We start from the raw sequence: 144,179 nt of genomic DNA, 5'->3' as shown, positions 1-144,179 counted from the left end.
TCGCGAATACTTCTAAGGACAAAACGCAATGTTGGAAATACTTCTAACAACAAAACGCAATTATTGGAAAACATACCAGAATCCACGCGTGTACAACATTTTTTATGTTGTGATAATCGCTGGGAAAATACTTGGTTTTGACCTTCCGTATACTATACTCTTTGGTTCTTTCGGTAAAGTCACGTAGGTAAAAAAAGTAATAGATATATTATGTTTTATACCTACGTAAAGTCACATAGGTAAAAAAATTATAGATCTATAATTTTGCATACCTACGTGAGTTTACCGAAAGAACCAAAGAGTATGGATTCCTGCAGTCATGAAAGCTTCAAATCAAGATTCTTCCATGTACTGTAATAAGACATGGAGTGCAAATTAAACATTCAGTGTGTGTATCCCTTACCCGCAGAGATCAGGAATAATGCAGTCATACGGGTTCTGCATTGTTAATCATAGACCTTAATCCTAATTATAAAGTTGAATTATGCACTGTTTACCAGAGTACATGGCGGTGTATGTAATGCGGCATAGGTGCACTATAGCTCAGACATCGATTAAGCCCCTTGTAGCAGAAAGGCGACCCAAGACGAAAAGGAGCCTCTAAAATATGCATGATCACAAATCATTAATAGCTCCGGTATATGCACGCTTAATGCACGGATAAGAGGCTCCATTAGGGTTTCGAATGTTTCATGGAATCGTAGCAATTATAGAATAGTAAGAATTAATAAATAATACAAGAATAAAATCAATTCCCCTTCCCTCAAGAGTCATATACACTTTGCAGTGAAGCTGACAGCCTCCATCTGGACAAGCGCGTGTCTGCCTACAACAGGGCTCCCGCCAGATTTCATCGGGAGCACTTAAACGAAATCAACAACAGCAACATTTCACTAGCGAGCGTAATACTTGCGGGAGTTTGTAACACACGACAGGCTACTTGTTAGTCATCTTGAAGTGTCGCTTCTCCAGTTTCAGACCGCATTGCAGCGAGCTTTTGGGGAAGTCTCATCATGAACATTACCATCTCTCGTGTAAATTGAATAGGATGTAGTAGCGGTCGAAGTAGCAGCCAGCAGCACCCCTGGGGGACATTCAACAAATGGGCCCAACCCGATTGTTGTTGTGAGTGCGCGTTGTGGTATATATAGGCAGCTCACAGTCGAGCGTGTATTTAGTTGCAAGGCACTCGGCTAAGATAGGTGAGAGGACTCGTGCACGGATGGCTGTAAGGTTGAACGGTAGCAAAAGCGTGAAGAAGTATCCGCGTACGCAAGATAAGTCAACACGTGGCAGCAATCATTGGCCAGCCAACGTTGCCTCACGCAACGGTGAAGAATGACATTAAAATAGCAGATATTAGTTATTGACAGTAACATACCGTAACGTAGGTGACGACGGAAGATAACGATGTCAAACAGTTTCAGAGAGATATAAGTGCGCTAGTGTTGTTATTTACAGTACTGTATTTTTTATGTTGACAATTTTAAGTGGAATATATTAAATGAGATCCTTAAAAATATGATGTTGAAGACTAGATATATCCTGCCAATCATCTGGGGATACGGTTGCATTTAAACGCGACATAAATTGTATTGTACGTATAAATGGTTGCCTGCGGCAGAAATATCAACATCAGCTTTTTATAGTGGGCTTCAAACAAATTTTGATATTTTACAATCAACATTAAACACTGTAGCGCAGAATATATTGATCAATATATTAGGAGAGGCAATGGTTCGAAACAAATTGCATTACACATCATGGGCGATGAGTCGCATGAGTAACCCAAGTGTGGGTTTCTTGTAACAGCTGCGAGATTGGGTAAAATGGTCATTCAATAAATCCAGACCCAAAACGACAAATCCAATTCTCCGACTGAAAATTTGCTGTCTTCATCGAGACCCGTAGACAATTTGCCGCTGCTTTCGGTCCAACCGCAAGATTGGCATTGCAGAGGAATTAAATTTGTGTTTATGGTTTGAATCAATAATTTTTCCAATCCTGTAAAAAAAAAAACTCATCGAACAAGACCGGAGTGTACGACTTATAGTGCAGGCAGGCACAACGACTGGATCACCGACGCATGCCGATGTGGGCATAGCCAGCAATAAACAAAAGCTGCCAACGATGAAGTGGCAGGCAGTGTTGACCCTGCTGGGCGTTGTGGTGCTATACCTGCTCGGAGGAGCGCTGGTCTTCCGAGCGCTGGAGAGGCCCTACGAAATGCAGCAGCGAAACCATCTGGTCATCACCAAGGAGTCTTTCCTGGATAAGCACAAATGCGTGAAGCCTGAAGACATGCAGAATCTGCTGAAGGTAATTGTGTATGCAGACACGCGCATCCATGCCACCCACACATCCATGCCACCCACACACATACAGTAGAGCGCATTACTTTGATCGTTTGCAATACAGGCAGACCTCGCTTAGCGCTCAAGATGCGTTTCTCCATTGTATATGCAGCACTGTTTATGGTGATGCATTCCCGACAACGGTCTTTCTATCTTACGAGCATTGTAGTGTCGGTAACATCGCTAATATTAATACGGCAGGTAAATATTTCATAAATAAGAAACATTTAGTATAACATCAGTAAGTATAATGTACTGTACAGACGAGTACATTATACTGTACCTGTATTGTGTGTAGTTCAGTCAGACGCGCCAAAGGTGGTGAGATGTTAACTACCTCGCCCGGTATACAGGAAGTCGTGGGTTCCATCCTTAACGCCTGCTGTATATTTGGAGTTTGCATGTTCTCCCCATGGTAGCGTGGATTTTTCGCCGGGTCCTCCGGTTTTTCCCTCCACATTTAGAAACACGCTTTTAGAGTATCTGGCTGCTATCGAACTTCTACATTATGATCAGCCACTTCGTTGAGCTATCATATGGGATAGCCAGGTCGCTTGTAAAAAATTAACCCGTAAAAACAAAGTTTTTCACTATAAATCCTTTATATGCGTGGCATCGGTTTTATTTTATTATTCATTTCTGTTTTTCTTGAGTAAGAGTTTCATTTTTATCACATTGGTATTTTAAATAAAATATGAAAAAAAATGTTTCCTAAAAAGTGGAACATTTTGGAAAAAAATTTAACGAAAATTAATTGTCACGCACAACGAGTCTGTGTGCAAAATGTCAGCTCGATTGGATCACGGGAAGTGGGTTAAAAAACGACCAAAAGATTTGCACGGTCGTAAGCAAGCAAGCGAACTTAATATGAAGGATTTAAAAAAAGAGCTATTTTGCTCAGTCGGCCTTACCTGCTAAAATCAAATTTTTAGTTATTTAGACAATCCAAATATTAACTCGTTTGGAATGCGTCATTGAACTGACAGCACCCCACCATACAACCTTGCCTATGAAGACCGTATTTAAGACGCTGTCTGTTACGAGTAGATTCCTCACGTGAATCCCACTGCTGAATAAAGATCTATCCACATGGCGGGAGTAGTTTGACCATGATTCACCATGCTAGTCAGTGTGGGTCAGTAAAGGCAAGGGTCATAGATGCAGCAGCAAAGAAGTACAACATTTACAGGAACTGATCCATCTTTATACTCAAAATTAGGTCGAAGTCAAAGCTCATTTCTTGGGGAGATCGCACTTTTTTCCAGTGCAGCTCCCCAAGCTTTGGACAACGCTTTGCCTTGGTTAGATAGAGTTAAGTCTGTCTTAAAAAGTCATCTCTTTAAATTAGCCTTTACCTCTTAGTTCTGTCCGTTTACCCTCGTTCTGTTTGTTTCCTGCTTTCCATACACGGTGGCGCATTAGGATCTACGGATGAAATGCACCACTTTAAAAATGTCAATTATTATGACAATACTACAAATGATTTTGCTGCAATGTCCACTGGTATCTCTACAGACCTCATTATTTGTCCAAAACGTCGCCTATCAAATACTTTTCCATTTAACACCGAAGTCTTACTGACAAGTGTTTAATTTTTGTATTATATATGGTTGCTGTAACAGCTAAACAACTATATAATATACTAGCAGGAAGTACCCGGCTTTGCCCAGGTCTTAAAAATATTTCAAAACTACTCTTAAAAATGTAACAGCAGTGCGTACTGTCTTTGGTGGTACCTGCTATGATTACAGCAGTGTATAATGTGGTGGTACCTGCTATGATTACAGCAGTGTAAATGTGGTGGTACCTGCTATGATTACAGCAGTGCATACTGTGGTGGTACCTGCTTTCACTGCAGCAATGCATACTGTGTTGGTAGCGCGCTATGATTACAGCAGTGCATACCGACTGTGGTGGTACCTGATATGATTACAGCAGTGCATACTGACTGCGGTGGTACCTGCTATGATTACAGCAGTGCATTCCGACTGTGATGGTACCTGCTATCACTACAGTAGTACATGCTAACTCTAAAGCAATATTTATTGACTCTATAGCACAAAGTACTCACCTGACAGAGTGGCGTGGTGAGGCCTAGTCCTGTGCAAAGCCTCAGGCCACGCCTAGATTGTCCAGCCGGCCGAGAAGGCACCTTGGCAGTCTGGGGCTGGCCTGCTACCCCTGCACCCCCCCACCCCCAGGCACGATGTCCCCAGCCGCTCTGCGGTAATATCTACGGCCTATAGTGGTAGCATCTATCGACTGTATAGTAGTAATACTTGCATGCATCGTGGTGGGGGACATGAGACAGTGAAGAATTTACCTGAGCGTTTAGTGTATTTTTATAGGATTTTTAACGCGACCCTCACTCCCACCGAACGCGTCACTTGGCATGGGCCATCCTCCCCACCAAAGGCGCGTGAGTTGGTATGGTCGTGAACGCGTCATAAATAAAGAAATAAAAGCGAAGCGCACAAAAATCGCAGTAAATCGCTAATTAAACTAATTTAAAGTTGACGGATGTGAAAGGGGAATAGCGCTTGCTGATCGTGGGGCTTACGGCGTGGTGCCTGGCTATTTTTTTTTCTACGTTTACCCCTCTGTTTGAAAGCCAAGCGCGCGACCACACACAACCCCACAATTTTTGACTTTTATATATATAAGAATAAGATAAGATATAAGATAAAATAAGGAAAAGAAGAAGATACTGTAATATGAATCTCTAGGTAAAATACAAACATACACAAGAAACATTTTACGTAAAATTATCGTTCGGCAGAGTTTAAACTACACTCATTGGAGGCCTGCGTACAAGATGAAAAATGTCCCATTTTCATCCGCTGATGAATACACATTGTGATTACCTACCAGACATATAACGTTATATACATTTTTGCAAGTGTTCTTTACATAATTTTATTTAGTATAGCTCTACTTGTTTTCATAACCCAGCTACAATGGGCTCACCTTGTTATCAACAAAAGTACCGTCCAAGGGAATATTGCAATTACTTTCATAGGTATAAAAGCAAGACAGAATTAATGTTACAACTGAATTCCCCATGCACTTATGTAATTATTTGTTTGAATATACAAATTAATTCCAGCAATGTATGGATATATAAATATATTCATTTCTGAATTTCATAATCAATTAATAGGTCACGTGAAACTTCACGTAGCTTGCACACAGAAACGGGTACAAACCGAGGCTTTTGCCTGTTTCAACTTTAAAGACCCACGCGAGCAACACTTTCCGAAGTCAGAGCAGGCAGCTGCCTATGGGACCATGGAATCCAAATATTGAGTTGCAAAAGGAAATATTGTCATGGGTAATAGTTCAATTGTATCGAGGGACTGTGTGTTGTTGTCTTGCTGTGGTCTGGGACTATTGTTGTTGTTTTACTGCATTGGCCAAGTTTGCATTTGTTGAAAAATTGGGGAGGAATTCATATAGTTTTATCATAATAAATCAATTGTATGAAATGCATTCCATCCGAGGATCCCAATTCGCAATGCATGAAAAGCAGGAAACATAAACAGAACCAGGGTAACCAATCAAACTAAAGAGGGAAGGCCACTTTAAAGAGATGAGTTTTTAAAGAAGACTTAAATATATCTACCTACTCTGATTACCTGATTTCAAGTGGCAAGGCGTTCCATCGCTTGGGTGCCACGCTAACAAAAGCCTGATCGCCAAAAGAGTGCAACATAGACCTGGGAGTGCTGATTTGTACTTACATACTTTATTTACGTGAATTTATTTATTGTGATTTGCTTACCTTTCCTATGCGTTGCACTCCTATCGTTTTTTTTGTATTGTTGTAACTGTCTGACCTGCCCTAACTGGACATCTGTGAAAAAGCGCTTCGTAACTCATGGGATTCCTCCGGTGGTCTAAATACAGATTCTGATTCTGCACCATAAGCTGCGTCGTATATTAATTTCACTCCGAGTAGCTGCGGACATACCTGCAGATCTAGTGTTGGACTGCATCATTCTCCCACTCGCGCACCAATCACTCAATGATTAAGTTTTTCACTATAAATCCTTTATATGCGTGGCGAATAGAGTCCTCTCGTCATCTGGCTTGAGATGGCTGCCACCTATGGGTCAGATGATTGCCTGCTACCATTAAGCAATTGGTAATTAAATATAATTTTTTTTTTCCTAAAAAGTGTAAAATTTTGGAAAAAAAAATTCACGAAAATAAATTGTCATGCACAACGAGTCTGTGTGCAAAATGTCAGCTGGATTGGATCACGGGAAGTTGGTTAAAAAATCGACCGAAAGATTTGCACGGTCGTAAGCACGCAAGCAAGCAAGCAAGTGAACTTAATATAAAGGATTTAAAAATGCATGAATGCTCATGTATTTCAATATGCAGCATTGGGCCAAGTAATCCTGTATGGGAGCACTCATATTACACTTTTTACAGTATAAAGGTGGCAAGTTAAAACACTGATCAGGGGTCATTTGATTCAGCCATTCATCTGTCTGGGGTCGGTAAAATGTGTAATGTATCACATTGTGGGGATGTAAAAAGTGATTCCATGGTGTCTGCCACAGGAATGTGGAATTTCCACCACTGGCTTAGGGCCGCCAATCAAAATAAGCACCACACGACACTTGTTTGAAAACGCGGACATAATATACAAGGCTACTAATTTCAATGCCGTGCCTTCCATGGTTACAATCTACCACAGCTGTACATGTATCACTCTTTGTCCATGCACTGCTGGATGAGGGCTTCTCCATGCTGTGCGGGTCATGGGGGTTATTTGACCACATACACCGCACTGGTCAGGGCGTGTGTTGGTGAAGGTGGGAAGCATGGAGAGCACAGAAGAACAGTACCACGATAGAGTTTGCTCCATTCCCCTCTGCTGCCCACAGTGTAGTTACACAGCAGCCACCAACGTCTGTTCTATGCGTGGTGGTACCCCATCCAAACATTATCCAGGCTCAACACTGCTTAGCTTCAAAGATATAACGGGATCGGGCACATTCCACGTCGAGATACATATTTACGCATTTGAGCGCCGTCAATTCAACATGTACCACTCTGCTGCTATTGCTGATCTTGATAAGTGTCTTAACCTGTGCGCAGACGGTGGTGGAGGTGATGGGAGCTGGCGTTAATCCAATCTCCAACAACACCAACAACACCGGAGTCAGCATATGGGACATTGGAGATGCAATCTTCTTTGCTGGCACCGTCCTCACCACCATCGGTGGGAATCTTGTGGTCATTCAAAAGGGGATTATTTATATGATTAGTCAAGTCCAGTCAAAGAGTCCGCCTGCTCAAATACTCAACGAGGTTATTGTTTTCATTTGCAAGCCCTGAGCCAATGGTGGAGATTTATCGTTCTCATGATCGGTGCTTAGTGTCTCGATAGCACGACCGCTGTTTGGCTTCGCTCCACAACGCGGTACTCATTTATCGACTGCTAATGGTAATTTGAGCTCGCATTTAACTTGCATTTTTTTCGTGGTAAAGGACACGTGGTGACATTTTAATACATGTGGAGTATTCATTTTTGCCTTGAATAAATACCATTTGTGGTTGTATGCAGTGTTGGGCCATTGCTTTAGCTTCACGTGTAGAAAAGACGTAGAGAATATACCTTGCGCCTGCTGCGAGAATACGAAACATTGCAAGCCACTATGAACGTACATGGTATACTCACACAGACAAGTTTTCTTGGGGAGTGGTGGTGCAGTGGTTAGTGGCACTGTGCTACCAACTCCAACTTATTAGGAATCGATGTAATGACCCATAGCTCATATAGAGCCAGGCTAAGGCACCATTCTAATTCTCATGGTTCAGTGTTAATGCCCAAGGCTCACGGGGGAGAGAGTCCTAAGAGACCAGACATGATGTCTTCGGTATACATGTTACAGGCTCTTGCATGACCTTAAAGAGACATTAGTATCTGATTACATAAAGGAATCAATGTTTTGTGAGCAAATATACGTTAGGGGCCGTCCATAAATGACGTCACGCACCTAGGGGGGTTAGACATTTGTGACGATGTGTGACGAAGGGGGGGTTTGAGAAATGTGACGTCACATCAAAATTCGCAACTTTAAATTAATGTAGACAACACGTTCTACTTAATTAAATAGACTTTTTAATACATGTTTTCTCCTACATCAGAGTGCAGCGCCACATTAAATACGCACTACAATGACAATAGTTTAAAGCGATTCGAAGCATGTTTTATTTTGGGGGGGGGGGGGCAGAGCTTTGTGACGTCATATTTGAGGGGGGGGGGGTCTGAATTTTTGTGACGCCGTGTGACGAGTGGGGGGGGTCAAAAATCGTCCAAAATCGCGTGACGTCATTTATGGACGGCCCCTTACCACTTGTACTGGTCTTCCAGGCGTGACCATTGCAACAGTATCGAGTGTTTCAGGGCTGTAAACCGGGGGTGGGCAAAACAATATATACATAACTACATTTTGCCGTCTAAGGTGGAACTCAGCTTGCCACCTGTCCTGTGTTTTCCAAGAATCATTCTGCTGTTGAGGTAAATGTCCTGTAACTGTCCTGGGAAATCCGTAAGTCTTCCCAGGACATTAGCAGTCCTATATGTTGTGTAAATTGCGTGTCAGTACACCGCTCAAGACAAGGCATTTCACGTAGCTCTGCCCTCTTTCAATATTCTTCTTACTGTGATACGTTCCGTTTTATTTTTGTGTGCACCTCAAGAGAGATGGCAAAACTCGGTGGTACCAACAAGTTCATATCAATGGAGCATCTGGTGACCGTTAGCAGCGTGACCCCGTCGCTTTGCGCTGTGCTCCACGTGCAGGCTACGGCAGTCCGTCCCCCAGCACGGAGGGCGGCCGGACCTTCTGCACGGTATACGCCCTGTTCGGCATCCCCCTCTTCGGCTTCCTGCTCGCCGGGGTGGGTGACCAGCTCGGCTCGCTCATCGGACGGGGTATCGGGCACGTGGAGCGCCTCTTCATGGTACCCGTCGTCGTTGTTCGAACGAAAACACTCGACGCGTTCATCACTGCACTACACCGGTGGCCTTTTAAAGGGAGAAATATGTAATAGGTTACGTTTTGGGCAATGGTCCTTCTTCATAGATAATTAATTCATGTGCTTTTGGGGAAGGCCCATTGCCCAAAATGTTGTCGAATTGACTATATATTTTTTTCCCTTTTCACCATTTCCTGTTGCGATGTTAGTTTTTCTTCCAATGACGTACATGTACATCATCAGCAAAACGACACCAGAATAAAAACGAAAATAAAATAATGTTATCGGTACCGAGGCTCCTACAAGGCCATGTGGGAGGGCGTGTGGCACAGTTTGGCCCCAGCTATCGTAGAGTGCGATCGTGTCGCTATGGTTCTTTGGGGTGAGTACAATGTCTTTAAAAACAACCGCGCTACGCCTCTCTGAATAACATTCACGCAGAGCCGTTTGCGCGCTCCGAGATTCATAGGTGAACGGGACCCACCCTCCAACTTGCAGACGTCTCGGAATGGGGAAAGGGTAAATAATAATAATTATTATTTACATTCATGACGGCGCAATTAATTGGATGCACTTCTACGGCCGTCTGGAACGCTCTTCCTTCAGATATTAGGAAGCCACTGGAGCTATGCATTTTAAAATCTAGATTGAATTTTTTTTCTTTACAACTGCTTTTCGTATTTAGTTTGTTCTTCCCCTGCACCTCCGACTAGCACGGTTGGCTACGTACTATCTGAAAGAAGTTCAACATAAATACACAGGGGTTATTTGACTGTACACCACACTGGTGAGGGCGTGTTGGTGCATTGAGTCTCCGCGTTTGCGTGCCAGCGCTGGAACGTGAGCGCGGACCGGATCCGTGTCATCTCGGCGCTGCTCTTCATCCTTGTGGGGCTGCTGCTCTTTGGAGGGGTTCCCATCGCCGTGTTCATGCACATCGAGGAATGGAGCACACTGGAGGCCGTCTACTTTGTGGTCGTCACGCTCACCACCATCGGTTTCGGAGACTTTGTGGCTGGTCAGTCCCACGCGCAACGTGACGTGCTGCAGTTTGCTGCAATAAATCATTAATACGTTCATTTAGCGAAATTTTGTATTGTAATTACATAATAGAGAGGGTTTTTTGGGGTTAGATCGCGTAAATACCACCTGACACAGCGAATTATTAAGGTTTGTCATGTAAACAAAAGGTACCAATTAGTAAACTTCTTCAGCACAACGGTGTGTTGGAGAGTAAACCCACAACATTTACAATTCGAGTACGACGTTTCACTGGTGATTACAACCAGCTTCATCAGGCGATCAGCCAGAATTGTGAAGAAGTCCTCCTGTTTTGGTCTTCAATAGTACAATGGTGATGTCATCACTGTGAGCCTAATAAAAAAAACCCTTTATTATCGATAATATTGGTCGCGAAAGCCTACGTGTTAAATTGTAATTACAGTTCATTTAATTTTTTGAAATATATTTCCTGACAATATTTATTAAATCACATCATTAACGTTATACATAAATAGCTCTTACCCATTACATGTACATTAAAAACTAAACACATTCCTCATTAACACTACCTGCCACATAAATGTGCTTTTAAAAAGGGCCATTGCCTGAAAAGTCATCGAGTATCCACAGAGTGATTGACAAATATGTTGAGTTTTTTGTGTGAATGCTGCTTGTACGCCACTGGCAATGCAGCATAAGCAAATGGCCCATTCAATTAGAACCTTGATAAACTTTCCAGAGTACTATAATTATTCCATGACGGATGGCCAGAAATGTGGACACTGACAAGAACAATACAATCAAAGCTGAAGCACGGTGAGGTGTATGGAATTACACTGCGAAAGAGGAAGAAAACCCACAGAACAGACCACAAACACGAATCATATATCACATTGACTGTTAAGAAAAGTAATTGGACACCAGCAGGACACATCACAAGGGGGGAAGATTGTCAATGCTCCAGATCAATGATGGAGTGGCATATGTTCCCTTTTTGCGATGAATATTGTGATGAAAATAACTCTCAACTGAGATGCTAGTAATCTAATTTGATGTACCGGATGGCAGTGGACAAACTGTTAAAAGCAAAACCTCCTGAGTGGGTCGTGTGGCTCAGAGATCAGAGCACAGAGCTGGCACCACTGATATCCTAGGTTCGTATCCACAGAGCCACCAGCGGTTAAACTGGCACCTCAAGCTTTGATGTGGTTTCTCTGTTCACTAAGGTTTCAGTGCCTGACACCTTAGCAATAATTGAAGACTTAGTCCAACATGGACTGAACCCTGATGTTCCTGCTCTGGTTAGGCACTGCCTTACCAACACGTACTTCACCTGGAATGGTACTTTATACAAACAAAATGAGGGTACCCCCATGGGTTCCCCCTTGTCACCAGTGATAGCGAACGTTTTCATGGATAAATTTGCAACAGACGCCATCCAGACATCCATCCTACGTCCTTTCCTGTGGAAGAGATATGTGGATGACACTTTTGTCATTTGGCCACATGGCCTGCCATCATTGAACCAATTTCTCGACCACATTAACTCCATACACCCATCCATCAAATTCACCATGGAAGTGGAGAAGGATGGTAAGCTACCATTCCTGGATGTTTTGTTTGAGAAGAAACCTGATGGCTCTTTGGGACACTGTCTACAGGAAAGCCACCCACACAGATTCCTATCTGAAACCTGATTCCCACCACCATCCGGCACAGAAGAATTCCCTCATCAAAACACTACACCATAGGGCCCACTGCATTTCTGTGAATTGGAACACGTACACCAGGCCCTTAAGATTAATGGATATTCGGACCGTATTATCCGCAAAGCTGTTTCTCCAACCATGAAGACTCCGATCAAAACCATCACGTAACCATACATAGCAGGCATTACCAAAAATATTTCCAAAATCTTAAACAAACACAAGATCCAGGTCCGATTCAGTACAGTACACAAAATCCGTGATCTAATCCCATCCGTAAAGGATGTCATTCCTGACATGCAATACCCTGGAGTCTACAAACTGATTTGCATGTGTGGTGATTGTTACATTGGGGAAACGAAATGACATGTATCGGACCGTATTCGCGAGCACAAGGCAGATTTGAAACACGGCAGAACTAACTCTTCCGCCGTGGCTGATCACTGCTACAACGCTGTGGGCTCTCATGATATTGTCTTTTCCGAGACCAAGGTACTCTGCAAACCGTCAGGCTACTATCAAAGGTTTGTTCATGAGGCCATCCAGATATAAAGACACAGATATAACTTCAACCGAGAAGATGGATTCAAATTGAGCAATCACTGGAAGGATGTTATTAACCAGGTAAAATCTTAATTGCTTTATAGTTTGCTTTCATACCCGCATCTCCAGTTTCTTCAGCCTTCTACCCCCCCTCCCCCCCAGGCCTGCTCATTGCCCAGCTCCGGCATGGTGTCGCACCAGCAGTGTTAACTGCACAGTTGGCAGAGCTCCCCCCACCCACTCCACCTCCCCACCCTCTCCATCTCTCCTCCCTGGCTCCTCCCCCCTTCTTACCTTATATAATCTCTTGTCACAAGCAGCTCTTTTGCCCACTACAGCAATTTGTTTCTTGCTGTGGGTGTCCCACTTGATGACAGAAGCTTGTGTTGCTTCCGAAACATCGTGATTTGATTTATTTTTATTTTGTTTTATTTTTAATTTATTTTATTTTATACCTACGTGACTTTACCGAAAGAACTAAAGAGTATAGAGTATGAGCTAATAGTCTCAGCCTGGTCACCAATATCAGGACAAAAAACACGTAACATCGATTTTTGTTCTATCCATTCATTTTGATACATTGCATATCTGAAAATAAAAAATATTGGCTTGACAGTCACGCTACAAACATTAATCCCTGGCAGGGCAGGTGGGAAAGTGCTGCCTCTGACTGACCAGAGGTCACTTGAATACATCTCAGAGGTAGCTCTGTGGTATCCACTTCTGTGGGCTGTTTTCTAACAGGGACCATTGCACTGCTCTGCAGAGATCCACATGCATAGGTAATCTCACGATGACACCGGTATCATAACCAGAGTAAAAAGTTGTAAAAAAAAAAGTATTATTTTAAATAAATCATCCTGTCTCTTCACCTCTAGGCAGCAAACCGGATCGCATCTACTTCGACGGGTACAAGCCACTCGTGTGGCTGTGGGTGCTGGTGGGCATGGCGTACTTTGCGGCTCTGCTCTGCATGATCGGGGACTGGCTGCGTGCCCTGTCAGAGCGCACCCGCAGCAGCATGGGTGGCATCACCTCCCAGGCCGTGCAGTGGTCTGGCCTCAAGGAGCACGTCTCCGCCACCGACCTGCTGCCCCCCAAGCTGCACAAGGTCGCCGATGCCCTGCTGCCCTTCGACCTGCTCGAGAAGGGGGGCCCAACGGACATCGACGGGCCGCAGGAGGCTGGCGATGGCGGTGAAGCCGGCTCGGATTCCCCCGAAGCCACAGGGCCCAGGATGCTGGGCAAGGCGCTGGGTCGCAAGTGCAAGGGCAAAGAGGTCAAGCGACCCTGGGTTGGCACCGGGGTTGAGGAGACGTTGGTTCAGAAGGGATCCAAGCCAGCTGTTAAGTCCATAGAGCTGGGGACATTAATCGACTAACTGCAGATTTTAATCCACTAGTTTTGTGGACTATTACTTGGGCCCCTTTTGAAATGGTAGCCACCCATCAGCCTGACCAAAGCTAAGGACAATCAATGCTCAATTAAAGGTATTATATGTGTCTTTCTATTTATCAAACACCCCCACGACACAAGTTATGTAAACTTTCCTAAATACGCAGTTGATGATACAGATGACGTCACCAAAGACCACCCATTACCTCTTGTCTAGCGGCACACATAGCCACACAGTTTAGAACTTTTCCCCCCAGCTATTTTAGAGTTCTCTGATTCGTTAAGTGATCAAAATAATAATTGGTTATCGATTACAGCACCTCATAAATAAAATTTCCCCAGATATAGCCCTTTGCCATTCCACAGTGAAGTTAAGATTTGTGGTCGCTCAAATTTCAGCGATGATATGAACCCAGAACTGTTGTATTTAAAAGTATCAATTCATACTTAGGTACCAGGTATTTTTTTAATGTGTTATCATTCTGGTTTAACAGCAGGGTTTTCACCAACAAGTCGAAGGTCGACAGTCAAACATTGTCAGCATGTATGCAAGATGGGGAGGCCTACATCTAACAGTGAATTCACCCAAGCCTATACATTATTATTTTGCAATAAACTTGACTATACAGAAAAAACTGGAGCAAATGTGAATGGCCCAACTGCATGGAGTTTTTACACTGAAATGGTATAGACTTTGATTGGAAATACTGTATGCTGTATAAGAATTGTTTTGCAGTCAATTGTAGGTTTAATTGGAAAATATGTATATGTTAAAGGACATTTTGAAATAACTGCATGATGGAGAGTAATGGCCTGTATACGAAATGATAAGATTGAATAATAAGTGGTTGTATTGAGCATATTATATTGGCCTTATATGATATATTGGCCATGATTGTGCCTACCCTGTGAAGTACCGGTGAAGACGATGGACACCCAGGTTGAGGCACACGTATCTTTATTACAAGTTGTCGGTACAGGACAGCACTAGAGGGGGTAGCGGCCCCCTCACCCGGATAACTGGGGATACACCCTAGCTAATCCTGACCTAACCCCAAGTCCTCCACTAACGGGCTAGGGGAGGCTAACTGGCCCGACACTGGTGAGTCGGGCTACGGTCTCCGGAGTCCCAGGGTACTGACCCTGGTTCACGGAACCACGCCTCTGGCTCGATCCTCCGCAGCCCTTACAAGGGCGGCGTCGAGGGGAGTCCAGGGCTTCTAACTAGCAGATCTTCCTTCTTCCTCCTTCGTTCCCAGACTCAGCCCCGAGCTCTCTCTGTCCTCCCCCTTTATACCCCCCGTCAGGATCACAACCCCCCAGGCTGCCTGATGCGGACGTCGTTGCGGGCACCCCCCCCCCGTGTACTCCCGTAACTCCGCCCACTGTATTTGTTACCCGTTGGATCGTATGCACCCACAGCCCTCCCGTAACAGCCCTACATCACCCCCCCCATTACAGCTCGCAGCCGTCCCGGCTGCAACAATTCCAAATAAAGGAACATTTACCCCTCGACCCCGTGTGTGCCTCATTTTTTTTCAACAAAATGCAAATTGAAGAACAACAACAAGAACAACAACCATACCCCCGAAGGGAATGTCCGACGCACCCCCCCCCCCCCCGCATAAATACGAAATCCGTAAAAGCACGTATATACAACTAGCCAGGAACTCCCCCCAGCACACACAGCACACCCACGACACACAACGCACCCACACACACACACCGCGCCCACACAACACAACACACATAGTGTGCAAGGAGCACACCACCGACGCAGCATACAGTAACCATGACACGTGAAGGAAAATAAATTAAAAAAAAAAAAATTTCTTTTTCTTCCTTCTGTATATTATAAGAGTCTGCGCATTTTAGCGCGCGTCCTTGCCGCAGGCCCGTCACACGGGGCAACCCCGGACGGCGGACCATCCGGTGGCGGCTGTCCCATTCGAGGTGAGGTCGCGATTGAAGTCGCGCGACTGTCGGCATCACCCGTGTGGGTTCTAGGGCGTGAGCCCGTCATTCCCGGTGCACCTGTGGGTGGGACAGCCGGCAACACATCAGGCGAGAGCAGCGACGGACCCTCCGAGTCGGTCGACCCCCCACATGCTTGGCCCCGCGCGTGTGGAGTGGGCCCTCGCACCGCAACAAACGGTTTTAGCCTAGAGGGGTGTACAAACCACCGGCGCCTGCCCCATTTGATTCGAACGCACTGAGGCCTCAAAACCTCGACAACCTCGACGGGGCCCCGCCACGGGCGCATGAGTTTAGAGGAGGTCGCGAGTGGTACCTGGGGACAGTGCAGCCATGCCCTGTCCCCCGGCTTCCACTGCAGCACGTGCGCGCGAGCCCGCCTGAGGCGCTCGTTCGCCTTTTGACGCCTGTCAGAATTTAGCCTCGCAGCATCCCGCGCCTCAGTCAGTTTGTCAAGGTTAAATTTAACGTGTTCATCCAATTTAATTTTACCCAGCGGCGCGGGGATCTGCAGCTGTGCCGGAACAGGTAGGTCGGGTTCGCGGCCATACATAAGAAAGAATGGTGAAAATCCCGTCGCAGCATGGGGAGCCAATCTGTATGCCGCTAGAACCCCTTGAATTTGTAAGTCCCAATCAGTCTGTGAGTCCGAGACTTGCTGCGACAACATAGACGAGATGGTGCGATGCAGACGCTCGACCATCCCGTCCGTTTGCGGGTGATAAGGAGAGGTTCGAATTTTTTTCGTTCCTAGGAGATCACAGACTTGTTTTAGGAGTTTCCCGGAAAAATGTCTACCCTGGTCGGTCAACAACCGCTCCGGGGCACCTTTGTCCATGACATAACCTTGGACAAAGGCGTCGACGATGGCTGCTGCCGACTGATTCGCCAGGGGCCAGGCCATAGGCCAGCGCGTAAAATATTCGACCCCAGTAAGCAAATATTTATTTCCCCTAGGGGTGGCGGGGAATGGCCCCAGAATGTCCAGTGCGACCAGTTCATTTATTCTGGAGACCTGGATGGACTGCAAGGGCGGGTTCGACTCCCGTGCTGGTGGTTTGCGCTGCGCACACTGAGGGCATGCCGCCAACAGATCAGCGACATCCCTAGTCATGCCCGGCCAAAAATAATTCAGCTGGAGCAAGGCGAGTGTTTTCTGGGTACCTAGGTGGAGGAGGCGCTCATGAGCAGCCCACACCACCTTACCCCGTAGGCCAGAAGGGACCACCAACCGGTGACGCTGGGATTTCCCGTCCCAATGCATAAGCAAGCCCGCATGGGTTTCCCATGCGTCGGCATGACCCGTCACACGCCCCCTCTCCCCGGCGCGACGACGCAACGCGAGGAGGGAGGCATCCTCCAACTGGAGGCGCCCCCATTCATCAACGGGCAATCCAAGCAGGGAATCTCTCCCCTGTTCGGCGATATCAATGGGGACTACCGTTTCATCGTCGGCGGCCGCCGCCAGGACCGGAACCATCATGTCCCCTACTGGCTTGCAACGCCCCGACCCCAGGAGGCATGCGCATTCGGAGGCGGTTGGCATCCGTGACAGAGCGTCAGCGTTGGTGTGGCGAACGCCCTTACGATAAGTGGTTTCAAAACTGAAATCCTGGAGGACCTCCAGCCATCGGGACAATTGTCCCGATGGCTGTTGAACCTTCAGGGCGTACTGCAGTGCCGCATGATCTGTGCGGACGGTGAAATGCCGACCGTACAGATATGGGCGATACTGTTGGATGAAATAGACAATTGCCAACAGTTCCCTACGGGTGACACAATATCTTTGCTCCGTTGGAGACAACACCCGACTGCCGTACGCGACCACCCGTTCCACGCCGTCAACCACCTGGGAAAGCACGCCTCCAATACCCGTGTTGCTCGCGTCGGTGTCGAGCAAAAACGGCCTCGAAAAATCTGGGTAAATCAAGGGAGGAGCCTTCACCAGCGCGTCCCGAAGGGAGCAGAAAGCAGCTTCCTCATCCTGACCCCAGTGGAACCGGACCCCTTTAGATGTTAACGCGTGTAGGGGTTTTGCAATCATTGCAAAATTAGCGACGAAGCGTCGGTAATATGATGCGAAGCCAATAAAACTCCTGACCTCTCCCACCGTGGTTGGAGTCGGCCAGGAGCTGACACACTGCGTTTTGGCGGGATCGGTAGCAATACCCGAGCGCCCTACGATGTGCCCCAAATAACGCATCGACTCGCGTAACAAATGGCATTTCTGGGGCTTAAATTTCAAATTAGCAGCCCGCATCTTTAGGAAAACCGCCCGCAACCTCTGGAGATGTTCGTCAAAAGTTTTACCAAAGACAATAACGTCATCCAAATAAATCAGGCACGACTCCCATTGCAACCCAGCCAAAACCAATTCCATCAATCGCTGGAAAGTTGCCGGCGCTGAGTGTAAGCCCATCGGCAACCGGTTGAATTGGAACAGGCCGTGCGGTGTACGGAAAGCAGTTTTAGGCTTAGAATCATCGTCCAGAGGAAGCTGCCAGAATCCCGAAAGTAAATCTAGTGTGGAGAAGAATCGCGCTCCCGCCAAAGCGTCCAGCGATTCGTCCATCCGTGGGAGCGGGTATGCGTCGGCAACCGAAATTTTATTAAGGCGCCGAAAATCCACGCAAAACCGCAACGAGCCGTCCTGCTTTTTAACCAGGACGATCGGCGCTCCCCACGGGCTGGTGGAGGGAGAAATGATGTCGGCGGCTAACATGTCATCAACAGCCGATTTGACATGGTCCTTTTCGGCGGGACTTAACCGAAACGGATTTTGGCGAATTGGCGCGCTGTCACCCGTGTCAATATGGTGACGCAGCAGGTGAGTGCAACCCAAATCATATTTATCACGACTGAAAACGTCGGAAAATTCCCTCAGTAGCCTTCTAAGCTGTTGGCGCTCTGAATTTGTCAGGTCCGTCGATTCCGCACAAAGCGCGTCGAGCCACCCTTCATCGCTGTCCGAATGTGGGAGCATCCGGGAAGCAGAGCCAACGTGGTTCGCGACAGGTACCTCGCAGGGCATCGGCGTCGCATGCGCGAGCACCGTCCCTTGAGGAACCACCACCGTCTGCGATCCCACATTGAGGACCGCGATGAAAGGGTCCCCGTCCCCTCTTACAACGGTCTGGGCCGGAATCAAATGAGGTCCATTAACCCCGGCCCTAGACGGTCCCAGCAAAACACCCTGATCCCCTATGCCCTTAGCGAAGGGCTTACGAAGTTTCAGAGGCACTAGCATTTGAGCTCCCGGCGGCACACGAACAGTCTTAACAACGAACGCCGGTACCGTCGCGAACGCCGTCGGAGCCGCCGCAGGGGATGGCAGGAACGCCATGCGCCGCCCCGACGGAAGCTCAATGCATCCTTGGTCGATCAAAATACGAATGGGCATTTTGCCTAAGAAATCCGTCCCCAGCAGGCACGGAACCGCCAGCGAGGAGGAAACGAAAATCGGCCCCGACAATTTGATGTCCCCAATAGAAATTTGCGCTCGAATCTGTCCCATGATGCCGAGAGAGCCCCCGTTAGCGGCATAGAATGGGACGTTAACCGGCATTAAAGGCCGGCTTTGTACGGGCAGAATATTGTAAATTAATTCCGAAATGATTGTCGCCGATGCCCCCGTATCGACCAAGATGCGTACTTCTACCCCGTCAATGTGTCCGACCACGGCCGACGACCCTGACGACGCGGTTACCACGCGATGGGCCAACACGGACCACTGTTTATGGCTCGATTTGAGTCCCCGCAGTGATCCGCGTTGGCCCCTTGCAACGCGACATCGGCCCCCCGTTTGTTGTGGTGCGAGAGTGTGCAACGGGTGGGTGCTTTGGCCAAACATGTGTGGTGCCGCGACTCGCCGGATCATGTTGCTGGAGCTTGGGAAGAGGAGGGCCGGCGTCCCGTCGAGGCGTCGTCCCGCGCTGTCGCGGAGAGCGGCACCCCGAGGCGACGTGGCCCCGGACGCCGCAGTTGAAACACCGCGGGAGCCCCGGTGGAGACGATGGGCGGTTGAAACGGCTTGACCCGTCCCGGGCCGACCGTACTTCTTGCGCCTGTTGCCGTCGATGGTCGACGGCGAAGAGCTCCTCCGTCGGAAGGGTGGCTGCAGCCACCGCACGCCCTGCCGATGCCCTGCTGGCTTTCCGCCGCAGGGACAGAAGGTTGGCGTGAAGGAGGCGCGCCGCCTGAAGAGAGGTCATCTCAGCGTCCTCCTGTGCGACGACAGCGATGTCCAGGTCGTCTGCCAGGAGGAGTATTTTCTCCGTGACCATCGCGTCCACGCCGTCGTCGTCCATACGGGGAAAAGCCGTCTTAGCCAGCGCTAGGAGGCTCGTCCTGTATGCCAGGGGCGACTCCTTTTCACCCCGCTTGCGCTCGTAGAACTGCTCTCTGCATTCTGCTGAAGGTCCATAGACCCCGGCCAGCAGTTGTAGCGCCTTCGGCAGAGTAGACCGCTTCTCTTTCGGCGCCGATGTGAGGGCGGCGAGCGCGTCTGCGTCGAGGAGCGCCGGCAGCGCGCAGAGGGCTTCATCGTCGGACCACCTTGCCATTTCTTGGTGGGCGATGAAGCGTCGCTGGAAGCCGCCCCAGTCGCCCTCTGCACCAACAAATTCTTTCAGCGGAGGCAGCCGTTGTTGCAGCGCAGCGTTCGCCTTGGAAGTGTGCAGGCTGTTATCCCCGGGACTCGGCCGTGCGTCGGCGCGAATGGCAGATGGAATCGCCTGTCGCCGATGTGATGACGCTCCCTCCGCTGGTGATGACGCAGCTGTCCCAGCGAGAGCGGTGTCGGACCCAAGGTTGAGCCCGGCCACGCCCTCTGCAGCTGCCGTAACGATGGCGGGAAATTCAAAGTTGGAGTCTTCAGAAATGGCGGGAAGGCGCTCAGGTCGACGACTCCCCTCGCCCCGTGGTGGACCACCAGCCCCCAGCCGCGTGATGTTTTCCAGCGTGGCGGCAGCGGCGTACAGTAGCTCCGCCAGTCTCTCGTGAGCCAGCCGTAGCGCGTCTGGCTGCGGCCCCTCTTCATGCCGATGCCCCGGTAGGAACGCGTCGGCCCCCGGCTGCGCCATGTCTTGGTGAGCCGTCTCGGGCTCAATGACTTCAGCAGTGTCCTCCTCCGGTACTCTGGCTCGAGCTGTCTGGCGTGTTTCCATGTCCGTAGTTCTTCTGACACCAGATGAAGTACCGGTGAAGACGATGGACACCCAGGTTGAGGCACACGTATCTTTATTACAAGTTGTCGGTACAGGACAGCACTAGAGGGGGTAGCGGCCCCCTCACCCGGATAACTGGGGATACACCCTAGCTAATCCTGACCTAACCCCAAGTCCTCCACTAACGGGCTAGGGGAGGCTAACTGGCCCGACACTGGTGAGTCGGGCTACGGTCTCCGGAGTCCCAGGGTACTGACCCTGGTTCACGGAACCACGCCTCTGGCTCGATCCTCCGCAGCCCTTACAAGGGCGGCGTCGAGGGGAGTCCAGGGCTTCTAACTAGCAGATCTTCCTTCTTCCTCCTTCGTTCCCAGACTCAGCCCCGAGCTCTCTCTGTCCTCCCCCTTTATACCCCCCGTCAGGATCACAACCCCCCAGGCTGCCTGATGCGGACGTCGTTGCGGGCACCCCCCCCCCCCGTGTACTCCCGTAACTCCGCCCACTGTGTTTGTTACCCGTTGGATCGTATGCACCCACAGCCCTCCCGTAACAGCCCTACACCTGCATGCACTTTCTTTTTTGGTGAGTTTCTAATCGTTTACATAAAGTCTTACATATTTTTCTGTTACTTTGGTTTTTCATGCACAACATAGCTAATTAAAGACACCCAATATCTTTCATTAGTACCTATTTCTAAAAATTGCAGGGCACTCTAACCAATGTCTGACTGAGGCCCTAACTCTAACCTTACACAAATGAGGGCCCCACAATGATGGAGTAAGGTGGCTTTTGCCCTGGGCCTCTAGGAACATTTGGGACGTGTAGAGAATATACGTATTCTGTACTGCACTCATGTTTTATTTGAAAGAATGTAGACTTTGTAACGGTTAGCTTTTTTTCTTCTTTCTTTCATTAAAGGACTATCCATGAGCAATTGCACAAATGTTGATTCAATTGTTTTATAATGGCGACAGCATCCCAATCACTTCAATTGAAGTAATTCTACGAAAGATGAGCTACTTGTCTTACATGTGAAGTATTGGAAAATGACGGCAGGAAACTCCTTGACGGGAACACACTTCTTTTATTAAATCTTGACTTGTAACAATACAACGCGTGGCCTCTCTTCTTCACACCGCACTTCTCTTGACTCAGGATTCTGTGCTGCCGGCTCTCTGTGCCTCGTGTAGACTCCGCGCCTCGGCTACACTCCTCTCTCGCCTCGTGTAGACTCTGCGCCTCTGCTACACTCTCCTCTCTCGCCTCGTGTAGACTTTGCCTCTCTCGCGCTGGCTACACCGTATGCATACTCGGCTCGTGCAGACCGTTCTCTCTCGCTGGCTACACCGTATGCATACTCGGCTCGTGCAGACCGTTCTCTCTCGCTGGCTACACCGTATGCATACTCGGCTCGTGCAGACCGTTCTCTCTCGCTGGCTACACCGTATGCATACTCGGCTCGTGCAGACCGTTCTCTCTCGCTGGCTACACACTACACATTACTCAGCTCGTGTAGACCGTTCTATCTCGCTGGCTACACACTATACATTACTCAGCTCGTGTAGACCGTTCTATCTCGCTGGCTACACACTATACCTTACTCAGCTCGTGTAGACCTTTCTCTCTCGCTGGCTACACACTATACCTTACTCTCTTCTACTCTCCATTACTCTCCTCTCCGGGCTCTATCTCTACACCTTCGTCTTCATTCTTAGATGGTTCCACTTCTGCCCCTTGCTCCTCTGTGCATCACCTTATATACCCCTTCTTCCCGGGAGACGGAGCGGATGCGGACCTCAACGTCGGCACCGCTCCTCCGTTACCCAATCCCCACGCGCTATCCCCACGATCCGGTTCCGCTCAGCGCGTGTTTCCACTCTCCGACCAATCACACCGCGCTGCTACCCGATCACTCCCTCTGGGCGCGTCACCGGCACACAGCCAATCAGCAGCACTACCCCCACCCGCGCACTGACGCCTGCTCCTCCCCGTCAGCGCGCGTCACCACACACACACCCGTACATACGCGCTGGCACACGACATATACACCCAGCGCGTATCACCACTACATCACCCCCTCCCACATAGCTCGCAGCCGGCCCGGCTGCTAACAACAACCAACCACGACGATAAAACGACAACCAACAAAAAAAAAAACCCCATAACCCCCCGAGTGTGCCCCGTAACATAACACAACAACAACAACAACAAGAATAACTATGTACAGATTGACAATGAACGCGAAAAGTCAACAATAACACGATACGAGCAAATTCGAAACGAACGCGCCCCACGTCCCTGCGACTACACGCAGTGACGAGGCGCTCCAACTGCCCCGACTCCTCACGAGGCAGGTCATGCAAAGTAGCACGACCTGGCGCGAGTCCGTCTGGCTGGTCCATCGTATGGGGCGGGACACTGACGACCGTCCGGCGGTTCCGGCCGCTCCAGACGGCGCGGAACGGGCCTGAAAGGGCCGGCCCCGCCGCGGAGATCCGGCCGCCGGTGATCGGCAGCTGTCAGTTCCGAGACACCTGGGAGCAGATCAGGCGACAATACGTGTGGATCAGGCAGAGACATTTCCCCCTCTGGGTCGCCGGTCACGTCACACGCCCGGCCATCACGACACAAGGGGAGGCCATATGGAGGCGAGAACGGTTTCAGTCGGGAGGGGTGAACGTACCACCGGCGCTTTCCCCACTTTATCTGAACGCACTGGGGCCGTGCAACGCGCACGACCTCCACGGGTCCCCTCCACGGTCTCAACAATTTAGGCGACGTAGCCAAGGGTGCCTGAGGGCAATGCAGCCAGGCCCTGTCACCTGGTTTCCATTCGTGCATGGACACCTTCCGTGCCCGCAACCGTTCATTAGCAATTTGGCGAGCCCGCGAATTAAGCCGTGCGGCCTCCCTCGCCTCTGTCAGCTTATGAATATTAAACTTAATATGTTCTGCCAAATTAGAATTAGTTCGTGGAGCGGACAGGCCAAGTTGCGTTTCTATTGGCGGGTCAGCTTCCCGACCGTACATCAAATAGAATGGGGAAAACCCCGTAGCTGCATGGGGGGCCATTCTATACGCGGCAAGGACTCCCGGGACCTGCAGGTCCCAATCTACATGTGCCTCGCACACCTGCTGGCACAGCATGGAAGTCAAGGTTTTGTGGAGTCTCTCCACCATCCCGTCAGTCTGCGGGTGGTACGGGGAGGTACGCACCTTCTTGGTACCCAACAGATCGCACACCTCTTGCAACAATTTACTCGAAAATTTTTTACCTTGGTCGGTCAGCAGGCGTTCGGGAGCCCCCTTGTCCAGGACATAGCCCTGGACGAAGGCATCCGTCACAGCCGCTGCCGACTGGTTAGCGAGAGGCCACGCCATAGGCCATCGGGTAAAGTATTCGACCCCCACTAACAAATATTTATTCCCTCTCGGCGTGACTGGGAAGGGCCCCAAAATATCGAGTGCAACGAGCTCGTTGGTACGCGAGACCTGAATAGATTGCAGCGGTGGATTAGCTGCCACGGCCGGTGGTTTACGCCTGGCGCACTCAACGCACCCCTTCAGAATATGCACCACATCACTTCCCATTCCCGGCCAGTAATAGTCACGCTGAAGCAGGGCAAGCGTCTTGTTAACTCCCAAGTGCAAGAGGCGTTCGTGTGCCGCCAAGACAACCCTCCCCCTCACAGCGGAAGGCACCACGAGTGCGTTCCGCCGGGACAAACTGTCCCATTTCAATAACACGCCCCGCTCAAGTACATAGGAGCCGGTACGCTCCTGGTCCCCCTCGGGACCCCCAACCTTGCGGCGCAATGCTAGCAGCGAGCTGTCCGCCATCTGGAGGCGGCCCCATTTGCTGAGCGACAGCGAGAGCAGCGAGTCCCGACCCTGAGAGGCAGTGGAATCATCCCCACTCGGTGCGCCCGCTGTCGCAGCCAGTGTCCCCATCTCCCCCGCAAGCGTCGGTTTACAGCGCGCCGATCCCGACAAACACGCGCATTCATCACAAGGCAACAACCGCGACAAGCAATCGGCATTCGTGTGTCGCAACCCCTTACGGTACGTAGTCGTAAACTGATAGTCCTGGAGGACTTCCAACCAACGCGACAACTGGCCCGAGGGCTGGGCGACCCTCAATGAATACTGTAGCGCCGCGTGGTCCGTTCGGACTGTAAAGTGACGACCATACAGATATGGCCTAAACTGCTGCACAAAAAAAACAATGGCAAGCAGCTCGCGACGGGTGACACAGTAGCGCTGCTCCGCCGGAGACAACACCCTACTACCGTAGGCGACAACTCTTTCGACACCCCCAACGACTTGGGATAGCACCCCCCCAATGCCCGTGTTGCTAGCATCCGTGTCCAGCAAAAAGGGACTGGCAAAATCGGGATAACACAAGGGTGGGGCACCCACCAAGGCGTCCCGGAGGGAGCGAAACGCGGCCTCCTCCTCCGGTCCCCATTTGAACTTCACTCCCTTCGCCGTTAGAGCGTGCAAGGGTTTTGCAATAGTGGCGAAGTGCTCAACGAACCGCCGATAATAAGAAGCAAACCCGATGAAACTACGCACGTCGGAAACGGACGTAGGTGTCGGCCACGAACCGACACAATCCGTCTTCGCGGGATCGGTGGAGATCCCCGAAGAATCGACAATGTGACCCAAGTATCTAACGGACCTACGAAGGAGGTGACATTTGGCCGGTTTAAATTTCAACTTAGCCGATCGCATTCGCAAGAACACCCCTCTCAATCGCCGGAGGTGTTCCTCAAACGTTTTACTAAAAACAATGACATCGTCCATATAAATCAAGCATGTATCCCACTGCAAGCCCGACAAAACCAGCTCCATAAGTCGCTGAAACGTCGCTGGAGAGGAGTGAAGTCCCATGGGTAACCGGTTAAACTGGAACAGCCCCCCTGGAGTCCGAAATGCTGTCTTAGGTTTCGACTCTTCGTCGAGCGGCAACTGCCAAAACCCCGATAACAAATCAAGAGTTGAAAAATATCGCGCACCAGACAATGCATCGAGGGACTCATCCATCCTGGGGAGCGGATACGCGTCAGCCACAGAGATCTTATTCAGGCGACGGAAATCAACGCAGAATCGCAGGGACCCGTCCTGCTTCTTAACCAGCACAATAGGCGCTCCCCACGGGCTAGAGGAGGGTGAAATAATATCGGCTTCTAGCATATCGTTAACAGCCGACTGAACATGTTCCTTCTCCACGGGACTCAGTCGGAAGGGATTTAGCCTGACCGGCGCCGCATCGCCCGTTTCAATGTGATGGTGCAACAAATCCGTGCACCCAATGTCATACTTATGTTTACTGAATACATCAGAGAATTCAATGAGCAACTCGCGCAGCGCACCCAACTGCGCCGCCGACAAATCGTCCGAGGCGGCACATAACGAATGGACCCACTCAAGGTCTTCCCTTGGCTCAACGTTCCGCGCGGGGCTCGAGCCCACCTGCGCAACCAACCCATCATCCCCAGGAACCTGCGCCGCGTGAGCCAGCACGGTGCCCTGCGGGATGACAGCTGGTCGCGACCCCGCGTTCAAAACCATCACAAACGGATCCCTGTCAGCCCGCACCAAAGTGTGAGCCACCGATAAATCAAGACCCCCGACAGCCTTGTTAGAAGGACCCAAAAGCATACTCTGTCCCGAAGCCTCCCTCACCCATGGTTTTCGCAACCGGAGGGGAATCAACATCTGTGAACCCGGGGGCACTTGCACTGTCTGCGTCGCCACCGCTTGTATCGTAGCGCACGCCGTCCGAATGTCAGTAGGGCCCGTCAAAAATGAAATCCGGCGACCCGATGGCAGTTCAATGCATCGTTGATCGATAAGAATTTTAATGGGCATTTTAGCCAAAAAGTCAGTGCCCAAAAGACACGGAACTGCCAAAGAAGACGAAACGAAAACGGGTCCCGATAATTTGATATCTCCAATGCAAATGGACGCCCTAACCTGACCGATAATGCCCAACGATCCCCCATTAGCGGCGTAAAATGGCACATCCACTGGAAGCAGCGGACGACATTGGACTGGAAGAATATTATAAATGAGGTCCGATATAATAGTTGCCGATGCCCCCGTGTCCACTAACACCCTAATCTCAACCCCATCAATAGATCCCGTAACAACGGACGAACCCGCCGAAGCAGCCACAATTCTATGCCCCAATTCCGCCCATTCAATGTCTCCCTGGTCCCGGCCGAACCCCCCTCGCCGAACCGAATCCCCGAACCTTAACCGGCCCTCCTCCGCCGCAACGCGGCGTCCCATGTGTGCCGAATAAACAGGCCGAGCGTGTGAGGTGCCGCGACTTGCCGGGGATTGTAGAGATGACTTGGGCTCTCGGTCGTCGTCCAGCCGAGCTCCCATGGCGCGCTGCCGCGGAGCGCGGCACCCGGACGCCACGTGGCCCCGGAGGCCGCAGTTATAGCACGTGACGAGGGTCGGAGTAGATCTTGGTTGCTCCGACTTTCGGCCCGATCGCAGAGGCGACCGGGCCCCCGGCCTCCAGTCCCCTGGTCGTCCCGTGGCGAACGCCTCCTCTCGTGGGCTGACGACTTGGGGTTCGGCGACCACCAACCCCGGGGCTGCGACGACAGCAGCGTTGCAACCAACGCCTTGCTTCCGTTGTAGGGCCTCGTGCGCTTGAATACTCGTGGCGACTCTCAAAGAAGAAATATCAATGTCGTCAGCTGTGTTGATAGGGACCCCCAGGTCCTGCGCCAACTTGAGCAGCTGCTCCAAAACCATCGCGTCTTGGCCCTCCTCGTCCATCCGAGGGAACGCAGCATCAGCAAGAGCCAGCAACGCCGTGCGATAGGCCAGCGCGGTCTCCGTGGCCGCTTTCCGTCTTGCGTAGAACTGATGGCGGCATGTAGAGGGAGGCCCGTAGACCCTGGCCAACAAACCCAGCGCATCCTTCAGCGTGGAGCGGTCCGACTTCCGTGCAGCCCTGAAGGCCGCGAGCGCATCGTCGTCCAGCATGGCGGGCAATGCCCGCAGCGCCGTAGCATCGGACCACGCTGACATCTCTTGATGCGCCAAAAACCTTCGCTGAAATTGGCCCCAGTCTCCGCCTTCCGCCTTGAAGGCTGACAACGTGGGCAGGCGCTGCTGAAAAATGAAGTCATCCGCCTCGTGGTTCCTCTCCGCCTGTCCGTCGGTGTCTAAGATGGCGGCTCCAGCAGCAGACGTAAGATGGCGGACCCCCTCGCGCGCTGATGACGTCGATGCGCGCGCTTGGGAACCCACCACCACGTGGCGCTCGCCGTTCCCGCCAAAAGTAGGCCCAGGCGCAATGGCGGGAATCCCCCATTCGTTTTGGCGGGAATCTGCGGGGCGACCTTGTAAAATGTCCCCCACCGTCCCCGCTCCTCCCGACGAGCTGATCTCCGCCAAGATGGACGCGGCGGCGAGCAGCAGCTCCGCCAGTCGGGAGTGCGCCTCACGAAGCCCGGCGTCTGTCCCCGGTCGCTCGGCCGGCGCCGTCGACGGACCCTGCAGCGTGGGCAAGTCCTCTTCCTCACCCCCCGCCACCAGCGGCTCCGAGTCGTCCAGGTCTTCCTCGCGGTCAATCCCGTGGGTCCTACGGGTCTTCCTCGTCTCCATACTTGGAAGCCCGTTTCACTTCTGACGCCAGATGAAGTATTGGAAAATGACGGCAGGAAACTCCTTGACGGGAACACACTTCTTTTATTAAATCTTGACTTGTAACAATACAACGCGTGGCCTCTCTTCTTCACACCGCACTTCTCTTGACTCAGGATTCTGTGCTGCCGGCTCTCTGTGCCTCGTGTAGACTCCGCGCCTCGGCTACACTCCTCTCTCGCCTCGTGTAGACTCTGCGCCTCTGCTACACTCTCCTCTCTCGCCTCGTGTAGACTTTGCCTCTCTCGCGCTGGCTACACCGTATGCATACTCGGCTCGTGCAGACCGTTCTCTCTCGCTGGCTACACCGTATGCATACTCGGCTCGTGCAGACCGTTCTCTCTCGCTGGCTACACCGTATGCATACTCGGCTCGTGCAGACCGTTCTCTCTCGCTGGCTACACCGTATGCATACTCGGCTCGTGCAGACCGTTCTCTCTCGCTGGCTACACACTACACATTACTCAGCTCGTGTAGACCGTTCTATCTCGCTGGCTACACACTATACATTACTCAGCTCGTGTAGACCGTTCTATCTCGCTGGCTACACACTATACCTTACTCAGCTCGTGTAGACCTTTCTCTCTCGCTGGCTACACACTATACCTTACTCTCTTCTACTCTCCATTACTCTCCTCTCCGGGCTCTATCTCTACACCTTCGTCTTCATTCTTAGATGGTTCCACTTCTGCCCCTTGCTCCTCTGTGCATCACCTTATATACCCCTTCTTCCCGGGAGACGGAGCGGATGCGGACCTCAACGTCGGCACCGCTCCTCCGTTACCCAATCCCCACGCGCTATCCCCACGATCCGGTTCCGCTCAGCGCGTGTTTCCACTCTCCGACCAATCACACCGCGCTGCTACCCGATCACTCCCTCTGGGCGCGTCACCGGCACACAGCCAATCAGCAGCACTACCCCCACCCGCGCACTGACGCCTGCTCCTCCCCGTCAGCGCGCGTCACCACACACACACCCGTACATACGCGCTGGCACACGACATATACACCCAGCGCGTATCACCACTACACATGCACAAACAACGTACATATCATATCCCCTCACTTCATCTCCATCGATATCAACTATCCTTGCCATTATATTGCTGCCTATTCTAGTGGGTATCTGATGCCCGTGTAGGACAATATGGAATACGCAGCACTTCCCATACACTACCCAGTGAAAGATAACCTAGTACATATGACCTACTATAAACACATACAAATGCATATTTTCACGTGTATCCTTAGTAGCAGTGGTATGTAGATTGCAGTGAAAAGTAAGATTGCAGTTTAAATATGCTTGTGCCTTTACCGTTAATTATACTCTGTGTGAGATCATTTTATTGTAAATACCGTACTGCTGTTGAATTAAATGTGTTTGCAATGCCATAATGACAAGCGCATGCATGAAATGGTTATGCATGCACTTCCCAATTAGCTTGGACAAATTATTTAATTGCCGAAATTAATTCACTTACAAAGACGCGCGTGGCTTGTTCTGCTAATACTCCAGCACACGTGTCAGCCATAATTAGCACAAAAAAAAATCACACGCGTTAATTTACTGACATAATTACAGCTGCAGATGTCATGCACTATATTGGAAGAATGATGCCTTCTCACAAAATGGTACTCTTTTTATTGACCCCAGGAGGAGGATGACTTACAATAGGAATATTACAAATCCCAATTTTGGGTGGTTATTCTCATTCCATCATGGGAATATTAGATTTCTGCCACTGGCCAAGGGCTGCCATTGCTTGAGTAGTAAGAAAATTTTAATGCGGTATTTGGAATGGATTGCGTAATAATCATCAGCTATTGTTTATTATGGAGGGTTCCCCAAACAGTCTCAATCCTTCATGGTCCAGTGATGCCACAATCAATTTCATTCCTGCACCATGAGCTGATCTCATCAATACAGATATATGCGGTAGAACATTGTTAAACATCAACTGCATTTGAACAATAAACACCTTGTTTCAATGGGTTATTGCCTGGCTATAATGCTAACCTATTATAGCAATAGGTATATTTATCATAACGTTACTGCAGCGCTGTCAAAGGTTGCACTTTGGGTATGTTTGAAATGACCGTTTTTATAACGTTTCACCATATACTGTATATCAGGATGGATTTTACAACGTCGTAGCAACGTTGCATGTACGTTATATGATATTATATTATATATAGCTCCTAGAAATTAAGCAAAATGTAATTCCAAGTTCAAAAGTAGTTACGTACGCATGTCCAATATGTGCTTTTTTCACCTTCAAAACATGAATTTACTGCATAGATTCGAACTGGATGCACGTGTTACATATGTAATAGAGTTCACGACTCTTGGACGCCGGAGTTGGAGGCACACGGGTTTATTCACACAGCACAGTTGTGGCATACAACACTAGAGGGGGTGTCGGCCCCCTCACCCGGCTAGCTGGGGATACACGCGCTAGCTACTTCCTAGCCTGCCTCCTAGTCCTCCTCTAACGGGCTAGGGGAGGCTATCTGGCCCGACACTGGTAAGTCGGGCCCGGTACCCTGAGTCCCAGACCAGCGCTGACAAGAGCACCGGCTCTGGATCTCGGGACCACGCCGCTGGCTCGGTCCTGTTCGGCCCTGATAAGGACGGCGAACCAGGGGAGTCCAGGGCTCTAGCTAAGACGTCTTCAGTCTTCACTGGTTAGCTTAACAAGAACCCCGAGCCCTCTGCTACATCCCCTTTTATACCCAACCCCCCGCTGAGGGGTGGGGCCCCGGGGGATCATAACTCCGAATCAGCCCCCCCGGGGTACCTGGCGTGGACGTCGTAGAGAGCACCTCCCCGTGCACTCACGTAGCCCCGCCCACTGTGTTTGTTTGCCATAAGCTGCCATGCATAACGGGCTCTCTCTCTAACACCCCTACATCACCCCCCCCCCCCCCGCATAGCTTGCAGCCGTCCCGGCTGCCAACATACAAAAAAAAATGACAATAAAAGCGCATTTACCCCCTGACCGCGCGTGTGCCTCACTATTTTTCAACAATAACAAGAACAACAACAAGAACACAACAAGAACACAGCAGCGAGAAGAGAAACAACCCGACGCACCCCCCCCGAATAAATACGAATTCCGTAAAAACAGCCTATATACAATTTGCAGGGAATCCACCACACAACAACACATGGCGAACCCAACATATGTACATCCAATGAGCAGGGAACACACCACTCACACAACACACAATGAACACAACCTATGTACACATGTTCCGGCCTCACAACAGTCTGCGCATTTTAGTGCGCGTCCTTGCAGCGGGCCCCTCACACGGGGTAACCCCGGGTGGCGGACCGTCAGGTGGCAACTGTCCGTCTTGGAGTGAGTCCTCATCCGACGCCGCGTGACCCTTGGCATCCCCAGGAGGGGTGATCGGGCGTGAGCCCGTCACTCCTGATGCACCTGGAGGTGGCACAGCCGGCAAGGCATTTGATGAGAGCGACGGAGACGGACCCAGTGAGTCGGTCGACCCCCCACATGTTTGGCCACGCGTGTGTGAAGTGGGGATGTGTACCGCAACGAAGGGTTTTAATCTAGAGGGGTGCACGAACCACCGCCGCTTCCCCCATTTGATGCGCACGCACTGCGGGCGCAAAACCTCGACCACCTCCACAGGGCCCCGCCACGGCCGCACCAGCTTAGAGGAGGTTGCAAGTGGCACCTGGGGACAGTGCAGCCATGCCTTGTCCCCCGGCTTCCACTGCAGCACGTGCGCCCGACCCAGTCTGAGCCGCTCATTCGCTTTCTGACGGAGGTCAGAGTTTTGCATGGCAGCATCCCGTGCCTCTGTTAATTTGGCCAGATTAAATTTTACATGGTCAGCCAATTTAGTTTTTCCCTGCGGCGCGGGGATCTGCAGCTGGGCACGAACAGGCGGGTCAGGTGCGCGGCCGTACATGAGGCAGAAGGGGGAAAATCCCGTAGCTGCATGGGGGGCCATTCGGTATGCCGCCAAGACCCCTTGAATTTGCAGGTCCCAATCGGTCTGTGAGTCCGAAACCTGCTGTGACAACATTGACGTGATGGTGCGATGCAGACGCTCGACCATCCCGTCAGTTTGCGGGTGATACGGAGAGGTACGAATTTTCTTCGTGCCCAGGAGCTCACAGACTTGTTGGAGTAGTTTGCCGGAAAAAATTTTGCCCTGGTCGGTCAGCAGCCGCTCCGGAGCACCTTTGTCCAGGACGTATCCCTAAACAAAGGTCTCCACAATGGCTGCTGCCGACTGGTTGGCAAGGGGCCAGGCCATAGGCCAGCGCGTAAAATACTCCACACCAGTCAACAAATATCTATTGCCCCTGGGGGTGGCGGGGAATGGGCCCAAAATATCCAGCGCGACAAGCTCGTTTATTCTGGACACTTTGATTGATTGCAAGGGTGGGTTTGACTCCCGTGCTGGCGGTTTTCGTTGCGCGCACCGAGGGCATGACCCCAATAAATCCCCGACATCCCTCGTCATGCCTGGCCAAAAAAAATCAAGTTGGAGCAAGGCGAGGGTCTTTTGGGTCCCCAGGTGTAGGAGGCGCTCGTGAGCGGTCCACACCACCTTGCCCCGCAACCCAGAAGGGACCACCAGCCGGTGTCGACGGGATTTCCCGTCCCAATGCATCAGCAGACCTTGCACCATTTCCCATGCGTCGGCATCACCCCTCCCCCGCCCAGCACCGCCGACGCGACGACGCCACCCGAGGAGGGAGGTATCCTCCATCTGGAGGCACCCCCATTCAGTGACGGGCAACCCCAACAGGGAATCTTTTCCCTGTTGTGCAATCGAATTAGTAATCAATGTTTCGTCGTCGTCGGCGGCCGCCAAGACCGGAACCGATATGTCCCCCGGAGGCCTGCAACGTCCAGACCCCAGGAGGCATGCACATTCGGAGGTGGTTGGCATGCGCGACAGAGCGTCCGCATTGGTGTGGCGAACGCCCTTACGGTAGGTGGTTTCAAAATCAAAGTCCTGGAGAATCTCCAACCATCGAGACAATTGTCCCGATGGTAGTTGAACTCGCAGGGCGTACTGTAGTGCCGCATGATCTGTGCGGACGGTGAAATGCCGACCGTACAGATATGGGCGATACTGTTGGATGAAATAGACAATTGCCAACAGTTCCCGACGGGTGACACAATATCTCTGCTCCGCAGGAGACAACACCCGACTACCGTACGCGACCACCTGTTCCACGCCGTCAACCACCTGGGAAAGCACGCCCCCAATACCCGTGTTGCTCGCATCGGTGTCAAGCAAAAAGGGCCTAGAAAAATCGGGGTAAACCAAGGGAGGAGCTTTCACCAGAGCGTCCCGAAGGGAGCGGAAAGCAGCCTCCTCCTCCTGTCCCCAGTGGAACCGAACCCCTTTTGACGTTAAAGCGTGTAGGGGTTTCGCAATCGTCACAAAATCCGCGACAAATTGTCGGTAATAGGACGCGAAGCCAATGAAACTCCTGACCTCCCCCACCGAGGTGGGAGTCGGCCAGGAGCTGACGCACTGCGTTTTGGCGGGATCGGTAGCAATACCTGAGCGTCCCACGATGTGTCCCAAATAACGCACCGATTCATGTAATAGATGACATTTTTGGGGTTTGAATTTCAAATTAGCAGCCCGCATCTTTTGGAAAACCGCCCGCAACCTCTGGAGATGTTCGTCAAATGTTTTACTAAAGACGATAACGTCATCCAAATAAATCAAGCACGAGTCCCATTGCAATCCAGCCAAAACTAATTCCATCAAACGCTGGAAAGTTGCCGGCGCTGAGTGGAGTCCCATCGGCAACCGGTTGAATTGGAACAGGCCGTGCGGTGTGCGGAAGGCAGTTTTAGGCTTTGAATCATCATCCAGAGAAAGCTGCCAGAATCCCGAAAGTAAATCCAATGTGGAGAAGAATCGCGCTCCCGCCAAGGCGTCAAGCGATTCGTCCATCCGTGGGAGCGGGTATGCGTCGGCCACCAAAATTTTGTTAAGGTGCCGAAAATCAACGCAAAACCGCAACGAGCCGTCCTGTTTCTTAACTAGGACGATCGGCGCTCCCCAAGGGCTGGTGGAAGGAGAAATGATGTCGGCGGCTAACATGTCATCAACAGCCGATTTGACATGGTCCTTTTCGGCGGGACTTAACTGAAAAGGATTCTGGCGTATTGGCGCGCTGTCACCCGTATCAATATGGTGACGCAGCAGATGAGTGCAGCCCAAATCGTATTTGTCCCGACTGAAAACGTCGGAAAATTCCCGCAGTAGTGTTTTAAGCTGTTGACGCTCTGAATTTGACAGGTCCGTCGATCCCGCACAAAGTGCCTCGAGCCACCCTTCATCGCTGTCCGAATGTGGTCGCGGCGCAGGGACAGCGCTCACGTGATTCGCAACGGGTTCCTCACAGGGCACCGGCGTTGCGTGAGCAAGCACGGTCCCCTGTGGGACCACCACCGTCTGCGAGCCCACATTGAGGACTGCGATGAAGGGGTCTCCGTCCCCTCTCACTATGGTCTGGGCCGGAAGTAAATGAGGTCCACTAACCCCGGCCCTAGACGGCCCCAGCAGAACCCCCTGGGCCCCAACGCCCTTAGCGAAAGGCCGCCGAAGTTTCAAAGGAATCAACATTTGTGCCCCCGGAGGAACGCGCACCGTTCTATCTACGAACGCCGGCACCGTCACGAACGCCGTCCGACTCGTAACGGGGGATGGTAGAAACGCCATGCGTCGGCCCGACGGGAGCTCGATGTATCCCTGGTCGATTAATATCCTAATCGGCATTTTGGCCAGGAAGTCCGTCCCCAGCAGGCACGGAACCGCCAGCGAGGAGGAAACAAAAATCGGCCCAGACAATTTAATATCCCCGATACAAATTTGGGCTCGAATTTGTCCAATGATGCCAAGTGAGCCCCCATTAGCAGCATAGAATGGCACGTTAACGGGCATCAAAGGACGGCTCTGGACAGGGAGAATATTGTAAATCAATTCCGAAATAATGGTCGCCGATGCTCCCGTATCGACCAGGATGCGCACCTCAACCCCGTCGATGTGCCCCACAATGGCAGACGACCCCGACGATGCGGCTACAACACGATGGGCCAACACGGACCACTGGCTGGGTTCGATATGAGTACCCAGAGTGGTGCATGTTGGTGCGGTGGTGCGCGATATCGACCCCCCCTTCGCCGCGGTGTTTGAGTGTGTGACGGGCGTGTGCGTGGGTCAAACATGAGGGGTGCCGCGACTCGCCGGGTTATGATGACGGAGCTTGGGAAGAGGGCCGGCGTCCCGTCGAGGTGTCGTCCCCTGCTGCCGAGGAGAGCGGCACCCCGAGGCGACATGGCCCCGGATGCCGCAGTTGTAACAGCGCGGGAGCGCTGGCGAAGACGATGGATGGTCGAGATGGCTCGAACCGCCCCGGTCCGCCCGTACTCCCGCTCCCTGCTGCCGTTGATGGTCGATGGCGCAAATCTCTTCCGCCGGGAGGGTGGCTGCAGCCACGGCACGCCCGCTCGCCGCATTGCTGGGCTTCCGTCGTTGCGCGAGCAGGTTTGCGTGGAGGAGTCGTGCCGCTTGGAGGGAGCACATCTCCGCGTCGTCTTGTGCGACGATGACGATCTCCAAGTCGTCCGCCAGCAGGAGTATCTTTTCCGTGACCATGGCGTCGACACCTTCGATGTCCATCCGTGGAAAGGCCAGTGCCAGGAGGCTTGTGCGGTACGCCAGGGGCGACTCCTTTGCCCCCCGCTGGCGATCGTAAAAGAGTTGCCGACAGTCCGACGGCGGACCGTAGACCGCAGCCAGCAGCTGCATCGCCATCTGCAGCGTGGAGCGCCTCTCCTTCGGTGCCGATGTTAGAGTGGCAAGGGCGTCGCTCTCGAGGAGTGCCGGCAGCGCGCGGAGAGCCTCGGCGTCCGTCCACTCCGCCATTTCCTGGTGAGCGAGGAAGCGCCGCTGGAAGCCGCCCCAGTCGCCTTCCTCGCCCACAAATTCTTTGAGTGGAGGTAGCCGCTGATGTAACGCGGCGGCTGCCACGGAAGGCCGCACTCCCCCGTCTCCCCCACCCGGCTGTGCCGCGACTCCGTCTCCCCCACCCGGCTGTGCCGCGACTCCGTCTCCCCCACCCGGCTGTGCCGCGACTCCGTCTCCCCCACCCGGCTGTGCCGCGGCTCGAACAACCGATGGCATCGCCGGTCGCACCCGTGGTGACGTGCCGTCCGTTGGTGATGACGCGGCAGGTACTGTATGCCCGCCGTTGGACTCGATGCCCAACCCGGCCACGCCCTCAACAGCAGCTGCGGCGATGGCGGGATTTTCAAAGTGGTGCTCCGTCGAAATGGCGGGAAGGTGCTGTGGTCGCCGGCTGCCATCGCCCCGTGGCGGTCCAGCAGCCCCCAGCTGTGTGATCTGGTCCAGCATGGCGGCAGCGGCGTACAGCAGCTCTGCCAGCTCTGCCTCTGTCGACGGCTCTCCATTCTCCTGTTGCTGCGGTGTGGACGCATCCGACCCCGACTGCTCCGTGTTTTCTTCAGCCGTCCCGGGCTCCCCGACTGCAACGGTGTCCTCCCCCTCCGGTACCCTGACTCGAGCTGTCCGGCGCGTGTCCATGTTCGTAGATCTTTACTTCTGACACCAGATGTAATAGAGTTCACGACTCTTGGACGCCGGAGTTGGAGGCACACGGGTTTATTCACACAGCACAGTTGTGGCATACAACACTAGAGGGGGTGTCGGCCCCCTCACCCGGCTAGCTGGGGATACACGCGCTAGCTACTTCCTAGCCTGCCTCCTAGTCCTCCTCTAACGGGCTAGGGGAGGCTATCTGGCCCGACACTGGTAAGTCGGGCCCGGTACCCTGAGTCCCAGACCAGCGCTGACAAGAGCACCGGCTCTGGATCTCGGGACCACGCCGCTGGCTCGGTCCTGTTCGGCCCTGATAAGGACGGCGAACCAGGGGAGTCCAGGGCTCTAGCTAAGACGTCTTCAGTCTTCACTGGTTAGCTTAACAAGAACCCCAAGCCCTCCGCTACATCCCCTTTTATACCCAACCCCCCGCTGAGGGGTGGGGCCCCGGGGGATCATAACTCCGAATCAGCCCCCCCGGGGTACCTGGCGCGGACGTCGTAGAGAGCACCTCCCCGTGCACTCACGTAGCCCCGCCCACTGTGTTTGTTGCCATAAGCTGCCATGCATAACGGACTCTCTCTCTAACACCCCTACACATATGTACTTCCACTTCTCATTATACACGAATGTATGCGCGCGTAGACATTCTTATTGGTGGTTGATGTGAAATTATCGCTTCATTGAAGCTAACAAGTGTCCAGTGTCAACACTGCAACCTGTTGCTGGGGAGAGCAGACGCCACAGTCACTGCTATTCAAGTGCCAGACGCGAGTCCTGCAGTTAAATGTCTATAGTAGTAGGTGTTTACCCTTTTAAACTGGTACAAAACTGACACCTTTATTCAAGGCATCATGTTTGCAATAACCACAACACAAGTAGTCAAAAAAGCAAACAAAAAGAAGCAACTCTGATAATGATAATAATATGCACTGTCCTTGAAGTTGATTGGTCCACACCCGAGACGGCTTTCTTTAGAGCCTAGTCCCCATTGGTGTTGGACCAGATGACACCAGAAGGCGTACAACTCAAACACAGTGCAATATCAGAGTCTTGAGAGCTCGGGGTAAGCATTTACACTATGAGATCTCTTTTACCAGTGGCAAAATATAGTAGTAGGTTTTTACCCTTTTAAACTGGTACAAAACTGACACCTTTATTCAAAGCATCATGTTTGCAATAACCACAACACAAGTAGTCAAAAATGTCTATACTTTGTAATTAGTAGCATAATTAAGTTATACTGCATTTATCTTTTTTTTTTAAATACTCTATTAGAATGGTAACACATTTGTATGTGCATCACGTTCGAAATTAATCTCGGGACAACTGGTGGTAACTTTGGGCTGCTATTAAGAAACTTAATTGACTAAAATTCATTACTCCAACGTGCACTCACATAACATTGACATACATATGCATTTATTCAATAACTTACGTGTCTTGTGTATCTGGTGCGCTGTGTGAAAGTCACGTGTGAAAGCATTCGATAAATGAATTAATCCATATATTCATCGCAACGGCGTGATCCGTTAATTTTCCATAAGATTGTCCATCTGCAATCGTAAATATGGTTGTTCGAGAACGTTTGAAATGCGATATCTAAAATATAGCAGTCCTTTAAAACAAGTTAATGCGTTTTAAATGTTTTTTTGTAAGTAAAAGTTTGTTCAAAATAACCAGTGGTTTAAACAATATGTTGAAGTAAATTATTGTGTCAATAAACGTGCTTTGTGTTCAGTCTAATTGTATAGACTGTCATCAATGGTGATATCTAAATTAGTCCTGGTCCAAAACCAATACCGGCCATTCGCCACTAAGTAAGGTCACTATAGCGCCTATGCCAGGCCAGGTGCACTTTGAGGCCACGTAAAGTGTCGAAGGTTCGCTGGGAGGAGGTCACGGGATAGACCGTGCAGGTTTCCATCGGTTGACTGAGATAGCTGCTATGGCAGATGCACCATCTGTGCCCCCCCCCCCCCTACTGTGCCAACTTGCTGTATTTTAGCGGCCCGGTGCTCCGCTCATTGTTGTGAGCGTCGCTCCTCTGCCCTCTGTGGTTTCTGGAGGGAGAATGCCTCCAACTGCCCAGAAGCGTCCTTCACGTGAGGCCGATTTTGACACTTGGTTCTAGTCTTCGGCAAGTCCAGTGAGCTCCACATCATCTCATACCACATCAGTCAATCTCTTCTCCAGCCGATGTCGTGCCCGTTTAGACCCCCTCTATCTGGCCCAACAGAAGCTGTGGCTGATCATGCGGGCTACATGACCCAGTCCTGGTCGACCCACATCACCAACCCTATCTGAGCAGCATGGCGAATGCTTAGTTATGGTCAAACAACCTAAACATAACCAACACAAAGCATGGGCAGGACTTCATCCAGCAGTGGACTGCCAAAAGGCTGAGTGTTATTATTTTGTAACAATGAAATTAGGAAATCGAGGATGCATTTATCTTCCCATGAGAATCCGTAACTTGCCACGATTTAATTACAATATTTGTCGAGCAAACTTGTTGTAAAACATATTAAAATAATTGTTAGGACACAACTGGAAAATAAATCAGACGACAGCATGAATAGTTAAGGCAATTATTACGGATTGGCTGCAAAATGATGAAAGAGGCAAATAAGAAAAAAACTTGGAATGATTATGAAAACTGAAATTTTAACGGCAATCTAGTTAGGTTTGCTTGATTGAATGCTACATTTTAAATCCATATTTAACAGTACGATATAACTGAACGGGATGGAAATATGTCAGATTCTTCGATGTTGAGCTATATTGCTGTTTTATCGCTTTTTTGTATTAGTTCTTACAAAAACAGAGATGTAAGTGAAGTTAGCTTGGGTGGTAGGCACGAGATAGGATGTGTTGCATTGTGAGACCGATAGTGATCACTCTGGGGAGGCCTTCATTCAGCAGTGGATCAGAATAAAAATATTGATACTGGAGGAATCCGATGAGCTATAAGCTCTTTCCCACAGACGTCCAGTCGGGCGGATAAGAACGTTACAACAATAAACACAATACACACACGATTGGAGTGCAAAGTACAAGAAAGGCAAAGAAATCACCCAAACACGTACAAACAAAACTAAACCATCCCCATCCTACCAAAGGCCGTTGGATCAGCATAAGCAAAACTCTGGACCGGGTTTTCCGACATTCCAGTTTTTCATCAGCAGCATCAAGCTTGCTCGAACAAATGCTGGCGATGAAGTGCCAGATGTTTGTTTATGGGCAAGGACCCTCTCGCTCTCTGTTATATATAATACACAACACAACAATGAATTACAGACTCACGCAGACCCAGACAGAAAGACCCAGAGACTCACACAGAGACCCGCAGATTTATACAGATGCCAGACTCACACAGATACCTACAGAAAGAGACACCCACAGACTCATACAGAGACCCACATATTTATACAGACCCCAGACTCCCACAGAGACCCGCAGACTCATAAAGAGACCTACAGATTTATACAGACTCACACAGACTTGCAGAAGGCACAAAGAGGCCCAACAGACCGGCACAGATACCCACAGACTCGCAGAGAGGGCCACAAAGATTCCACAGTGAACCCAATGCTCGTGAACTGCTAGATATTTACGAGGCAAAGGGATCTAGCGCGGCCACAAATGACAACTCAACAAAAGTGTATTCTTTGGTTCTTTCGGTAAAGTCACGTAGATAGAAAAATAATAAAATAATTTAAAAAAACCCACGACGTTTCGATCGCAACACAAGCAATCGCCCTCAGGTGAACAAATACAGCAGGCGGACTGTTGAAGAAGAAATATAGCGAGAGAGTTACTGCAGCCACAGGTTATAAATGCTTGGAGTGGGGGGGGCTAGAGATGGAATTTGCAAGTAAATGCAAGATCGCAAAGCCAGGAATACCTCGGCTAATTATTTGTGTATTAAGATTCAACAAAAGTGGCTTATCATTTGGACATTTGTAGCAGCAAAATAATCTAAATAGTCGAAGCGCATGTTTCGTAATGTGGAGGGAGGATTGACCACCTGAAGCCACTACATTCACTCCAATTTAAAATAAAAGTTTCTTGAATCAAATTTCTGCCTAGAACTGAAATACCCCAGGGATCTTCTTTGCCAGTATCAAAATATAACAATAGGGTTTACCCTCATAGAGGTTTTTGGGGTTAGATCGCGTAAATATATAAATGTGTCGTTAAAACAGCCACAAATCTGGCGAAACGTCGTACTCAGATTTACAACTAGCCTGATGAAGCTAGTTGTAATTACTGGCGAAACGTCGTACTCAGATTGTAAATGTTGTGGCTTGGCTCTCCAACACACCGGTGTGCTGTACTAGTGACGCATTGGCCACGTTCTCACCATTGGAACCTCCTTTGCCAGTAGCAAAATATAATTGTTTTTTACCCTTTTATCTGGCAACAAAACTCACACCTTTTTATGCTTACCCTGAGCTCTCATACTCTGATGGTGCATTGTCTGAGTTGTGCGCCTTTTGGACTCATCTGGTCCAACACCATGTGAGACTAGGCTCTAAGAAAAGCTGTCTCGGGTGTGGACCAATCAATTTCAAGGACAGTGCATACATTATCAGAGTTGGTGTTTTTTGTTTGCATTCTGACCGCAGGTATTATGGTCAATGCAAACATGACTCCTTGTAAAAAAAAGGTGGCAGTTTTGTTGCCAGATAAAAGGGTAAAAACCCAATTATCATATGGCCACGTTCTGTTTACGTGACAACCCTTACTAGTTGGCTGTGTCGGGTGGTGGCGGGTTTAACGACACATTTATATATTTACGCAATCTAACCCAAAAAACCTCTATTATGGATATTGGTCGCGAAAGCCTACGTGTTAAACACAGGTGTGAAGATGTTAAAACACCAAAAAGAATGTTTTTTTCAAGGAATCCTGTCCGCATTCACTACCCGTGCTTGTGGCGAGCATGTGTTTTGTTTGAATGTTCACTAGTACGTGTGGTTAATGCAGACAGGATTCCTTGAAAAAAGTATTGTTTGGTGTTTAAACATCTTAACAGCTACATCATTAGACCTCCTTTGTCAGTACCAATATATAATAATAGGGGGTTTCCTCTTTTTTTTCTGCCAACAAAACTGAAACCTTTTTCCAAGGAATCATGTGCGCATTAACCACAATACTTGTTTGAATTTTGTGTGCATTTTGACCACAAATATTGTGGTTAAAATGCACACAATTCCTAGTAAAAAGGTTTCAGTTTTGTTGCCAGAAAAAAAGGGGAAAACCCCTATTATATTAACACCTGTTTTTTTGCCAGAAAGGGTAACACATTGTTATTATATCTAATACATGTATTGTATTGTTATTTAGTAAAATATTAGTCTTGCGCAACTGCGGCTAATGTGCATCGATTAACACAAGCGATCCAATGCTTGCATCGCCAATGGGTATCGATTCCGACCGTTAGGATCCAGTACCGGGCTACACTCCTACGCGCGCCGTTGGGGAATCGAGTCACGAATCGATTGCCGGATCGCTCCATCTGGGTCTCCCACAGAAAGCACCCGCCCGCCATTGGCATTGCCCCCACCAAACATCGCGTTTTGATATCCGCGTTCCCGCGGCGCCATCCTCCGTCATCGGCGGCCGCCGACCATTCCGGACGTACGAGATAGCGTGGCGGCAGCCATCGCGCCCTGAATGTCGCGCGTGCTGTGCTGGGAGGACTTTGTGCAAGGTGCGGTACGGTAGCGGAGGGCAACAGGAGGCGAAGGCGGATTTCATGGATGGTGGTTGGGCGGTAGGGGCGGGGTGTAGGGGCGGGGCTATTGTTAGGGCGGGGCCATTATTCAAGTAGTACGCGCCCTGGAGGATGAATGAGGCATACTCTTAGTTCTTTCGGTAAAGTCACGTAGGTAAAAAAAATGAAATTAAAATTAATAAAATAACGACGTTTCGGAGGCAACACAAGTCTCCGTCATCAGGTGGGACCGTCACAGACAGATTTGTTGCATCAAGTGAGGCAGGGATTCCAAGATGCAAGTTCTTAAATACAAGTTCAAGAGGGGGGAGGAGCTTATCAGAATGTGGTAGCCAATGAATGGAACGTATCTGGAGGGGGGCGGGGCTAAAAGAGGGGACGAGGTGGTGGTGCTGGTGAATTCTAATTAGAGGTACTCTACTTACGAACGAGTTAGGTTCCCAGGGGTCTGTTCGTAAGTCGATTTGCTCGCAAGTCAAACCATTCCAAACACGCACTGCATGTACACTAAACACGGGGATGGCTTGTAAAATTTGTATAAACTCCTGTACATGTAGATGCCACTGGTTCTTCACTTTCTGCAGGTGTAGATGCTACCACCGCCAGCTACTTGCTCGGCGGTTGAACTTACGACTCTCGGTCTGAACAGACATATGGACAGGTTTGTTCGTATCTCGGAAAGTTCGGAGGTCGAATGTTCGTAAGTAGAGGAGTCACTGATGACCTTATAAACTCTAGATTTGAAGCTTTCGTGACTGCAAGGATTCATACTCTTAAGTTTTTTCGGTAAAGTCACGTAACCTACGTGACCTTATAAACGTTCAAGGCGCTTTTACGGACTTGCCATTAGGAGGTGGGGTCGGGTAAAAGATATTGGCTAAGTTAAAAATAGAAACATGCCTTCTTTTGAGAAACAATGTTCAGAATCAGAAAACTGATGAGCCAATGAAGCTCTTTCTCACAGGTGTCCAGTAGGGGGCACGGGGTCAGAAAATTCCAACAACAAACGATACACAAACGATAGGGAGTGCGAACCACAGGAAATGTAAGCGAATCACTAACAATAAATACGCAGAAATAAATAAAGTTAATAAGTAAAATTTACAAAAGTACATCCCAACCGAAACGGACTCCCGGACAGAATTAGTGTTAAGATTATTTTGCTTATTTACCCAGGGAAGTCAAACTGCGTCTCAGTGTTTTCTTCTTTTTTATGAGAGGCCTACCAAGTTTTCGCAGTAGATGGATGATGTTACTCTGTGTAATCGCAATTGAGTAATATGCAGGTAACTTTTTCAGCATTAGGATGTTTTGGCCAATACTCTACCAGTTACATTGTATGCTTTAGCTATGGGATGAAAGATGAGAGGCCGAAGGAAACCCATACAGAACAGGGGGAGAGCAAATTCCACATAGGAACACACCTGAATTGGGATTCGAACCCAGGTTCGTTTTGCTGTGAGGCATAAGTGCTACCATTGCACCACCCTGCCGCCCAGGACTAAAAGATTTGGTGCATGACCGAATTATTAACACATTCCTGCGGAGGGAGCTGGTAGGAACGTTGGGTTGCTCGGTCAATGGCCAGGGTCAACGGCGGCGTGGTGTATTCCGCAAATATGCCCGACTGTGAGGGCGGGCACAAGCCGGCGTGAGTAGGTTAAACGTTGAGTTTTATAAGGGCACCACGGGGTGACCAGCCCCTCCCCACCCAGCCCCACCCCTCCCACCCCCCACCCAGCCCCACCCTCCCCACCCAGCCCCTCCCCACCCAGCCCCACCCCTCCCACCCCCCACCCCTCCCACCCCCCACCCAGCCCCACCCTCCCCACCCAGCCCCTCCCCACCCAGCCCCACCCCTCCCACCCCCCACCCAGCCCCACCCAGCCCCTCCCCACCCAGCCCCTCCCCTCTGCACCCAGCCCCACCCCTCCCATTTTTGGATGCACGACGGACAGACGGACACAATAATCCCCTGTGGGCTAATGTAACCAGGAGGTTCCTACCAGTAACAGAACTAGTGAATGAGTAAACTGGAGCGTGAATGAAATACAATGCCTAATAGTCCCTAAGACTGATGATGGATGCTTGTGTTGCGCCCGAAACGTGATTTATTTTATTTTATACTTACGTGACTTTACCAAAAGAACCAAAGAGTATGGATTCCTGCAGTCACGAAAGCTTCAAATCAAGATAGTCCCTAAGATTGTAACTTAGATTAATTAATAGCTAGGACTGTTTAATTTCCCTTTATGACCAGGATAGTGAATGACTGATCCAGCCAATGAACGAATGAACTAGGCACTAGACATAAACCAGACACGGCTTTTGCACAACTGAATTACTCAAGTGACCCAAATCAAGACACTTACCAAATAACCAATGCTATAAATGAATGAATAGCCTGGACTCAGAATGCTTGAATGCTAAATAACTTTATAGAATAGTGTCTGTAAATGTGTCATAAATGGCCTGGCTTGTGAGTTAATTGGCCAGGGCCCAGAATAAATGCCTTCACCATCAATGGCTCAAGTCCTGAGTAAATTAATATTCCGGACAATTAATAAATTAACCGCTTTCGAATGAGTAAGAGAACTGAGCCATAAATGAGTGGTCTAGTCTCGGCGACCTAGTTTAGTAAACCAGACCATTAAATCCTTAAAATAATCTCATGCTTAGATAGACATTTGTTAGACATGTACGCTGTACAACTTATGATATATTGCGTGCTGTGACATAATTTGGGCATTGAAAATAATTCAAATAATGACAAAAGCTGTTTTTCTTTTTTTGGCACAGCGAACCTCCTTCGTTCCGGCCTGCTGACGGGCGTGGCGCTTATCAGCCGGTACCGAAAGTGTGAATATGCCCAGGGAGACCTCCGCAGCCTGGAACACGCCCCACCGGTAACAGCGCCTCTGCAATCCCTGGGAGCTGGGACAATTGGTCAATTAAGACGAATAATGGACCAACATTTATAATAGATTATGTTCATGTGGTCGTTTTACTCAGGCGTCTTAAAAAATGCCAGCTGCCCTGACAATCCGGGTCTCCCGAAGGCATGAATGAAACCTCATACAATGTCCAGCGTGATGCAGCTGATGATGTCACCAAGCCCTGCCCATCACCTCCCATACAGCAGGAGACATGGGTACACGAGTTATTGGTCGAGTAATCGATTGCTTATATAATGAGTCCCGTTCCTATTCTTAATACCACAATGGGGCGGCGGTAATCGTACCAAGTCGCCCAGATTAGATAAACTCAAGCCTGCTAAGCAAGCCTGTTAAGCAGGCTTGAGCCTGGTTAGGGGCCATCCATTTCGTACGCACCCATGGAGGGGGGAGGGGGGGTTAACCCAAATGCATACGCTTGCATATGGGGGGTCTACTGACAATGTATGTACGCATAGGAAACGGGGGGGGGGGTTGAAACCTCGATAATTTGTCTACATTGGCCTTCAAATGAGTTAGATAGTCCGGCGGTGGACTATCTGTTTGCTTAAACACGTTAATATTATTAATCCTTGATTGCTTCTGCGTGGATTAAATATCGGCCATTTTTATAGGATTCGGTGGGGGGGGGTGTAAAAAGTATGCGTGCGTACAGGGAGGGGGAGGGATCAAGTTTTGACAGATTTTTTGCGTACGTATTAAATGGATGGCGCTTAGTACTTGGATGGGAGACTGCCTGGGAATACCATGTGGTTTAGTGGCTTGGCTTGCCAGGTGGTAAGGAGAGGGCAGTAGAGTATTTGAGCATTACCTCCTCATAGGGTTGATTTTTCTTCAGGCACTCCCAATTTCATTCAGAATTTACAGAAATTAAGTAGTTTTCAAGTTCAAGTTTCATTTATTAGGTAGAGCCCTGTGAGCCATGCGGCTCTTGAGTCGGGTGCAACCGCAACAAACAAAATATGAACAGAGAGCATCTTAAAGCGACGACGCACAACAGCAACATCCTGGATAAACCAGCAAAAAAAGTATGCAAAAATCCCAGTGTGATACAAGTCAAACAATAACAACCATAAGACAATTTAGATTAAAGTTATCAGGCCAACTCCGCACTACCGCAAGAAACATGGCTTAACCATGTTTTTGAAATCACCAAAATAAAGCTATAAAAACAATGTAACAACAGTAATCATAGGAACTGTGATTCAAATTTAACAATAAACGATATACATTACATGTACGACCAAACTTGCAGCCATAGCTAGCAGCATGAGTCACTCCCAGTGTATGATGTGTGAGTGAGTCAGTGATAGTGTAAGTGAGTGTATGATGTGTGAGTCAGCATATGATGAGTGAGTCAGTGTATGATGTGTGAGTGAGTCAGTGGTAGTGTGAGTGAGTGTATGATATGTGAGTGAGTCAGCGTATGATGAGTGAGTGTAATATGAGTGAATCAGTGTATGATGAGTGAATGGGTCAGTGGTTGTGTGAGTGAGTGTATGATGTGTGAGTGAGTCAGTGTATCACGGCCTCCTCCACGCCATCGCGGCCTCCACGCCATCACGGCCTCCTCCACACCATCACGACCTCCTCCACACCATCACGGCCTCCTCCACGCCATCACGGCGATGTATCACCGTGATGGCGTGGAGTAAGCCATAATTTTCTAGTGGTAGAAATATTTATGTTCCAAGGACCAGTTTCTTCAAAAGATAACCATTTTTGACAGCTCGTTTCCAATTAATTGGTGATATGGCTTTGAGCCAGTAGATGGAGCCAGTAGTCTTAGCACTCAAGTAATTCATCACGGCCTCTTTGCTTTACAGTACCACAGCTATGTTAACTGCTTGCTGAGCGTGCACCTTACGCTAAACAACGTAATGTGTAATGCCACTGTTACTTAAAATTGTCTAAGGAATATAGACCTGGTGGCAACCGTTGATGGAGGTTGGGGAATGTTAGGTTTGCGGAGTCGGCATGACCAGAGACAATGCTGTAGCTCTGCATTATTCAGCAAAGTAGACGTGGCAGTTCCATTACCTTGCTTATATTTTACATTAAAACACAGCGCATTGCGTTCCGTATAGCGATGCTGCCTTGAGGCTCAAGGTGACACCTTGATAGAGATTATTTGCAGACCCCACATCCTAAATATTAACCTTTTATCTTCTTGACATTCACATGTTTGTATAACTTATCACTGTGATCATAAATGGTACGTTTAAAATCAGTGGCTCCATGTTCACATGTGCATAGTATGATGCCGTTTTCTGTTGGTGACTCGACCCTTGGCAGAAATTCCACATTACTGTGATGGGGCTCAGTTTTTCGACAAATTGACTATTGACCTCCCAGAACATTGCACTTATTTATTAATCGACCTTGGAGGGAATGTGGGCTGATTCAAACCCTGGCCAGGATTTGAATTCTCCATAACCAGATTATGTCCAAGCACTCTACTGCAACACCATGCAGCCCAATTAACATAACATGTTAGTGCAGCTTCAACAAAATGTACAGAAAAAAGCCCTATAGACAAATATTGAATTTTAGTCACGAACAAATACATTACCCACTGGGTGACCCAGCAGTGCTTGCCGGGTGTTGTATTTGTGGGACTGACTGCGAGTTGCCAGTTCGCAGAGCTGAGTGTATAGCCCATCAAATTTGTGGGTTTTCTCCAAGTTCTCCAGCTGCCTCCCACATGAAGCCAAACACTAATTCACGGTATTTGCCAAATATACTAATACAGAACCCTCCTGAAAAGGAGCCTTGGGATTCAGAGAGGCTTTCTTGGGTAAAATTATTGGCATTATTAAATACTGCCTTGATACATGCTTGCAAGGGAATATATGTAAGGGAAAACATGTCATTTTTTTTATTTTTTGCATATCAAACTGCCAAGACATCATTAAGCTCAAAATGAACACAAAATCAATTAATAATGCTTAAGAACAAAGACGGAGAACAAATGGAGCGCAAAGCGCGCTGAAATCTGTATTGACGGGTCCGCTTGGCTTGCCCGCCGGGGGTTTCGTGTCTCTCGCCAGGAGGTGCTGCAGCAGTTCACGGCCGCCTTCGGGCATCGCGTGGCGACGGCCTCGGCAGCAGCAGGTGGCGAGACAGACGACTGCCGGGCGCGCTCGTTCACCGTGCCCTCCGCGGGCGACGGGCCGGACCGCGTGCTGCACGTCTACTACCAGACGCCCAGCAGGTAGCCAACCGTGCGTCATAAACCCACCCCCTCACCCCCCCCCCCCCCCCCCGTCATCCCCTACATACGTTCAGTGCAACGCAACTAGACTTGGGAATGTCCGATTTATTTAGAATTTGTTCAACAAGCATGACTGCCGATGCGACGCTGAAGGTCGAAACCGGCAGAGACTAAATAAATGCTGCTTGATATTGGTCTGGAAAGCCAATAGGCCGATGGACTGAAGCATATTTTCATTGTGCAGTGTATGCAGCAGTCTTGGTGTCATAGTAACAAAGATTCACAAAGACAAAGATCCCCCGTGTAGCCTTAACAGACTGTTGGGGCAAGTGCTGTTAGCGAGCACCTATGAAGGCCGGCACGGCACATGAGGGGGTGGGTGGGTGGCCAACACCGCCTTTGTCTCCCTAGTGGAAATGTTTGTATACATCGCACTAGGTACTCAATTGAGGCCGAGTCGACCTTAGGGAGGCCCAGGACCCATAAAAATAATTGTGACTGGTGTTGGCCGTGAGTCGCAATCGAACTGGGGTCGCCGGGTTTATAGCGCAGCACGCTAACCACTACACTACCGCTCCCCAGTCACAGTACCACAGTCTTAATATTCTCACACACAGAACAGACTTATGCGTATATTTGCTTTTATCCATAATGTTGTATGGCATTGCATAATCAGTTGTGCGATCATTTAAACAATCGATTATCGACTATTGGTTTGAAATCACGACTTAAACGGATAACACGAAGACAGTTTGAAAAAAGTCTCACCCTCTGTTCACAAGTGTGCCGCTTAATGGATGGTGATGGGCCAGTCTTGGTCACATCATTGGCGTCATCAGCCTCCTCGCAATTGGCGTGGCCTTTAGGGGCTTCTCACTTTCGGGTGGCGGAATGTCGGGGCAACCGGTGTTTCATCAACCTATCAAAAAAGGTCAACTACAATCTCGAGTTCATTTATAAACTTAATCGACTTTTGTTGCACGCTAACCCAGTATCCCAGCTGCTGTCAGAAACAATGATGCATAGGCAAACTGAACTTTCATTCGAATGTGAACTTGCTGCCGTATTCACATAAGAGGCCACCTATTTGTGAATCCATCATTTGACTGCAATACATCAATTTGGACAGGTGGCATTGCTGGCAGAGCTCTTGACTAACAATTGTAGTTCAATTCCCATTGGGGGATTCACTCATCCCAACAGTGCAAATAAAGTGAGTGCTAGTTGGCGAGACATCTACTACATCAGCGTCTGTTGAAGAGGATTGGCCCTTTCCATGAAAATGTGGAGTTTAGTACTGCCCCCAATGCTTTTTTGAATTTATATGACTTAAGTACAAATACCCCATTTACAGTGTGATACAACCATAACACACAGTTATTTATTTTTTTTGGAATGTTTTAAGACACGGCTTGTTCTTGGCCAGGATCATTTCATGGGAGAACTAATTGGTGCGTGCGTTAACCTTGAATGTGACGGCACTCCTTAGCCTCCTCTTGCATAGCTTGCCATGGGAGCTTTACCATCTGCCAAGCAAGCAGATGCAGCGAGAACTTTGATTCTCTCAGCCCTTCGCATCTTTTTCTTCATCGTGCTGCTGCATAGGGCCAAACGACAATATTTTGGGCTTATGATGCACCGTTGTGATGGCGAACATTTACATGCAAATTGATGGACATACAGTTGTACCTTTCATGCTGATAAAATTCATGGGAGGTGTTTTGTTCCTCTGGGCATGAACTGCCACATAGCAATACTTGGCAAGTAATAATATGAAAACTAAGAATAGGTTTTACCCTGTCTGGCAATAGAATAGGCGTTAAGATATTCAAACACCAAATAGAAACCTTTTCATCCTTTGAATCTGGAAAAAACGTCCCATGATAATCATATTAAATTGTCTGTTTACCCAGCCAAGCTTGCTCAGTCTTAAGATATGTTAAGGAAGTTCCTACTTTGTATGCCTTTGCTTTTGAGAGGAAGCCTGATTGCTTGGAATCACTGAAATTCTACACTGGTCATTCATAAGCTACTTGCTCGACTGCCTCTTACAGGCACTGCCTTGTCGCCCTTCATGTGGGTGTCTAGCACAAACCCCATCTATGCATGATCCAACGACTCCGATGTTGTGAGTTTGCAGGTATGCATTTGAGCCGATGATGGTGATGATGAAAACATATATATACAGACCTCCGTTCTGTGTCTGCAATTGGACTGGTGTTGACCTTGTGAATCTCATCAGCTTGTTAAACAATATACTATGTCCTCAAAGATAATTTGTTAAAGACTACAATATATTACATTTGAAATCGAGACAGAACGGAAGTCCATTTCTACGTGGAAGTGTATTTTTTTTTATCTCCACCTATTTTTATTTCGATTATGCTTTCAGCATCATATGGTGAAATGAACTATCCTTTTGGATCTCTCCACTGCAAAGCCCTTCATGTTAGAGGACAGGTCACTGAAGTGGATATCACAGAGCTACCTCTGAGATCCATTTAAGCTCAAAGGGCAGTGGCTCTGAACTGAGACTGTCAACACATCACACTTGAGAACCCGGTGTAATCACAGAGGACAGCTTGGATTCGAACTTAGGTTTCCCAACGGTGCCAGCACAACCCAATGATCTCTGAGCCTCCCAGCTAATCTCTGTGCTTATTATAACACGCTTTTATTTTACTCACTCCGTCTGTTGTCGTATCCTCAAAAAATCTTGTAACTCAATTTTTACCCACTTCCCAATGTGTTATCGACTGCAAACTTAGTATACTTATATTCTATCATTAAAAAATTAAGTATATATATTTTTTTACATTTTACACGCTTTTATTTAACTCTGTTGTCGTATCCTCAAATCTTGTAACTCAATTTCAACCGTCTTCCCAATGGCGTATCGACTGCAAACTTGGTATAGGTATGTCATACTGATGACAATACTATATTCTATCATTAAAATTTAAAATAAATATTTTTTTACATTATTTTTAAAATGTTATGTTTCGGCTTGGGTCTAATTGTCCACGCTCAACTCACGTTGCCTGTAAATCACCACGGTCCCTTACTCTATGGCAAGCTTTAGGGCCACTTTCTGGAGTCGTGGAGTTCTGCCATTACAAATACGGTACATTTCATTAAAGTGTGTTTAAAAAAAAAGTATTTTTTAATATTTTATTTATCCATAGTGCTCCACAACAATGCACAATGGGTGTGTCTACTCTTAATTATGAAAATTCATGTTTCACCCCTTACCCACAGCTGCTACGTAGCAGCGCGCGGGCGGCAAAGGGGAGGCCTTCTTGCCTGCTCGCTGCCCTACGGTGTGTTGCTGTGCAGTCATGCCCAGCCCTTCCCAGCCAATCAGGTGGCCACGCTGGTGGAGGGCGTGGCCGACAAGCTTCGCCTGTGAAGGTGACCCCAAGGCTCAGCTACCGCCCAGATCCCCGCAACCAGCTGCGTCTCTAGGAGATCGTTACGGAAGAACACGGGTGGCAGTTATGTTGTAATTGTTAGTTTTAATATTGGATGGTATTGGAAACGATTCAACAATGCTGGCATTGTATACATATGTACTTTAGAGAGGTTATAGTGTTCGCTTGCTTTTAAGAGTGTTGGACAGCGCTTGGTGGTCCAGAACCAGCGGTGGAAATTTCACGTTTTTATGGTGTTCTTCCCATAGGAAAGCGGTTCCTAAACTTTGGGTCCTGACACCAAATTGGATCATCTCATCAGACGATGGGGTCACGAGAAATTAAGAACAATCCTGCTAATCTCATACTCACGAATAGAAAGTTTTGGTAGTATAAAGCAAAACGAAGGTCTGGAGAGAGACGTCTCAGACAATTCTAACAAGCAATGTTTTTTCAGGTTGGTAAGCCCAAAACATATCCACCATTCAGAGAGCTGTACAAACAGACCTTTGCTTATCACTACCCCGTAGAATGCAGATTCGTTATCACGCTCTTTTTACTGGAGAACATTTTAACGAAAAAAATTAAGAAAATCCAGCCAATGAGAGCGACGTACGCTCTGAGGCAAGCTGCGGTCGCCAGTTTAACAACAACAGAAAACACGCCAGTCCGCCTTGGTCTCTCTCTGCCTTATTTTCTTGTGTTTTTGTAAGCATTGTAGACCCATAATGTCTGGATAAAGAACTATAAGTGTTAGTGCTTGAAATGTGACCAAAGTGGCAAGGAAAAGTATCACTTTGGATGTTAAAATGCAAGTGACACGGCGGGTCGAGGTGGGTGAGCATCAGGTGGATGCACTGGTGAGTACAGTAAATAATATTGACTGATTTTATCATACTAATTTATTATTTTTATTATTATCTCTATTAACAATACCCCAATGAAGCCCTCATATATTGCTAATATATAAGATATAATGCTGTTGGGAACGCATCTCCATATATACAATGGTATAATGGCCCCTTTTAGCGGTGATTCCATTAGTGCTCACTTCTCCTGGAAACGCATCTTGAGCATTAAGCGAGGTCTAAGTGTATACGATTTAAGTCGGATCATATACCTTTCTGATTGGTTTAGATGTTTGTGCATTGTGGGAATCGGAGTTTGTTCCATCTGAGCTAAAGAACTGAGCGCAGAACTTGGTGAGATAATCCAGCAGGCCACTTCATTTGTGAACTGCATTTAAAACCTCATCTGCTCTGCGCACGTCTGTTTAAAAATTGGTGTGAAGACATGGGGTTTGGTCATGATGTGTGTTGTTTCACACCCGAGGTTCGCTGGTTGTCGAGAGGAAGGGTGTTGGAGAGATTATTTTTCTTCTAAGTGAACTGCTCTTATTTACAACGGACGTCCAAAAGATGGAATGTGTTGATCTTATCTGCGATCAGCAGAAGATGTGTCTTCCTTACTTATGTCACTGACATATTTAGGAGACTAAATTAACTGAATGCGAGGGTGCAAGAAAACAACACAAGCATCATTCAAATGAGTGTTTGAATCAAAGCATTCATAGGAAAGCTTTCTTTCTGGAAGACACATTTATTGTAGTTGAGCAACTGCTCCTTCACTCAACTTTCAGGGTTTATGTCTTACAATGAAATAGATAAGTGCCCCACTCAGTTGATGGCTAATCACCTCAGCTGCATGGAAGCACACTTCTCAACCTCTTTCCATGATCTGGATGTGACAGACTTTAATTGGGTACAAAACCCATTCAATGCCAGCCTGCAACAATGGATCTGCCCCGCAGCTAAAATCGAACAGCTCATTGAAATTTCACGTGATCGGCTTTTGCACACGACACAGTCCCTAGCTCTTCTTCCAGAACTCTGGCTTACTGACGAAAGCATATCCCTGAAATATCAATGCATGCCTTGAAACTGACGGTGCCCTTTGCAAGCATGTACATGTGTGAAGCCTGAGTCAGCGCACGTGTTTGCATCAAGTACAGATCAACTCTGGATGTCACCGCTGAGATTAAATGTGCAGTATCAACCACACCACCAGATTTTGAGAAGCTGCGTCACATGTCTCAAGCCCGTGTGTCTCACCAGACCTGGCGAGCATATCAGATCGTTACTTAATCAACACGTCGTTTCATATTTGTGCAACATATTTAGTGACTTGATTGACACGTTTTTAAATTATGGTCATTGTCGGGGTCATATTAATTTTCTTGCATTAAAATGGGGTTAAAGTGGGAAATAGTTCGGGAATCCCCTCCACAAGTGTGGTAATCATTACCGTGACTGCTGAGGTTTGAAATGCTAATTCAAACCCAGATATGGATTTGAAAGCATAACCATTAATGAGAAAAATTGAGCATTTTGCCAACAACATTTCCAGACAGTAAAAATTTGGCAATCAAATTAATAAATGTAATTTGTAAATATATCAAAACACAGCACGTGTGGTCAGCGCTTTCAGTACGTGAACTCAGCTCTGCTACCCGTCCATTATAAACCTAATAAAAAACAATCAGATTCTGAGGACATTTGTCATGTGCACAACTCACACCGTGTCAATTCCAGATGGCCTTCGGTTTATGACCGAGGGAATATTATAGCTCGCACACCAAGTGAAAGTTAAGTGGTGCTTCCTTTAGCTTGCGTAATAGTTTTTTGAGTGTGTGGTTGGCAACTTGTACATTTACTCCCCTCATTTTCAGAATTACCCATTGTTTCAGTTACTGCCGATTGCATTGAGCAAAAACAGTTCATCAAACCACTAAAAGCAGCGTCGGCGGCATCGGAGGTATGTGAATGGGCTCTCTCTGCTACAACCATTGTGAAAATAGCACACAGATTGCGCTGCAAGTCAACGAGAGATCCAGATGGGCACCAGCATCAGCCGACATATCAGAACTAGCCGGAGCGGTGAGTTGGCCTGCCGGTGGTGTTCCGGCAGGCGCAACCACCTTCACCGCCGAGAGGGCCCTCTGACCCGACAGCTTGGCCAGAGTAGGCGACATAGTTGACGCTGCAGGGCAAGTGCATTGATCAAGCGTAGGTGGATCTTTGCCAATATGCTCGGATGGTCAAAGGAGAGATTTGGGAGCAGCAACAATGCCACAGGCCTCCTCTCAGGGGCTTATTCCCCTCCTAGATGACTCGCCCTTGTGCACCAGAGGGCATGGTGAGACCTCCTAGACCAACAATGTCTAGCAAGGTAAAGCAGCAGTTATTCGAGCCAAATCGGACAAGGCCGTCCCACCAGCGAGAAGGGGGACAGCGATAAGGGGACATGCAAGCGTCGTGCAGAGACGGCAAACCGCAAGAAGGGTAAACCGCAAGAAGGGTAAATTTTGCGGCAGGGACACGTGAAGCGACACCATTCACCATTTTACACCGCCAGGCTCGAGCTTCTCTAGGCTCTTTATCAACCACCTCATCATGGTCCTCCTCTAGAGAAGAGGTGACCGGTCCTCTCGAAAAAAAGGTTGATATATTCCTCCAGTGGGGGGCGATGCACATGGAACCCCTTAACAGGAGACTTTTTTCAAAAAGATTGGAGGACATTCAGAAAGCGCTTATGTACAGGCCTCAGGCTCAGTGACAAGGCTGGGGGGAAGGAGGAGAAGAAGGATTTGTTGTGGAAAACCTACGCCTTTTACTTCTCTTTAGACTCGTATGTGATTTGAAACGATAGGACATGATTGGGAGAAGCCGGCCAAGCCCTTATGAGTTCAGAAAATCCTAGACTGGCTGTATTTAAGTTGGAAAAAGTTAAGCTTGCGGTAAACTACAAACTATTTGAAACTATAAACTATTTACATTTTACCAGGTAAGGCTCACTTTTTCAGAAGCGACCTGGCCACAAATGATAAGTCAAGCAAGTGGCTTATGATATGGACATGTATAGCAGCCACAATATAAGGACATGTTTCTAAATGTGGAGAGATAAACCGGAGGACCCAGAGAAAAATCCAAGCGACCACGGGCAGAACATGCAAAATCCAAATATTCAGGCGTCGTGGTTGGGATCAAACCCACAACCTTCTGTATACCAGGCAAGGTAGTTAACATCTCGCCACCGTGGCGCCCTGTTGTGCCGAATGTGGATGCACCAATGGTGTCCAGGGCTCTTCCACACAGGGCTATGTATTTGGTGGATCCTTCGATAGTTCTGTAGGATGCCCCAGATCAGCTCCTGGACACGGAGGCGATGTAGATGCACAGGGCATTGGGCTGTAGCTTACATTGCTTACACTGGTACGTTTATTTAGAGGGTTTTAGGTGAGATGAACCACAGACGCTAGGCTAGATATCCACAATCGATCAAGCTTGTGTGTCAGGAGCAGCAGTTTTCATAAGGGGCACTCTGGCTGAAGAATTTGTGGCTGCCACCATACATGAAGACAACATTGACCCAAGTTCACTTTGAGGGATGTTTGCTTTTCAGCAAGAAAGCTCGGGACCTGCTGCATGAGTACGAGAAGGATCTGGAGGATTCGTAAGCCTTTTTTGTTCTATAAGGAGCCAGTTTTGTCTTGGAATTGGGCAAAGTATGTTTGTCCAGTGATTCTGATCAATATTTTAAAGAGGAAGATGGAATGAAAGGGTGCAGCCTCGGAGGAGAGATTGAGAGCATTTCCTCTTGGTGGCAGATGAGTAAAATCTTAAGTGGTCGGAAACCAGCTGCTCAAGAAGGCTCGAGAATGCAAATAGCAAGACTTCTGGAAATTGGGATGCTGAGACAGTGGAGTCATTGGGCCCGTGGTCAGGGCTGTGCAGAAAGAGGATTGGATCGACTCAAATCACCTTCACATGCCAAATCACAGACCATCATACGTTTTTATCCTTTCACTGTGAGCTGCTGATATACGCAATCCAGCGTTTAGGCCATTTGATTTGGTGCATCGCCAAAGGTGTTCCCGAATATTTTGTTGGTGCGTGTGGGGGGCCCTTTGCAAGAACGGTAACCACACATACCCACAAGCAGCCTTGCTAAACATTCTGAATTGCCAGATCACACTCGAGCTGTCCTTGACACATCGAAGCATAATGTTCGACACGGGTGTACAACAGGAAAGATTAGTTTTTTTTTATCGTTGATAAAAAATCACTAACAATTCAACTACAAGCAACAAAGATACTGCAGGCGAGGAGGGGACAATGGCAAAGAATTTCGTGATTTTGTTGGGTCGAATGGTTTCCACCATGGAAGATATCCCCTGGCCCAGACTGAGAATGAGGGCCCCTTGATTTGTTTTTCCTTTGTCATTGGGATCCCTTGGAGGGTGACATCTCGTCAGGACCATATCACTCAATAAATGTTGTTGCTGGGTTCATAGTACACTGCACTAACCACTGCACTATCACTGCCACGCATTATGCCCAATGTGGACCCCAAAAACGGAGGTGAGGCTGCTCCCAGAGGATTTAAATTTTATTGAACAGTGTGACTAAATGAGATTTGCCGAGCTGTAGCCTGGAGTTATTTTTTTCTTTGTTCATTATTATCAGCTGGATACATTGGCCTCCTCCACTCCTGGGAAGTGAGCTTCAGGAGAAGTGTGCCCCTGGTCTGTGGTCCAGTATGGAGTTGATGTCACATTGCGAGTTAATTTTCCCTCCCTTTATTAATGTTTTCCCTCTTTCAGGTGTTCCTAGCATATTCACGGATGCCAAGGTAAACACGGCTCTAGCATGCACATTATCCATGATAATTTTTTTTAGGTTAGATCACGTAAATATGAATGTGTTGTTAAACCCGCCACCACCCGGCACAGCCAATTAGTAAGGTTTGTCACGTAAACAAAACGTGCCAATTGGTTACTAGTACAGCAACACCGGTGTGTTGGAGCGTAAACCCACAACATTTACAATTCGAGTAGAACGTTTCGCCACTGATTACAACTAGCATCATCAGGTGAAAGTCAGAGTTGTGTAAAAATCTTCCACACATGCCGTCCTCTTGTTTTTGGAGAGACAACTGTTTTTTTTGCTGTTCAGCTTTTGCTCGTTTGTTGTTGAGTTGTGTTAGCTCTTGTTTATATTTTTTCCGTGTTATGTGTGTGTGTGAGTTTGCTGTGTCACTTGCCTCAAACTGGCTATGGCCTGCCACCGAAATGGAGGGTCAGTCAGAAGTGACGCCGCGTTTGCTGTGCATATTGAATCATGCGCTTCGGACCGTGTCGACAAATGCCTCACAAAAGCCAGTGTTGCCCATAGTGCTCTCAAGCCTTGCACATCCGTAACTTGTTCACACGAGAATATGCAATAAATGTTCTATGGAGTTACGAGTGCTCCAATACGTTTTTCGGCACATTTTCACGTGAAAAGTATTTCTCAGCTAACGCGTAGTAGTAGGCTTCCGCGAACAATATTATCCATAAGTCGTTTTTGGGTTAGATCGCGTAAATATAAATGTGTCGTTAAACCCGCCACCACCCGACGCGGCCAATTAGTAAGATGTGCCACTTAAACAGAACGTGCCAATTTGTTACTAGTGTAGTGGGTGCAATTGAGGCATACACTTGCACTTGGAGGCAACACGGTTTATTAACAGGTAACTCCTAATGTTTAATGGGATAACGACATAGGTTGGTGACCACCGTGCCTAACTAACTCTCGAGGGGATAGCTATATAACCGGACCAGGACACCTTAACAGGTTGCCTGGTCCATGGACGGAGACTGGATACCGAGGACCGCAGAGGCTTCATTCCCAGAGTTGAACAGCCCAGATCCCTCTCGGAACTTGGCTTCTAACTGCCGCGGCGTGGCCAGCTCCCCCCTTGGCCACGCCTCCTTCTAGATCCTTCGGGAGGGCCCGGGTTCCACATCATGTGACTCTCGTACCCCCCTCTGGGGGTCCCCCCTGCGTCTGGTCACGTGCCCACGTGACCAGACGCAGCCCCAGGGTATCATGCCCTGAGCCGACCTCAGTGACACCCAACCCTTGCCCTCTAGTGAGGCATGCCGTGCCATGCTCACATACAGTACCCGTTAATGATCGGTACTGTCGGTACACAGTAGTGACACCATTAATGTCACTACACTAGTATAGCACACCGGTACGTTGGAGAGTAAACCCACACCATTTGCAATTCGAATACGACGTTTTGCCAGTAATTACAACTAGCATTATCAAGCGACAGCCAGATTTGTGGAGAAATCCTCCTGTTTCGTTCTTAAATAATGACATTTATATTAATGCGATCTACCCCAAAACCTCTATTAACTTATTTCTCGTTTGTGGCGTCTGCAAGATAATGGCACACAACAATTGTGGCAATGCAGCAGTCAATAAAACAAGAGTTTAAATAAATATTGGCGCTGTGTATTTGTGTCACGCATGAGTCTGTGTGCGCATGTGCTCTTTTTAAAGCAGTTTAAAACAATATAAAAACGCATTAAGTGTTACTTTTCCATTAGTCTCTCCTCCCACGTCTCCGTTTGGGACCACAAGTTTACAAGCACTTGAAGATGGTGCATTGTTTAATTGCAGTTATAAACATTACACGTGTATCCCTGTGTGTTCAGGGTTGTAATTATGTAAAGGCCACATAATTATTTTCATTTCATACCGAGTTTGTTATGGGGTCATGCATAATTATTTCCATGCTACAATTTGCCCACAGACACGCTGAGGACCGGATAACGAATCCTAAATTAATGGTATTTTAACAAATAAGTGTTACTAAAAACAGTAATCATTAAATCAGGTTCAAAATTGAGGTTTCACGCAATGTGTATACCAAAACACAGGCTGAGACTGGCGTGTTACATCAGCCTATCTCGCTATTTTGCGTTAAAACTTATCACCAGTAGGTCGTTCGTGACACCCAACATTTTTCAGAACGTACTTCAACAAAAATGTGTTCCGTATATGTATGCATTATAAGACAAAACCACACATGATAATCGTCATCTAGCCATGCGGCTATTTGATAAAGCAACAATACTTGTTACTTCATAATAATAATGAGACTAAACAATACGGACAAGCATGTTTTGTAGATTAACCCGCGTTCCCCTACGACTTATTTTATTATACCAGTCCCCTTGAACACACCAACAACAGCCTGGCAAGCGCACTTGATTTCACAGCCTTAATTTAATTTTCCTAATCAAGGCAATACAGGCTGTAATTGCATGAGCGCCACGGCCGCTAGCTCGGCCAGAGCCTATCAAAAATGTCCTGAGCAATAGCGTGAGACCGGGGTGGCTCGCCTGCGTGGACTCTCAGTGGAGTTTTCCAGACGCCGGGAGCGCTAAGCCTTGGCCGCCTGTCTTGAAAAACTCACCCCGAATGAGGACTCATTTGGATGAGCGTGCATACAATGGGCCTGCTTTTCCTCGCGCTTTCTCCCCCCACCCCGCCCACCACCACCATCCCTCACGACCCACTCGTCACCGTAGCCCGCAGCTCTCTGTGAGCAAACGCAGGCAGTAACATTGCCAAGACAGATCACGCCGTGCCAAACGGAGGCTGTTGAATGGCGAGCTACGATGTGCAGTGCTCGGTTATTTTGTCCTTTGTATTTCTTTGTTGCAGCGATGGCTGTCAAACTTTTACGTGCAATCCTGGGCAGCTCTTAAGTGGCTCGGGGCCGGTGGGGGTTTGCTGGGCAGGAGGAGAAATCAGACGATTTTGAGATGTTCACAACTTAGGTGGGTGGCGTGAATTGTCAGGAAGAGGTCGGGGGGGAAAGGTCGTTCAAATGTTCCTCGAGTTGCTTTTGTTCAGGTTTCTTTTTCTCCAGCATCGACCAAAGAAAGTTTAAACTATAGCACAGGTCATCATCACCTTGTGCTCCCTACATCACCACGAGCGTGCAGTTTCAATCCATAACTCAGACTAATAGGCCAAGGGCCCAATCATTCTGATGCGTCTATTGCTTTCGGAGATCCCCCTTGTGGGTGAATGCTTTCCCGATTTAATAAAGTTTTTTGTCATCTTGTCCACGCATATTTTCGCGCACAGCTGCTATCTCTTTGGGTGGTTTCTGTGATTATACTTCACGCGTTAAAGATGTGCACTTAAGTAGCCACCTGTTGTTGCCGTTGTTAGAAAGAAAAACAACTGGATGAACAGTATGAAAATTAACATCCCTGGCTTGTAAAATTGAAGTGTGTCGTTTTTTTCACGAAGCATGTAAATAAAAATAATGATATGCTTTACAAGATGTATTCGGATTTTTTTTTATTATACACAGCGTAACATATTTACCCAGAAATTCCTCACCAAGTCCAAACTTAAATTGATCTCCGCACCTCCGATGAGCACGGCGACGTACGGTAAGGGAAGTAGTTCAAAATACGTACGATTCATCATCCTCCGTCATGGTCATTCCACTGCTGGATGAAGGCCTCCCCAAGCAACTGCCACCCCTCATGATCCTGTGATGTAATACTCAACCTAGTGGCTGTACACGAGCCGATTTCATCGCTCCACCTCCTCAATTGACGTCCTCTCGGATGCTTTCCATTCTTCGGCTATCTGCCCGTGATAATTCTTAACCGTCGGCTATCACCGCTTATGGTGACGTAGCCTGCCCAATTAATTTACTGTACATAATTAATATCTGAGAAAGGAATCCATGTCTTTGAATGCGTGTTGGGCTATTTTACAATGCTTCAGCCTTTGCATCGAGCCGACAGTCTATGCGGGTGGTTGGAAGCCAATTAGATGCGACAAGGCTCACTCCAAACCCAAGGGCAAAAGCATCAATTAGCAAATGCAGACAGCATGCAGCAGATAGCCTCAAGTATCAACAGACATGCACGCACCCATCTTCACTCCAGTCTGACTTTGAGACAATGCTAAAACACAAAGAAGGTTGCTGTTTTTGGCAATTTATCCTACAGTGCTGCAGTACTCATGTAGCTGACATCACTGGACTTGCAATCCAGAGGTGTAGCCAGTTCGATTCGATCTCCTGGCTTGGCAGTTTGCACAGTGAGGGAAGTTTCTTCAACCCCATCCCCACCATCTCCGTGCAGTGCCGGATTAAGCTAGTGCGGGGCCTGTAGCATCTTACCTATGAAAGGCATTTTTTTGTCTGTGTGTCCATCTGTCCCTCTGTGTGTGGACGCAACTTGCAAAGGATTTGGCTGTCAAACCGTGGGGTTTACGCTTTAAAAAAAGTAGTCAGGTACCACGCCATAAGCCCCGTGGTGAGCCAGCGCTATTCCGTTTTCCCATCCGTCAACTTTAAAGTAGTCAAATAAGAAATTTAGTGCTATTTCTTATTTATTTGTTTCCCCACGCCGATCCGCGAGCGACACAGCACGCATTTGCGCATGCGCGACAAAGCTGACCGGGGACTGCCCCTAGCAATGCACACATGCCATCGGTGGAGGGGGGGGGGGGAATTCTCATTCGCGTTAAAAATGCAATAAAATACACAAAACGTTGAGGTAAATTCTTCACAGTGTGCTGTCCTGTTCTTCTCCCTACTTCGACCCCAATGCGTGCAGTTACTACCATAGAGTCGGTAAATGCTACTACTATAGCCTGTACATATTACTGCAGAGCGGGGGGATCGTGTGTGGGGGGGGGTGGTGCAGCTCAGCCCCAGCATGCCAAGGTGCCACCTCGGCCAGCTGGACAATCTAGGCGAGGCTGGGGGCTCTGCACGGTACTAGGCCTCACCACGGCAATGTTAAGTACTATTTTCTTGCTTCTTTCGCTAAACTTACGTAGATAGAAAACGTATATTTTAAAAATGTATTTGCAAATATTCAAAAATAATGTTTGTGTGAAGACAACTATTATTTCAAAATTAAGTTTCTAAATATTAAAATAATAATGTGTGTGTCTATGTCCTTGTGTGCATGTGAGTCGATGTGCGAGGCTTGAAGACTTTCTGGTTATTCTCCACCTATGACTTTATTTCTCTCCACTCCGTAGCCCTCTGCTTTCTCTTAAAGTACTGCATGCAGTTCTGTTTAAGTTATTTTATGAGGGTCTGGCCTTTTGGGTCACGTTCTCAAGAAGTGTTTTGCCTGTATGAGGAAACTGAAATATAGAGGAGAAATCATAATAAATAAATAACCATAATCAGGATTTTCTTTGAGTTGTGAAATACTGACTCATCTCAAAACGCTGTACAAGAAACCATACATCGTAAAAGATAAACGTGTAGCCCTGCAATTGCTTGATTAAACCACTGCTGGTGGAAAGCCCTCTATGGCAGGTAACTCGAGCACCTCTTTCGAGGACATTGAACCTTCTCTTCCACGCTTGACCAAACGTCTTGGAAGAGATGGGAGTACCCACACTTTACCCCACCGAACGCAGCCTACCGATCGACTTAACCGCTGGGTGGACAGAAACTTGCCCACCGATTCAACTGCCACGGTTGGGAGATTTTGAAATGGCAACCGTTGGATTTCCAGTCTCGTGCGCTAACCACGGCAGCATCCCATGTAAAGACAAACGACATGAAATGCGTTGTTATGAACATGAAATGAGATGGGGGAAAAAAACACGAATCTGGCAAATTGAGAAGGTGGCATGGCACAATGACAAGTGAGTAACTCATCTGCTGTGCTGTCAAACGCCCACCTCGCATCCTGCAATGTTAGCAGTCTTACAGCATCACATGCGCTGCATTCCCAATCCAACGTGTCACCACTCCCAGTTTGAACCGCTGCTCTGATAGATAAATGAGTAAATTTAAAACGTTATAAGCTCTGTATATATTTTTTTAGCAAACCAATATTAACGTGTACATTCACATTCTGTAAGCAGCACACGCTGATAAAGCTGGCAAACGAGAGTGGCTGTTTGTGGGAGAGCAAGGCATGTTATGCTCGCGCATTAAAAGAGGAGAAACGTCACGAGCCATGACCTTGTCCATCTGTACAGCGTGCTCCGTCACAGCTGGGATTTCTACTTTTCTGTTTTTAAGCCCATCAACATTTACATTTGAAGTTTAGTACATCCCCAGAGGGTTTTTGCGCAGCCTTTTAAAAAAAATGCTATTTTGCTAAAGAAGAATGACTGGTTGCGGATCCGGGTCTACACATGCTGATATGCCAGGCTGCTTAAATTATTTATCTCGACTCCTTTTGAACAAGAGGCTCAACCTATTAAAATGCGAGTTCTCAAGTGTTGAACAAAAAAACCCGCCAAAAACAGAACACTGCAATATGCACGGCGACACGTAAACACTGAACGAATACATGATAAGGTCGTGCTCATTACACACAAAGTGCTTGCCACAAATTAACCACAATACCTTGCTGGTCTCGTCAAGGAACATCAATCACGCGAACTCCGGTCATCCTTGCAGCGGCTTTTGGCAAGCCAATGAACAAAGACGGTCACCGCATCGCGCGCTTTCAAATGTGCTTCTGCGGCCGTCTGGAACGCTCTTCCTTCCGATATTAGGAAGCCACTGGAGCTATGCACTGTCGAATCTAGATTGAAAACGAATTTCTTTAGAAGTGCTATTTGTGTTTAGTTTGTTGTCCTTAGAAAATACATAAATAAGCAATGTCTCCTTCATATATTGGTATCTCCACATTAAAAACATAAATGTATTGATGACACAACCCATCAGCCGTATGGCTGTCTGTGAGTGCATACAGGTAGTCCCCGACTTACGATGGAGATGCGTTACGACGACCCCATCGTAAGTCGGAGACTACCTGTACTTTTCAGCAGCATTGATTCAAGACCAGCAAACTGGACCGGTTTTGACATCGTGTCTCATCAGCAGAATGGGGCTTGAATGAATAATATGAGGATTGTAAAATAATATAGACATAATGCAAACGTGTGTATTGGCGATGTGTATTGCATTCTACATATGATTTTGCAATGCCAATATTTGCATGTCAAATATCTTTGAAGAGCGTTTTGTTATCAGTTGCTCATTTTTTTGTCAATTGTCCCACTGGCATCATGTCACGAGACGAAATAGCCCTTTTGCAATTATTGCAAGGTATGACGTGAGAATGGTCCGCAGAAGCAGATGTCACAGAATGACTTCTGAGATTGCTTCCAATTCACCAATTTTAATTCACACACTGGGGGACACTGCACTTCCACACGTGCCGTGCTACAGAGAAATGTTCGGCGCATGTTGGTGAAACATTTTTTTAATTCTCAAAGTTAGGATTTAACAATAAAAATAGCGGCAATTTTTTGTTAAATTTTTTGTGCCATCATTTGTGGTGGCAGGCTAGGAGCATCACAATCACTACACTTGAGAGACAAGTTGAATCATGGGTGGATGAAACCCTGCTTTGAACTTAGGGTCTCAGCAGAACAGGCTTACACGGAACATTCACGGAGTGTGACGATCCAATTTCGACCAAAACGTGTACACAGTGCAGGGTGATAGAACTGTATTGGTGACTTTCGATTTAAAGCTTTCGTGACTGCAGGGATTCATCTTCTTGGTGTTTTCGGTAAAGTCACGTAGAAGGGAAGTAATAAAATAATAAAAATTAAACATAATAAAATAATTCTCACGACGATTCGGCCACAACGCAAGCAGCCGTCCTCAGGTGAAGAACAGGTCTGTCTTCAGACGCTGTCTTTCCGACAGACCTGTTCTTCACCTGAGGACGGCTGCTTGCGTTGTGGCCGAAACGTCGTGAGAATTATTTTATTATGTTTTATTTTTAGTATTTTATTATTTCCCTTTTCTACCTGACTTTACCGAAAGAACCAAGGAGATGTATTGGTGACGTTTTCATGGGGCTCTTATTGCCTCTTTCAACCCTTCTCATCATCCACATCCCTTCACACACCACGGTGTATTTATCTGGTGCCGTTTCTTCTTCTGTTTACGGGCACCACGGTGGCGAGATGTTAACTACCTCATCTGGTATGTAGGAGGTGGTGGGTTCAATCCCGACCCTTGACGCCTGCTGTATCCCATTGGAACCTCATTTTCCAGTAAAAAATATGATAATTGGTTTTTTACCTTTCTATCTGGCAACAAAACTGACACTTTTTTTTTACTGCTGTATATTTGGAGTTTGCACGTTTTCCCCCTGACTGCGTGGATTTTTCTCCGGGTCCTCCGGTTTTTCCCTCGACATTTAGAGTATTTGTCCACTCTAAGTTTCCACGTGATGAGCCGCTTCGTTAAGCTATCATTTGTGGCAATGTCGCTTATGAAACATGGGGGCTTTACCTGGTAACATAAAAAAAAGTTTAGTTGATATTCTTGGTTCTTTCGGTAAAGTCACGTAGAAGGGAAACAATAAAAATATAAAACAATACATTTCTCACGACGTTTCGATTGCAACACAAGCAATCATCATCAAGAAAAATGTATTGCTGTGGGGTTCACACCTGTTGATGATTGCTTGTGTTGCAATCGAAACGTCGTGAGAATTGTATTATTTTATATTTGTATTATTTTATTTTTCCCTTCTACGTGACTTTACCGAAAGAAACAAGAATATGAATCCCTGCAGTCACGAAAGCTTTAATTCAAAGTTTAGTTGATAGTTTAGTTCATGGCGATCAACTTTCTCACCAAGTGCTCTTGCTAACGGGGGATTATATATTGACGTTCCTGTCCCTCGCAACACAACCAGATCCCGGCTCCTCGGTTCAAGGATTTCATCAAGCGTGCGCGGTTCAAAGCGGGATACGTCGATTGCAGGCCCGAGTCACGTCTCACACCAATTCAATAATTGTTTAGAAATAAACATCTCGCTCAAATAAAACTGTCAGGAAGTTGTGGAGGGGCAGTGTGTCACGTGATGAGGCCACATTAATCGTCAGATGTGCTGCTGCTGCTGCAGAACCCTCGTGAGCTGCGTCTGCGTCTCTCTCACTTTTATTTACATTTCCACGATTGCACCATGATGACTTTGATTTTTTTTATAATAGGCCCAGTGTCATAAGGACACATGCCATTTGATCAATCATATTCTATCACCGTGAACTCTAAATGTACACCATTGGTTGACATAGGAGCGGAAACACTCCGTGAATGTTCCTTGGCAGTAGTCTGATCTCTGAACCACTCGGTCACCCCTGTTACAAAGAATATCATGGTGTGATTTTGAACGTATTAACAAACTATATTTAACGCGTTGGCTTTCGCGACCATTAAGATTCGTTTAAACTGAAACCATTGTTAAGATTCGTTTTAACTGAAACCATTGTTAAGATTCGTTTTAACTGAAACGTATCAGTACCAAGTTTATGTATTACTAGCGGGAAGTACCCAGCGTTGCCCGGGCGAAAAAGACACACACATCGACTTACGCACACACATACATCGACCCACACACACAAACACATCAACTTACACACACACATATGGACTCTCACACACACAACAACAACCGCCATTCGTCACTAAGTGGCGGTGACGTCACCACGACCCTTGTGCCAGGCTATGTGCACGTTGAGGCTACGTGAAGTGTCGAACGCCCGCTGGCAGGAGGTCACCGGGCAGACCCAGATGCCACGGGTCGACTGACTGAGACGACTGTCTGATTCACCACCTGTGCCCCCTACTGTACCAACTTGCTGTGCTTTAGCCACCCGGCGCTCCGCTCGTTGCTTTGAGCGTCGCTCCTCCGCCCTCTGTTGTTGTTGGAGGGCGACTGCCTCCAACTGCCCAGTAGCAGCGTCCTTCACGAGCCTCCTCCACAGAGGCCGATCTTGACACCGCTGGTACCAGTCATCGGCAAGTCCACTCAGCTCCACGTCCTCCTGTACCACGTCACTCCATCTCTTCTCTAGCCCGTGCCACGCTCGTTTAGCCCCCTCGATCCAGCCGAACATACGCTGTTTGGGCATGCGGTGGCTGGGCATGCGGGCTACATGACCCAGCCAACGCAGCCTTGCCTGCCGGAGGTGCTCACCGATGGGACTTTGTCCAGATCTTTCCAGGATTTGTGAGCTCCTCACACAATCCAGCCTGGTTAAACCCAGGATTGATCGTAGGCAGGCCAGCCTACATGTTTCTAACCGATGTTCCATTAGGGGGGTACCACGTTTCGTCCACACACACACACAGACACAAAATTACATTTATAGGTAAGAAGATGGCCGTGTCGGATGGAGGAGGGTGTATCACACACACTGGCATTGTCCTCCTGCACTGGCCAAATATCTATTCAGAACGCACTGTATATTCAACACTGTTGCTTGCTGCTTTTGTGCCAATGCTCTTGTGCCACAGACATTGCTGGTAAGGAGGCAATTCCAACAATCCTCAACGACTAGCTATCAGCAAGATTTTGCTGAGGCTGTTTGGACCAATGCCAGCTTCTTAAAATCTACATGCAGAGAAGTCAGCAACCTACATTCACAACGTGCCAGTGGGTGTCACACTGGGTGGATGTCAACACTTTTAAATAAGCATTCGCTTTTTCACGCCACCTCTCTGGCCTCTCTACACGCTGCGAAGAAGGGCCTTCACCCCGAAACACCACCGATGATATACCCGTTCTTTTTAAGGCGGTGTTTTATTGACGAATGTACCGAAAATGTTTTTTTGCGAGAGCTTGTGCGTCACTGCCAACGAAGCAGTGTTTAAGAAGAGCTAAGTGGGCATGGACAATGCATGTCGCTCGAAGGCCATTGCTCTTCACTACATTTCAGAGGGGGGCCACTTTCGCCGAAAAAGTCATCAGCGTGAGGGCCGCCACACATTTGAAACCATTGGGTTCGACAGCACGATGGAGGTGTTTTCACATTTGCGTATTGTCTGGGGCGGCACGTCAAGGGGCTGCACTAAAGGTCACCGGTTGCCCGTGGGCCTTGCAAAGAAGAACACTGTGCTACAAGGGATGACAGCGGATGGACGAGGCTGGTGACAAAAATAAATGCATTTAACTCCATCTGAAAGGTGAGGGGAAAAAACCCTGGAAGATGGGCCTTACAACAGTTAAGCATTCCTTGGGCATTTTATCGGTTTGCGCATGTTTTTTTTCTTTTCAAAGGGTTGTGTAATATTGAAAGCTATTCCTCTAAGGCATATACAAATTGCTCAACTGATAAGCCTCAACTCAAAAACTGCTCTACTGGGGAGTGGTAGAAAGTGGTTCACGCGCTGCGCGATGAACACGGGCGATCCGAGTTTGGCGTCCGGCGGTGAGTAACATCGGTGGCCACGTGATATCAATTTGGTGCTGCCCTGCCACTCCTTCACACTCTTACTGACCAGCGTGGTATGTATAGATGTTGAACTTCTTTTGCACCGTGCGAAAGAAGTATGGTAAAAACAACAACCCTTGAACCGATGATGACTGGGCAGACCATCCATTACTGGATTGAGATTGGTTGGAATTGGAATGTATTTTCTTTATATATTAATCATACCTACATCTCCTTTTGATCTCATTTTAAACATATAACTGCCATGAATGCCAACATATAAACATCTTATTCGCGCGAACAACCGATCCCACAATGTATTTTTTTGCCAAATTTGATGCTGTGATCAGTGTTTAAATTAAGAGAAATGTGAGCCGACACACTGAGTGGCACACAACATTCAACTCTTGCGAATTATATCACAGGCTCATTAATAGCACTGTAACGATTGGTATGCCAATCGTTCCACGACCTAGTCTTTAACACACCCTCTACAACATGCCAGCGTGCTTTGGCAATGCCCCAAAAAATTAATGGATTGAGTCTGTGCTTAAATCGGTCAACCATTGCAATCAGCCTGTGGGAAAGTAATCTTGAGACTATTCAGCTGCCTAAATTGACCTGCACACATCATCATCAGCCATGATCTATCGACTGTTGCATGTAAGCCCCCACATGTTGTCAGAATCCACTAATCTATAGAACTCATTCCCTCCAGGTGACACGTGCTTCCCAAGACCACTTCTTTTTTAAGTCAGTACGACGCTGATAACTTGCATTTATTCTCTGATCCACGTGCTCCTGTGTTCCACCTCTCAGTATAATTCCAAGCAGGCATCTCACTGTGATCATGTATGTTGCACTTCTTTCGCACCGTACGTAGATAATCGGAGGTACGGGGAAGGACAGTTTTCCATCGTATTTTTGTCCATGACCATGGTTCATAACAGGTTGCAGTACACATTAATTTAAAAAAAGTTTTAATCTTGGCGCAATGGCAATTTGATTTCCACGATCAAGCTTAGTTCTCTAAAATAATTCCAACCTCTCCTTTACCTCTTTATCATTTTGATTCTGATCCGCTATCGATAATTGACCGAGTTATACGTACGATCACGTGGTTTCCAATCGTGTACCTCCGTCGGGTATCTCAACTTGTTTAGTGAACTTGTTGTCCGTGGCTTTGGTTTGCTCATTTATCTTTGGTGCAACTTTGCAGCCTTCCTTGTTTAAGTTTTTCAATAATTTCCTGTGATTAAAATGCATTGTCCATGGATACCATTTTAAATGGAAGAATTTCCAGACCAATCAACCACCATTGAGTAATCCTGATTTGGGAAAGACTTTTTTTCTACCGTCGACCACATAGTGCCATTAATCAGATTCTGGAAAAGGCATAATGTAAAAAATCGTCGAGTCTAGCATTTGTAGACTACGAAGAGGCATTTGATTTAGTAAAATAAAATGAAGCCTAAAATAATTTACAAGAATAAAACAGCTATACTGAGATGTAATAAATACGGCAAGGAATATAAACATGTGTCAGAAGGGAAGTGAGGAAAGGTGACACGCTTTCACGAAGGTTAAACACCGTGACGTTCGATGCTGTTTTCCAAATTGTGTATTGGAGCAAAAACCACGAACATGAATACGGGAAACTATTAAGCTAAAAAAACCGCACAGAACGAAGATGGGAATGCAATAATATAAAAGGGGGAGAGGGGGGGGTTATTCGTGTTTACAGGTACAGTGCAATTTGACCCACAAACAACAAAAACCGCATTTAATCCTAACATCTGGCAGTGTGGCGCTCGACACAATGAAGGGCATTATCGGGCTACACGTGGCAAAGTCGAATCTCGCCAGAGATGTCCCGGGAGGGTTTAACGTATTAGGATGTCACCGACCTTGACGGGCAGAGGCTCCTGCATCGCTCTCTGTTTTTTAATCTCGGTGCAAATTTCCCAGGGAAGTCCCTCCAACCTCTGACGTTGCTTATCACTGGGCCTGGTCTTGCTCATATCGTGGGGGGGGTGTTGGGTGGGTGGGTGGGTGTGAGGTGGGAGGGAGATGCAAAAAAAAGATACGTGCTTGTAATACCAGTCCATTAAGTGATTCTCTGTAGCCGATTGCACAAGGGGGCAGGTGTACACCGTTGGCATCGCCTTGGCAAGTCGTTCAGGCCCGCGTGAGTGATGATGTCGCGTCTAGACACGGCGAGCGAGCCTCACACGAAGGCGTGCCGACTTTAATGACATTGAGATGTCCGCGGCTCGCTCAGCAACGGGGTATGGATGATGTCCATTGCATGGCTTTGTGAAACACGCACGGCTTGTTTTTTTGGTCTTAATGAAAATTATGCATGGAGCTAATCATGCGTTGTTTACTTGGTGTGGATTTACATTTTTGTGCCGCAAACGGTAAACACGCTCACTTGTGATTGCAGAATTCTGCATTTATCTAAGTGCTTGAGTTAATTCCGTTCTGTTCTTGTGTGTGTGATCCCAATATGTCCAGCAGCTAAATGGAAACGTCGAGGTCCGTCCGCCACGAGAGGGCTTCGGGAGAGAGTTCGCGTCGTTTTGCTATTCCCTCTACTTTTTATGGAAGACTTTGTTGTTTTTTCCTGGATTTTTTTTCTGTTGCGCGTAGTCACTTTAATATGTTTCTTGTTCATGTTTTTGTTGCGGTTGCACCCGATTCAAGAGCCGCATGGCTCACAGGGCTATACCTAATAAATTACACTGAAACCGAAGAACAAGACTGTGGTGGTTCACTACGTGGTCCACAGTTTGGGTTGCATGGCCACACTCGTGTGGATCGTGTCTTTAAAGTGCCATTAATGAAGGTGGTGTGCGCATTCGCCTCTTGATGGTGCCTATGCGGTTGATGGTCACGCCATCGTCAGTACCGGATTATCCGAGTAGCAAAAGTAGCTACATATGTAGTAGCTACTACCGGCCCCGCACTTTCAAGGGCCCCGCGCTGAATGCTTTCAAGCTATCAATTCCGGTTCAGCGATTCTGCACTTGCTCTATTACTATAGTACTATATACCGCCTTCAACTTTTACGATTGACTGGGTGTTTCAGGTTAGCGATTTGTCGTATTATCTGGCAGTATAGCAAAATACAATTACTTTACTATGCAAGTAAAAAATGTGTGTTTTAATAATTGCGTGTTTTTTTTCTTCATGTAGGGCCCCATTATAACATATGCAAGAGGCGCCGCACTAACTTAGTGCGACACTGGGCAACGTGGTGTCTTCAAGCAGGAACATCAAAGTCAAGAGGCGTGCGATGTTTGGGATTCGCACGAGGCGGGGTTTTATTCTGGACGTCCGCGTTGTGTCCGCCAGGGTTAATCTCTCGCGCCAAGAGCTTCAAGACAACAAACGCTACACCAGTGAGCGACAAAAAAAATCTGTTCAAAGAAGATGCAGCCAAAACAAATAACTCGTACCTTGTAAACTTGTAATACGTGTCCCTAGGCTGGCTGTCGCAAGTTCGAATTTCAATTTGTGTGAAAAAAAACCCCATGTATTCACGGTCAAAGAGCTTTTTAAAAACGTCAACTAGTGTATTATTAAGTATCGGAGTGATGCTAGTGACAAAATTGGACTGCTGTTGACTCTGAATGTCAGTGTTTTGCACCCTCAATTAAACGTCTTTTTTGTGTGTGGCACTGCGTTGGAAGAGTTGCGCGAGCGCACAGAAGATTAAACGCATTCATCAACGATGTCAGAGCGGTGTCGCAGATGTTGCAGAACTAGACTTGAAGCTTTCGTGACTGCAAGGATTCACACTCTTAGGTTTTTTTCGGTAAAGTCACGTAGGTAAAAATAAATAATAAAAATTATAGAAATAAAATAATAAATCACGACGTTTCGGAGGCAACACAAGTCTCCGTCATCAGGTGGGACCGTCACAGCTAAAATTTACTCACTTGATACAGTAAATTTTAGCTGTGACGGTTCCACCTGATGACGGAGACTTGTGTTGCCTCCGAAACGTCGTGATTATTATTTTATTTCTATGATTATTTCTATAATTATTTATTATTATTATTATTATTTATTTTTACCTACGTGACTTTACCGAAAAAACCTAAGAGTATGTTGCAGAACTACTTCTGAGGTCACCTCAATTGGCCTCTTATACAACATGAGTGTTGCGCCTTTGAAATTCCCGGCATTGTTGATTGCATGTCAATCAAGCCGACGTGTTTAAATCTTAGAGCTGCAATTTTAGCCGAATTAAAAACAAATGTTATTGTTTTACGTGCAGTCATTGGTGAGCGAGCCTATCGACCGTCCCAGCTGCATTTGAGAAGCCGGTTGTAATGTTTTTGTGGTACCGCGTCCGTCCAAATTCGAACCCAGGACCTCAGCAGCGGCCACCGAGTGCCCTGACTCCCAAACCACCAGGACACACTGCCTTGGTGTTGTGTCTTGAATATCACGGGGTGTAATGGCGTGTTAGAACGACAAGTCTTTTGGAATTGGTGATTCACGCAGAGATGGATCCATCGAGCGTGCACGGCACCAACCTGTAGGGAAGCGAGGTGACCGCCGGAGTTAGTGTTGGAACCCATGTAACGATATTGCAATACTACTAAGTACGACTGCATCTCAAGATGCTGTAAAAAATCAGTGTGATGAATGCATTTTGTATTACCGATGATAATATATAATATACTTTAGAGAGAACAGATAGCCATAGGCCAGCCGTGGTCAACTGGCGTCTCCCGAACCACATGCGACCCTTTAATCCACCACATGCCACTCTATCGAAGGGGCATAAGGGAGAACTATCACAATAGCAAATAATGATAAATTAAAGTTGTATATTTTGATTGAAAGCTTTCGTGATTGCAGTGATTCACATTCTTGGTTCTTTCGGTAAAGTCACGTAGAAGGGAAATAATAAAATAAAAATATGTTATTATTTCCCTTCTACGTGACCAAGAATATAAAGTTGTATATGTTGTATGATATATTATAAACTTGGCTATTTGCAGAACTCACGGGTACGTTGTGGCTCTTGGTCTGTCACAGGTTGGCCACCCCTGCCAAAGGCAGAAGAGAAGAGGACGCCGGACTTGAGCAGGGGCTGGGGGTCAAGAGCACGGATAACTGGGAGTAGGTTCCATATTGTGGAGTCGGTAGAGAATGAGCGTCCTCCCATCGAGCCGAGGCCGAGTGAGAGATTTCGACAGGGTGGCCTTGACTGCTGGATCGGAGAGATGAAAGGAAGTACGTATGTTGAACTTCTTTTGCACCGTACGCAGCCAACCGTGCTAATCGGAGGTGTAGGGGATTGACAACAAACTAAACACAAAAAGCGATTCTAAAGAAATTAGTTTTCTTTAGGCTAGCGATTCGCTTTCTATTCCTGTACTTTGCACTCTGATCGTGTTTTATTGTTGTTGTAATTTTCTGACTCGCCCCCACTGGACATCTGTGAAAAAGAGTTTTTTCGCTCATCGGATTTCTCCAGGATAAAAAAAAAACCCATCTGATGTAGCAGGGGTAGGCGAGTGAATGGACGGTAGTAGTGAGAGAGGAGATTAATAGGCGAGTTCGTGAGGGGAGTAGGGCGAAATGAAAGGGGAGAGGTGGGAGACGGGAGGGGCCATGGGGGGAGGAGGGTAGTCCATGGAGAATCTTGAAAACGGTGAGGGCAATCTTCAATATGAAGCATGAAAGATTATAAAATTTCTCCAAGGAACCCTGGTCACCTCCTAAACACATTCACCAAAAATCGATTTGACCAACCACTCCGAAGTAAAAGACTCTTCAAAAAGAAATGAATTCTCAGTGATATCCATATATATAGTTTTAAGATTACGCACACACAAAAAGCCAGACTGCGCCATAGTAGTACACGGTTGTGACCAGGAGCATCCAATGCCACTCAACAATGAACACGTGGCTTTCTATTGCCCTTCATCTATCCCGACAGTGACCAGGTCCAAAACCTGCTTAGCTTCTTAAGTCTGATGCGATCAGGCTGGTGAGAGGCTGCCAACTCCTCTTCTTTCGGGGGTACGTGTCTGAAGGACGTTCACACAGTAAAACAGTGAATTGCACAGCTTAATAGAAATACCCTTGACGGCGAAATGAAGATGTAATTATATGATGGATGGCACCAAGTGATGCATTGGTGCACGGCAAAGACTACGCTGCCTGAAATGACCAAAGCAATATACGTTCCAAGTGGTGACTGCTGTTTAAAAATTGACCTTTAAATTTCCCTGACCATGCACGGATGATGCAACTAAAATGGGTTGGTTATTTTAGGAATATTACCTTATTTGTTGCATGTAGGACGAGGGAGCGGTGGTGCAGTGGTTGGCGCACTGCACTGTGAATTCGTGGACTCCTGAGTTTGATCCTCGGCCACGACTTAACGAGGCTCGGTGATATCTGAACCAGTCCTCGTGACAACCCATGCTGACCAGCATGGTGAGGTATGGCCAACGCCCCCCCCCCCCCCCCACGACAGACATGGTGTGAGAAGCCCTTCTTCCAGCAATAGATTCACAAAGGGCTGGTTAGTATTACCTTGTAATTCTATCATATAATAGATTGAAATCTAATTTCTTCCTCCCGCACCTCTGATTAGCACGGTTGGCTACGTATGGTGCGAAAGAAGTTCAACATACACACATAGATACTGCAAAAAAAGACTAATGTATAAGCAGTATATTGAACGTGTCGGCTTTCGCCACCAACGTTGTGAGTCGTCATCGACTTTTGGGCCAGATCGCACGAGTAAAATCCAAATGTGTGTTGTACACCCTCCTCCACCCAACACAGCCAATAACATTGTCACGTGAAAAGGTGCCGATGTTTTGTTTTACTGCTTCAGCACAACGGTGTTGGAAGAGCGATCCGGACACATTGAACAATTGCGTATTTCTCTGGCAACACACCAGATGTGCCGAAGCAATCGTAAATTGGTACAGTATACAGATAATTATTAATTTAACTTGCACATACTGAGGGTATATCCAAAGTAATATGGTTTATCATTAAAGCGATACTTAAATAAAATACTCAACTTTCAAGTGCGCATACTGCATGTAAATGTGAACACACGGATTGATTACATTAAACACACCCTGCGAACATCACAACCACCGACATACGGATGCATCATCCAGCCCTGGGCAAATTATCACGGTTCTGAATTCTGGGGATTTGTGGGATTATAGCCATTTGATAACAATAAGTACAGGTAATCACTAAAACTCCAGGGTCCAGTAATTGGAAATGCAATTATCACAATTACCATGAATGTGAATATAGTATGTCGGCAAAAATGGGAATGAATTTAGAATGTCATTAATCATGACAATGCAATTGTAACCGCATTTATATGGAATTGAATTCAAGAACATAACCCATTATATATAGTATTGCTATCTAATTGAATGTATAATGGGATAACGAATGGAACACATCTGAGATGATGTCTATCATGGAGAGATGGAGCGATGAAATCGGCTCGTGTGGAGGTGCTTGGGGGGGGAGGATTGCTATTTTTGCAAGATGGCGAGGGATAGTGATGGTTTGGGGAGGCCTTTGTCCAGCAGTGGATTGACCACGACGACGACATGATAGAGAAGCATTTGAAAAGTGATCAACCTGTGGCAAGGAATCATTAACATTAGCACTTTATTGCACTGACAGCCACGAACGTCCATTAAAACAAATAAGACGTGTTTCCTCAGCTGCTACATCCCAACAATCCCCACCAAAATGAACACCAAAGAACACTTGGTGAAATTATGAAGGCAGTCCATTGTTAGCGCATTGAAATCGAGCAAATTAATGGTATGAAGGTTCATTAGCAGATTACATTGCTTCAGAAGGTGACAAAACAATTACAGTACTGTTATGCTTTTCAACAAATGGTGATTTTAAGGTTTAATATATCACTTGTAACGACTTTAAAGCACAACAGTTTACAATTTTTCAATTGTAAATATTTAGCCCTTTGCTAATCCACTGCTGGATGAGGGCCTCCCCCTGCCACACAGGTGGCGGGGGGGGGGGGGGTTATTTAGATTATACACTGGTCAACAAATTTTTTCTGGCATAAGGTATTCCAACAGTTGTAAGGTAATTTTGGGGTGTTGATTCCAAATCTGGTATCAGTTTTTGTCTATCACTTCAGGTTTTTGAGATGTAAAATATTGCATTTTCAATAAAAACTGCAGAAGAAAAATATTAAATAAATGTGGATATCTACATAAAATGATATTATAAACACACTATCCTAAAAATACAGCACCATATTTTAACACTAAAGCAGTCACTGACTCGCAAAAACTTGCAATCATAAGTGACAGAGTTAATTCCGGGTAAAATCAATGAAAATGGGATATTCCGATAGCATAAAAATGATGTGATAGAGCAAATCTGAGATCAGATTTGGAATCAGCACCCTGAAATTAGTCTAAAACAGCTGCAAAAGTCCAGGCCAGAATTTTTTTTTTGTTGACCAGTGTTATACTTCACCACGCTGGTCAGAGTGGGTTGATGAGGGTTGGTGAAGGCAGGGAGCATACACATTGGAGCAGAGTACTGCACAACACTGCATGTTGCTGCACTCCCCTCCACTGAGTAACAGTTGCCGCGCAGTAGGCCTACAACACCTGTTTAATGCGTGGTGGTCGCCCATCCAAGCACTCTCCAGACTCAAACCTGCTTAGCTTTCGAGATCGGGAGTGTTCCAGACGTTTCGGTCGGTCGTAGGGCGTTTGTATACAGTATTACAGATTCAGATGTAAATACCGAAAAACACGACGATACGCACTCAGTGCATGTATTGACCTATTGAAACAACCGTGAACGAGCATCTGTGTTAATGCGATAGCCCACTTGCCTGTACAGAATGATTCAGATACAAAAAGTAGTTCCAAGCGAACAGCTTATGAGGTACATAACGGACACCACGGAACGAGCGTTAGCCAAAGGACGAACAACACTTTGAAAGTCGGGTGCCTCCGAGAACTTGCGACTGTGGAAAATGAGACTTGTCAAGATTACGCGAGAGGCTCACTGCAACTCCTTTGATGTGCATTAATGAGAACGGAAGCTTCAGCGGGCTACGCCACTGATGTAGAGAGCAGAATGCGACAAATCCTGAATTTTTTTGTGAAATACAAAAATTGTAGGGGCGTGCAAGTGGAAGAAGACGTAAATACGTTTCACATCCAGGTCAGAATACCAGTAATACCTCTGCATGAGACACATACTTAAGTAATTAAACCCGACCATTTGTTATGCTACTACGGGCAGCTTTTGTTCATTAATATACACACCTCTTTTTACAGACGTGTGCAGCACCGACAACGCTATTGTTGTAAACTGGCCAGGTAATCAAGAATTTAGTCGCGCCAGAGATGTAATTGACATATCGCTACTTTTGTACAGGGTGACATTGGCATTGGCTCTATATTTAAGAGTGTCATGGAGAGCTTTGACAATTACTGTAAACAAGTTCTCAATTTCAAGGACTCATCTCATCATGACAGAGTGGCAGTTGTTGAGAGCACATGGCGATACAAAGGACATTCAGTTACCTAAGGAAGTGAACGTCACTGCATGTTAGGTGGCATCACATCCTGCACAAATGTGACGTTTAATTTGGGGGGTTCTCTTCCATCAACAAAATACTGCCCACGCCCAGCAGAGTATTCTCTTTTCTTACACTACAATGAAATCTGGATTCGATGTGACAGTGGACGAGGGCATGTGTGGACTTCTGCTGGCCTTGAAGTCCCTCCTGCATGGGAGGCGGCACGGTGTAAATAATAAATGGCGATTTTAATTAGGGAACCGAGGTGTGTTCCACTTCACAGGGAAAACAAGAATTCCGGCCACATTTCATCATGGTCTTACACGGGCATCGAAGGGAACTTTGACGGCCCTTCAAAATGAATGTCCATGAAAAAATAAATCGTGCAGGTATGAACAGCATAATAATGAATAAATGTGCTGTTAAATGATCAAATAATGGTGCACACATCTAAATGTGAAACATCTTATGGTTGAGTGCCTAAACCTTGTGAACGTTACACGTTTTATGGCTCTTTCTCCAACTGCGTTTGACCTCACGGTGTAAAGTTATGTTTTGCAAATAGCCATCTAACATCCATGCGAGCGTTACCTTTGTAAGTAGCGGTAACTAAATTCTGTAACTGAATTCAGGCAATGAGTCTCAAACAAAATTGAGCTTACAAAACAAAATAATACGGATATGCAATCTGACGTAATGTTTTAGGACTTTTCACAGAGGTACTCATAACCAAAACAAGATTTAAAGTAGCACTTGGCTATTGTGTAAAGCGTGTAATGATAAGTTGGCATCCACGCGGACTTGGCTGCACATCTGGCGCTCTCATTCACTCCTGTGCAAAACTCCGTCACATATATTCTTTGTGAACTTTTATACATTAAGCTCTACGATTTATGTCAACAGATAACCTCCATATTTCATTTAAGTGCTAACATGCAGTAATTTGCTTTTGTTGTTCAACGTGTTGTTTTTTTCATCAACGATTAAACAATGCTACATTACCAATGAAAACAAGAACACCGATCAAAACTTTACGTTGTCAACATATAAACTACAATTAAACCAGTTCAGGTGTCAGTGCTATATGGTAAATACCCTTGCCACAATTAAGTGCCAAATTGTGTAGCGGTGCATACACACGGCACACACTTTTCTCTATGAAATTCACAACAATCATCAACAAGCTCCCCCGTGTGTTTTCGGGTTATACCACGCTGCATGTTGTTGCGACGTTCTTACCCGCCCCTACTGGACATCTGTGAAAAAGAGCTTTATAGCTCATAAGATTCCTCCAGTATAAATAAATATTCTGATTCTGTATTGTCCAGCACAACGTCCGGACGTTTGCTCCACGGTGTTAGGAGAGCTACACCAGGTTCCAAATTCAGAAGTTCAACATTGAATTCAGTTCCTGAACAATTCACTTGCTGAGGTTTTAGAACTGAATATTCGGAACAGTTTCTGAAGAAAGATTCCAGCACGTGGAGCGAAACACAACGGGACATATGGCAACGACCTCCACAGTAGAATAACCACATACGTCTGTCTGGCCACAAATGAACGGTCTAAACACACTGGAGCTACATTACACAATTTGCGTATACAAAAGCCATATTTAAAAAAATAATTATTCAAATATTGACTGATCGTGTGTTTGCGATAAACTACAGCGTCTGAAATGTCAACTGGAGTTTGATTTTAAATCCCAGCAGGTAGCGACCGCTATCCCACCACGTTAAAAATTATCGGCTGTGCAATAAACGGCCTCGACTTATGAAGATGTGGCATATGACTAACTGTTGTTCAACAACTCCTGCGTCAAATTTAATTGGCCCTTACAAATTTAAGATGCTTCGATACTTGTTGAACGTGTGTTTAAAGGCGAGAGAATTCACTCCGCAGATTAATGAACAGCAGCCGGTCTTAGAATTGGCACAAAGTTGAATGTCGAACAAGTGTGTTCAAAAGCTTAAAAGGATACCCCAGTGTCTTGTTTACAGAGCCGTGTTAAAATCTTCGTGACCTTTATAAAAGTGATCCACTCCATAACCTACATTTTTAGATGTTGTAAGCCGTGCTTTACAGAGCCTTTAAAATAATAGTGCATTACTAACTTGAAAGTATTTGTAGAATGTGAGATATATTTTTTTGAGTGAACTGCATTTTAAAGTGAACATTTTCAAAACCTTAAAATAAATATTAACAAAGTTATACATTTAATATAATCTAAGACTGGCTACAGAAATGCTTAAAAATTTATCCCGAAATCTTTTTTACGTCGGGAAATGCTGGATGAAATAATTTTTTTTTATTATATGACAGCTGCCATTTTTCTAAATGATAATCTGTTTCTGATAGCACTAAATATACACTTGAACCTCATGGCGGTACCCCAGGGTACCATAGTACCCTGGCTCTCGCATAATGTCCGTGATGCAGTCATTTTTAGTCTATTGATGGTCGGCGATGCGGCAATCGACTCATCTCGACGAGCTCTACACGATGCACCACTACGGTACGTACCGCGAGCGTTCAGGGTTTCAGCGCAATCGTCCTCGCTGCGTTTCGAGATCGCGGAGTAGCACCGATTTCGGATTGATTGGTACCCCAGTTGCGGAGTTGAGTAACACCCATACTCTTAGGTTTTTTCGGTAAAGTCACGTAGGAAAAAAATAATAACAATAAAATAATAATAAATGAAAATAACTAAATTAAATCACGACGTTTCTGAGGCAACACAAGTCTCCGTCTTCAGGTGGGACCGTCACAGCTAAATTTACTGTATCAAGTGAAAATTTTTAGCTGTGACGGTCCCACCTGAAGACGGAGACTTGTGTTGCCTCCGAAACGTCGTGATTTAATTGAGTTCTTTTCATTTATTATTATTTTATTGTTATTTTTTACCTACGTGACTTTACCGAAAAAACCTAAGAGTATGAATCCTTGCAGTCACGAAAGCTTCAAATCTAGAATTAAGTAACATCCCTGGAAAAGAGTCCCAGAAGTAAATGTTTAATTGCCTCGGACATTTTGTATTATTTGGTACCCCGGGGTACCGCCATAAGGATCACGTGTTCCCTCACCACAGCAATGTGCAACTTACAAATCAGGAACACAATTTTACCACAAGTTATAGCAACTGCCTTTCCAAAATATCACACTACGCGTTTTTCCTCGGCCATATATGATGTTAGTTTTCTCTAAAATATATACACGTGACTGATGTATTGTATGCAGAAGGTAAGTTAGACGCGAGTTATTTCAGTGTAAACTTTCATCATAATAGGCTACTCGTTAGATTAAAAGCACTAAAGAACGTAGTTATTACGGTGTAAATTTACCCTGCTGTAGATGATTTATATGATTTTTCTTTACAGGCAGTGTTATTAGATTTTTGCACTCTCGTGGCCATTTTCTTCAATTTCAAACCTCTCAGCGTTTTATCAGAGTGCCGCACTGTGCCTCTCCAAGACGACGGAAAATAATACGCGTGGCTTGAATTGGGATACGTTTAGTAAAAGTAGGTCTCAACTATTCTGTTATTTTGTGACATTTACAACTGAATTACTGTGCATTATTAATGGCATTTGAGACTGCACACATTGGATTCATAATTGAGTGTTCATTTCCTCGTCAATAACGTTTGAAGCTGGAGGAAATTATTAAAGATAACACTCATCTCCCACGCAAATGTCAATCCACTGCTGGATGAGGGCCTCCCGACACCACGTGGGTATTGACCACACTGCACAATGTGGGTCAGTGTGGTTTAGATTCGGGAGCATAGAAACACTGTACAAAAGTGGCTTTTGCTACACTGTCCTTTGCTGACCACCAAGGGGCGCCACGGTGGCGAGATGTTATCTCCCTCGCCTGGTATGCAGGAGGTTCGTGGGATCGATCCCGACCCGGACGCATGTATATTTGGAGTTTGCATGTTCTTCCTGTGGCCGCGTGGATTTTTCTCCGGGTCCTCCGGTTTTTCCCTCCACATGTAGAAACATGTGTTTAGAGTATTTGGCTGCTATACATTTCCACATAGGCCAGGTCACTTCTGAAAAATATCTATATAGCTCAGTGGGCCGTACCTGATAAAATAAAAATAGTTTAGTTATAGTTTAAGTAGCCCCACATCCACCTGGGACAACCTGGCGTGCATGGTTGGTCACCCACCCAAGAATTTACCAGGCCCCAAAATCCTGATGAGCTTCCGAGATATGACGAGATCGGCACAGTCCTGCTGATGTGGTCAAGGGTGTCTCCATGCACCCAGTGATAAAATAACCATTTCACTACAGTGAGCCCATGCCAGTTGCTAAGGGTGAACTGTGGGTAGCCCACCCTCTTACCATCCATCAGACTGAAGTGAATGAGTCGCTAAATGACCCTCGAAAGATGAAGACGTTCCCCCCCTGCAGCGGAGTAAGCACTGTCTCTAAGATGACCTTCACACACCCATGGCCCTATATTAATTCGTGCACATCATACTCTTGCCGAAACACTTTAACCCTTGCTCCTTTTGTCAGCGTGTAATTTTTTCAGTTGGAGCAAATGTATTGCATAACCAGGTATTAACAGCTTTCAGTGAAACACTCCTACTCTGCACCACTGTACTTACCTGCTCAACAAGCTTATCAGCCAACATGTCTTGGCATTTGTTATAGAAAGTGCTCAATAGTGTGCTGGTCCTCTTATCGTTCCAATTTCCATCATCACAAGGTAATTGGAAAGCTAATTCTTTTTCGTGACCCATGCACCCAATACAGTCTCAGCTTCATCACCGTCACCACTACCCGCTGAGAACAGCAGTAGCATCCCCAGAAGTAGGCGGTAGCTACTTCCATTTCACTGTTACATCAAGGCCTCCCCTAAAGCAGCAGCAGCTTTAATGTCCAAAAATAAATAAGACAAATAAAACCTCTGTACGTGCTGGCGTGCCCGTAGTCTCATCAGCTGTAGAAAATTAGCTCAGGGATCTGTCCCCCCTGCACGCCCGTCCCATTGGTGCTGTCGGACGAGCACTGGAACTGAAAGGCGATGCCCTCGCACTGCACCTCGGTCAGGCCATCCTGCCCGAAGTAGCTGAGGCTGGGTCCGTCGAGCACCACGCTGGCCGTGTAAAACGCGTCCGGCTCCACCTGCACGGGGTGCTCGAAGTACACGGGGAACGTGGCCGGCGTGCCGTCCGCCGTGAAGCGGCTCGCGCTGTGCGCCACCACGGTGCCGCCGCGCTTCAGCTCCACGCGCGCCGCGTACTCGGTGCGCGCGCCGCTCGAGCCGAAGAGGCCGAAGCCGCCCAGAAAGATGCGGCGGTCCACCGAGAACTGCACGGCGTCGCAGCGGCCGTGGTAGCGCCACTGGTTGCTGCGGAACGTGCAGCTCTGGAAACGGCAGCAGCGGCGCGGCTGCAGCCCTCGCCTGGGCGCCGTCGGGAAGGGCAGCTCGGGCTTGCCGCGCGCCGTGTGCCACAGGAACACGTCGAGAGTCTCGCGGGCGTCCAGCACGCCCGACTGCGCGGGCCCGTCGGCGAAGTCGCTCAGGGGCATAGCGGGTAGGCGCAGCAGGTGCAGCGTCTTGCCCAGCGCCGAGCGCATGTTCCCGGGCGTCGGCGTCGCCACCGATCGCCGGCACTCTGCTGCGGCCCAGCCGAGAGCCGCCTCGAAGACGACCGTCTCGGCCGCGTTGAGCGTCTCGCGCGACAGGATCGCCGCCAGCGTTTCCAGGTCCACATCGCAGAAGCTGTCCGAGCGCAGCGCCAGCTCGGCCTGCCGCAGAGCGGGTTCGCTTGTCAACCAGCGCACAAGCATTGCCGATGTGTGTACATACGTATGTGCGTACATATGTTAAACTTCTTTTGCACTGTACGGAGCCAACTGTGCTATTCGGAGGTGTGGGGGAAAGATGTCGATCGACGCTTCCTTCACGTTGCGTAAAAACGTATTACGAGCTGTTGTGGTGCATTCTGGGTAAAAGCATATAGAAGTTAAAGTATATTTCAGTCCATTGCCCTATTGGCTTTCCAGACCAATATTATCCAGCTGCATTTCTTTAAGCACGATAACTCATCACTCTTTGTCCTCGATGGGTTACTGGATTCGTCTGAGAATTCAAAAAGAGAGGAGAAATGGGGTTTAGTGTAATTATTTGTACTGCCAAAAGGTTCAATATGACTTCAGGAGAATTCTTATACTCAATAGTACTATTAAATTAGTAAGTGCAAAGTGGTCAAAAAATCGGTGTCATATGCACTTTTAAACGTTTGATGATGGGCTTCTGGAAACGTGCAATTAAAAAGACTGTGAGCTGCAATGACAACATTTTAACTTGAGTATGAGTGCACATGGCAAACTATGTTACGCTATAACAATTATAACCCACTTGGTTCATCTAAAGAAAAAGCATACGATGATTACCAATCACGTGTTTATACGAATCGCCGTGTGATGGTGTTTTCTCGATTACATGCTTGCCTTTGTAACAAGAAGCCGGCAATGTTCGTTTTCAGATTCCCATTACACGAACTTACATGAGAAAACGATTGCCACGGCACAACAAATGATGAATTCACCAGAATAGCAAATGTTTGTTTGCATTTGAACGCATATTTGCTTGTTTAACAAAAAAAACCACCGCAAATCGCAGTACACACATGTCAAACAACTCCAAATCAGTGATCTCTTTCTTCACCCTGTGTGTACAATTCAGATCAACGGTGTTCGTAATAAACCACGCAAATAACATGAGGTCAACGAGAAAAATGATTTTTTTTATCAGGCAACATATAAATAAACATGCGCAAAAAAACTCGAACTTCTGAAAGCAAGTGCCCTTTTAAGTGTCAGTCTTTGTTAGCGGGAAACACAAGAAAAACTGCATCCGATTCTCAAGCAGAAAGGCTGCACAGCACGAAACAGACAGCAGCATCTGACCCGGACTAATGCGAGCCACGGGGGATGAACATGCACACGCAGGCTTGTCTGCTGGTTGCCTCTACCCAGCGGAGTCCGCTATAATTTTCCAAAACACTTGAGAATTAACGAAAAAAGAATCCTCCACCGCAAACGCAATCCACATTTTGTTCTTCAGCGTTTATCGTTGCTTCATTAAGAGGTACTATTGTTGATGACCAATTTATTTTACATGCGCGTACCATGTTTTTTTACATTGTGCACACAAAATGGGATATTACATATAAGCACTGAACAATGACACAAAGACTTGAAGGGTTAATTGCGACCGATGTGTTAGGCATAACTTCGTTTCGTGCGATTAAATAGTTAACCGGCGACACAGATTTTGCATGTGAACATTATACACGTGCGATACTTTTAAAAGGTTTTAAGAACATTATCACCCCTGGAGGTTTTTATTTTTATTTTAAAAGAAACTCCACGCAGTGAGCGGATAGAAAATAAACGATGTCCCACTGCCAGTATCAGCCATGGATGGCCGAATGCTTTCAAATGATCTTCGAGAAATATTTTAATTTGGCAGCCAAAAAGAGTTCTCAACTCGGGGCTGATGTGAAAAGAGCAGGCATGCATCATTAACGATGATGGTTACTTTTCCCGATGCAACAACAAATCAATGAAAGGTCTTTCAGTTCTCAGCCGTGCCTTGTTGGGAGGTTTGTTCACTTGAATCCCTCACAAATCTAAATCACCTGTTCAAAATGACGGCAGGCAATGATGATCTCACATTGGATTTTCTCCTTACGGTATATCCTGTTGCATCTATTGCTAGTCATAGAGATTTTAAGTCTGACATTGAAGAGTAACACGTTATTTGGTCACCCTGGAAAATCTATCCAGGCGTCAAAACTCAATATTCGATCATAATCTCACTCAGGATGTGTGACCAGTTCTTTTTCATGTCTGTGTGCATGTGGATGGAAACCGGAGTGCCTGCATGAGACCCATACACACAGTCAAATAACATCCAACATTGCCACCGGTCCTGAATTCCCAGGATATCCTATTTTTGACAGAGCTTTCACGTTTTTGTCAGAGCAGTGCATGTATATGAGGTTCTCTCCTCCTCCGCTATTGTGATACATCGTTCTTCCCACGTGTTCACAGGTTTGCACCTTAGGTGGCAACCATATATAACACTCCAACTCCACATATAAAAGTCCACAACCTACTTTCTGTGACTCCCATCCTTCAGGCCCTCTCAGAAAACCCCGTCTGCGCAAGTCATCCAACCCAAAGATCTACGGTATCCGGATCAGAGAGAGAGAGAGCGAGTGAAGGAGAGAGCTAGTGAGCGAGCGCGTGCCACACTGCGCCCCGGCCGTGCAACAGTTCCGCACTTTCCCCCACGCCATCGAGAAACGAACTTCTCCCGGGCCCTCACCTGTGCGTCGATCACCTCCCAGCAGCGGTCTGCGAGCTCGGGCTCCTCGAAGAGGCGGCTCTGGGCCAGCAGCACGCAGGCGTTGCGCGCCGTCAAGCTCGTCTTGAGGAAGGAGACGCACGCGCGCGCCAGGTGCAGCACCATGTACTTCTTGGCGACGTACAGCGTGGCCAGCACCGAGTCGGCGTCCAGATCCATCTCGTCGCAATAGATGTACCTGCCAGTGCAAGTGCTCAGATGTCAAAAGCGCCACGGTGGCGAGATGTTAAGTACCTTACCTAGTATACAGGAGGTTTCGTGGGTTCGATCCCGACCCTGACACCTATATATATATTTGGAGTTTGCATGTTCTCGCCGTGGTTATGGGGATATTTCTCCGGGTCCTCGGGTTTTTCCTACCGCATTTAGAAACATGCGTTGAGACTATTTGGCTGTGATAAAACTGCACGTGATAAGCCACTTCGCTGAGCTGTCATTTGTGGCCAGGTCGCTTCTGAAAAAGAGCTGTATATCTCAGTGGGCCTTACCTGATAAAATAAAAAGTTTAGTTTTTAGTTTTAGATAGCTGCATTATCCTGGGACACTGCTATGATGCAATTGTGAGCGCACCGGACTTGTTAATTTTAGAGGTCGTCAGTTCAATTCGATATCCCAGCGCGGCAGTTGAAACAATGGGGCAGGTTTATTTTATATCCCTGCCACCGTCTCTGTTCACCCAGCAGTACAAATGGGTTCACTGCAATTAGTCTATCAGCCAATTACATTTGGTAGGGTATAGTGTGGGTACTTCCATCTCTTCCAAGACGTATGGCTAACATGGAAGAGTAGGCCAAGAGCCCTCTAGAAGCCCTTCTGCCAGCAGTGGCGTGAGCAGGGAATTGCAGAGCTGCACCTTTAATGCATTGATTCTATTCCAGGGGTGGGGGGACACAATGTCTGTGGGCGAGATGCGGTCTGTGGGCTTGATGCAGTCAATACAAATTAAATTTTAATACGGCCCATGACCACATGGGGCCCACCCCCCCACTGGGAAACGGCCTGCAATATATTGGCTGTACGAATTAGCGAATATTATAGGGAAATACTTTTAACTTGCTAAAACTGTGTTTGTGATTTTAGCACACTCGGTCACCTGTTGTCTTTTAAGGTAGTTTTGAACACAGTCAATTAGCACGGTTGCGTGTGTACGGTGCAAAGAAGTTCAACATACGTACGTACACAGTCAATGCATACAATCCAAGTGTGATATAATTGTATTATCAACTCATGTGGCCCACCAGAAGCATTTGAAAGTACTGTATGACACTCGGTAAGATAAAGGTTTTCCATGTTGAGCTGGGTTGCACTGTGGCAGAGTCGTCAAGTCTCAATAGGAGGGTTAATTACTGGTCGGTGGTTACACTGGCACCACTGTGGGTAATAAAACAAGACAACCCACTTTCTGGTAGGGTAATAGTGGTGATCCTGTGGAGAGAATGGCCCCCGCCATAGGAATGTGGACTTTACATCAGTGACTCAGATCTGACCATGGCGGTGAGCACCACTCAAAACACAAACGTGAGGAACTGAACATTTTAATCATATGACCACTTTCATTAAATCAGATGGCAGTCCATTTTAGGCATTATTTGCAAGGATTTTTTTTGTGCACATCCAGATCCTAACGAAATGTATTAAAGATGGTTTACTCGTCTGAATGACGTCAGAGGTACTTTAATGACCACCCAACAGGACAGTTTATCGGGTTGCTACAGGAAATTAATCAGAATCTGTGCCAAATGGCCCAGCGGCGACGGTGCACTATCTTCATCACGTTGAGTCAAAATAAATTGCAAGGGTGAGACAAAACTTACAGATGGTACAATTACATTGCCTCATCTTAATAACATGAATACAAGCATAGTATTAACTTTTCGTGAGCCACTTACTGTTACCTCTTTCTGAATGCCTGCTGAAGTGAAATAACCTTTCTCGAGGTCAAACTGCCACAAAGCAATACTTGCCACACGGATGACAACAGAGCCATAGATACTCTCATTCATGAACAAGTACATGTAGGGTTTATCCCACTTTGACATTTTACATTGGACTGCAACCAAACGTGCAGTGCATGCCAAGGCAGAGGTAACACTGTTTCATTTATTTTCTCCAGAGGGAAAAAAAAATATACAAGAAAACAATTGTAAAATGTCTTTAGCGTCTGCGTCACTTTGAGTAGATGGCCATTTTTCTACTTATTTAGCGAGTTTGTACAAACGTGTACCGATTCTACGTTTGAGAACATATTCCAGTATTTGAAATAGTTTATTTACGCATTTCACATGGACATATCAAAACTATACAACCGAGGTCACTTTTGACACCGAGTGAACAAAAAGCAACGAAGGCTTAAAAACGAGATGCTTGTGGCGCTAATTACATAAAGCCAATGAACATTACTTGCATGCATTGCGTAACGTAAATGCAACTACATTCCAGATCCATTGGTCATCACCGGAGGTTTCACTGCCGCGTCAATTGCCTTGGAATTAAACGGCGTCGTCACATGGCTGCGACCGAAGGCAAAGTCTGTCACGTAGCCCATACACCGGCTCCTGGGGACAAACCGGATTTAAACGCGAAATTTGACCCAAATGGAACACGCGCCAGGCTTGTTGCGTTGGCAGCCAGGTGGCCCGGACGGGTAAAAGTTTAGAGGCTGTTTGTCAGCAGTAAGGATACATTTGTCAGAAGTCAAAAGCTGCAGCAGTCTTCTGCATAGCAATTACCAACAGCACAGTAAAATGCTTGGCTAATCACAGAACAGTCAACATAATAATGGTTCATGGCATTGAGCATTCAGTACCTTGTTTGAAGTGCCATTCAATGGCTGAAGCCATCCATATGAAGGGTATTTCAATTAAAATGTGTATATACATACACACACGGTTGACTGCAGATGTGTAATTGTGGACTCGATGATGATGCAATTTCACGCAGAGATTTTGGCTGGCTAGCTCTCAAGAAATATTCATTTATTATAGACAGATAGAAAATGTCAGTTACAAACAGTTATGGATCTGGCCATGCAGTGTTAAAGCCACTACTTGAAGGATTAGCTCCAGGTGTCAGGAAGAAAGTGGTCTCTGCCAATTATACCTGGTGAGGACTGATGTGAAACCTCAAAAATGTTTTGCATCAAGCCCTCAATCCACATTTAATTGCTACTGAACATCTTGCATGAGATGCAGCCAACGAATTGCATATGGTGGTGAAAAGTCATTTGTCTTAACACTCGGGGGTCAAGTTTATTTTTTCATTAACGTCAGTGCTGCTAAAAAGTGCTCTGGGATGCATGTTAAGTGCTTGAGATACACTCGGAGATTTACTGAGTATATCTCAGTTAAAAACAATACATGCAAAGCTCCCAGGGCGACCTGTTTATGGCCAAGATGACAGCATGCACCTCGGACGTAATGCACCTTTGTCGGACGTGCTGTGTTCAACAGTCATTTAAATGCAGCGCATGTACTAATATTAATACACTCAGGTATTGGTTCATAGTGTTGCACGTTTGTCTTGATTTTTAACTACCGAGGCTTTTGATCAACGACTACAGCATCTCTTAAACATCCCACCATGTTATCCAATACCTTGCACATGTCCATCACACGCACTGCCGTGTAGATATCGCCGCCTGTCTGATTTGAGTAACCCATCACAATAAGATGCTCGCAACACAACCACTTCACAGCTCTGAGCTATTTCGTGAGTGACACTGAGCCACGAGGGGAGGATATAGAGGCTTTTAGAAAAAATTGAAAAGGCTTACTTCAACATGGCGAGGAAGGCAGGTGGCTCTGCATCAGGAATTACAATTTCAGACTTCTCTTCGGCAAGCTCTCCATAGAACATGGCATAGAAGACCGAGCTGCTCACCCCCAGCAGGTACTGCAAAAGCAGAGTTGAACGTGTCAAGATTTTGACGTGCAGCAGTCAAACACACGTCTCTTTGCTACGGCACAGCAGGAACAATACGGGGGTGTGGAGACGCTTCAATGAGGAGTGCCAAGAGCTGCGAGTTGGCCAAATGTTAGAAAGAAGTCGTGTCAGAGTCAGGCAAAAGAAGCTCCTGGCGATGGTGTGAAAGGGCAGGCAAAGTAAAATTCTTGTTTCATACGAGTTTGACCAGTCGTGGAAAGTTAAATTTTAAAAAGTCCACTCGGAAAACCAATTGTGCAAGTTTGGTTACACTTTTGCTCATGAAAAGATATTTCGAGTCTGCCACTGTAGCTATTCTTAATGATCAAGTACTACCAGAGCATGAATTAAATGCTCCACAAGTTAATTTCAATGTCACAACATCGTATCATCACACAACAAGTTTGCAGGACTAAAAGAAAAGGTCAACCAAACAAAGTTCCCAAGCCACTCCAGAAGAACTGCATTCTTTTAAGGGATATTTTTAGGTGACTATTACAATCCAGTCAAGCAGGCTGAAAGCAGTGGAAATACCTGAACCTAACAATAAGAGAGAACATGTCACAAAGTGACTAAATATGGGCAACTTATCTGGCAGGAGATAAAAAGACAAAAAAACACCTTGACTGACATTGAGTGCACGACATGGTGATCCAAATGAAAGCGTACATTTCTTATATAAGTTTTTAAAATACATTAAAGAACAAAGCATTCTTTGTCCATGGATTGACTCATATTAATAATACAATTTTCCTTTTTTTTTTACTCCAATTATAATCCAAGTGTGCCATCAGCATCATTACATGAAATTAAGACACTTCTATTCAGAACTCTTGCAGAATTAAGCACACTACCGCATGACAGACAACCTCTGGAAGATAATAGCACAACACGAATTATGAGGTCCCTTCAATTTGCCTCCAATCTACTCCAGGTTATGCACATACATGCCCTGCTATAGAAGTGATATTTGTGGACTTAATAAAAACAGGATTAAGTAAAAATTATTAAAAACAAACAGTATAATTCCACATCATGGTCTTATTTGCGCAGTCATTGGCAACCAGGCCAAGACCATCAACTTCCTACAAAGTTAGAAGCCAGTTTAATCAGACGTGGATTCTAACCCAGGATCTCAACGGTGCTGACTCAACACTCTGCCACGGCGCAAAATAGATCAGCAGACGATATGTCTCCTTTCAGGTAGTCATATCTGTCTCTCCACGTAAAAAAGTAAGAATAGTTTCTGCACAACCCATCAGCCATTCGGCCTTCTGGAGGCACATCATTTCAGGGGCATGTACTCAGTACATGAATACTCTGGACCAGTTTCAACAAACAGTGTAATATAACACTGGTCAACAAAAAAAAGACATTTTTTTTCTGGCCTGGAATTTTGCAGCTGTTTTAGACTAATTTCGGGGTGCTGATTCCAAATCTGATCTCAGATTTGCTCTATCACATCTCATTTTTATGCTATCGGCATACCCCATTTTCATTGATTTTATCCGAAATTAACTCTGTCACTTATGATTGCAAGTTGTTGCGAGTCATTGACTGCTTTAGTGTTAAAATATGGTGCTGTATTTTTAGGATAGTGTGTTTATAATATAATTTTATGTAGATATCCACATTTATTTAATATTTTTCTTCTGCAGTTTTTCTTGAAAATGCAATATTTGATATCTCAAAAACCTGATGTGATAGACAAAAACTGATGCCAGATTTGGAATCAGCACCCCAAAATTACCTTAAAACCGTTGGAAGACCTGATGCCAGAAAAAGTGTGTTGACCAGTGTAATCAGCATTCAGGCTTGCTTGAAGGCTGTGGAACTGATGGGCTGTGTAAAAATGACTTTTATTTGTTACGTGGAGAGACAGATAAAAATGATATATTGCTTATCTATTTGTCACTTATATTCTCCACACCACTGCAAATGATGATTCTTTAACATGGCATGGAATTTATTCCGTCATTTTCAGTCAAGACTAAATTATACTTTCGTGAGTATATTATGTAACCAGCATTAACAATAGTTTAACAACCAGCCTTGTTGCAAATGTATACTGCATTCAAACAGTCAAGAGCGGTGGGAACGTATTGCTTGAACTACAAAAAGGAAATTATGCATAAGAGGTATTTCTTTGGGTTATGTCACGTAAATATATAAATGTGTCGTTAAACCATCAACCACCCGACACAGCCAACTAGTAAGGGTTGTCACGTAAACAGAACATGCCAATTCGTCACTAGGACAGCACACCGGTGTGGTGGAGAGCCAAGCCACAACATTACAATCTAGATTGTAAATGTTGTGGCTTGTAAATGTTGTGGCTTGTAAATGTTGTGGCTTATATATTTATGCGATATAACCCAAAATAAACCTCTATTATGGATGATATTGTTCGCGAAAGCCTACGTGCTAAACTATGGAAATTATGCTCGCAAGTTGTTTGGACTTTCTTTTTACAAAAATACAGATGACCAAAAGTTCATGATAGGATTTTTCTCTCCTGAAAGCTCAATCAGAAAGCCGTTTATTTTTTTTGCACAATAAACTTCACGTTATTCGTTCAGGCAAAGGCTGTAATGGTTCGTGAATCTACTTCATCAGCGAACAAACAGTCCTGAAAGTCTATACAAATGTGTGAATAGCAGCAAGACACGTTTGCATTGTTGGCAGCCAGTACAAAGCAGAGGGGGTAAAGTGTGGAAAACGGCACAATGTGACTTGATTCTTTTCACCTATTTCTTTGTGTTTTCCAAGAATGTATCACAACACTCAGGAAAACAAGGAGCACGTTTGAAACCGTTTACAATGAGTAAAGATGGACAACATGGCCTTGGAATATTTATACATTGCACTTTTTGTTTAACACACAAACCGAGGTGAATTTAAAAGAAATTATTTGGTGATGGTGCACGGGCAGAAATGCACTGCCAGGGGGGAGGATTGAACATTGTCTTAACAAGAACCTTCCCAAAATGAATTGTGCCATCATAAAAAAAAAAAATACTTTTAATATGTATCAGTTAATTTCGTATTTTTTTTAGATAGTTGAAGGTTTTTGTTTCTGGCGCTTAATCGCTACTAATAAGTATAAATGTGCCATTAACCCGCCACCACCCGACACAGCCAATTAGTAAGGTTCGTCATGTAAACAAAACTTGCCAATTAGTTACTACATTTCAGCGCACCGGTGTGTTGGAGAGTAAAGCCACAACTTTTACAACATGGTAATTACATCCAGCATCATTGGGCGATTTTGCCATAACGATCCATATGCCAATTTAAAAACTGGTAATGAGAAAACATGTTTTTATGTAATTCTCACCAGGCCCCATGGTGTTAAGTGCAGTCTACAAGCCTTTAAAATTATATATCTCTGGCCTCTCTGGAATGTGCTATGAAGACAGGCCATTGCTCGAAATATCCTCGATTATATATTCTTCTGTTAAAGCAGTGTTGTTATTATTGGCGATTTTTTTGCATTTAAGAATTAAGACAACTGGCATTCATATTAATGTTTGAGTAGTGGGGTGAAGCAGTGGCATAATGATGAGCACACTGGCCAATAAGCTCGGCTACTTGAATTTGATTTTCCAGCCAGCGCTGATATCAGTGGCTAGTGATATCTAAACCAGTCTAGGGTGCCCTTCCCTTCACAAACGCGCACTGACCAGCGTGGCGCAGTTTTCGTCAAACAACCACTATGTCGGCAGCCTTCATCCAGCAGTGGATTGACAAAGGGCTGAGATTAGTGCAGTAATTTCTCGTTCAAAATGGAAGATGCATTCCTGAAAAATGCTGTGTTAATCGAGAATTTGCTGTATATAAATTACAGGGCATAAATAAATACAATGGAAATTTGAATTAGATTTGCACCATAAAATAAGAATGCAGCCATCCCATGGCGGGATAATGGACTGAGATGAAGGTACGCCGCCGCGTACTGTATCCTTCTGCGCTTATACTCAGAATTCCCACACCGCTCAGCTACGCAGCTCATGAAAGTAGTTCGTCGACCACTGCTCAGAAACCGCGTTATAATGGGCGCGTTACGCATTGTGCGCAAAGTGTTCCCCCCCTAATAGAAGAAACGCATTTTATTAAAAACGCGTTAAGCGAGGACTTGTAATGTAGTGATTATACAGGGTTCATATTCTTTGGGTCTTTTGGTACATAGATACAGGGTTATCCATTGACCATTGATAGATACCCCAACGAAAATTATGATCAATTATAGAAGAAACTACAATTATATTTCCAAGCCTCTACACATCTCCCAACAATTTCAATACTTATATCTTTTAGCACTCTCCTCAAAGATACGGAGCCATCATTTTCACAATGTTCAACCAGCTGTTTAGAAGAAACTCAGAGGACTATCAGAAAGCAGCGGGCTACTGACAATCGGATCACCTTTGGAAGTACATCGGAAATCCACAAAGCAACACCTGCCCTTTTCACTGGCACTTTCAGCCGCACGCGGATTGCTCGCTGCAATGTCCATGCACATCTCAGGGGCTTAATGGGTCATCTCACCTTGTGTCCGGGGATGCGCTGGCTGGCTCCCTGAGGCCCCACCACAAAGGTGACATCTGAGATGAGCGCGTTGTTAAACATCATAGCGTTCCTGCAGCCAATTCAACATCAAATACAAATACAAACAAAATCATAATCAATGACAATGTTTTTTTTTACTTTACAACCCTTTGTCAACCCACAGCTGGATGAAAACCTCACCACACCGTGCCAGTCACAGGGGTCGTTTGAGAATATTTCACCATGCTGGTTAGTGCTCGTCGTTGCTGGCTATCAAACTCTCTGGGTTCATAGAGAAGCATGCGAACCACTGTGCCGCTGCTCCATCCCTCAGATGGAGGGATGGAGCGCCACGGTGGCGAGATGTTAACTACCTCGCCTGCTATACAGGAGGTCGTGGGTACGATCCTGACTCTGACGCCTGCTGTACATTTGGAGTCTGTATGTTCTACCCGTGGTTGCGTGAATTTTTCTCCGGGTCCTCCGGTTTTTCTCTCCACATTTAGAATCAACATGCGTTCAGAGTATTTGGCTGCATTAAATTTCCACGTGATAAGCCACTTCGTTGAACTATCATTTGTGGCCAGGTCGATTCTGAAAAATAGCTAAATAGCTCAGTGGGCTTTACCTGGTAAAATGTAAAATAGTTTCATAGATATGCAATGTTGCATATTCGACTTGCTGGGGACAGAGAATAGGCAGATATGTGAAAAGGTCAGTTTATACGAACATTTATAGAAAGTTAGTTATATCATGAAAAAATACTGCAAAGGGTGGTGAATTGGTTAAGGTAAATATCTGACAGTAAGATATTCTATGTTGTACCATACATTTATAGTGCACCACATCCCTTCCTGTTCATCTAACCTCTCTCTGATTGACCATGGTCATGGGTCGGCCATCATTTTCAAATTTCGTAAAAAAAACTCAAAATTTCAAGAGCCACAATGCTGGTGAATACAAGGCGGTCCTTAATAAAGAAATGTATTTATGAATGTTGAACTTTTTTCGCACCGTGCGTAGTCAACTGTGCTTATTAGAGCAGTCCTTCAGGAGCCGCATGCGGCTCTGGAGGTGCAGGTTTGCCGACCCCTGACCTTGGTGATGTATGAATGGAAGGTGGTGACGGAGGAGCCAACAGGTGACGGGGTTAAGGCCCTGAACTGGATCCCAGACATGCCGAGCTGTGCTTAAAAGTTCTCCATCACTATGGAGGCTGGAAACCAGCTCCTGACCACTCCTGTGAGCCACTTTTATTACATATTGTTAATAATATAATCAACAATTGAGGGCCTACAGTATTTTTACCATTCTTATAGCACAAAGGCCATTAGGAAAGCACTATGGTTATGCTTTGTAAGCATTACAGAACATTTCTGTCTTGACCCTACTGCATGCGGATTCAACCATTTACAATTTCTTTATATTTAAAATTATAATCGACGATCAGATACTGTATATTTTAAAAAATGCATAAAAATTGGAAATTAGATAAGGACAGCATGTTTAGATGTTAACCATAATATTAATTACATGTTTAAGACACTTTCACTGACCGTTCAATATAGAGATCTAACGAAGGACTATTTTACAAGGGGAGTGGAAGAAAATGGACGAGTTGGTGGGCGGTGAGAAATTGGACAGGACTCTACATGCCATGATGCGGAAGTCTGCAAAAGGTGGGAAAGCATCAGTTCACCGGCATTAACCCTCAGTTGTGAGGATGGCTCTAAATTATCACTGAAAGTAAAACTCCTACAAGTACACTTAGCGCACACTACTACACACTGCCTTCCCAGTTTTAACAAACACAGCATTTTCACATGATTACCAGATTATTTCAGTCCCAACAATCATGCGTGGTTGCAAAATGTAAAATGTATAAATTCAGTCATTTCAGTTACAGTTACTAATTGCGTCACATCACCATCACAAGAGCATGCTAGTGCAAGCAATGCACGTAATAGGATATTTAATTTCCATACAAATGGGCAGATGGTGCACTTATTTGATAATATTCCCAAAGCACATTATTAAAGGGCTAACGGTGAAAATATATACAGCATGCCTGCATTAGATTACAAACTACCATGAACAAAATGCGATATTTAACACGTGCTATACATATTCGATACACTACACACACATATTCCGTAACCGTCCTACAAAAGGGTGCAAAAGCTTGGTCAAGGCATTATCGGCTCAATCATACCTCTCATTCTGTCCCACATGATGCCAAACAATGAGCGACAGGTTTTCCCTGACCCTTAAGAGCCACAGTAATGGGCTCAATTCTCAACCGGTCCTCTCTGTTGCGTGCACTTTAGTAGGTCTCTCAGGCAAGCCCCAAGCACCTGTTGCTGTTTGCAGCCAAGCAAGTGTGCCACCAATTTTATGATAGGTGTGAGTGGGTATTTGATTTATCAGTGGCATCTCAGCCGAGGTCACACCAACCCTGCTGGATGTCAAAATGGGTTTTAAATGAGCAAGAAGAAATTGTTTTGTTTGTTTCTTGATGTTGTTTTACCACAAAGGCTCTGATGGGATCTGAAGACATAAACTTTCTTTGCCACGTATGTTTGTAGAGCACATTTGTTGAGCGTAAAAAATGTGTCCATGGCCAAATAGTAATACATTGAGATTATCTCCGTCTCTGTGCGTGTCATTGTACCATGACAATTGTGTTATGTTGCATTAGCAATGCACTCCTACATTTTCATGAAAAGCTCTGGACATAGAAATGCATTATTATGGACTAACAATCCCCATAAATTATTGTTTTGGATACAAGATTCACCAAATGAAACAGATTCCCACTTGCAATGCATTCATCGAATTGTGCATGTAGGGATAGATTACTTTAAATTATTTGTGTTATTGTGATTGGTTCATGTGACGTTGTAAACTTCGGACAGCATCGATTCTAACAAGGGTCAAACTAGACTTAAATCTTGAATGTATGATGGGACCTCCCCAAACGTGGCGATTCATCCAATTGTGGAGAGGATGAATGGTTAGACCCATGCTGGTAATTGTAATTCTAACAAAAGTAACAATGGGAATGCAATAACACGCTTAAATAAAAACATGAAGCAGTACAATTTTGGAATTACACTGAATCACTAGAAGAGGAACACATGGATGAGATAAAATTCACAAGTTGGAGACATGAAAACTAAACTAAATCATTTAAAATTTTACCAGGTAAGGCCCACTGAGCTATATAGCTCTTTTTCAGAAGCAACCTGGCCACAAATGACAGCTCAACCAAGTGGCTTATCACGTGGAAATTTAAAGCAGCCAAATACTCTAAACACGTTTCTAAATGTGGAGGGAAAAAACGGAGGACCTGGAAATAAATCCACATGACCACAGGAGGTGTCAGTGTTGGGATCGAAACCATGACCTCCTGTATACCAGGAGAGGTATTTAACATCTCGCCAGCATATTGACTCATAAGAAAATCGGGCTTGGGAAAGACACGTCACTAGAAGGGATGATGCCTCGTGGTCCAGACTTATGATGAATGACAGTATGTCGACATTGGAGATGGAGCAATGAAAACATCTTGTGTGCAGGAGCTAAGATTAATTGTTGCATCATGAGACCACGATGTCTTGGCGAGTCCTTCATACAGTTTTCGACATATCATGGCTAATGATGATGATAATAAACAAACGAAAATACAACTTCAAAGGCCTAGAGCACTTCACTTCAAACTAAACATATATGTACAGTAAATGAGTGAAGGTTAGATAAGTGAAAGCATGTTTTCGATCTTACGGAGGGTATTTATCAGAACAACAAAAAATGTTTAGCCATAGGCAATCCACCACAATACCCACACTTTCTGTAACTTTAGGGAAATCAAATAAAGGCACTGTTTACCAATGTCTTCATGTGATTTGCTTACTCTGGTTCTTTCGGTAAAGTCACGTAGATAGAAAAGCAATAGATTGATTACGTATATCAATAGATTGATTTTCTATCTACGTGACTTTGCCGAAAGAACCAAAGAGTATGGATTCCTGCAGTCACGAAAGCTTTAAATCGAAATAAATTTGTTTACCACAAATAATTACGCAAGTCGCTATCAAACTAGCTTTACCTGAAGTGTGTAATATATTCAGCAAAAGAAGTTCAACATTCATACATACGTAGTGTGTATGCCACAAGCCGTAATTATGCTTGACTGTTTGAACTCCAATGGGTAACTCGGCTCCCAAACATGAAAACAAAAAAGTGCTGACCACGATCCTGAAGTCCGGACCGAATGTGCCGCAACATATTCACGTGGATTATTAATGACACCATGCGGGTTTCTATTTTAAAAACACACCGTGGAATCACAGCTGTGGAACAAAAATAAAGCTGCACTAGACCGCATGCATGCTGTACACAACATACATGTAGTCACACAGTGAAGATAGTGTATCTGTATGTACATATAAACTAAAACCTTATTGATCGGTTAAACGTCCATTTAAACCAGTTATTTTTTTTCCAAGGGAGCCCTGGGTTTAAAACATTTTCATTAATCCTATGCTTGACATGTACATGTGAATATATTGGAACTGCCGCACAGCATGTGTGAGAATGCGCCGAGATCCCACCGTTCTCGCACTGTGGCTCGCTGAGCTTGCCAGCTGGCCTGTCCCGGTTCGACTCCAGTTATCTCCGCCTTCCCACCGGCACTCTGCTGCGCCTTCTTGCCGTTGCCTCCAACGTCCGCCGCCATGGTTCGCTCCCAGGACCCGTCTTGGTCCCAGGGCCCGTCCTGGTCCCAGGGCCGGCTCGGCACAGGCGGTAGCTCCTTGGTGGAGGTCCCCTCTTCTCTCGGAGGCTTGCGGCTCCGCTTGAGCGACTCTGGCAGCAGCAGAAAGAAGGGGAAACACCGCATGGCTCGGCCGGACAGATGAGGGAAGAGAGGGAAGGCACGGCGACCCGGACCGATCCGGGCATTAACGCGCCCACGTTCAGCGGAAGCTTCTGCAGATTTCTACCATCCCGGCACGCACATGGCCGCTCTTCGGATGCGATGCTTTGAAGTGATGAGAGAGAGAGAGACAACGCTCGCTGCGTTGTAAATCTTGTAATGAACACAAGTGCACGCTCTGTGTTGTTAAGACTGCGCACGAGAGGCGTTCGCTCGGCGGTGCTGCCGAGGTTGAACCCACCCCGAGCGCGCTGCGTGTGATGTTCGCGATGGTGACACGCGCACCAGAGGACACGTGTGTGTGCGTGTTGTTGTGTGTGCGTGTTGTGTGCTGGTATGCGGTTGTCAGCGTGTTTAATAGAGTACTCATTCAAGTACATATATTGTGAGCGTGAGCTACATGTGCACTGTGTTGGTATGCGGTGGTCAGCGTGTTTGATAAGAGTATTAATGAAAATGTCAATTATATGCTGTGTATAAGTAGTATACTATATGGACTGGTCAACATGTATTCACGTAAGGATATACAGTATATATGCTGCGTGTGTAAATGTTATGTGTTGTGTGCTGGTACACAGTGTGTTAATGCAAGGTTGTGTATATATTGTGCGTGTGTTGTGAAATGGTCAGCGTGATTAGTAGAGTTTTAATGGAAGTGTTTACGTATGGTGTGTGTGTATGTCGTGTGTGTAGCCAGTGTTGTTCCGAGTGGAGATGTGCAACACGGCGTGTGTACAAGAACAGCCTCGTAATGTTTAGACATACAAGTGATGTTTGTTATTTTGTCTTTTATGTGTGTTGGTATGCAATGACCGGTGTGTACTCTATTAAAGAAAAGAGTGTACATCAAACTGTTTGTGTGCTGCGTGTATTGGTTCTATGTATGAGTGAGCGTGGCTATAAGAGATCATTAACTCCAGGGTGTACACGTGATGTGCCTTGTGCAGGCAGGTCATGTGTGAGTATGTCTTTAACGCAGCGTGTACACGAGAGTAATGATGCAACGGTATATTCTGTATATGATGCGTTTATGGTGTGTGTACATGTAGAGTACAGAGTCTCTAACAGAATATTATTTCAAAGATATATACTTAATTGTTTTTTTATACCACATGATGTGTATGTGTGTTTGTGTTGTGCGAGCACGTGCGTAATACAGCATGTTTATGCGAGTATTAATGAAAGGGTATATTTATGTAAATTCTGCGTGTATGTGTTGTGTGTTGGTATTCGGTCGTGGTGCGAGTGAGCGAGTGTATTGAAAGTGTATAACAAAGCATTACTGCAAGCATGTACATATGCTGTGTATGTGTCTATGGTGTGTGTATGTAGCGCGGGGAATGGTAGCGCAGTGGTTAGATTCCCGCTCATGGCCAACACCAGTGACGATCATCTGAACAGGTCCTGGGCCTCACCGAGGTCGACTTAGCCTCAAATGAGTACCTGGTGCGGTGTGTAAACATTGCCTCGCAAGAGACAAGGGCGGCCAGGCGTGGTGCTGGCCAACTCCTCGTGTGCCGTGTCGACCTTCATAGGTGTTTGTGAAGAGCACTTGCCCCAAGAGTCTTTAAAGGCTATACGGGGGACATGTTTCTTTGTAATAGAAGCTTGTTCTACTCTGTCCTCCTTTGCGCTATATCTGCCGTCCTGCGTTAAATCGAAATTTAGACTTGGCGAAGGTGCAACTTAAATCGCACATGCATCCACATGCCAGAATGAGCGGGGTAGGTTACGACTGTAGGAGTCTTGCATTACCAGGAAAGGGGCCGTCCATAAATGACGTCACGCGATTTTGGACGATTTTTTACCCCCCCCCTTCGTCACACGACGTCACAAGTCAGACCCCCCCTCAAATATGACGTCACAAAGCTCTGCCCCCCCCCCCCCCAACAAAAAAAAACATGCCTCAAATCTTTTAAACTATTATCATTGTAGTGCGTATTTAATGTGCCGATGCACTCTGATGTTGTAGGAGAAAACATTTATAAAAAAAAGTATATTTAAATAAGTAGAACGTGTTGTCTATATTTATTTCAAGTTGCACATTTTGATGTGACGTCACATTTCTCAACCCCCCCCCCCCCCCCATAGTCACAAATGTCTGACTCCCCCCCCCCCTAGGTGCGTGATGTCATTTATGGACGGTCCCAAAGGTGATGTACGGATTTTTTTAACAGTTTTTATTCTAACACAACTCAAGCCCCGGTCGCAAGCGGAGGGGAACAAACCGATGTCGGTGCGCTGGACCTTACAAAGGGGGAAGTTGGACTCGCTGCCCCACTGCAAGTGGGGCACCACGTGAAGGGGCACGAAGATTGATTTGGGGAGGGGAAAGGGATAAGGGAAAGGGGTAACTAACATACTGGGAAAACAAAAGGGGCCGGGGGTAGGTTGGAAGGGGGGGGGATAAAAGGGGGAGAGAGGGGGGGGGGAAAGGAGTACAAAGAAAAACCCTAGAAAAAATAATAATACACACGGGGCCTCATGTGGAGTGACGTCACGCGCGGGACACACAGACATTATTGGATCATTATAGTAGTAAATTCGCGGGGGGGGGGGGGGGTGCATCAAGCGTACATACACAGGTGGGGGGGGGGGGTGTAAAAAGTACGCATGCGTACAGGGAGGGGGGGGGTCAAGTTTTGACAGATTTTTGCGTACGTACTAAATGGATGTCCCCTAACCTTCCCACTGAGCGATGCTCTGCTCCCGCTCGTCACGACGGAGGGTTGCGGCCCCCTCCCCTTACACCCGTCCCCCATCTCCCAACGTCCTCACCCACGCACCTCATTATAAGCTCCGTAGGAATGGGGACCATCTGGTCTCCAACTCTCGATCCTTCACTTTAAACTTGTGGCTTAAGTGCTCAATCCCTGCTTGGGCTAGAAGGTTATGGCAACCACTGTTTCCACGAGGGGGGGGGGTTATGATCTTTCCAATTGGACAAGAAGACCTTCCCGGCCACAATGTTAAAGCTTTGAAGTAGAGCATTTTGATGTTTCGGCAGGGTGTCTGATGTCAGACCCCACAGAGTCGTTTCAACTGAACGGCTGAGGACGAGTGCTACAAATGCTGTTAAAGAAGTTCAAGATCTCCCAGTAGAGTTGTATTACGTACGGGAATAGCCAAAAGGCGTGAAGGTAAGACTGAACTGTACCTGGGGAGGATCTGGGACAATCTGGGGAGACCTCCATGAATTTTGCTCTTCACTCATTGGTCATCTAGGATCCGTGCATGAATTTAAACTGGACAAGCCTCAGTCGCCATTATCTTGGGCCAGATTGAGGGGCTTGCCAGATTTATGTCCATTTCTGCAGGGGGAAATAATTTCAAAGTTTCCGAGTGACTGGTCTGGTCTGGGCACCTTCGCCGTCCATCAGGCTCCATAGGAACGGGGACCATCTGGTCTCAAACTCTCGTTCCTTCCTTTTAAGCTTGTGGCTTAAGTGCTCAATCCCTGCTTGGGCTAGAAGGTTATGGCAACCACTGTTTCCACGAGGGGGGGGGGGGGGTTATGATCTTTCCAATTGGACAAGAAGACCTTCCCGGCCACAATGTTAAAGCTTTGAAGTAGAGCATTTTGATGTTTCGGCAGGGTGTCTGATGTCAGGCCCCACAGAGTCGTTTCAACTGAACGGCTGAGGACGAGTGCTACAAATGCTGTTAAAGAAGTTCAAGATCTCCCAGTAGAGTTGTATTACGTACGGGAATAGCCAAAAGGCGTGAAGGTAAGACTGAACTGTACCTGGGGAGGATCTGGGACAATCTGGGGAGACCTCCATGAATTTTGCTCTTCACTCATTGGTCATCTAGGATCCGTGCATAAATTTAAACTGGACAAGCCTCAGTCGCCCTTATCTTGGGCCAGATTGAGGGGCTTGCCAGATTTATGTCCATTTCTGCAGGGGGAAATAATTTCAAAGTTTCCGAGTGACTGGTCTGGTCTGGGCACCTTCGCCGTCCATCAGGCTCCATAGGAACGGGGACCATCTGGTCTCAAACTCTCGTTCCTTCCTTTTAAGCTTGTGGCTTATGTGCTCAATCCCTGCTTGGGCTAGAAGGTTATGGCACAGGCGATAAGCATGTGCAATTCTATATTTGGCCTTTGGTATTTCTAGCCGATTTATGATTGGGTGAAATTGTTCGCTCAGGTTCTTACCACGGACTTTCACAATGGCGTCTCTGATTTCTAAGTATCTAAAGAAATGGGAGCGGGGGTATTAAACTTAGCCTGCACCTGACTAAAGGACAACACCCCGCCCTTCTTAGGCAGAAGATCCCCCACAACTTCCAGGCTGGACTCCCTCCTGCTGACCCACATTATCTCCTTCCCCCCCACTTTCAAAGTCGGATTACTCCAGAGCAACGCTCTTCTGAGGAGAGGGACCAGTATGGTATTTCGGTAAATCCAGGAGAGCGAAGCCCATCTCCCTTACCGGTAGAGTGGGAGAAGGGTAGCCAATGCACGCGAGAGTTTACGATTCCAAATGAACATATCAATTCTGGAGTGGAGTACCTTGAAGGGCCTTGGAATATGGGAAAGGATTATACTTAAGTGTACAACAGTTTGGGGAAAATCGGCATCTTGATCAGGTTTGCCCTCTTATAGAGGGAGAGGGGGATGTCTGCCCATGCCAATAATGAGGCCCCAATCTCCTGAGGTCGGGGGGGGGGGACATTTTTCCCGAAATGCGTTGTCAGTGAGGAAGGGACCATAACATTGAGATATTTGATATGGGATGGAGATACCAGTGATAGGGGGATTCATTTTGACTTAGCTACATTTATTTGAGATCCCGAGTCTCCCCCATACTCCCTCACCAGGTCCAAAATAGTTGGGATTGAAACTTCTGTTTTTTATCTGATAAGGGCATCATAGGCATAAAGAAACATTTTGTTTTCTACCGTGCTGAAACTTAGTCCCGCCAACTGCTGGCTTCTCCAGCCAGAGAGAGGGCAACCCACCCTGCCTTGTACCTCTGCTTAGCGCAAAGTTGGGAGGTGTCAAGCCGTTTGTAACCACCGAGACCATAGGGTCAGCATACAGAAGTCTGCACACGTCAATGAACGTGAGGAGAAAGCCCAATTTGTCCATCAACCGGAACAAAAAGGCCCATTCGACCCTATCAAACGCCTTTTCCCCATCATCCAGGGTGACGGCGTAAGTGGAAAGGTTGTCCTTGCTGGCTATCGCCATCGCATTGACCATAGTCCTGACATTGTCTGCGGCATCTCTGTTTTTGACAAACCCCGTCTGGGCTTTGCCATTGATCGTCGGGAGAACCTTGTCTAGTCTCATTGCAAGGATCTTTGCAAAGGGAGATGGGCCTATAATTACCCAGTGCACTGGGGTACCTGGCTTATGTAGAACCAAAATCCTGGCTTCGTTCATCGACCAGGGAAGAAATCCTGAATCTAAGGCTGTGTCCAACGTTACCCTCAACTGACATGTAAAGGCGGCCCCTAATTTTCAATAAAGCTCCAGTGGTATCCTGTCGGGCCTCGCCGCCTTCCCCGCCGGTGACGCGGCCATGGCATTGAGGAATTCATGAGGGGCAATGGGCCTGACCAGCTCTATGTTCTGGTTTGAACCCAAATTGGGGAAGGTGATCTTGGTCAGGAAAGAATTCATATCCTCTCCGGATAGAGATTACGAAGTGTACAAGGATTCATAGAACTCTTTAGAACACGCATTTATGTTCTTGGTCTTAATCACTGGAGAGTCCTTCCCACTTCGAATAGAGGCGATGTAGGAGCAATGCCGCTGGGATTTAACCATCCTTGCCAGAAATCTAGTGGTGGTGCGGGAAGGGTCATGGAAGGGCAGCCTGACTCTTGAATAACAGGCTAGCTTGGTCATTCAACAGCCTTTCTCGTTCCATTTTCGTGCCATCTATTTCTTTTAAAACTCCTGAGGACTATGAAAATGTAAACTTCCCATGAAGGCAAACAAGGTTCCTCTCCAGCTCATGTTGTCTTTCCTGGATAAACGCTCTTAGAGCATCCCAAATTATCTGGGGGGAGGGGGAGGATCAGAAGTAGAGTTAATCCGGATGAATTCATCCATTGCTTTCCTCAGCTCCTCAATCATGTGTTCCGTGTCCAGAAGCAGCCGCCTATCTCGGGACCAGAAGTTACTCGCCACCTCGTAGGGGTCTAAAGTGAGTTGAATTAATTATTATTGGGGCATGGTTAAACAGTTGCATGTTCAGAATTTTAACCTTCGTGAGCTGTGGTAAAAGTGGTTTGGAAATGAGAAAGTAATCAATTCTGGACAGCGTCCTACACCTTAGAGATATGGGTCAAGTAATTTATTGTCGGGTTCAGGGACCTCCAGGGGTAGACCAGTTGGTGTTGAGATATTATTTCAGCCAAGAGAAGTCTCTGTGCAGCATTTTGGTCTGAGATAGTTGTATTAGATTTATCGAGGGCATGGTCCAAGACCAGCTTCTAGTCCCCTCCCACAATGACCTCCCCCACTTTTTTGTCAATCAGAGCCGTTATTGCTGAAAAGTGTTTTAGAGTTGATGGGGGTGTGTTAAACACATTGAGTAATGTGATTTCTCTGCCCTGTAATTTTCCTGTGAGGAAAACATTTAACTTGGGAGTCCAACACCAGCGAGTCCGGTGAATTTTTTTTTATTGACCAGGATTGCCACACCTCTGCTGCCAGAAGTATATGCAGCGTGGAATATCCACCCTACACAACCCCTTTCATGCTTACTGGCTTCCGGTTGGAAAAGATGTATTTCCTGAAGGGACGCTATATCAGCCTTGTGTTTCTTCAAGAAGGAAAGGGTGCGGTGTCTATTAATGGGTTGATTCAGTCCATTAACATTTAGGGAAATGATGTTGAGTTTAACAACTGCCGGAGGGATTGTCACACAGCTGTCAGAAGTCGGGAGGGGAGGATCGGGTCTATAACATCTGGCATTGCTACAAGGAGTGGACCCGGGCCAAAAGAGGTAACCATAATGTACCAAATGGGATTTAGAAGCTGCTACACAAGGGCAAAAACAGGGAAAGGGCAACCAAGCCAACAAAATTTTGGGGGAACAAAACAAAAAAGACACGACCAGGCCCAGAAAACCGAGCCCAAACATAGAGTCAACCATGGACTCCCGAGGTGCAGCCCTCGAGGCCGGACCCTATTTCTTTTCAACGACGACCCGCAACAAGAACTATAACACACCAAAAACGACCACCCGCAATCCCCTTTTAACAATCTGGGGATAAAAGGGAAGAGGAAGAGAGAGGAAAAGGGAGAGAGGTAAGAGGGAGGGGGGGATGAGGGGGGAGACGGCCACGCTCACTCCGAGTCCGGGCCCGACTACAGTGGCAGGGGACAGAAGGACTTGCATCCCATTCCGCCCCTGAAAGAGGAGCGAAGATGGGTGGGGCTAGGGGAGGCGCAAAAGGAGTTCTCCTCTTGGTGGCGCAAGGGAGGCGGTGCAACTACGGGGAAGGTGGCGCTGAACCAAAGCAGTCCGCGGCGCAGGGGAAGGTCAGGATTGGGTACCCCACCCTCCCCATGGGAGGGCCTTCGGTGAGGGTCTCCTGAGCGGACGTATCCCATGTAGGGATATTTTTTATGCAGTATCAGATGGCAAAGCCCATTAATGTAAGTGCAATGCAATCTCACACATTCCAATAAAGGCATTATAATCTTCGCAACTACATAATCCATCTGTCTCAGACGTACAGCCTTTAATCAACCACACTGCCTCTATAACTGGCCAGCTAGTGCTATATGGCACTGTATCACAAATATTTGCGAGTTCATCACATTGCAGTCAGTAGGCTCTTGGGTTGTGGTGGTGGCAGCGATATGGTAGTGCTGAGCATTACCCCCTCTTATGCATAGGTATTCTCCAGGTATTCCAGTTTCCTCCGAAAGGAAGCCAAACACTCAATAATAGAATGCATTCAAATATCCCAATACAGGACCCTCCAGAAAAGATCCTGAGGCTCAGGGGGGATTTCCTGGGTAAATAATTGTCACTTTAACACAATGACACAAGTAAAATACGATAATAGATTACAAACAACTGGGTCACACATCTGAGTTTTCTATCAGTTAAATTTGTAATGGAAATTGTTTCTCCCACGTCTGCCCTGTGAGTTCCTGCATGGTTAAATAAAGGATTAATTGACCCATGACATGAATGTGTTACATACTGAAGCATACAGAATGCACGAATGAGTGAACACTTTTTTTAAACGCATTAAAAATTTAAAACGCAATATTTCTCTCTACTAAAGTCTGAGTCAATAGCATGGCATACAGTACTTAACTTGACCGCAATGTTTGCGTACAAGTTCAACGAATAATGATGTCCATTTGACAGGATGTTTAGCAGCTGCAATGCTGGAATAATGACTTGCAAACGTTTTCAATCCACTGCTGAATGAAGGCCTTCCCATGCTATCATGGTGGTTCTCTCAATCATAATTCACCATAATGCACAGTGAAGGTTGGGGCGGGAGCAGGACCTGCGCACATATCACTCGCCACATCACTCAAACTCTAATCACTAATCACCGACAGCTATTAATCACTGACACCACCGCTCCTCCTTCGCAGATATAGAATGGAAAATTTTTCATTACACAACAGATGACACACACACTTTTGGCAAATATGAAGATGTAATGTCCATGTCATGGCCAAATGAACCACCCAGAAAAAAATACCGTACAGTAATTCATCCATCCCTTCTTAAAAGGATTCTCTCCTTGAAGTCTCCACTGTGTAACGCACTGCCAAGCAGTTCTAGAAGCATTTTTGTGGTGCATTGGAGGCTACAGAGAACACTGAAAAGGCCATGTACTTAATAGTGTATACACATACTGTACTGTCGTAAACACAGGTCTCCCTTGAAATATACTTTTGGTCTTAATACGCTCTCAGCTGGTTATAAAGGACATAATTGAATGCACTGAAATTGGATCATGAAAGGTTGAATCATTATTGAGTATTCAAAACAAAATCATGTTTTCATTAAAGGCACTTTAATGCTGAATTGGGGGAGCAATGGTGCGTTGGCTAGCAACGCCACGCTATGATCGCGGCTACCTAAGTTAAATTTCCGACTAAGGCTAACATCAGTTGTGAACCCCAACCCCCTTTACAAACCTGCAACGACCAGTGTGGTGAAATATGGTCAATCAACCTCATGCCTGACACTGTGTGTGGACTAACAATTCAGCAGTGGATTGACAAAGGACTGTAATTATTAATTGTTCCATTACGATGACGATGCTAACTAAAACTCGATTTTACACACCACTATTAACACAAGGCCTCACAGCGCTTTACATAAAATAACCCTACCCGAAATGAACAAAACTAAAAAGGGTAAAAAAAACTATATTAAAGGGGGGAAAACACTTACACAAATATGCAAGGGAAAACGAATATGTAAAATACAGTTTAATAAGTTAATTATTAATAAAAAATTTAATTCATAGATGAATACTAATTCGCAGATAAATGTGTTTTAATATATTTAGCTGGTGTAGCTCATTTGAGCTTTCAATGGCACAGTAGTTGCAAAAGCTTAGTTTTCATCCGGACTCTTTCTGGTGTGCTCTCACATCAGAGGTCGCAACCGGGTACCCGATACCCGTACCCTACCCGATACCCAGCTACCTGTACCCGGCCGGGTACAGGTACCCGTTTGTGACCCTGGTGCGGCCAGGTACGGGTACGGGTAGGCCGTGAGTCACTGATGAGTAACCGTTTGTCACTCATTTCCCAACGTCTTGTCTCTTCTCACAATTCAAGTTCCTAGAATCAACCCACTCGCACCTGCAACATGGCTTCATCCCAGAGGTCGCAATCGGGTACCCGTACCCTACCCGATACCCGGCCGGGTACGGGTAGCCAGGTATCGGGTAGGGTACGGGTACCCGTTTTCGACCCTGGTGCGGCCGGGTACGGGTACGGGTAGGCCGTGAGTCACTGGTGAGTAACCGTTTGTCACTCATTTCCCAACGTCTTGTCTCTTCTCACAATTCAAGTTCCTAGAATCAACCCACTCGCACCTGCAACATGGCTTCATCCCAGAGGTCGCAATCGGGTACCCGTACCCTACCCGATACCCGGCCGGGTACGGGTAGCCAGGTATCGGGTAGGGTACGGGTACCCGTTTTCGACCCTGGTGCGGCCGGGTACGGTTAAGGAATCAAAACCCGTTTGCGACCTCTGTCTCACATATGTATGAGTCCAAGTTCTCGTCATTGACATCTGCATTGTGGTAATAGGGTACCTTACTGCACACCGCCAGGCTTTAGACCACCAACCCAAAAAGTAAAAATTGTGGTCATTATTTTAGGCACCAGCGACAGTGAGACAACTGTCGACACGAATTTGGAATAATCAGCGCAGTATAACCCACCATTGTCCCCAGCCGACACATACTCTTCTGTCTAACGAGGTTCCCATCATTTACAGAAAGTGAACATTGTTTTTGGGTGATAGTGCATTGGCAGTGGGTGCACAAGCACACATTCGTCAATAAAACACACTGCCATGAAGAGAAAACAACATACAATAGGCAGCATTTCTTTCGTAAGAGAATCTACTTTGCAATCATGGTCAGACACCCAGCCGTAGTGCTCTCCGTGACATCACTGCATAAACCTTTTACATGCCCTGTTGTCAATCAACTGCTGGATGAGGGCCTCCGCATGCAAGTATAGAAGTACAGTACAACAAATTATTTTTTATGTAATACCCTCTTCTACTGCTCACCACATAGCACTGACACACTGCATATTAAAATATGTCAGAGTGATGTTTCTAGAACGCAATATTCACATGCTTTAAGGCAATTTTATAAACTATTTCTTCATTTAGTAAAAGTTTTAAACTTTGTGTCAAACAGCCTGGCACACACACAGCCTGTGCATGTGTCTGCCAAAAAAAACTCTACCTTTTTTGGCATGTATCTTTAAATATTTTTACTTCACAAATTAGTTGTTTTACATTGTGCTTGTGCACCACTGCCAAGTCAGTATTCCCAAATAATTTGCAATAAAAAGTTGTTAAATGATCATCGAAAACCAATAGTCGATTCCTGAACTTGTGGATCAGTACTTGCTTCCAATGGCAACTGGTAATGAATGCAATGATATTTATAATTGATGCATTGATTGGTTATGTATGTGCTGAACGAAAAAACCGCAAGGCCGCAGGCATAAGTCACCATGTTGTACATTTGCCTTGGTTGCTAAAATGTGCAGCCCTGCAATTGCTTACTCATATTACTGCTAGCGGAAGGGCCTCTACTAGAGGAAGCTGTCGAGGTTATTTGGTCTACTCTTCCACGACGACCAGACGTGTTGGAAGATGTACAAATTACACTTTACCCTGCCACATTCCACCTGCTAATTGACTTAAGTGCGGTGCACCCAGAATCAGAATCTGTATTTATACTGTAGGAGGAATCCGATGAGCTATAAAGCTGTTTTTCACAGATGCCCAGGAGGGGCTGGTCGGAACGTTACAACAACAATGCAAAACCACGATTGAGTGCAGAGTACGGGAAAGGTAAGCAAATGAATAAAACATATGTAAAAATAAAACGAATCTATTGTGTTCTACCAGGTTAGGCCCACTTAGCTATTAGCTTATTTTTTCAGAAGCGACCTAACCACAAATTATAGCTCAACGAAGTAACTCATCACGTGAAAATGTATAGCAGCAAAATTATCTGGATAATATAAACCCATTTAGACTGCAAGGGGATTTAGAAAATCGCCCAATTGTTTCCACTGCCGCACCGGGAGATTGAACTGAGCAGGCGACCTCTTGATTCCGAGTGAAACGTGCTAACCACTACACCACAACAGCTTATTTCATTTCTGGCATAAAGGAAATACAATTACTGTTCATTGCTGGGCATTGCTATGTGTGCGGCAAACCGGGAACGGGTTTTTCATGCACTTGACAGTAATGCAAAACAAAACGATTTTAGCAACCCGAGTAATAACACTTTCACAAGTCTCGCCGGGATTAGTTATGATCAGTTTCAGTAAAACGTGGGATTTTAAAGATTTGCCCACGGTTGAAAAAACAGATTTACAATGCATAGGACAGGAGACGTAAACACAAGTGTCGAGTGGAAATAAAGTTTACATGAGAAAAGGGGTAAACATTTTGAACCGGAGTGGTTGAAGTAACAAAAACACGTTTCAGAAGATTCGAGGGAGCAAAACTCAAGAATGCCAAACCGAGTCACCGCAGAGTTTTTTTACAAATTTTAAAAGTGTAAAGTATAAATATGCCAGTGAGAAAAAACTGTGTTTAAAGTTGAATTAATGTTTTAAGTGGTCGACGAGAATTTCTTAAAATTCACTGTGGGTAAAACATGTTAAATTACTATCACAGACGCGAATTATTTGGTGGTGGTGCTGCTGCACTGGCAATGATACAAAAGCACAATTAACAAAACACTCAAATTCATCAAAGGGAAAAATACATAATAGGCCATGGCCATGAAGAAGGGCCATTGCCTGAAACGTCGCCCATTATATTTTTTATATATAATAGCCCAGAAATGTGTGTAACGCGCGTGACGTCACTCCACATGCCACACCCCCCCCCCCCCGTCATTAATAATAAAATAATCACGGGTGGGTGGATTTTTACACTCACGCAGAAGAAGGTTGAGTGGAAAGAATTTTTTTTTCGCAAAGTCGCTTCAAATATGACGTTTCTTTACAGAAAGTGACGGTCAAAAATACATATACGCAGCACAGTGCTACATCCGCACGTGACGTCACTGCAAAAGAGGTCCTCCCCCCTCATTAATAATCATGAGCGGGTGGATTTTGACACTCCTGCAGGTCGAGGGGAAATATTTTTTTACGCAAATTCGCTTTTAATTTGACGTTTCTTTATTGAAAGTTAATCAAATAAATAATTATACGCAGCAACAAAGTGTATTTGGCATAGGTGGGACAAAGTCATTGTTATGCAAGTCCAAGTCGAGTCGCAAGTCATCAAATTCATGACTCGAGTCTGACTCGAGTCCAAGTCACATGACTCGAGTCCACACCTCTGGTATTTGGTGTCTTTATTATATATACATTTCTCCGTGATTTTCCAGACATTGTATCGAATTCAATATGAATACATACAACCCCAGCGAGCGAAAGCAGAAGAAAATAAAGTATCAGATCAGTGATTTCGAACTAATTTAAGGTGAGTTAAATGCAGTGCTACAGTGACATGAAGTGAGGTGTTTTATGACATAGTTTTGTGCAAGAATCACTGCCATTAATACAGCGTATTTGAAAAAGATGGACCCGATTTGAAATCGCTATATCTCTGCAACCACGAACCGCCCATGAATGAAACTTTTACCACTTGAAAGGGCGGGGCATAGAGAGGAGGGCGGGGCATAGAGAGGAGGGCGGGGCATAGAGAGGGCGGGGCATAGAGACGTCGGGTCATAGAGTTTCAAATGATTACCGCTCGATGCCTCTCTCAGCGCACAAACAGCCCCTAGTCTCAGTCATTCGCAAGCCACACTGCCTCAACGTTGGATAGGTCGCACGGGACCCCAAGACTTGGCGCTACACTCTTGGCCCCCAAGATCACCCCCAGACATCACACCCTGCGACTTTTTCTTGTGGGGATACATCAAAGACCGTGGGTTTGTGCCACAGTTAGCGACTAATCTGGATGACCTCAAAAACAGAATCACGGCAGCGGTGACTTCAGTGGAAGAAGACACTTTGAGAGGTGTTTGGGACGAATTCAACTATCGTCTCGATGTTGTCCGTACAGCAGGTGGAGGGCACATAGAGCATATATAAAATGGTTGGTAAAACTTGATAACTCATTAAACTGTTTGTAACTTTTTGTGCAATTGTAACATGTTGCCATCGTGATATATACTGCTTTGAAATTGGGTCCATCTTTTTTTAAACACCCTGTACAGTACAAGAGATTCACACAAAATATCGTATACCGAGGTTTCATTTTTTTAACCTTCTTGGTTTTTTCGGTAAAGTCACGTAGAAGAGAAATAAAAATATAATAAAAATAAAACATAATAAAATACGATTCTTACGTTTCGGCCACAACGCAAGCAGCCGTCCTCAGGTGAAGAACAGGTCTGTCAGACGCTGTCTTTCCGACAGACCTGTTCTTCACCTGAGGACGGCTGCTTCCGTTGTGGCCGAAACGTCGTGAGAATTGTATTTTATTATGTTTTATTTTCATTATTTCCCTTCTACGTGACATTACCGAAAGAACCAAGAAGATGAATCCCTGCAGTCACGAAAGCTTTAAATCGAAATAAAAAAATTTAAGTGAAGAAAATTTAATTTACGTGCAACAATTCCTAAAAAAATGTACAATCACAATAAAACGTAAATGTACATCTTTAATATTACATATTCCGTCCTAGGACGGGCAAAAGGCTAATTAAAGGTCAATTAAATACAGTGCTACAGTTAAATTAAGTGAAGTGTTTGATACTCTTAGGTTTTTTCGGTAAAGGCACGTAGGTAAAAATAAAAATAAATAACAAAAATAATAATAGAAAAAAAATAATTAAAAAACCTAAGAGTATGAATCCTTGCAGCCACGAAAGCTTCAAATCTAGAAGTGTTAGATGACATCGTTTTGTGCAAGATTCACTGCCATTAAAACAGTGCTACAGCGAAATGCAGTGCAGTGTTTAATGACATTCTTCTGTGGATGATTCACTGCCATTAAATGTACACAAGATACAATAATAGTCTGCTCAATTTTTTCGTAAATTTTACAGCTTCCGTCCTAGGACGTGGCAAAAGGCTAATATTTTTATATTCATACTCTTATGTTTTTTTCGGTAAAGTCGCGTAAGTAAAAAATAAAAAATAAATGATATAAATAAAAGAATAAATCACGACGTTTCGGAGGCAACACAAGTCTCCGTCTTCAGGTGGGACCGTCACAGCTAAATATTTTATATTGACGATTGTGTCGAATCACAGACAATACGGCATCATCAAACAATATCGATTGTACGTGATAACAACACGTTTGAAAGTTGAACTGGTGTAACAAGGTGACAGCAAGTCTGCAACATTCAAGGAGAGTGCAAACTACATTAACTTCAACTGTAACAAAAACAGGAATGTAATCCAGTGAATGAAAATTACTCCACAAGTAGGAAAAAAGTTTAAGTTCTAAGTGAGAAAAACACACATAACACGAGTTTAAAACACAAATACAAATTTTCGCGGGATTTACCCCGATTACGAAACACATTAACGTCAACGTTTAAGCGGCGAAGCGTATTTAAATACAAGTTAAGCTGAACAATTTGGTGGAATTCAAAGACATCTGTGCCTCTAAAACATTTTACTGGTACAGTGACGCGATTCTTAGGTTTCTACCGAGTGTACCACTACACAGTACAAGCGTACACACAGGCACACAACAACAAGGGCGTTATACACAATAACACAACACGTTAACAACGTACACTCATGCGTGTGTACATACACAACGCAGAGATGTGCTGCAGTTCAAACAAACACCTCCGAAGTTATCATAAGTTGAACGTGACGTCACTCGCACACGGCTCAATCCGATCACGTAAAGAGACTTCGATGCGTATTCGTCTTACCCTGTCGCGTTAGTCCTCGTCGCTTAACCACCTGTGCATAAAGAAAGAGGTGAACTTGTTCAAGCGTTCTGAAGGAGCTACATATATGTGTGTGTGTAACATTTAACACATCGCCAGCGCTTCGCTTTTGTTTTGGTTTTTTTCTTCCTTGAGTCGCCTACCCCGCCCCCCGACTCCTCCCCCCCCCACGTGATGTCAACTCAGGGGGGGGTCAAAAGGTCACGAGGGGAGGAGCCAATACCCCGTTATACGTCGTCTCGCAACTACGTCGTCGCTTCGTTAATCCTCTACCACTGCCAGATTTGCGTCGGTTTTAAACCCACGCTTACGTCCCTTTCACGTCGTCCTAGTCAGCATTCGCCGCCGCCTACCCTGTCCATCACTTTGATTTACGTCGTTTCGATATTGGACGCAATCCCCGACGTGAACGAATGAATTAACGTAATTGGTGTTTGCAGGGGTCACGTGCTGCCTGCAGAGTGGATTATTTAGAGTGTTCATCGATGAATGGATGCCTTGAATCGGTTAGAATCGATCGAACCACGACAAAGAATGAATGCAAAGACACATTGCACATGTGGAGAGTCGAATCGTGCACGAATAAGAATTTTTGCCTTGTATGCAAATTCATATTTTTGCACTGCTTGGAATATTAAGAGAAAAAATTAGGTGAATGTAAGTGGAAGATACTACACGTGTGAACTTAAATTGTGACTTACGAACACGATTATGTAAGAGATTGTATAACTTATCGGCGGGTATTTGTATCAGTGTGTGTTATAGGCTTTGAGCAGGATCATAAAAATCAACAATGAAAAAGAAAATGGACCAAGAGTTGCAAACTGCGTAATGCTGCACTGAGAAATGCTTGCCTGGAATTACATTGGGACATCAAGAGGAACACGTGGATTAGAGAAAATACCCACTCTAGATACGTTGTGATGCATACTATATTTGTTGGTCGAATCGAATAGGTTAAACGTGTGTTGTGCACCCTCCTCCACCCAACACAGCCAATTAATAAAATCGTCACGTGAACAAACGTGCCAATGTATTACTGTTTCAGCAGCACACCAGTATGTGTATTAATTGGCTGTGTCGGTTGGAGGAGGGTGTAAAGCACATTCTCCGTACGCTACCCGACCCAAATATCAATTATGAATGATAATATTGGTCGCGAAATCCTACGTGTTAAATTTCGATGCGTCACATTGACTTAAAACATGTAAGTGTGCTTCTGCGTGACACTTCATGGCCAGAAGGAATGGTGGCCGGCGGTCAAGACTAACTAAAGAGTAGCAGACAAGGGAGGGAAACGCTCTAGAGAACATGCACCGCTGGAATCGAGCAATGAAGTCAGCTCGTGTACAGATGCGAGAGAGATTGTTGCACGCAAATTCGTGACAGATGGGAACGGCTTGGGGTGGCCTTCTTCCAGCAGTGGATAGCTCGTTTATTGATATGTCAGCTTTCACAGATACGTCAACACCTTTCTTAACGCTGGGTAATTTTTTAAATAATCTGTTATTGTTAATGATGTCCAAGGGTAAATTCACACTGCGGGTCATTTGCTAATTAACCATTAGGCAGCTGCACTTCTTATTAAGAGCATTCGTCGCAATATATTTTCACAAAATGCAAGCTTAATGAAGGCTGAGAAATTTCACTTGGAAGGTCAAAACAGTAATGAGCCAAAGGAGGGTCGTGTAAGTGAAGTTTCCAGTCAATTACACCTCAGAGTAGACATTTACAATATTTGTCAGTATCTTGGAGTCACTGCGAAGCAAACCAGGGATGTTTGGAAACATCTCCAAATCGCTAACATGCAAATAAACCTGCAATATATACATCTTTACCAGCAGCAACACGTGGTACTTCTGTTACCCAGCTATGCAGCCGTGGAGTACACATGCTTGGCATGAGCTTGAAAATTTGCGATCACTTATTGCGTGAGATGGACAATGACTGATCTAGAGTGGTAGAGCGGTGGCATTGTGGTTAGCGCACGGTACTCTGACCGGGGAAACTTGAGTTCGATTCGCGGCCACAGCAAACATCAGCTGTGAGTGATATCCAAACTGATCCTGGGTTCCCACCTGGATTGAAAACTCATTCAGATCGAAAACTCAATTTCTTTTGTGTTGAGTTTGTTGTCCTTCCCCACACCTCCAATTAGCATAGTTGGGGTACGTACGGTGAGAAAGAAGTTTAACATATATATACACATACCCCATCCACCAACCTACACTGAAATGTGGTCGACCAGTAACCATGACTGACTTGACATGAGGAGACTTTCATCCAGTCGTGGCATTGACAAAGGGCTTTAGATTATTACATCGGTGAATATATCAAGAAAAGTTAAAGTTTCTTAGGGCTCAGTGCACATGCCCCAGGCTCAGTCAAACTAAGGCTGTCTTAAGATTCTTGGCATTCATTGTTTTGATACCCCGGGCTTATTAAACCAGACTAACGCCTATCCTGCTTGTATAATAATACTGTATATAAAAAGCAGGTTTTTGTGGCTTCACCAGTACTATGCTGTATGTTACAAAAACAGCAACAGCATGTAACAGTGGTCGTATTAGGGCTGTCACCTGTCCTGGTTTTCCCAGGATCGACCTCTTGGTTGTAAGTCTTCCCTGGACATTGAAAAAAGTTGCCGTTTTGTCAATTGCGTGATAATGCACCACTCATGACAATGCGTTTAACGTGTGTGTAGTTCATCCCGCCTCTTCTAGTTTTGAGAGATATTCTTCTCATGATATGTTCCAGTTCTTTTGTAACTCAGAAATTGCAACTATAGGTGGTATGCAGAGAGTACACCTATATCAGTTTTCTTGATTAACTTTTGGTGGAGTAAATTACCCTCAGGTTGTCTCCAACCCAGTGAAGTATAGGCAAATAATTATAATGACCATCACGTGGCAAAGGGCATTCAATTATTATGGGGCTATAAATGATTACAGTGTCAAATACTCTATCCGATTATGTTGTTTTTGTTTTATATGTGCAGAAATACTGCCGCACGAATGTTCAAAGATGGATACAGTTTAGATTTGAAGCTTTCGTGACTGCAAGGATTCATATTCTTAGGTTTTTCGGTAAAGTCACGTAGGTAAAACATTAAAATTAATAAAGGTAAAATAAAATAAAAATCACGACGTTTCTCACTTGATACAGCTATCGTGCTGTGACGGTTCCACCGGAAGACGGAAGCTTGTGTTGCCTCTGAAACGTCGTGATTTTTATTTTATTTTTATTTTACTTTTATTAATTAAATTGTTTTACTTACGTCACTTTTACCGAAAAAACCTAAGAATATGGATACAGTTCCTGCATGGATGTGTTTACCGCATGTGGCAAGTCATGTCAAAGCATCTAAATTCTCAATTTAGCATGCGAGGTTTATTGTTAACCATAAAGTGACACCAGTTGACCAGGGAAAACCTTAGCAAGTCTCAATATATGTTTTTCCTGAGGGTTCTTTACTGAAGAACGAGTAGCTGGTACCTGTGGAATGAGCGGCTTCCTGTGGAAGAAAATAAAGAGTGAGCTAAATAAACCAAAGAATAATATATAATAGGGGAGAATGCTCAAAGGTAACACAGATGGGTTCATGAAACCATTTTCTGTACTGACATCTGGCCACCCCATATCCCGGAATGTTTTGCAGTTTTACAAATCTGCATTATCCATTAACACTTACTGCCAAAGGCTGGATCACAGGTGTGCAATGCCATGCCTGGATCTATAATATGATCAATATAATGTGCTGCTTATCCATTTGATTTATACTTATTGACTGAGACTATTACAGATATTGTGCAAATAACACAATGTAGATAGTTGGAGTTTACACAAAAGGGTATTTTCATATATGAAACCTGGTACATTCTATATATATTTAACTAAACAAATACATAATTACTGTACAGCAAATATAAACACACGGACTCAAAAAACACACACATGAGCTTGGATTTGTTTTGGCATCCATTCATTATGAAGCCTGAAATTACCTTTCGGCAAAATGGTCACCGAAATATATTCAGGATTTGACATTATAAAGTACATACTCAACTGAATATGTGCATCAATAATTAACGTGTTGGACACAATTTAAAATACAAGGTCCTTACATGGAGCCCTGCAGGTCCGCTTCATTTTAGTGCACCCATATGGCATTACACCGTATAACCTTTCACAACCTTCAGTGGCCCATTAACCTTCTTGCAAACCACATTCTTAAGCGGTACACAGTACACAGAAAGGGTGAATGCGTAATGAGTTAACATAACAATTTAGCAATATTCTCATAAAATTTATGAATTTACATTTCGGTTGCAAACAGAGCAGTGTTTCCTGGCCTTACCTTTTTCCCTTCCAGGCATTCCGATGAATCAGTTCACCCGCCAAATGTGTGGCCGTGAGCCTGCAGAACCAATTTAAATTAAATGCGAGGATAGCTTTCCAGTCCGATGTGCATTTGGCTGCGCTTATATTATGCGCGTAGTTCAGTGGCCATCGTAATTAAGACTGCATGAAGTTCCACAAGTGAAATGCGCAAGGTGTAGGCAAAAAGTATGGCATGGTCCGACTGCATTCAATTAATTCGTGTAACTAGATTTCCTTCACTTCTCATTGTATTTCCAGAAGGACAAATGTACAATCAATAGCTCAATCCAGCAACGAAAAGAAAAAAATATTATTATCAGCCCTGCTTACGCTAAATCAGTGTTTTTCCCTATGGTTCAGACGGGGCCACTTTCACCGATAAGACATCATCAGTGTGAGGGCCGCCACACATTTGAAACCATTGGGGGTTGACAGCACGAGGGAGGTTATTTTCACATGTGTGTATTGTCTGAGGCCGCAATGAAGAACACTACCCTAAATTAACATAAATAAACACCATTTACATTTTTTTTCATTTTACCGTAATGTTTTTTTACAGCCTTTTGTCAATCCGCTGATTGGCAAAAGCCTCTCCATTCTCTGTCGGTCATGAGTTTTGAAAGTGTTATTTTCTGGTGTTTGTGAGGCACAGATATTGAACGGATAGTTCCAACCAATAGCATCTCGCAAGAGCATTGCTTTAATGGGCCTGATTGCAAACAAAAGCTCGGAAGGTCAAAACTATTCTAGAGTATGCCTGCTTAAATAATTGCTGTCATGAAATATTGATCTGTCAGGACCACTGGCTGATGGACTATAAACATATGGATTATTATGTGCAAAGATAGACTTCTGTCTATTTCATAACCCATACTGCTATCAACTACCAAAAATTAGTTGTTTTCCCTTACAGTATAAGCAATGCGAGTATAAAACTGCAGTGTATAGCTTAATGGCAAGGGTACACGATGCACAAGCAAGATTAGAGTATTGTGACCCCATAATGACAGTAAACGGGTGGAGTAGTGGTACAGTGGCTAGTGCACTTTGCTATGAACCTAGTGAACTCAGTTAAATGCCCAGCCATTGCTAACATCAGTGGGAAATTATATTATATCTGAGCCAGTCCTGCCCTCCCCCACTTCAGCATTCCGCACTGACCAACATGGTGCAGTATGGTTAACCCCCCCCCACCCCACCACCAATTGCATGTGGAGGCCTTCATTCATTTAGAATTGAGAATGGCTGGAATTTCTTTACTTCTAAATACCCGTAAAAATTGTCACCACAACAGTTGACATATTCGTCAGATTCAACACCTTTTAATCTGGTGCATCAAAAATATCTGTCATCAGCAATGAGACTGCAATGAAATCTTTATTGGACAAAATATTTTTTTTATCAGCAGTTGAGAATTAATGGCCAATCTTTATAATACTGGTAGCATTGCCAATATCCTTCTATTGAGAAATAGTGAGACTATCTATAATGATAGCACTTTTCATGATTGTGAAGCCAGGGTTCTTAATCCAAAGGCCAATCACAGCTGAAACAATGGGCTAATGCTACATTCAAATTTGTAATCTCTTAAAATCAAACCACCATGTTTAAAATGTCAAAAATTAATTGGATGCAGAACGGTACGCGCATTCGAATGAGGAGTCAATTCAGCAAGGCATGTGTGTTAAAATAGTTGATTTTAATTGTCCTGTAAATTATTACATACGTCACAAATATGAACACATCACGGCTCTGTCGGTCTACTGCTGGATGAATGCATCCTTCCACTGTTTTAGTAAGGGGGCTTGGTTGGACCATACTTCCTCATGATGGGCAATACAGGTTGGTGAAAGGGGGGGTGGGCGCAGGCCTAGTTCAGACATCATCAATGATGTTAGGCGCGGCCGATAATATAGCTCAGACCTCTGGGTTCATAGTGCAGTACGTTAATCACTGAACCACCACTCTACCCATGCAAAATGTAAATTCTAAGTTATAAACCGTACTTGTCAAACTTATTGGTGGTAGGGATTGGGCGGGATGGGGGTAGGGGCAGGGGGTGGCTAGGATCGCTTCTGATATCACTCGGCACCCATGTCAGTCATGGCCGGGAATTGAACTCAAGTCACAATGGCCTCATGGCACAAATGCACGAATCCCCGTGCCACCGCTCCCTTCACCGGACACCGCACAGAGTGACTTAATTGCATATTTCATTACATTCAAATTTTCACAGCTGTGCTTTAAGTTAACTATGCACGAGGTCATGACCAGGTCATCGAGCGCCATAGGGGGACAAGAAGTTGGTGCTTTTGTTGTGTTACAAAATGGTATAAATTTGCACTTGCAGTGTCAGAGCCTTTACCCATATCCTCCCCTGGGCGGTGGCATGTGCCGCCTCACCCAATAATCACCGACTCATGTCGCACCCGCACACACCGAAGCAACACTGAATAACAAACTGAATAGGGGCCCCGATAATCGCAACGATATAAATGGGCAACATAGAAAGAAATGTTATCGTCGCTTTGCTTGAACAGTTTCGGTGCAGCAGAGTCTGGCTAAATGGTTTAATGAATGTGATCAACTTTTTAAAGCAAGAAATCATATGAATAATATTATTTTCCCTAATTGCAATCGGCCTACTGATAATTGAAATGTACATACTTTGGTTTGTTTAGATCTCGCGAAGGGACATATTTTATTTGGGTAAAGTGTAAGATCATATTTTGCCAAGTATAGTTACATAGTTGTATTCTAAATTTCCTTAACATTACCAACACATTACAATTTTAAATAAATGTGCACGCTTCCTCCCCCAGCAACCAACCGAACATAACTGCATGCATGTTGTGTCTCATCAATTGCAGTGTTTACTTTCTGCAATATTACCGATGTAAGGAAGAGTCTCATCGCGACAGTTATTTACCCAGGAAAGCCAAGTTTCCAGACTATATATCCTTTTTGTGGGAGCGTCTTGCCTTGGAGTATTTGGCCAACTGCGATACTGAGGGATGCTGCCGTGGTGTGATGGTAAACACACCGATATGGTGGCCACTTTGTTTTCCCACCGCTGCAGTTGAACCGATGGTACAATTTGCTTAACCATCCTCCCACCCGCACGGCTGCCCACCCAGCAGTATAAATTGGTTCACCGCAGTTAGCCAATCGGCAGGTCAAGTGTGGCGGAGTAAATGTGGGTACTCCTACCTCTTCCAATTTTCTTTGGTTCTTTCGGTAATGTCACGTAGATAGAAAAAATAAAAGTAAACAAAATAAAACTACGACGTTTCGATCACAACAACAAGAGACCGTCATCGAAACGTCGTAGTTTTTAGTTTATTTACTTTTATTTTTCTATCTACGTGACTTTACCGAAAGAGCCAACGAATATGAATTCCCGCAGTCACGAAAGTTAAAAGTCAAAACTCTTCCAAATTGTCTCACAAGCGTGGACGAGTAGCTCTCTAGAGCTCCGTCAAGTGGAGGCCTTTGCACGAGCAGTGGCGTGATCAAGCACTTGCCGGGCTGCTTTATCTTTTTACCTTTAATTTGTGCTCGTGCAAGGAAACTGTATAACCCACTCTGCGTACGAGGGAGGTAACACTCACCATTGATATCCTCTGGCTACCTCATAATTCCTATTGGTCACCCATCCGAGGACTGTACCAGCCATGCACCACGTGCTCAGCTTCCTAGATCTGACAATATTGGGCGCATCTACAGTGATTTTGTGGGTGGTCTTGGGCCTTTGATTGTTCACTTCTTTGTCTATCCGTGATATCAACGTCATGATCGAGACCCAAGCGAGCAGGCCACGTTTGATTTGATCGAAATTTGCAGTTTACCTATAATATATTTTACATCTCTTCTCATTTTTATTTCCAAAGCTTTAACAAAGGCATCATCAATTCCAATTGCCATGATATATCCTATTATTTAGAAATCTGTTAATTATTATTAACCTTCTACACATCAGTCCACCCACAGCGATTTGTTGAATTGTCACAATTCAAGGCGCATGATTCTACTCAAGAATCCATGTTTTGTAAAAACAAATGTAACATCTTATTTGTATTATTATTATTATATTGTCTCATGTGTACGGTATCACAATAAAAACAACCTATTTAACCACAACTGGTTGGTGCGGGTTTGTGAAGTTGAGAGAAGTGCAGGACCGTTTTTTAAACCTCTCACCACTGATAGCATCAGCCAGGAATCTAACTCGGAACGCTGGACTGACAGTGCAGCGCACGAACCACCTGCACGCGCCATTATTTCTCTGCCACGCCATTTGCATACGATCTGCATGAATCTGACAACAACAATCGTAAACACTTTACATACCCATGATTGATGAATCTATCCATAGTTACATGTCTAGTCGTTTTATTTACCCGTTCCAGCCTCTCTTGTTTTGCCAGAACTGTACGGTACATTTAAACCTATCACAACAAGAAAGATAAACAACGAGGCCCCATGCTATTATCATATATTTAACCATTACTGTGGTTCATATTCTTGGTTCTTTCGGTAAAGTCACGTAGAAGGGAAATAATAAAATAATATAAATATAAAACAATACAAATTATCACAACGTTTCGACTGCAACACAAGCAATCATCATCAGGTGTGAAATCCACAGCAAGAAAATTTGAAAAAAGTTTTATATTTATATTATTTTATTATTTCCCTTCTACGTGACTTTACCGAAAGAACCAATAATATGAATCCCTGCAGTCACGAAAGCTTTAAATAAAAAAAAGGCATTACTGTGGTGTATATATATGTTCAGTATATGCATATGTAATGACACCGTGCATTAATGTGGTTTTGTTGCAATAAAAACCCACCTTGTCATTTTGCTTCTTCTCTGATGTAATCCAACATGGCCATATTTAACATAATTGAATTTAAGATCACAAGCAGTTGTCCGAGTGCATTACGACAACCCTTACGTAATGAATAGGAAACCAAATGCAATAAAATTGTCGTGCTTTCATGTTCATTAATTCTCACCCGGATTTTATAACACGGAGTTAGTGTGGAGAGAGGTCTTCACCCTGCGTTGAATTGAGAAAAGGGCTGTAAATGTCGTTATCAGCATGGTGTGGAGTGGTGGCGCGGTGGTAAGCACAGCTGCTCTCTGAACCCGACCCACCTGAGTTCAATTCCCAACCGTGGCTAAAATTAGTGGCGAGTGATATCTGAACCGGTCCTATCCCTTGCCCCCTTCACCTTTCTGCATGTGGTGAATTATGGTCAAACAATCTCTTGAGGACCAAGCCAGCATGAGAAAACCTACATCCAGCAGTGGATTGATAAAAGGGTTGTGCATTGTTCTTATGGCATAATGTAAAACAAGGGGCAAGTATGAATGTTAGGAAATGAAGTGCAGTTGCCGAGATGACAAGGTCGATAAAGGAAACAAGTTAAAACTTCAATCTCCGTTATCACTTCATGCGTAGGCTTTCCCCGACCAATGTTATTATTCATAATGAGTTTATTTTGGGTTAGATCGTGTCGTTATAATATCAATGTTTTAACTCTAACCCTCCACCACCCGATCGCCAAACAAATCAAGTTGTCACGATGGAAACTGTGCAACTGGATTTTGTTTTTCAGCAAACCGCAATGTTGGAAAGCAAGCACCTTCGATTACGTGTTAAACTGATCTTCGATTATAATGGTTTGCTACGTAGGGTCCGAAAGAAGTTCAATATGCATACATACAGAGTGTTGAGGATTTTGTATGACGTTTAGCCGGAGATTACATACAGCACCATCAGGTGTTAACAAAAACTCCGCTCTTGCGTGGGAGAAAAACAAAATTGGCATATTTGCCAATGTGACCACTTGATTTGATTGGTTCTGTCAAGTTGTGGAGTATTATAGTTAAAAACAATTCTCATCATACCACACCATCTAAGTTATCATAGTCATCCCAAGAGTACCAGTTCAAATATTTACATTTAGCACTTGGCTTTATTTATTTTTTATTCATCACACACCACAACTTAAAAAGTAAAAAAACAACCAGCTTCATGCTTGCATTTGCAAGGCTTCTAGTACCAGCTCTTGCAACATCTCATTGGTGGTTACGCACGTGACCTGTTATCCAGCACTGTGGAGGCAGCGAGGGTTGGTGGAACGCACAAATGTTAAATTTCGATTTAATGCTAAATTCCCCGTGATATGCAAATTCTTTTGTCAAGGCGCCCCCCTTCCCCCCCCTTCCAACCCAGCTTATATATATGCTCCAAGCACGTGTGCTGTTTCATTCAGACGCTGTCGCCTCGACAGACCTGGTTTCACCTGAGGACGGCTGCTTGCGTTGTGGCCGAATCGTCGTGAGAATTATTTTATTATGTTTTATTTTTATTATTTTATTGCTTCCCTTCTACGTGACTTTACCGAAAGAACCAAGAAGACGCACAAATGTTGTGAAAGTCCCTTCCCGTAGGCGTCGAGGTGCCCATACCCTGTCTTGTCAGGAAAAGGCGGTTCAGCAAGTGGACTCATCACCATCTGTTCCCATCTGTACAGTGATAGAGTGTTATATTCTAAGGTTTTTTTCGGTAAAGTCACGTAAGTAAAAAATTAAAATTAATAAAAGTAAAATAAAAATAAATAAAAATAAAATAAAAATCACGACGTTTCGGAGGCAACACAAGCTTCCATCTTCAGGTGGAACCGTCACAGCACGATAGCTGCCTCCGAAACGGCGTGATTTTTTTTTTATTTTACTTTTATTAATTTAAATTTTTTACCTTCGTGACTTTACCGAAAACACCCAAGAATATGAATCCTTGCAGTCACGAAAGCTTCAAATCTAGAAATGATAGAGTGTTGCCCCTCACATGTGTGGGTTTTCTCCAGATGCTCCAGTTCACTCCCACCTTTAAGATGCGCTTCTGCAGTGGTCTGGAACCCTCTTCCTTCCGATACGCTATTCCACTTTTGGGTTGAGATTGAAAACTATTTTTTAGAGCTGATTTTTGTGTTTAGTTTGTTGTCCTTCCCCCACACCTCCGATTACCACGATTGGCTACGTACGGTGCAAAAGACGTTCAACATACATCCATACAAATGCACGAACGTTGGCTGAAAACATCTTTAAAAAAGTAAAAACTGGATAAATAGGTCGACGGCTGCTCACATGAGCGCCTGACGAGGTCACTTTTCAAATGTTAGCGTACCCTGCCACAATTAGTAATCCTCGAATCGCTTATCTGCAAAACATTTGCGCACAACCTCTTATCATCACCAAAAAGCATTTGCGGACAATATGACTCCGTTCTGCAATACTGGATGAGAAAATCGCAAATAAATGCGGATAATAGGAACAGTGGCACGGATATAATTAATTTGCATACCATACAGCAAGCGTGGAAAATAGGAGTCGTGGACAAAAGGGGGGTTCTCTCCTGATCACAATGGATTAGGGAAAGTCAGCAGAGTGGTTCATGCAGAACTGAAAAAAAAACCTTGCCATTAACCGCAAAGCGGTCAAGGAAAATATGCGCTGAATACGCTAAATTAGCAGCACGCTTGGCACACATTGATACCCAGTTTGGCATGAGCACTAAATAAAATTGACCGATGTGGTGGCACTGCAGCGTTATAAGAAGGAATTGCAGCCAAAAGCAATCAGGATCCCTTGTATGTGGTGAGACACAGGTAATATTGTTTTTCTCTTGCCTTTGAAGTACATTTTGTTCATTTCCAAGCATTTTTTTTGCACGCTGTGTGATGTTTTTGCATGCAATGCGCATGATGGTAATTTGAGAAGGCTGCCACAAGTGCTTGATGTGTCACTCGATCGTGTCAAAGCCGCTCTAGAGATTTCTGCATTGAGAAAGATTCTGTATTTTATGTTATAAACTGTTGGGGGCTTGTAGAGTGTGTAAGCAACTGTTAAGTATGGCACGTCTTCATCTTCCTTTGCACTGACGGTCACACATCGCTGCACTGGCTGCTAATTTTTTTTGCTCAATAGACCTCAGAGAAGGCGAAGTAAGGTCAAACAAGCCTCATACACCCACACACGTCACGCCACGGGGGGGCCTTCATCCAGCTGTGGATTGAGAAAGGGCTGAAAAAGTTCTGGACGATTTCCGATCTGGGTTCAAGACGCACATTTGCACTTGGCACCATGCCAACAATTAACCCAGGATACCATACTCTTTGGTTCTTACGGTGAAGTCACGTAGGTATAAAATACGTGACTTTACCGAAAGAACCAAGGAGTATGGATTCCTGCAGTCACGAAAGCTTCAAACCGAAGATTCTAGTTTCACGGCGTCGAATGCGAATCGCTCTTCGGCGATGGTAAAGGGGCACACGGGTCGGAGGAACCTAGGTGCCAGGCTACGGAGATGTGGGTGGGTGGTGGGGGGGTAGGACGGAGTGGTGGGGCTCAGTTAATTCCTTTCACTGAAGCCCATGCCAACCACGCTATTACCGCTGAACCAGCTGTGCCACCATTTCCTCATATTGAGTTTGTCAGTGTGAATGCAGCTTTTGCCACTCCGATGTGAATTATCAAACGCCGTGGCCTTGTTGTCTACTGATTTGTGGATAATAAATATAATTTGAAATTGCTTGTTAGAAGAGAGTACCGTGTGTCAGCATCAATCGTTGGCTTGCCAGAAAATATCTAAAGAGTGCACTAGCAGACTGTCCATTCGTAATTGTTTTTTTTGTAATTCCACATTCCTTTTGTCCAGTTTGTACTCTGGACAATAGAAATGTGGATTTTATTATCACTAGTTCTGGGCTGCCTACAAAGCTGAGCAATGCCCATTGGAGTGTGGAGGTGCCTACATACTTAACACTGTTTAGTATCCTTCCCTTACGTTTTCAAGTTTTGAGGTACTTTTTTCATACAATGTGCCATAATCATGCAAAACATGTTTGTGTAAAATATTATCACACGACTTTTCGCAATTTTCATTCGTAAACACCCTTAAAAATGCATAACCTGCATACAGCAACGTTCAATGAAATGAAAAGGCGGGTAAAAGTGTTTGGGTTATTGTTGGTGAGTGGGAAAATTATTGTAGAAGAAACATTTTCAAGTCTATTTGTTTGTTGTGTGTTCTGCACGTTAAACCACCAGAGCAACTGTAGCCACCGAAATATTTATTTTAAAACGGTGGCGGGGGGAAAAAAATCTGAAATCCTACCGCAAAAAAGACATATCAGAAGAAAAATGGAAAGAGATGGCACTGCTGTCCATCCATTTTGACAGCTGGCTATTGCTTCGCCGCTGTTGCGTGACTTTGGCCGTGGCAGTGTCCCCTGGGTCACGCGAAGGGGCTCCACTCCCGTGGGGAGGGAGCTTCTGCGATCCCCGGTCGCTCGATGGAAACTGCTCGAGAAAAATCCGTTTCCCTTTCGGCGCCACACGCGCTCGCTCACATGGAACCTTTTGGCAGACAGACGCCTGCCGGTGGCCCGCCGTGGAGTTTGCTCTTCCCGTTCCACTGCGGACTTCATTGGGCCCCGTTCATCCACAACAATCCTTATCGGCAAAATATCTGCTTAATACAGTACACTGGAATCCCTCTTCACGACGACCCCTGTTAACAACTATTCGCTTAATGACGGGCCTCCATAGAGCTCAATGTGTAGTGTATAGTGTAGAGTATAGTAGTGTCCGGCAAAACAACCCCTTACCTCCTCGTGATGCCGGACGGGGCAATGCTGTCGTGGGCAGTGCTGTCGGGGGAGGGCCAATTCTGATTGGCCTTTCCCCTCATGGCATTTGTGACCACCATCAATTAATTACCGCTAAACCACGACGGAAAAATGTAATTAATAAGCTTGTGCCGGAGGCCCCGGGGGGACAGGCGTCTATGACGTCTCCTGGCCAAACCCCATTTGACAGAGCCAAGAGACTGAATCTTTACCCTCGGGGCTCCACCAGAAACAACAAAAAACCACTACGTGTGGCCACGTGGAATGTTTGAACACTCACTGCGGAGGAGAGGCTGCCACTCCTTTGTCGGGAGCTAGACCAGTACCACCTGGATCTCTGTGGTATTCAGGAGGTTCGGTGGACCGGCTATGGCTCCTGCCATCATGAGGGGTGGACAGTCCTCTTCTTGGGGCAGGAGACTGCCAAACAACAGAGAGTGGCTCTTCTTCTGAACAAAAGAATGAAGGGTGCGTGGGAGCGTAGCGGTGAGGTGTGGGAAGCTGTAAGCCCCAGGCTACTTTGGGCTCACCTTCCCATCAACCAGAGGCGAGGAGTGGTGGTCGTGGTTACTTATGCCCCCACTGAAGACGAACATCCGTGGAGGGATGCAGGCAAGGCCGATGAGTCAGATGCCTTCTATGACCTCCTGTCACAGGTGCTAACTAAAGTGGCCCCTTAGGATAAAGTCATCTTGTTGGGTAACTTCAATGCCCGAGTTGGTCATGATGCTGGCACGGGGTCTGGAGTGATTGGAAGGCATGGGCCAGATCAGCTCAATAACAACGGCAGGAGGCTGCTAGATTTTAGTGCAGCCCATAGGCTTGTAATTACCAACACGCTGTTCTGGCATCGGCACATCTGCCCACTGACCATCGACTTGTCATCTGTAAGATGCACCTGCCATTCTTCCACTCCAGTGGTGGGTGTACACCCAGGACCCCATTCGAACCCTTAGTGGCATGGTCTCAGCTAGCTGATGAAAGTTGCAAGTGAGAATTTAATCATCGCTTGCGGCTGGGGTTGGCATCGTCCCCCACTCCTCCTGATGTCGAGAGGAAATGGGCGAGGTTTAGGACTCTGGCTCATGCAGCTGCAATGGCTGCTTTGGGTACACGGTCCAGACCTCTCCAGAGACCCTGGCTGACAGAGGAGGTATTCAAGCTGGCTGAGAAAAAGCGACAGGTTCACTCTCATTGGCTACAGTATCCCACGCCAGAGAATGAGGAGGCTTATCGCAGCATTCGCTCGGAGGTTCAGAGAGCCGTGAGGCGCTGCAAGGATGGGTGGTGGTCGTCGGTTGCTGAGGAGATGGAGTCTGCCTCAATGGCCCGCGATCACAAATCGCTCTTCAATTCCATCAAAAAAGTAACCTGCAGAGCCACACCTATTACCATCGTTAGGTGAAAGAACGGTGATCCAATCTCCGACCCCCAGGAACAGGTTTGCAGATTTGCTGAGCATTTCTGTGAGGTCCTGGGGGAGGGGACATCCCTCAGCCTGGATAATAATGTGGCACAAAGTGGGTATGACCCTGCCGAGGCTCAAATATTGGAAGAAGTTACCCCTTGTGAGTGGCTGGCTAAGGTGCCATCTGTTGAGGAAGTACTGAAGGCGATCCAGAGTCTGAGACCAGGAAAGGCACCGGGCAGATATGATATCCCAAGCGAAATGCTCAGGGAGGGTGGTGTTTGTGCACAGACTGCCCTACATGACATCATAACAACAGTCTGGACCACTGGACGGGTTCCGCAGGACTGGAAGCATGCCCTAGTGGTCCCCCTCTTTAAGAAGGGGGACCGCACAGACTGTGACAACTACAGGGGCATCGCACTTCTCAGTGTGCCGGGAAAGGTCCTAGAAAGGATTATTCAACATTGCCTTGCCAGGCACGCTGAGGAGAGGCTTGCGGAGCCCCAATGCGGTTTCAGGAAAGGGCAGTCCTGCACAAATTCCATATTTTCTGTCCGTCTGCTACAGCAGAGGTGTAGGGAATTCCAACAAGACCTACATCACTGCTTTATTGACCTGCTCAAGGCCTATGATACCATCATTAGGCCTGGGCTCTGGGTAGTTCTTCGTGCTTTCGGAGTCCCTCACCCTCTGCTCACGATCATTAAGGACCTTCATGATGGTGAGCGGGCCCGGGTAAAACTACGTGGCCAGTAGTCGGAGCCATTCCCTGTACACCTTGGGGTGCGACAGGGATGTCCTCTGGCTCCCACATTATTTCACATCTATTTCGACCACGTAGTTCGTGATGCCTTCAATAGCTGTACCGGAGGAATTTCCATCTGGTACAGATACAATGGGAGGCTGATCGATGCCCGGGTGCGGTCAAGGTATGGCTCCCTATTGCTCAACCATGTTATGTATGCCGACGATCTGGTAATTGCTGCTCACTCAGAGGAGGAGTTGGAGGCGCTGCTGCTGAAGCTGGAGCTTGTCACTAAGAGGTGGGGCCTTACCATCAGCCCTACTAAAACTAAGCACCTGCCTGGGTATTTTGTACCATCGGACACTCCGCCCCCACAACTCCCAATTGGTGATAGGGCAGTTGTGGAGAGAGTGGAGAGTTTTTCATTCCTGGGCAGTGTGCTCATGACCTGCTCCGGTTTAACAGCAGAGGTCTCACTTCGAATCAGTCGAGCGGCATTATCTTTTCATCGGTTGCGTAACGCTGTGTGGAAGCTACCTGGTCTGTCGCTCCGCACGAAGCTTCAGATCTTCTCGGCCATGGTCATTCCCTCCCTTCTCTATGCTTGCGAAACGTGGACCCTCCTCATGGAACATCTTCGCCGGTTAGAAACATTTAGGCTGGCCTGCCTACGATCCATCATGGGTTTAACCAGGCTGCATTGTGTGAGGAGCTCACAAATGCTTGAAAGATCTGGACAAAGTCCCATCGGTGAGCTCCTCTGGCGGGCAAGGCTGCGTTGGCCGGGCCATGTAGACCGTATGCCCAGCTTTTGTTCGACCGGATCGAGGGGACGAAACGGGCGCGACACGGGCTAGAGAAGAGATGGAGTAATGTGGTCCAGGAGGATGTGGAGCTGAGTGGACTTGCCAATGACTGGTACCAGCGGTGTCAAGATCGACCTCTGTGGAGGAGGCTCGTGAAGGACGCTACTGGACAATTGGAGGCAGTCGCCCTCCAACAACAACGAAGGGCGGAGTAGCAACACTCACAACAACGAGTGGAGCGCCTGTTGAATAAAGCACAGAAAGTTGGCACAGTAGGGGGCACAGGTGGTGCATTAGCCAGTCATCTCAGTCAGTCGACCTGTGGCATCTGGGTCTGCCCCGTGACTTCCTATCAGTGGGCGTTCGACACTTCACGTGGCCTCAAGGTGCACATGGCCTGGCACAAGCGTCGTGGTGACATCACCGCCATTTAGTGGTGAATGGCGGTTGTTGTATAGTAGTGTATAATGTACTGCAAAGAAGTGTAGCGTATAGTAGTGTCGTGCCTCTGTAATGTAGTAACTCCACGGGAGACGACTTCACGGGTAACACACTCTTTATTTTATCAAACTTGGTTACAGGTGACTAACACCTACTTTGTATCTCGGGTGACAAACACCCACTTAGCTACTTGGCGACTAACGCCCACTGAGTTACTCGGATGACCAACATCCACTTAGTACTCGGGTGACAAACACCCACTTAGCTACTTGGCGACTAACGCCCACTGAGCTACTCGGATGACCAACATCCTCTTAGCTACTTGGCGACTAACGCCACTGAGCTACTCGGATGACCAACATCCACTTAGTACTTGGGTGACAACCACCCACTTAGCTACTTGGCGACTAACGCCCACTTAGCTACTCGGATGACCAACATCCACTTAGCTACTCGGCGACTAACGCCACTGAGCTACTCGGATGACCAACATCCACTTAGCTACTCGGCGACTAACGCCACTGAGCTACTCGGCTTCACTAGGTCTTCAGCTCCGTCTTCGGGTCTTCAACTGGGTAACTCTCCCCGAGTGCTCTCGCGCGTCCCCCTTTATACCCCACCTGCGGACGTCGCTGCGAGCACCCACTTATTCGACCAATCGCCGGGTGCTGGCTACGATCCTCTTTTCCCACATCTCATCGTGCCTCACCACTCACTCCGCGCCGCCTCGTCATCTGTCACTCCCGGCGCGCGCGTCCACACCACGCCCACAACGCGTGCCCAACCCCGCACCCCGCGCCGCCCCGTGATCCATCACTGTCACAGTCGGCGCACGTCAATACCACCACTACATCACCCCCTACCACATAGCTCGCAGCCGCCCCGGCTGCTACAAAAATTACAAACCCTCCCTGTGTGCCCCGTAACACAACACAACAACAAGAACAACAACTAAGCTAACAACACAACACGACGCGAACACCACCATCCGCAACCCTCAACCAATGCCACCCCGACAACAGAACAATATATACAAACCGGCGAGTGACAATAGCAATGTGTATACAAAAAAAATAAATGGAAATTTTTTTTTTTCTTTCGACTCGTGCAGTGTCCCCTTTTCTTCCGAGCGTCCCTACAACGGGACATTATCCCGGCAGAGGGGAACACCGGGCGAGCTCGGTTTAGAGCACAAAAAAAAAACCCCGTCCTCATGAAAATTGTTGAGACCTAGCCCGAGTCCGCCTTGCCGGTCCGTCGTACGGCACCAGACGCGGTTGAACGTCCGGTGGTGCCTGCGGTTCAGGAAGACATCGGCCAGGCATCGAGGACTCGTGCGTGCCCCGGGGTTCAGGCTCTCGATGGTCAGCAGCCGTCAAGCCCGAGGCACCTGGGGGTGGGTCAGGTGGAGACACGTGAGGATCAGCCTGCGACACCTCCCTCCCCGAGTCGACGGTCACATCACACGCCCGGTCGTCACGGCACAGAACGGGGTCACACGGTGCCGCATAGGGCTTCAGTCGGGAGGGGTGCACATACCAACGGCGTTTCCCCCATTTAATCTGTATACTCTGGGGCCGTGCAACCCGCACAATTTCCACCGGTCCCCTCCAAGGTCTCAACAACTTGGGGGACGTAGCCAACGGTGCATGTGGACAATGCAGCCAGGCCTTATCGCCTGGTTTCCAATCATGCGTATGCACCCTCCGCTCACGCAATTTCTCGTTTGCAATTTGCCGCGACCGCGAATTCAACCTTGCCCCCTCCCGCGCTTCAGTCAATTTGGCGATATTAAATTTGATGTGGTCTGCCAATTTAGATTTTGCACGTGGCTGGGAAATCCCCAGTTGGACGTCCATGGCCGGATCGGCCTCCCGCCCATACATAAGAAAAAATGGGGAAAACCCTGTCGCCGCATGAGGGGCCATTCGATAGGCCGCGAGTACCCCCGGCACCTGTAAGTCCCAATCAACCTGATCGTCGCAGACCTGTTGGCACAACATAGACGTAATCGTTCTGTTCAGACGCTCAACCATCCCGTCAGTCTGCGGGTGGTAGGGGGAAGTACGCACTTTCTTTGTACCCAACAGGTCGCACACCTCGCGCAACAAAACGCTCGAAAAATTCTTCCCTTGATCCGTCAGCAAGCGTTCGGGGGCGCCCTTGTCCAACACATAACCCTGGACAAAGGCGTCCGCCACCGCCGCAGCCGACTGGTTGGCGAGCGGCCATGCCATAGGCCATCGGGTGAAGTATTCCACGCCAACCAGCAGGAACCTATTTCCCCTTGGTGTAACCGGAAAGGGCCCCAAGATGTCCAACGCTACCAATTCGTTTATACGCGAAACCTGAATGGATTGCAGCGGTGGATTAGCCGCCAATGGTGGCGGTTTCCTTTTGGCGCACTCTACGCATCCCTTAAGAATATTCGCCACGTCGTTACCCATCCCCGGCCAATAATAGTCTCGCTGGATTAGGGCGAGCGTTTTGTGAAAACCCAGATGCATGAGCCGTTCATGAGCTGCCAGAACAATCCTACCCCGCATAGCAACAGGCACCACGAGCACGTGACGCCGGGACATGTTGTCCCACCTCATCAACAGGCCCTGTCTGCACACCCAGGAACCGACCCGCGCCTCCCCTTGTTCGGGAGCGCCAACTTTCCGACGCAGCGTAAGTAGGGAGCTGTCGGACATCTGGAGGCGGCCCCACTCAATGAGGGGCAACGACAACAGCGAATCCCTCCCCGTGGGGGCGTCCTCTCCCGGGGTGTCAGTGGCGGCGAGCGCAACTCCCGGGGCGCCGGCGACCGGGGGTTTGCACCGCGCTGATCCCAACAAACATGTGCAGTCCGTGCACGGCGGCAACCGCGACAAGGCGTCCGCGTTTGAGTGCCGCAACCCTTTTCGGTAAATCGTCGTGAATTGGTAGTCTTGAAGGACCTCCAACCATCGGGACAATTGGCCCGATGGCTGCGCCACGCGCATAGCGTATTGTAGAGCCGCATGGTCCGTCCGGACCGTAAAATGACGGCCGTAAAGATACGGCCTGAATTGCTGTGTAAAAAACACAATGGCTAACAATTCACGACGAGTTACGCAATAGCGTTGTTCTGCGGGGGAAAGAACCCTACTACCGTAGGCGACCACCCGTTCAACCCCCCCGACCAACTGTGAGAGCACCCCCCCGATACCCGTATTGCTGGCGTCCGTGTCAAGCAAAAACGGTTGTGTGAAATCGGGGTAACACAAGGGGGGAGCCTGCACCAAAGCGTCACGGAGGGAGCAGAACGCATCCTCCTCCTCTGCCCCCCAGTGAAACCTCACACCCTTAGCCGTCAAAGCGTGCAGGGGCTTGGCTATGGTGGCAAATTGCTTGACAAAACGACGGTAATAGGAGGCAAAACCAATGAAACTACGAACCTCCGTGACCGAGGTTGGCGTTGGCCATGAGCTGACGCAATGCGTCTTAGCAGGGTCCGTCGAGATCCCTGAACGACTCACGATATGGCCCAAATACCTGACAGATTCCCGAAGCAGAAAACATTTAAATTTTAGCTTAGCGGAACGCATCCTGAGGAACACCGCTCTCAGTCGCTGGAGGTGCTCCTCGAAAGTCCGACTAAAGACGATAATATCGTCAAGATAAATCAAACAGGTATCCCATTGGAGGCCTGACAAAACCAATTCCATGAGTCTCTGGAACGTGGCGGGGGCGGAATGTAAGCCCATGGGCAAACGGTTGAATTCAAAAAGGCCCCCAGGTGTGCGGAAAGCAGTTTTAGGTTTAGACTCGTTATCGAGTGGCAATTGCCAAAATCCAGAAAGCAGATCGAGAGTGGAAAAAAACTGCGCTCCCGCCAAGGCATCCAGCGACTCATCCATCCTGGGGAGCGGATACGCATCCGCCATCGAGATTTTGTTTAAGCGGCGGAAATCGACACAAAACCGCAAGGACCCGTCCTGTTTCTTTACTAGGACAATAGGAGCACCCCACGGACTAGAAGAGGGCGAAATGATATCGGCCGCCAACATATCATTAACCGCCGATTGCACATGTTCCTTCTCGGCCGGGCTGAGCCGGAAAGGATTCTGACGAATAGGGGCCGCGTCCCCTGTAGCTATGTGGTGGCGCAACAGGTCAGTGCAGCCGATATCGTACTTATGTTTGCTGAACACGTCAGCAAACTCGATGAGCAAACCCCTCAATGCTCCCAATTGCACCCCGGACAAGTTAGCAGAACCCGCACACAGCGAGTCCAACCACTCAGTCCCCTCATCACTTTGAGGATGCGACTCGACAGTAAAATCTGCTTGAGCCACGAGCCGTTCCTCAACGGGCAGCGGCGCGGCGTGAGCCAGCACCGTTCCCTGCGCAATTACGGCCGGCCGCGACCCCGTATTCAGGACCATTACGAACGGCTCACTGTCCCCTCTCACCATGGTTTGAGCAACCGCTAAGTCGAGGCCCTTACTGGCTCTGTTTGACGGCCCCAACAGCACCCCCTGTGTCTCCGCACCCACCTCGAGTGGCTTCCTGAACCGAAGGGGTACTAACATTTGCGATCCCGGGGGTACCCGTACAGTGTGAGTCGCCAGCGCCTGCACCGTCGCACAAACCGTGCGCACTTTGATAGGGCTCGACAAGAAGGCAACCCGCCGACCTGACGGAAGCTCTATGCAGGCCTGATCAATAAGAATTTTGATGGGCATTTTTGACAAAAAGTCCGTACCTAGCAAACAGGGAACGGCCAGCGATGATGATACAAAAATAGGGCCCGCTAATTTAATGTCCCCAATGCAAATAGTCGCCCGAATCTGGCCGATGATCCCCAGGGATCCCCCATTCGCCGCATAAAATGGCACGTCTACCGGCAGAAGGGGTCTACTTTGGACGGGAAGGATGTTATAAATAAGGTCCGAGATGATGGTGGCCGACGCACCCGTGTCAACAAGCACCCGGACCTCAACCCCGTCAATGAACCCCGTTACCACGGACGACCCGGCTGACGCAGCCACGATCCTGTGGGCCAATTCGGACCACTCGACTGCTTGCGGGCCGCGTACGGACCCCCCCCGCCGAATTGAACCCCCGGCACCCAGCCGCGAACCCCCCACCGCGAAGCGGCGACCCGAATGTGCCGTGTTTGTGGACCGAACGTGTGAGGTGCCGCGACTTGCCGGGTTTTGTTGGGATGACTTGTGGCCCTGGTCGTCGTCCCGACGTGGTCCTGCGGTGCGCGGACGCGGGGCCCGGCACCCGGCTGCGACGTGACCCCGAAGGCCGCAGTTGTAGCAGACGACGGACGTCGTAGGTTTCGGTTGCTCCAGCTTGCGGGGCGAACGTGTGGGCGAACGACCTCCCGTTCTCCACTCCCCCGGACACGGTGCAGCGAAGGCCCGCTCCTGCACCGCAGCTGGCTGAGGTTCGGCGATCGTGGCGGCCAGTGCCGCATTCCCCGGCCATTTGCAGACGACCCCCGGCTTGCGTTTGAGGACCTCGTACGCGTGAATGCTCGTGGCGATCGCCAGGGAGCAGATCTCCATCTCGTCTGCCACGTTGATGGGGACCCCCAACTCGTGGGCCAACACCAGCAGCTGCTCCGTCACCATGGCGTCCTTCCCCTCCTTATCCATGCGGGGAAAAGCCGCGTCCGCCAAGGCGAGCAGTGCCGTGCGGTAGGCTAGCGTCGTTTCCCCAGCCACCTTCCGCCGATCGTAGAACTGGTGGCGGCACGTGGAGGGCGGCCCGAACACCTTCGCCATCAGGTGTAGTGCGGCCTGGAGCGTAGAGCGGGACGACCTTGCAGCAGATGTGAAGGCTGCAAGCGCGTCGTCGTCAAGCATCGCTGGCAACGCACGCAGGGCAGTGGTGTCGGACCACCCCGACATCTCCTGATGAGCGAGGAACCTTCGTTGGAAGGCTCCCCAGTCGCCCCCATCCGCCTTGAACGCCGACAGCGCGGGCAATCTTTGCTGGAGGACCCGATCGTCGTCGACGTCGGAGAGATTTTCCCGCGCTCCGCTGGAGTTGTGTAAAATGTCGGCTCGGTTGTCAGGCGCAAAATGGAGGGCTCCGGCGCGCGCCGATGACGTGGGCTGCGCTGCGCGGAGGTGTCCGGCCACGTGGCGTCCGTCTTTCCCGCCAATCGGTGGCGGCCCCCCAAAAACGGCGGCAACTTCCAGGCTTTTGGCGCGAAGCGCCCTTTGGCGGGAATCCTCCACCGTCGCTTCCTCCACGACCCCCGCAGCCGTTTTTCCGCTCGCCGGAACGGAGATGTCGGCCAAGACAGCGGCGGCGGCGAGTAGCAACTCCGCCAAGCGGGCGTGCGCGTCCTGGAGGCCGGTGTCGGAGGCAAGCGGAGCGTCGGCCATCACCGCGAAGTGCTGCATCGGCGGCAACTCCTCGTCCTCTACTCCCGAGGTCGGTGTCCCCGGTACGCAGTCGTCATCCCGACCTCGCTCGTGGGTACGGGTAGTCTTCCTTGTGTCCATACTTCTTGAAGACAGGTTTACTTCTGACGCCAGTTGTAATGTAGTAACTCCACGGGAGACGACTTCACGGGTAACACACTCTTTATTTTATCAAACTTGGTTACAGGTGACTAACACCTACTTTGTATCTCGGGTGACAAACACCCACTTAGCTACTTGGCGACTAACGCCCACTGAGTTACTCGGATGACCAACATCCACTTAGTACTCGGGTGACAAACACCCACTTAGCTACTTGGCGACTAACGCCCACTGAGCTACTCGGATGACCAACATCCTCTTAGCTACTTGGCGACTAACGCCACTGAGCTACTCGGATGACCAACATCCACTTAGTACTTGGGTGACAACCACCCACTTAGCTACTTGGCGACTAACGCCCACTTAGCTACTCGGATGACCAACATCCACTTAGCTACTCGGCGACTAACGCCACTGAGCTACTCGGATGACCAACATCCACTTAGCTACTCGGCGACTAACGCCACTGAGCTACTCGGCTTCACTAGGTCTTCAGCTCCGTCTTCGGGTCTTCAACTGGGTAACTCTCCCCGAGTGCTCTCGCGCGTCCCCCTTTATACCCCACCTGCGGACGTCGCTGCGAGCACCCACTTATTCGACCAATCGCCGGGTGCTGGCTACGATCCTCTTTTCCCACATCTCATCGTGCCTCACCACTCACTCCGCGCCGCCTCGTCATCTGTCACTCCCGGCGCGCGCGTCCACACCACGCCCACAACGCGTGCCCAACCCCGCACCCCGCGCCGCCCCGTGATCCATCACTGTCACAGTCGGCGCACGTCAATACCACCACTACACCTCCATAGAGCCCAATTTGTTCGCTTACCGACCATTCTACTGTTATAATGGTAGGTTTTTACCCTTTTAACTGGTACAAAACTGACACCTTTATTGTACCAGTTAAAAGGGTAAAAACCTACCATTATATTTTGCCACTGGTAAAAGAGATCTCATAGTGTAAACATTCTACTGTTAACGACGAGCTGTTGCAGGTACAGTCAATATTATTCAATGCATTGGTTAACGATGTTTATTTTAATATTATGTGTTTATAATGTTGTTGGTATTTTATGTATTCATGTCCATTGTATAAATATTATAAAGTAAGTTTCTTTGGGTGAAAAAGGCTAACTTTCAGTGCTATCGAAACGTATTAAGCCTTTCACGTGTATTTCCTATTCCTGCTTAACAACCGAATCGCTTGACGACCAGTTTCGTGGATTTCGATTTAAAGCTTTCGTGACTGCAGGGATTCATCTTCTTGGTTCTTTCGGTAAAGTCACGTAGAAGGGAAGTAATAAAATAATAAAAATAAAACATAATAAAATAAAATAATTCTCACGACGTTTCGGCTACAACGCAAGCAGCCGTCTTCAGGTGAAGAATGAGACACTACCAAGCTAGGAGCTTATATATAAGCTGGGTTGGAGGTGGAAGAGCGCCTTAACAAAAAGAATGTGCATATGAAGAGTAATTTAGCATATTCATAGTATCGTAATTGTATAGTAAACATATATCAATGTGATACACATTAGGGTGGGTAGAAAATAATACATAGTGTTATATAAAAATGTGGTTTATAGCAATACAGTATATAATTTAATGTTGGGTTTATCTATGGCAGTATATAGTACGGTGTATGCTCGTGTGATGTAAGAGAATAAAGTTTAGATGGAAGCATATTATATAATTTTTACGACGTAGAATTGTAATGTATTACTTGCTGTTAGTAACTCAGCTTATTGTAGAGTATAGTAAGTATACTGATGGTGCTATGCAGTTTATACTTTAGTTTTTTATGTAGTTTATACTTTAGTTTTCTACGTGGTTGTTTAGTAACTGCAGCTACATACTATTAACATGCCTTTCCTTTGTTAATGCTACTCCCTGCACCCTCCCTTGGTGCTGCTGATCCTGCATAATGCATGGGCATAATATGACTTTGAAACCCCCCCGCCCACCTCCTACGCATTTCCCATGAATATGCTAAATTCCTCTTCATATGCACATTATTTTTGTTAAGGCGCTCTTCCACCTCCAACCCAGCTTATATATAAGCTCCTAGCTTGGTAGTGTCTCATTCTTCACCTGAAGACGGCTGCTTGCGTTGTAGCCGATACGTCGTGAGAATTATTTTATTTTATTATGTTTTATTTGTATTATTTTATTACTTCCCTTCTACGTGACTTTACCGAAAGAACCAAGAAGACAGTTTCGTGGAGCCAATTACCATCGTTAAGACGGGTTCTACTGAACGTGATTCATTCATGAAACCCCATTGTCAAACCCAATAAGCCTTTTAACTATCCCAAGAACAAAAAATGGGAATAGGTGACGGAGCCTTTTCCATTGCAGCAACGACGTTTTAAACAACAACCTTGTTTGCTACCTTAACATCGTACATATATATCTTCCTTCAGAAAATGTCCTGAAGTAGAAGATTAGTGTCAGATATAGACGCATTTGCAAAAGTGATTCGTATCTTCCATCCTTACCCATGTATCCATTGTTCAATTGTAATATGCAATATTATTGAGGGACTGTGTGTTGTCTTGGTGTGGTCTAGGACCGGTATTGTTTTTGCTGCCTTGCCCACAGCTTGGAAGTTGGTGTAGTTATGCAATTTGAACTTACATACTTAATCTTTTTTAACACGTAGACTTCGCGACCAATATCATCCATAATAGATGTTTTTTTTGGGTTAGATCGCGTACATATATAAATGTGTCGTTAAAACTTGGTGGACTTCTCCACAAATCTGGCTGTCGCCTGATGAAGCTAGTTGTATTAACTGGCGAAACGTCATACTCAGATTGTAAATATTGTGGCTTGGCTCTCCAACACACTGGTGTGCTGTACTAGTGACGAATTGGCATGTTCTGTTTACGTGACAACCCTTACTAGTTTGCTGTGTCGGGTGGTGGCGGGTTTCAACGACACATTTATATATTTACGCGATCTAACCCAAACAAAACCCTCTATTATGAATATGGTTTATTTATTTATTGTGATTTGTTTATCTTTCTTATCCTTTGCACTCCTGACGTTTTTTTGGTATTGTTTGTTGTTGTAACATTTTGACCCGACCGTATTGGACATCTGTGAAAAAGAGCTTCATAGCTCATCGTATTTCTCCAGGATGAATAAAGATTCTGACGTACTCTCTCATTCGTTGTCTTCTTTGGTAATCTCGGTTCTTGAGCCATTGGCCTGAAAGCGAAAAATTCGTTTAAGCTCGGCTGGCAAATGGCAACGCTGATTTTCATGCAGAATTGTTTCTCTAGATC

General features: G+C 46.5%; 3 protein-coding genes across 6 annotated transcripts; 2 read left to right on the top strand and 1 right to left on the bottom strand.

The window, feature by feature from the left end:
• The first annotated feature begins 2,101 nt into the window (after positions 1 to 2,101).
• On the top strand, positions 2,102 to 15,511 carry LOC144723623 (potassium channel subfamily K member 2-like). The gene is given in 6 exon segments (XM_078602500.1): positions 2,102 to 2,319; positions 7,445 to 7,459; positions 7,461 to 7,587; positions 9,175 to 9,335; positions 10,182 to 10,368; positions 13,480 to 15,511. Coding segments are annotated over 6 exon segments (1,182 nt in total). The 5' UTR covers positions 2,102 to 2,130; the 3' UTR covers positions 13,983 to 15,511.
• A 27,464-nt stretch (positions 15,512 to 42,975) lies between these two features.
• Positions 42,976 to 61,944, top strand: LOC144723622 (uncharacterized). Its single transcript, XM_078602499.1, has 4 exons — positions 42,976 to 43,156; positions 45,980 to 46,086; positions 49,185 to 49,348; positions 52,607 to 61,944. Exons 1-4 carry the CDS (start codon positions 43,120 to 43,122, stop codon positions 52,755 to 52,757), a joined length of 459 nt encoding a protein of 152 aa, XP_078458625.1. The 5' UTR covers positions 42,976 to 43,119; the 3' UTR covers positions 52,758 to 61,944.
• Positions 61,945 to 82,251: 20,307 nt separating this feature from the next.
• On the bottom strand, positions 82,252 to 117,028 carry LOC144723620 (BTB/POZ domain-containing protein 3-like). Of its 4 annotated transcripts, XM_078602498.1 has the most exons (6): positions 116,872 to 117,028; positions 100,917 to 101,169; positions 96,304 to 96,394; positions 91,607 to 91,725; positions 87,796 to 88,012; positions 82,252 to 85,205 (listed from the first exon to the last, which is right to left on the bottom strand). In XM_078602498.1, exons 2-6 carry the CDS (start codon positions 101,039 to 101,041, stop codon positions 84,390 to 84,392), a joined length of 1,368 nt encoding a protein of 455 aa, XP_078458624.1. In that variant the 5' UTR covers positions 101,042 to 101,169; positions 116,872 to 117,028; the 3' UTR covers positions 82,252 to 84,389. The 4 variants fall into 4 exon arrangements, with proteins under 4 accessions (XP_078458624.1, XP_078458621.1, XP_078458622.1 ...); XM_078602495.1 differs by lacking the exon at positions 116,872 to 117,028 and having other exon boundaries at positions 100,917 to 101,163; XM_078602496.1 differs by lacking the exons at positions 100,917 to 101,169; positions 116,872 to 117,028 and adding an exon at positions 93,506 to 93,597 and having other exon boundaries at positions 96,304 to 96,391.
• Between the last annotated feature and the right edge of the window lie 27,151 nt (positions 117,029 to 144,179).

Source organism: Lampetra planeri, chromosome 18, assembly GCF_965212315.1.
Source record: "Lampetra planeri chromosome 18, kcLamPlan1.2.h2, whole genome shotgun sequence".
Classification (NCBI taxonomy): Eukaryota; Metazoa; Chordata; class Hyperoartia; order Petromyzontiformes; family Petromyzontidae; genus Lampetra; species Lampetra planeri.
This window is presented reverse-complemented; position numbering and strand designations above follow the sequence as displayed.

Bases quoted from the DNA above. Each gene is read 5' to 3' on its own strand.
- LOC144723622 (XM_078602499.1), top strand. From the start codon at position 43,120: ATGTCGCGCGTGCTGTGCTGGGAGGACTTTGTGCAAG. The intron at 46,087-49,184 runs GTAACAGCGCCT...GTCTCTCGCCAG, and splicing joins GCCTGGAACACGCCCCACCG to GAGGTGCTGCAGCAGTTCAC. The intron at 49,349-52,606 runs GTAGCCAACCGT...CCTTACCCACAG, and splicing joins TACTACCAGACGCCCAGCAG to CTGCTACGTAGCAGCGCGCG.
- LOC144723620 (XM_078602498.1), bottom strand. From the start codon at position 101,041: ATGGCGGCGGACGTTGGAGGCAACGGCAAGAAGGCGCAGCAGAGTGCC. The intron at 96,395-100,916 runs GTGGGATCTCGG...AATTGGCTGCAG, and splicing joins CGAGCCACAGTGCGAGAACG to GAACGCTATGATGTTTAACA. The intron at 91,726-96,303 runs GTGAGATGACCC...CTGCTTTTGCAG, and splicing joins AGCGCATCCCCGGACACAAG to TACCTGCTGGGGGTGAGCAG.